Raw genomic sequence first — 119,667 nt, 5'->3', positions numbered from 1 at the left:
GAGCTGGTCACAGGGAGATCTCGGTTCTAGTCCCAGTTCTGCCATTTAATTCATTAGGTGACTCTGGAAGTCCCACTAATCTTTCTAGTCCTTGGTTCCCTTCTCTAGAGAACAAAGTCCAGATCTGATATTCTGTGTTCTGAGTTGAAATTGGCCCTCTTCTGGCTACATGTCACCTGAATACAGGTTTAAAATAGTCATTGGAGAATGGGAGCAGAATTGGAAGAGCATGCCAAGCCCTGGGGTTGGAAGAGTTGGAAGAATTTGACCAAAGAGGATAAACAATTTTCTAAGACTGGTCTGAGAGGAGGTGGGCTCCAAAACAGGGCTCTGTTCCCAGGCTCTCCATGTTTCAGGACACCATTGTGAGGGTCCTGGACACAGTATAAGGGAAGGTAATTAAGTCCTCTCCCAAGACAAAGGCCCACCCCATCTCAGAGTCCCTATGCCCCAGACATGGGAACTGAAGTTTAGAAAAAGATAAGGCAGGGTGTTGGCTGTGGGGATTAGACTTCAGCCCCAGGCTGACCCCATCCCTCCCCAAAGTCTGAGGACCTGGGATATTTAAGAGGGTTACTTTCTACTTCAGTCTTCATATAGCTTTTGCAAGCCTCAGATTCAAACTGTGCATCTCAACCCAGAAAAGTAGAGATGCTCTTCCATCTTTCAGGAAACACTCTGTGTGCCTTTCTCCATCCAGAGGTTTCTTCTGGTCTCACCCAGACACATATTCAGCCTCAGCCTGCAGCAAAAACTTTTCTTCTTGAAACTGTTCTTTCCTGAGAGTTGCCTTGAGTTATCTTTCCCACTTAGGTACAGAATGATTCCCCTCTCCTCCTGGGCACCTGTACAGTGTCACTACTTTAGAAAGCCTTCCTTAGGTCCTGCAGTCAGGGAAGCTGTATTTTCAGTGACCTCCACATTCTTCCCAAAGACTTAGTCACTCCTTGATTTCATCAGCTCTTCCCACTGAAGAAAAAGAGGACACTAATATGCTGTGTGACCTCAGACAGGTCACATCACATTTCTGGACTTCTTTTCATTTGTAAAATATAAAAAGTTGAAATGTATTATGTTTTTTTTATTAAGGTATGATTGATATATACTCTTATGAAGGTTTCACATGAAAAAACATTGTGGTTACTACATTTACCCATATTATCAAGTCTCCACCCATACCCCAATGCAGTCACTGTCCATCAGTGCAGCAAGATGCCACAGATCCACTCTGTGCCTTCTCTGTGCTACACTGTTCTCCCCGTGATCCCCCCACACCATGTGTACTAAACATAATACCCCTCAATCCCCTTCTCCCTCCCTCCCCAGAAGTGCATGATGTTTTAATGGAACACTAGCTGATTGCTTTAATGATTCTTTTAGTTTTTTAGATGTTCACCATTGTCAACATTTTAAACTTATCATGTAAAAAACACATTTCTATTTAAGTGTAGATCCTTTGCTTATTCAAAAGCTTAGAGCTTTATATTTCATAAGCTTTGCCAACTTCAGAATGATTTGGTCAAGAATTGAGTATTTCTTATAATGGCAGAGCTAAAATCAAAGTGGCCACATATCAAGTCTTCTGGTTCTCTTCAAGGGAAGTTTATTTTTACCTACTAGGACAACTCAATCAGGTCCTAAATTAGTGTATATCCTGAAGGAGGTACTCTGTTTAAGTAGAGAAAACCTAAGAATGCAGGTCTGAGAATATGTAACTTATTCTATTAAAACAGAATAATGGATGAAAAGGATTATAAAATATGCTTCACAGTGTGAAGGTAGAAGATGTCTTATTTAGCTAAGTACAGCACTAAATGCTGTAGAAGAGACAAAACACGCTCTTCCCTAGCCATTCAGGAGCTGTGTGATCTACAGGGGAACAGGGAAGCTGGGATGATTCCACCTGGAGAAGAGAAGGCTAGCATGTAGAGAAATTACAGGTTCTGCAAAGGGGAAGCCAGCAAGACAGTGTTTCCCAAAAATGAGCTGAGAAGTGTGACATGGGATTACCTAGCAGATTGTGGGATACTGGGAAGGAAGCAGGTATTACGCAGGAGGCTGTGGTTTAGTCCTCTCTGGAGAAACAGCACGGGCTCTGGAATCAGACAGGCTTAGCTTTAAAGTCTGAAGCCGCCTGTGATTTGAGCAAGGTTTCTTAGCCTCTCTAAGCCTCAGTCATCAAACTCAAATAAGTAGTATAAACAGCAACAGACTCTGTAGCTGAAGTGCCTGACATGGTTTTCCTTTATTTTTTCCTTGATCTGTTTCTCCAAGACCACCAAAATTTTTTCTCCAAGCCACCAAAATTAACCCAGAGTTTTTTGCTCCTCTTTGTTCATGCAGGTGATTTGGGGGCCACAGCTGGTGGAGCAGTAGGTGATGGCATCCCAGCTGCAAAGCCGTGAGTACCCTTGTAGGAGAGGAGGGCCTGGGGAGACAGCCCAGGGGTGTTCAAGAGCTCCTCCTGGGCCTTGCTTCCTCCCCTCCAGCTCCCCTGCCTGCTTCTCCTGGCCCAGGGCTGCCCATCAATCAAGACCTGCTGCTGATGCAGAAAGGCACCATGATGCGCAAGGTGAGGTCCAAAAGCTGGAAGAAGCTAAGATACTTCAGACTTCAGGATGACAGCATGACAGTCTGGCATGCCCGGCAGGCAGGAGGCAGTGCCAAGCCAAGCTGTGAGTGATGTGGTTAGCTGGGGTGGGCACATGGTGGGTAGGACCCTGAGGAATCCAGCAGCTTGAGAGCAGGGGAGGGACCAGGGTCCTGCGTTGTGCCCTTATGGTGTCCCACTTGTGTATGTGTCTGATCCTGTAAAATAGAAATTATAATAGTATTTGTCTATTAAGGCTCTTACAATGATTAAATCAATTATTGCATGTAAAGGGCTTAGAAGAGTCCTGGCACATAATAAGACTCAATATAACACAGGTTATATCTTCTTGTTTTTGTTTTTGTTATATGAGCATGATCTCAGGCATCAGACTGCCTGGATTAACGTCCTGGCTCTGCCACTTTCTAACTGAATGCCTTTGGACAAGTTATTTAACTTAAACTAAGTTTAGTTTCCTCATCTGTAAAAGGGGATTAAATAGTACCTGCCTCGTAGGTTAGAGGGACTCAGTGAGTGAATGCATAAAGCACCTAGCATGGGACCTGAAAACCAGAATGCACTGAATAAATTTTAGCTGTTATGGTGAATATTTTTAAATATCATAAATGCATCATAACAGTGTGCATCCTATTGGCCAAATACTTTATGATCCCTCTACAAATCTGATCACAGGACACATCTAAGAAAGTCTGCTTTAGAGACATACTCAAAGCTCAAAATCCATACCACCCCCAGCTGAGGAAAGCAGGTGGAAGAATTCTCTGGATTCCTCCTAGACATCTGGAAAGAGAATGCCCTCAAACCTGGAACTGGGCATATCATGCTTTGGTGTAACTACTTCTACCTTACAAGTGTGTTTCCATTTGTCAGCCGCTCCAGTCCTCCTGTGATTACCAGAAGGACTAGCTGTGGAAGGGACCATCGCTTATTTAAATAAGGACCCTGAGGGGTTAAGTCATTTTGGTCCTGTCACACTGCCAGCTAGTGGCTGGAAGCCAGGTCTTGCCACTTGGAGCACAGACCCCTTGCTATGCTGCCTATGAAAACAGCAATGACTCATGTGGAATCTCGATCCCTAGGGTCTGCATCTCGCTGTACTGTGGCTTTTAGAATTTCAGCCTGTGGATGCTGGGATTCCTCCTCCATTTTGTTCCGTAGAGAAGAAATGAATATGGGTCCATGACCCTTAGCCCCTGTGGTTTAGTGGACTCTTCCTCAGCACCCCAACTTGCTTCTTCCTGGCAGTTTCAATTTCTGACGTGGAGACAGTGCGTGAGGGCCATGAGTCTGAATTGCTGCGCAGCCTGGCAGAGGAGTTCCCCTTGGAGCAGGGTTTCACCGTTGTCTTCCATGGCCGCCGCTCCAACCTGGACCTTGTGGCCAACAGTGTTGAGGAGGCCCAGATGTGGATGCAGGGACTTCAGTTGTTGGTGGACTTTGTTACCAGCATGGACCAACAGGAGCAGCTGGACCAGTATCGGCCCGAAGGAGTCAGAGTGGGGGCCAGGGGTCACCGAAGGAGCCACATGCTGCAGGGATAGGGGCCGATGAGAGGAGGTGCAGAGCGAGGGATGCCCAAGAGTCCAGTGTGGAGGGCAGGGACAGCTTAGGCTGATGAGAGGCTAAGGACATTGAGGAAGAAATGGTGACTTGGGATGGTAAAGACACCCAGGCAGAGTTTGGGCATGAATCAGACCCTCCGTGATTGGGGGAAGGGACAGTGAGAGCCAAAGAGCCAAAGAAGGTGCTGATCCCGAGAGCTAAACAGAAGATCTCAGTGGTATTAACTACCATAGGCACAGGAAGCAGCCCCTTAGAGGGCATAGTGATGTTGACTCACTTCAAGTGTCCTAGATTGTATTCACTTTTTACAACCGTTCATTCATTCATTTATTCATTCATTCACCATCTATTGAGCACAATGTATCAGGCATTAGACCAGGTTTTAGGGGTACAAAAATTAATGAGACTCAGGTATTGTTTTAGCTGATGGAAAGAACAGAATTGTGTGAATAATCTAAGAACCATAGAAGTGTTCCGGTACTTAGATTATTTGTAGGTATTCAAAAGAGGGAGAAATATTTAATTCTAGTTGAGAGTGTTCTGAGAAAGCTTCAAGGAGGAAGTAGCATTTCAGCTGAGCCTTAAAATTGAGTAGAATTCGAACACAAAGAGTAGAGGAAGGAAGGGCACTCCTGCCTGAGGGAACAGCATGCATAAAGGCCCAGAGATATGAAATTAAAGAGGAGAGAGAGAATGGGACAGCAGAGAGCAGGGAGCTGGAGTCTGGCTAAAGTAAAGGGAATACAGAGGTGAGTTGAGAAGGCTGGGTTGGAGCCAGATCATGGGAGTGAAAGACAACTTCTATGTTAAGGAACTTGGGCTTCCTTCTGCAGGCATCAGGGAGGCCTCTGCAAGCACCTGAGCCATGCAGGGACAAGACACATTGGTTCTCTGGGGAGATTATTCTGGAACATTTAATTGGGGAAATGAATTGGTACACCTGTGTGTATGTGTGCACACATGCGCGCGCACACACACACACACACACACACACAGTGCTTTTGCCTTGACATCCTTGACCTTGATGGCTGAGTGACTGGTTCCAGCGTGGAGACAAAAACCAGGATGGTCGGATGAGTTTTCCAGAAGTCCAGCGGTTACTGCACCTGATGAATGTGGAAATGGACCAAGAACATGCCTTCCAGCTCTTCCAGGTGAGTCTTCCAGAGAAGGATTTACAGAAGCCTGCCACAGCCATGTTCTTGGCCAGAGGTACTCTGACCCCATCCAGCAATACGCATTTGTCCAATCCTTCCTGTGTGCCTATCATTACGCCAGGCTCAATGGCAAGTGGCAGTGACAAGGTTCTTACCCTTCAGTCTTGTTGGAAAGATGACTCATAATCTTATGAAAGGTAAAGAACAGTATGTTACTGTCTCAGACCTTGAGGACCTCTCTGTCCCTGGCCAGAATTTCACAGGTGTCAAGTACAGTGGAAACTCCACTGATTGTGAGTGAATAGGCAGAGATATCTGATCTTTTAGGGACCTTTGGGGCATTTAACTGTTTCTGGTTGAAATTATTCTCTAACGGCAAATTGTATGGCTGAAATTTTGCTTTTCACTTACTGAATCGGCTTCTACTATGAACATTAAAAGTCAGAAGCTCTGTGGGAGTTTTGTGGAAGCATGTTTGGATACATCTGTCCATAAGATTGTCCTTACAGGACAAGTTAAAGCCATAAAGTTTGCTATTAAAGGGTTCATCCACTCTTCTCTGAACCTTCTCCTGTAGGCAGCAGACATGTCTCAGTCTGGGGCTCTGGAGGGAGAAGAATTTGTTGAGTTCTATAAGGCACTGACTCATCGTGCTGAGGTACAGGAACTGTTTGAAAACTTCTCAGCTGACGGGCAGAAGCTGACCCTACTAGAATTTGTGGATTTCCTGCGAGAGGAGCAGAAAGAAGGAGAACATGCTTCTGACCTTGCTCTGGAACTCATCGACCATTATGAGCCTTCAGATAATGGTAAAAGGGCTACAATGGAGAAGCACCAGGCATGGGGACAGGAAGGGGGACCAAGATTAGAAAGGTCTGGAGAAAACAGTGTTCTGCCTAACTCAGGGAAGGCCAAGTCCATCCCTACCTTTACCCCCTGCCCAATCATCTTTATCTCATTCAACTTGCTCCTCTGAAGGAGGGCAGCCATTTCCTGCCCAGATAAGGTGGGAGTCTCCAACGTCATGCTAGACCTCGCAGGAGGAATAACATTCCCTAAGTCCCCTTTCCTCCATCTTGGTCATGCACAGCCTACACTTTCAGAAGTTCTTCCTTTTATCAGCCTTGGTCCTCAGTGGAAATGAGAAATCCTGGATCCTCCTGCTTTGGCCTCTTCTCCTCTAGTGCAAGATTCCTTTTCTGCCAGTTCCCTTCATGGTTTGCTGTCCCCTGAAATGCTGGCTTTCTGCCCTTTGCTGGGCTTTCTCCAAACTCTCTAAGTGGTGTTCAAGTCTCTAAGCCCCTGAGCCAGGAAGCCAGTCAGCCCTTGGCTGAGGGGAAAGAGGAAGAGGCCAATCATTTAGCTTTTAACAAGCAGAGTTAAAATATGCCCTCTCTGCCCTCAAACCTTTTTCCTGGTCCCTTTTACTGACACCTCCTGTCTTCCATTCCCTTCAGAATGTGAAGAGTTTACATTGTAAATAATAAATGACTTAGACACTTTCACACCCTTTACCTCATTTAGTCCTCACTGCAACCTTGTAAATCAAAAGCATTAATCTCTACAGGGACTTTGCTAAGTATCCCATAATGCGCTAATATCTCCACATTACTATTCTAATCCACCCAATGACCCTTTGAAGTGGTTTCTATTATTAAATCGGTTGTGCGAAAGAGGAAAACTGAGTTTTAGAAAGATTAAGTGATTTGTTTCAAAGCCAATGACTAATAAGAGGAGGGACTGGGATTCAAATCTGGATTATTTGACTCTTTCCTGGTGCTTCTCTTGAGAATAATGGTTAGAGATAAGATGAGTAAGAGCTGGACAAGCGACCCAGGTTTCCTAGGGCTCAACTTCCACCCCCTTTCATTCATTCATTCATTCATTCATTTGTTCACTCACGACCTCAACTAAAGGAACTTAAGAGTCAAACAGAAAGTATTGGAGTTACTGGTTCCATATTCAGGTGGGTGGATGAGATGAAAAGGGCTGTAAAGCAATCATTTCAGAAAACTAAATAGAAGAGGAATGTCAGGGGGTTATGAAATAGGATCTTCTATTCCCAGGGCAGGATCCAGTCCACATCAGTTACATTTTTTCTCCCTCTCACTGCTCCCCTTGTGCTCTGATCTCAGGTACTATAGTCTGCCTGCAGAGTAGTATTAGTCAGGAGGCCTGGGCTCAAATCCCCACCTGCCTTCCTAGTGAGTAACCTTGGACAAGCCAGCTAACCTATCTGAGACTCAATTTTTTCACTTGTGAAATATTTGGTCAAATGAAATGATGCACATGAAAAGTATCTGGCAACAGTGGACTTATCCTAGAGATCTGAGTTATTACTGTCAAGAAAGAAACTTCCTGCCCAACTTCCTGCCATTCTCCATCTCTAAACCTTGTCCAACCTGGAGCAAGGAAGCTGGACATGGGAGTCAGGTTGTTCTACCTCCCAAGGAGCCCCTGCAGCAATGTTACCCTCAGGGAGACTACATAGCCCAGTGGTGTAGACCTGCTGCCTGGATTCAAATCCTGGCTCCTTCATTTACTGTTATGTGACTTTTGATAAGTTATCTTACTTCTCAGGGCAGATGATATGAAATCTACCTCATCATGTCAATGAGTGCATTAAGAGAGATGCTGTGTATAACATCCTTCGCAGAAGACAAGTGCTCAATAACTCTTAGTCATTGTTGTTACCATATGAAGCCCATGCTGAGATGGCTGAGGGCTATGGAAGGAGTGACAGGGCCCTGCTCACAAAAGGAGTGCAGTCCCAGGGGATGTTGGATAACTACTCCTCAAAACACCACGTGGGAACTGACGATGGGAAGAAACCCTCAGATCCTACATGGCAGCAGCTACACAGCCCAGGGAATAAAACACAGGTCTTATTACATCATGTCAGTAACAAGTCTTTTTTTTTTTGTATCATTAATCTACAATTATATGAGCAACATTATGGTTACTAGACTCCCTCTATTATCAAGTCCCCACCACATACCCCATTACAGTCACTGTCCATCAGTGTAGTAAGATGCTATAGAATCACTACTTGTCTTCTCTGTGTTGTAGGGCCTTCCCCGTGCCCCTCCCCCCCCCACATTATGTGTGCTGATCGTAATGCCCCTTTTTCCCCCTTATCCCTCCCTTCCCACCCATCCTCCCCAGTCCCTTTCCCTTTGGTAACTGTTAATCCATTTTTGGGTTCTGTGATTCTGCTGCTGTTTTGTTCCTTCACTTTTCTCTTTGTTCTTATACTCCACAGATGAGTGAAATCATTTGGTACTTGTCTTTCTCTGCCTAGTTTATTTCAGTGAGCATAATACCCTCTAGCCCCATCCATGTTGTTGCAAATGGTAGGATTTGTTTTCTTCTTATGGCTGAATAATATTCCATTGTGTATATGTATCACATCTTCTTTATCCATTCATCTACTGATGGACCCTTAGGTTGCTTCCATTTCTTGGTTATTGTAAATAGTGCTGCAATAACATAGGGGTGCATATGTCTTTTTCAAACTGGGCTTATGCATTCTTAGGGTAAATTCCTAGGAGTGGAATTCTTGGGTCAAATGGCATTTCTATTTTGAGTTTTTTAGGAACCTCCATACTGCTTTCCACAATGGTTGAACTAAATTACATTCCCACCAGCAGTGTAGGAGGGTTCCCCTTTCTCTACATCCTCGCCAACATTTGTTGTTTGTCTTTTTGATGTTGGCCATCCTAACTGGTGTGAGGTGATATCTCATTGTGGTTTTAATTTACATTTCTCTGATGATTAGTGATGTGGAGCATCTTTTCATGTGCATGTTGGCCATCGGAATTTCTTCTTTGGGAGAGTGTTCAGCTCCTCTGCCCATTTTTATATTGGATTATTTGCTTTTTGTTTGTTGAGGTGCATGAGTCTTTATATATTTTGGGTGTCAACCCTTTATTGGATATGTCATTTATGAATATATTCCCCCATACTGTAGGATGCCTTTTTGTTCTATTGATGGTGTCCTTTGCTGTACAGAAGCTTTTCAGCTTGATATAGTCCAACTAGTTCATTTTTGCTTTTGATTCCCTTGCCCGGGGAGATATATTCATGAAGAAGTTGCTCATGTTTATGTCCAAGAGATTTTTGCCTATGTTTTTTCTAAGAGTTTTATGGTTTCATGACTTACATTCAGGTCTTTGTTCCATTTTGAGTTTACTTTTGTGTATGGGGTTAGACAGTGATCCAGTTTCATTCTCTTACATGTAGCTGTCCAGTTTTGCCAACACCAGCTGTTGAAAAGGCTGTCATTTCCCCATTGTATATCCGTGGCTCCTTTATTGTATATTAATTGACTATATACATTGGGTTAATATCTGGACTCTTTATTCTGTTCCACTGGTCTTTGGGTCTCTTCTTGTGCCGGTACCAAATTGTCTTGATTATTGTGGCTTTGTAGTAGAGCTTGAAGTTGGAAAGAAAGATCCCCCCTGCTTTACTCTTACTTCTCAGGGTTGCTTTGGCTATTCAGGGTCTTTTGTGGTTCCATATGAATTTTAGAACTATTTATTCCAGTTCATTGAAGAATGCTGTTGTTATTTTGATATGGATTGCATTGAATCTGTAGATTGCTTTAGGCAGGTTGGCCATTTTGACAATATTAATTCTTCCTACCCAAGAGCATGGGATGAATTTCCATTTGTTAATGTCCTCTTTAATTTCTCTTAAGAGTGTCTTATAGTTTTCAGGGTATAGGTCTTTCACTTCCTTGGTTAGGTTTATTCCTAGGTATTTTATTCTTTTTGATGCAATTGTGAATGGAATTGTTTTCCTGAGTAACAAGTGTTTGATTTTGATTCTCTCTGGGCCTGTTTCCCCATCTATAAAATTAGCCTTTTGTCCTGAACACTGTGGTATCCACTGTGGTTAGCCATAAGCTCCATGTGACTATTTAAACTTAAATTAATTCAAATTAAAATTTTAAATTCAGTTCCTTGTTCACAACAGCCACATTTCAAGTGCTCAGTAGCCATCTATGTCTAGAGGCTATAATATTGGACAGTGCAGAATATAACATTTCCATTACTGTAGAAAGTTCTATTGGATAGCACTGGGCTAGAATGATCTTAATGATTCCTCTTGTAGCTTTTACATTCTCTGAGCATGGGGATGAGTGAAATGACAGACACTGGTGCAGCAGGTTTGGGATCTGGAGGCTGGGAACAGACACCATCTGAAAGGCCCTGGAAGGGTGGGGTGGTGGATAGGCTTAGGTGTGCTGGGATGCTTTCTCTCAGAGCTTCTCACTCTAGTGTTCCCTGACTCCACACCCCAGGCAAGCTGCGACATGTGCTGAGCAAAGATGGCTTCCTCAGCTACCTCTGCTCAAAGGATGGAGACATCTTCAACCCGGCCTGCCTCCCCATCTACCAGGATATGACTCAACCCCTGAGCCACTACTACATCAACTCCTCTCACAATACCTACCTAGTGGGAGACCAGCTTTGCGGCCAGAGCAGCGTTGAGGGATATATAAGGTGCTGTGGGGAGCTGGGGGGAAGGAGTCCAGCTCATGAGAAGGGACTGTCTGTGGGAAATTGAGGGCAAGGTCAGTGGATAACAGAGTAAGATGTCAGGGGGTTGTGGCTGAGGAGCCTGGATGCCTGAGAGACTTGAAGAGGTAATGAAATCTGGCAGGAGGGTGGTGGTTAAATCCGGTGGGTAAATAGAGCTTTTCTCTTTTCATAGGTTATGAAACTCTCTTGGAACTCAGGTCCTGAAAGATTTATTTAGAACAAATAAACTACATGTTAAAATGGAAGGCAGTAGAACATAGGAGTTACAAACATAGGTTCTGGAGTCGGACTATTTGAGGTCAAATCCTAGCTCTCTGACTTGGTATTCTGGGGCTAAGTATTTAACTTCTCTATGCCTCAGTTTCCCCAACAGTGAAATGGGATGATAAGAGTGCCTGTTCAATATGGGTTGTTGTGAGAATCAAATGAGATAATCCATGTGTCAATAGCTAATAAATGTACCTGTTTTTATTGTGATTAATCATGGATTAGATGGAATTGTCAAGATATCTTTGTAGTGCCAGCAACTGGATAGTAGCTTCAAGGCATACAAAGATGAGTGGAACATATAGTTTCTGCCCTAGGATGTCTAGTAGAGAAAATAAAGTGTAAATTTATTAAGAGTTTGAATAACTCAGGTGTTGTGTAATGATATACAACCAGCCCACGAAGCATTGCGAAGCATGTGATGGCCTGCTAAGCAAAGGCTGAGTTGGGTTGGGTGGGGGGTGGAGATCAGTGTGAGCTGCAGCAGGGTCCAGTGCCAGTGAGCACTATTCTCTCCAGAAATGGGGAGAGGGTCCATGGGTTGAAGAGCAGACCTTGAGCCCTCCTGTCCCTGGGGGTTGTTGTTCTTGCAGGGCACTGAAGAGGGGGTGCCGCTGTGTGGAAGTGGATATATGGGATGGACCTAGTGGGGAACCTATTGTTTACCATGGACACACCCTGACCTCCCGCATCCTGTTCAAAGATGTTATGGCCACTGTAGCACAGTATGCCTTCCAGGTAGGAACCCCAAGATGGCAACACTAGTGAGGCAAGAGGATCAGAAGAAAGAGTGCCTGGCTCTGGGTCTGGGAAGGGAACGGGCACAGAGGAGGTTATATCAAATGGCATATATGTAAAAGATTTTAGCTGTGAAGCATCAGACAAATATTAAGGGGCTTTCTGAATAAGTGTTAGATGTGTTACTAATTAGTAGTCAGAGGAACTTGCACGAAACTAGTAACTATGCTTCTAACAACTTCTGTCACTCATTTGGGAGGGGGTGCAGAAAGAAAAGGAGAAAGGGCTGGGTGGGGCTGGGGGACAACAGGAACCTGAAGAGGAAAGCCTGGGAGTAGACCATGAACATGTAACCAGAGAATGGCCTGGCCTTCCCACTCTGAGCCTGAAAACTCTAAGGTCCCAGAGGGATCTGGGTCAGACTTGGCACGGGTTTGAGATTTGGGGTCCCAAAAGTAACTTTTCATTGTGGGGTGGGCTGCCGGCCCAGCAAGACCTCCTTGAGGTCTGGAATGTGGTCGGAGGAGTCTAGCAATCAGGGTACTCGGTTGAGTGACTGGGGGGCCTGGAGAAGCAAGAAGGTTACAGGCTTTAGAATCTGGCTCCAGCACCCCTCTCCTCCCCATCAGACATCAGACTACCCAGTCATCTTGTCCCTGGAGAACCACTGCAGCTGGGAGCAGCAGCAGGTCATGGCACACCATCTGACGGAGATCCTGGGTGAGAAGCTGCTGAGCGCCACTTTGGATGGGCTGCTGCCCATGCAGCTGCCCTCGCCTGAGGTAGGACCCTGCTCCCCCAGCGCAGGTTTTACTGTGGCTGTCATAGGCCCCACCTTGGCTCCTCCTTCACGCCCTTCTTGTTCCCTCCTTCTCACCCTTAGAAGGACCATCGTGCCCTTTCATATCCTTGGAGTCAGCTTTAATTTTCAAAAAAATCAAATTGAGCACAGAATTCTATTTATAGTTCTTTAAATTTTAGGTCAATTATTTACTTTGTATTTCTTTTGTTTTTGGGAAAGTTTTAATTTTTTTCCTGATAGTTCATAATTGTTGTAGACTCTACAAACAATGTATAGAAAGGGAAATCCCCCCCATCATAATCTCAGCCTCTCCCCAAACAGCTGTCATAGATGTTTTAAGTGATTACATAAACATCCGTGTGTATATATATTCACATTTTTACAAAGATGAATGGGATCATCCTCTATATCCCTTTTATATCTCACATGTAAGATACATCATAGATGTCTTTTCATGTATAATCTTTCCTTCTTAACAGCTGTGTGGTATTCCACTTTATGTTATGGACCATAATTTATTCTACCAGTCAGATGGTAAACATAAGCAGTAAATGGTGAGCATTTAGGTTATTGAGAATTTTTCACTTGTATGTATAGCTTACTCTTTCTTTGAGATGGATTCCTAGAAGCAAAATTGCTGGGTTGAAGAGTTTGCATGTTGGCATTTTGGTTATTGCCAAGTTGCCCTCTGGGAAAAATGTGCCAGATTGCGCTCCAGCCAGCATGTAGGAGAGTAACCACAACTAACTGCAGTAGCAAGTTGATTCATAATGGCGAAGATACAAAAGAAAAGTCTAGTTTTTCAAAAAGAAGGGTCTGTCTTCTTTTGAATTAATTGGTAATATTTACCCACTTTTATTAGACTTTTAATTTTTACTGATACATAATAATTTTTTTAATGTTAAGGCTACTAATGGTTTGGAAAAATTTTTTTGCAGTCTTTTTTCTTGCATTATAGTGTCTTTTGCCTTATAGAGGTTTTTTTAAGCTTTGTGTACTCAAATCTGCCAATCATTTTTGTCTTCTGAGTTTTCATCTCGTGTTTCTAAATGCTTTCCTACCTTAAGATTGTTTTTTTAATTCTTTATTTTCTTCTAATATTTATATTCTTTATATTTACATGTAAACCTTTAATCTTCGAGGACTCTTTATGTGTCACATTTGAGGTAGGGAGTCACCATTGTTTTCGATACAGATAGAGATATTATACGTTTGCTTAACAATAGGGAATCTGTACTGCGTGTGTCCAGCAGCCTTCCTGTGGGAACTCGTGACCACTCACTTCTTTTGTGTTGAGGTGGCCCTGTGAGAGCAATGGGACCCAGAAGAGTCCCAGAGCAGACAGGTCCCTTCATTTTGTGTCCCCAAGGCACTTCGGAGGAAGATCCTGGTAAAGGGGAAGAAGTTAAGGATGCTTGAGGAGCTTGAAGAAGAGGAAGAGCTAGAGTCTGAACTGGAAGCAGAGCAGGAGGTTGAGCTGGAGTTGGACGCCCAGTTTGAGTCTGAGCCCCAGGAGCTGAGCCCCTGTAATAAGGACAAAAAGGAGAAGGTAGACCAGGAGGGTGGTCTTTCTGCTCTGGCATTTGGTCAGTCTGTACCATAAGCTCAGAGTCCACATGGGAAGAGACTAGAGCCAGGAAGGGTGGAAGGCCAAGGAGCAAAATGTTCCCAGTGAAAGAGGCTTAAGAATGCATGCATGACATCACTATATACTGCCATATATAGAAATATTGCAGTGGCTTTCCAGCTTCTTTGGGCCATGAAACTTTTTGAATGAAATCTTAAATATGCAAGCTCAGTAGATAGCCATCCTAGTTGAAGCACCCATTTGGCTCTTTCCTGGATCACCCCAAGTGACTCCTGAGACATTTTTATACTTAGTCTCCTTAAAGGCCAGTCTGAAAACCACTGATGGGCGTGTGTGTGCAGCATTATTATATGGAGTAAGTAGGGCTTACTGGAGTGACTGCTGTGACCTCAACTAAAGTGGGCTTAGTTAGAGAAAGCTTCTTGGGAAAGGTGAGTCTGAGAGGGACCAGAAATAGGCACAGAGGAGCAGGAAAAGTTAGGGAAGGTGAAGGCTCTGAGAATGTTGTGTCAGTGTGGTCCATGTCCTTGAGGAGAAGGGGCACCACTGGGGAGACCAAGATCCTGATTTTAAGCCTGCATTTCTCTTCTTGTGCACTTGCTTGGCTCAGCTGACTTCTAGCTTATCCTGTTCTCTCTGGGGCTGTGGTATCTCACCTGCTGTCATGGACAGGGATGGAAATGGGATTTCAGGAGACAAATCTAAAGATACTGTTCTGAGCACCTCACATACAAGTGTGACTTCCATGACTATTTGCATACCTTGACATATCTGTCTGGGTTCATGTACATTTTGACCAAAAATTACTGTCAATTTGTTTTAAAATATGAGAAGTACGGAAGATGGCACCTATTTAAAAGTAATAATAAGTTAAAAACCTGTTACCCAGAAAGTAACATAGAGCAGACCCTTTAAGCCCAGAGGCTGGAACTGATCCCATCAGTATACATAGACTGCCTTTATTCCCATTCCCATCCCCAGGTTGTGATGTGCCTGCTGTTTTGTCCGCCTATCTGTTGTCAGGTTATGGCTCAGGCTCCTATTTCCAAGCCTGGGTTCCTTCTCTTTCCCAAGCAGGTGAGGCAGGAGGGAGAATGCAGTGGGGAGGCAGTGGGGAGAGGCATAGATTGGGTGAAGTTTAGATCTTGGCCATTGGACCTCTCAGATTGCTAAGGGTTCAATTCCATCTTCCTCTCTTTGTCCTTTTCCAGAAATCCAAGCCTATCTTGTGTCCATCTCTCTCTGCCCTGGTTGTCTACTTGAAGTCTGTCTCATTCTACAGCTTTGCTCATTCAAGGGAGCACTACCACTTCTATGAGATATCGTCTTTCTCTGAAACCAAGGCCAGGAGCCTGATCAAGGAGGCTGGTCAGGACCAAAAGAGAGGGACAAGGAGGGAACTGGGATGGGTAGGGTCAGGCCTGACAAGCCGGCAGATGCGTCCTAAGAAAGAGGGCAAGGTCGCTGAGGGTTGGATGAGAGTAAAGAAAGTCCTCAGAGCAGGGACGGGGACAGGATTTACGAATGATGGGTTCAAGGCTCTAGGGGAAGAAAGCTGGGGGAGATGACCTGGATGGAACAGAGAGGCACCATGAAGCTTTCTGGAGTCAGCGTCAGGAGGTGCAGGGGAGAAGAGCAAAGTGTGTGGGCAGGGGCCATCCTAGGAACATAAAGAAGGGGGAGGACACACCCACTTCCCCCTCTCTCTCTCTACACCCTTTCTACAGGCAATGAGTTTGTGCAGCACAACACCTGGCAGTTGAGCCGTGTGTATCCCAGTGGCCTGAGGACAGATTCATCCAACTACAACCCCCAGGAACTCTGGAATGCTGGCTGCCAGATGGGTGAGGGGGCAGCGGGGACAAGGGAGAGGGGGTGGAAGATCAACAGGTGAGAAGTTAAATCCCCAGTGCCAGGTTGAGAAGGGATGGCGTCTATGGAAGAATTCCCAGCAGGCCCTTTTACACCCAACATGTCTTCTTAATTCCCTGAAAGAGGGGCTGGACAGGCCCCAGGATGACCCCTTCCCCTTTTCCTCCTGTGCCCCAGTGGCTATGAACATGCAGACTGCAGGGCTGGAGATGGACATCTGTGATGGGTTCTTCCACCAGAATGGGGGCTGTGGCTACGTGCTGAAGCCAGACTTCCTGCGTGATGCCCAGAGTTCCTTCCACCCCGAGAAGCCCATCAGCCCTTTCAAAGCACAGACACTCCTAATCCAGGTACAATGGAAAGGAAAACCACTGGGAAGAGACTGGGATAGCTGGGATAAGAGCGGGAAGAGGTGGCTGGGCCTGACAGGTGGGTAAGGGTGAGGGATTCCTGATGAGGGCAGGCTAGCCTGATCCTTAACGGCACGGACTTTGGAGCCAGTTGCCTAGGTTCAAACCCATTTGCTAATTGTGTGACATTAAGTTCCTTAACCTCATTCTCCTTACTTGCACCATGTGTGTAATTCTTCCTACCTCACAGTGTTGTGATTACTTAATATAAAGTGCTGATAACAATGCCTGGTGAAGAGTATAAGTGCTATAAAGGGGTTACTGACATTAACATACTTTCAAAACCTTGTTAAATTTCTACTTGGATGCATTTTAAATTGCAGATAGATTACTAGAAAACAATGTACTACCCATGGAAGATTAGTTTTGCAAACTCGAAAGCTATAGAGCCAGGTCCTGGTTCCTCCTCCCCTTCCTAGGGGTGTGAAAGCTGGAAGGGGGCTGGGCTGAGCAGGAACTGGTGAGGTTCCAGAGCCCTGGTTGCAGGTGATCAGTGGTCAGCAACTCCCCAAAGAGGACAGTACCAAAGAGAGATCCATTGTGGATCCACTGGTGAGAGTGGAGATCTTCGGGATCCGCCCAGACACAACCCGGCAAGAGACCAGCTATGTGGAGAACAACGGTGAGACTGGCTATGCTGGGGGCAGGTGGAGGAACAGGACCATTGTTTTCCACCGTCCTGCCCTCCATTAGGTGTAGTCTCTGTAACCTCCAGTGGGGCGGAGTGGGACAGGACAAAGCAGGACTTGGACGTCTTGGGTCTGGCCCCTCACTTACAAGTTCCAGTGACCTGGGCAAATTCCTTACCCATTCTGAGTCTCAATTTCCTCACCTGTAAAATGCTGTGAAAATTAAGTGAGAGAATACAGGGAAAGCAACCCAACATGGGCCTAAAGAAAAGTCACCAATGTCTGTTCCTTCAATCACCCCCCACTTCAGGTTTTAATCCGTACTGGGGGCAGTCACTGTGCTTCCGGGTCCTGGTACCTGAATTGGCCCTGCTGCGGTTTGTGGTAAAGGATTACAACTGGAAGTCCCGAAATGACTTCATCGGCCAGTACACCCTGCCTTGGACCTGCATGCAACAAGGTGAGCCAGTTCTTTGACCCCTGGCCAACACCCCACTGTGGCTGCTTTCCTAATGTGGCTCTCCTACCCCTTTCCAGGTTACCGCCACATACACCTGCTCTCCAAGGACGGCACCAGCCTCCATCCAGCTTCCATCTTCGTGCACATCAGCACCCAAGAAGGGCTGGAGGTGGACGAATCCTAATTTGAGCACTTCATGGGAGGGGTGGGGGCACTGCCTTGCCATTGTAAAACCTGGAAGGATCCTCCTGAAAGCAGGCAGAGGTGAAAACCAAGCTTTGGATTGTGCATTCCCAGTCACAAAATTATCTCACCCTTCCTAACAAGCAAATCTAGAACCTGATTTTTCTTTCACCTCTTTTTTTCATTTGTACAAGTCTTTCCTATTCTTTCCCTTTGCATATTCTATATTGGACTTCCTTCTTGCTGTAGGCTTAATTCCAAACCTAGATCTAGGACTAATCTCTCCCATCAACTCTGGCTCAAAGGCAGATTGCAACTAGAAATCCAGAGGCTTGGAGCAGAGAAACCCAAAGAGGCATTAACCCCTCCACTCCCAACTTCCTCAAAACCCAGAGCCTTGATTTATGAAAGGATAAATCAAGTCTCAAGGCTCCCCAGACAGACTGAGGAAGGAGATCTGACCCCAGTACTACTATGACTCTCCAGAGAACATGGCACTGGACTGCTCCTCCCTAACCCCACCAGTAAAATAGAGCTTCTCTCCCCAAGTTGGCTTCAGTATGGTCTGTCATTGTTGTGTAAGAAGGGAAGTATAAGGGTTGGGGGACATTTGGGTAGACAGGTCCAGTAGGGAAAGGGAAAACAGGTTTTCAGGGAATGCCCTGCATGTGCTACATAGGAAGGGTACAGAAGTACAGCTTCTAAGGGGCCGAGAAGAAGGAAGAGACAAAGGAAGACAAAGAGACAAAGACCCTAGCTCTCTGAAGAGTCTGCATGGACTAGTCCTGGTTTATGCTGTCCTGGCATAATTATTACCAGTACCCTTTTTAATTTTCCCAGTGTGTCCCAGTTTAATTATGCAGTCACTCTGAGGCACTCATAGAATTTTGGATTAGAGGTTTACCTCCCCAGTCATCTGCGTTTCGCACTCTTTGTGCTTTACCTCTTTAACTCAGACTGCTGAGCCAGTCTAAGGATTGGTGCTGAATTAAAGCTGCTTCCAGGAGGAGGCTTGGTGGGGGGCAATCCTCTCTCTATAGGCAGACAATGGGGATTAGGAATAGGAAGCAGGGCAAGGGCCAAGACAGGCTCAGGACAGAGAGGGCAGACCCCGGCCTGTTTCAGAATCAATCATTTGGTGACTATGGAGGGTGACAAAGGAGAGGCAGAGGTCTGAGAGGGGACAAGGCAGATCGAGATGACAGCTTGGAAACATTACGACAGGGACTTGAACGAGTCCATAAGCTAGTAATCATCTATTTAACATGCTTTATAGAGCATTAGGCACAACAGCACATGCAGTTAGATACAACTGTTCCGAGGATGATGAAAGAAAACAGGACTTGATAGGAGGGAAAGAGAAGACAGAATGGGTAAAACCAAGATCTTACAGCGGGGACTCAGTGATGGTGAAGAACACTAGGAACTCACAGGTTAAAAACTGTGCCTCAACAAGAACTCCATTGTGGTCCACATTTCTCTTTTATATACTCTTAATTTCAAAGTACTATAGCCAGAGTCCCAGGGGTTTCCAGCCACCCTGATACCCCAAAGCCAGCTCTTCCCAGGCCCTGAACTCCTCAGGCTAGCTCTGGTTCCAGTCTGTGTGCCTCTTATGTGGGAGGCGTGGGGGGCTCTCAGCCCTCAGGTCCAGTCTGGGGAGCAGCAGGAGTGGGAGGGCTGAGCTCCTCCAACTGCACATCGTGCAGATGCACTGTCGGGGTGCTGGGGTCTTTGCCCACACCTTGATTTGGGTCGGCTTGGTCAGGGTGGTGCCGGCGCACATGCTTGACCACCTGGAATTTCTGCTTAGCCTTGTAGCTGCAGAGGCGGCAGAAGAAGGGGTGGCGGTCGGTGTGGGTGAGGGCGTGATGGCGCAGGCCGGCGGCCCAGCGGAAAGCACGGTGGCACACGTTGCACACATAGGGCTTGGCCTCACTGTGCTTGCGGAGGTGAGTGCGCAGCAGGAAGCGTGTCTTGAAGGCCTTGCCACACTGCTCACACATGAAGGCCCGTGCTTCCCGGTGCCGTGTCTCCTGGTGCACACGCAGGGCATCAGCCCGGTTGGTGCAGTACTCACACTCAGAACACTGGTATGGCTTCAGTCCTGTAGGACAGGGCAAGGACGGGGAACAAATCACCACTGACAGGGGTGGAACAGGTTCAGTGGACCATAAGAGTCACTGGGATCCTAAGCATAAAGAACACAAGCAGCTAGCTGACTAACGACCATGTCTTTGGAATGTTCCAGTCTTACCTGATATGCTCTCCCAACACAGCCTCTTGTATACAATGGGGTGCTCAATGGATGCTGATAACTAACTGGACCCCTTAGTAGCTACTTGACAGCAATGAACACTCAAATATGACAGGGTTTCCAAATGGGCAATTCTAACCCCCTTTTGGTCATGGGATACTCATGGTACTTGGGAATCCTACTAAATACAACTCCTCATTCAACTTAAGAAATAAAAGAAAATGCTTGAGAGAGAAGGGGTAGAGGTGAAAGGAGCAGCATTCATAGACACAGAGAGCCTTGAAATGCACTTGATTAATTCCTTTACGTGGGGGGATCATATGTGATAATTACAGGCATAATATCATTGACCCTTTTCTGAGAACCCACAGTTCGTGGACTCCAACCCCAGGGGAATGAAAAGGTAAGTTAAAACAGGTGAAACCTCCACTTTCTCCTCTTTACTCATTGTTGGTGCCATCCTGTCTGCAGGAACCAGGCTGATGGGCCCTCAGGCACTCATGCTTGAGTCCCTACGTTTTCTCGGTGGGAGGTGGGTGACCTTGTGCCACAATCACCTGGGAAGCTTTGGCAAAGTGCATATGCCCAGACTCTCAGGTTCACCTCTTGTGATTCTGACAGGTCTTCAGTAGGTTGGGAAGCTGTTCTGGCCATTTGGCCAAACTCCTAACCCCAGTGAGACAACTGATGTGCACCCTGAATCTGAGTAAGGACATACACCATAGTTCAAGGAGGCTGGGTGTCCCAGAGAATGGGGTAACCCCTTGGGCCTGTCATAACCACAGAGCTCACCTGTGTGCTTGGTCATGTGGTACTTGAGCTGGTTAACCCACTTGCACTTGTAGCCACAGTCAGGGCACAGATACTTCCGTTCTTCCTTGTGGATCCGCATATGGTACTAGAGGAGGGAAGAGCAAAGAGTATGCCTAGAAAATGTGTACCCTTTGGTACCAGTGATGTGGAAATAGAGGAAGCAGGCAGAGGAACTGTTGGCAGACAACCGTTCCTTGCTCCCATCTCATCCATACTCCATTACCGGTAGGTCTCCCAGTCTGGCCGCTTTGACGCCAACCTAACCCACTGGGTCTACCCCTAGGTCTGTCCTGACTAGCTCAGCTCTGCCATTATTACTTAAACCCCTAATTCTGCTTATTAACCTGTAAAATGGGAAATAGTGACTATGTCTCATATTTTTGAAAGGATTAAAGTTTTAGTGCTCAGCATATAGTAAGTGCTCAAAAAACCTAAGATGTTATTATCTAGCTTATCCCTGACCTATCACATGCCTTTATCATGTCAAGCATGTATTATGGAATTTTATCTTGCAACAAGCCTGTGAACGATTTATTCCCCTTTTACAGATGAGAAATCTGGGGCTTCGAGAAGTTAAGGAACTTGATAAAGATCAGAGTCGGGATTAGAGAACCCAGGTAATTTCCTCCACAACCTGTACTCCTTTCATTCCTGGCCCCTGTGGTCTCTGACCTTACCTTGAGGCGAGAGGGGTCAGCACAAGCATAAGGACAGAGGTGACAACGGTAGGGCTTTTCCCCGGTGTGGATGCGGCTGTGCCAGGTGATCTTCTGCCGGTTCTTGGTACTGTAAGCACAATCAGTACACTTGTAGAGCCGGGTGCCCCCATGCCCCTTCACGTGGTGATCCAGTACCAGCTGATGGTGGCATGCAAAGTCACAAAAAGGGCAGTGCAGAGGGGGCTGGCCAGCACCCCCATCCCTGTGTGAGGTTGCTGCCGCTGCTGAAGCCTCCTCATGCTGCTCCAAGTAGTGCTTCACCAGGCCCACCCGCTCCCGGGCAGCAAAGTCACAGAGCTGGCAGCGGTGGCTGAAATGCTGCTGCCTCCGGTGCTCATCCAGGGCTGGCCGGCTAGGGAAGGCCTCCTGGCAGGCCCCACACTCGAGGCGTGGGTGCTGTTTACGGGTGTGTCCTCGCAGGCTGGCACGGCTGGCACACAGCAGCCCACAGTGGGAGCAGTGCAAGGGGCTCTCAGTGGCCTCCACAGGAGAGCCAGGGGCTGGGGGTGTAGGCGCAGGGTGCCGACGCAGAGCATGCTGCTTGAGTGCTGTCTCTGAGCTGAACTGGGCCTCACACTGGGGACAGGCAAAGGCTGGTGTGCCCTGGTGGCAGCTGTTGACGTGGCGAGTGATGTCGTGACGAAGGTAACCACTATAGTCACAGAGTGGACAGAAGTGGGTGGGTGTTTTGTCATGTACCCTGAGCTGGTGCAAGCGCAGTTTGGAGTTGGTACCAAATGTCTGGGAACAGGAGCTACAGGGAATGCGGCCAACACCTGTATGTCGGGACTGATGAGCCTCCAACCGATACCGTCTGGTGGTGGAAAAGTCACAGAAAGGGCACTGATGTGGCTTCACTCCCTCGTGCTTGAGCCGCCGGTGCTGCTGTAGGCACCGGTTCTGTTTACAGGTGAAGCCACAATCCCCACACTGAAGGGGAGGCCGGGGGCCTCGGGCTGGGGCTATGGTGGAGTGCCTCCGCTTCTGGTGGAGCCTCAGGGTAGCAGCCACAGAGGCGGTGAATGGGCAGAGGCCACAGTGCAGCTCTCCAGACTCTTCAAGGGGGCAGCCACGGGTCTGATGAGTCCTGAGGGCACGTTCCTGCTGGCAGCTAAAGGGACATGTCGGGCAGGAGAAGCGAGGCCCCTTCTGCTTTGGAACCAGAGCTGTGACCCCATCACCAGGGCTGCACTCTGTATTCACGTTGTTTAGTGGGGCAGAGTCCACACTACTCTGCAGGGATGGAACAGGCTGGGTCTGAGAAGGCCCTCGCTTTACCCCCACACTACGTGCCCCCCGGCAGCCTTCAGCCACATGAGAGGTAATGGAGGAGAGCCGGGAACAAAGGAACATGCACGAGTTGCAGTGAAACTTGCCCTGCTCAAAGTGGAACTTTTCAGGGGTCTCTGTGGGTAAGGAGTTTCCTGAAGGAGGGACTGAGGAGCCAGAGAGTGTGGCAAGAGGCTCCTCTATTTCTTCTGGCTCCCTAGGAAGCTCAGAAGGAGCATCATTTGGGAGCACTAGCTCTACTTCTAATGGGGTAGGTGGGGGCTTCCCCCTTTCGGCATCTTCTGCGGCCTGGCTGCCTGGGGGCAGAGGATACAGATGGACAGAGGAATCTGACCTGGACAAGCCCTTGTTCTTTCTGAGCAGAACAGGGCACTTCTTCAGCAGGTGGGTGCTAAGGCCACGCTGTTGCTTGAAGCCAGCCCCACATTCGGGGCACAGCAGGGGCCCTTGGCGGCCCTGGCACCCAGTCCTGGAGTGCAGGCTCAGGGCCTTCTCCCGCCGGGTAATGAAAGGACAGTGTGGGCAGCTGAAGGCCCGCCTCTCTCCCTGTATCACTACCATCTGAACCCGCCCTTCCAGTACTAGCGCCTCAGCCTGTTCTTTGTCCTGCCTCCTTAGGGCCTTGAGTAAAGACTCTGACTCAGGGAATTGGAGCAGGGGTGCTGTCTCAGTGGATGGAGTTGCCTTGACAGTTCCCTCCCACTTGTTAGGGGGGTCCTCTGAGGAAGGGGGATTTCTGAGGGTCTCAGGAACAGGCTTTTCCAGAATGGGCTCTTCAGTACTCAGGCCAGAAGTCCCAGCACCTTCAAAGGTAGACAGTTCTGCCAAAGGTCCATCTGGCCCTTGCAGTCTCAGGGGACCTGAGGCATCCAGGGGCCTGAACTCCACAGGGGCTGTTTCAGCAATCTCAAGAGGTCGCTCAGCCACTGGTTCCAGCTCTACTCCCAGGGCCTCAAGGTGTAGAGTGCAGCCGCCCTCATCTACTTCTGCTGGCCTGGGGCTGCCAACCAGGCCAACCCCCTGGGGAACCTCACTGCCATTGTCTCTTCCAGCGCTGTCCTCACTGGTCTCTGGCAGGCCCTGGTCCAAACTGGGATCCACTATAGTCCCAGGGTCGTGGTCTGACCCTTCAGGCTGGGCAGACAGATGGCTTGAGGGTTCTGAGTCTGGTGGGGGTGTCGGGCACTGCCTGGCCCCCTCTGGCACCTGGCTGCCATGGCGGAGTTGCCAGACCTGGTCCCCAGGCACATAGCCATGGGCCTTGCGCTTGTGGAAGAAGAGAGTGGTATTGCTGAAGGTGCGGTAATCGCAGAGAGCACAGCAGAACTCCCGGAGACGGGTGTGTTTGCAGTTCTCGTGGCTCAGCAGAGCCTGCTTATGGCGGCTCTGGTAGCTACAGTAGCGACAGGGGTAGAGTGGGGCCGGTGAGCCAGGGTGGTGCTGGGAAGCCATGTGCTTCTGCAGCTCGTACTTCCGCTTGCAAGCGAAGGCACACACCTCACACATCAGGGACTTGCCCTGATGCCGCAGCTTGTGGCTACTCAGCTGATCAGCCCGGTGGCAGCGATAGGAGCACTGGTTGCACTGGTATCTGGCAAAGAGGAAAGGGGCGCAGTGGGGAGGGGAGGGCGCAATCACAGTTATAAATCAATCATAACAATCGACAGTCAGGAAATACATACTTACTATGGACCAGGCTCTATACTCAGTATTGTACATATATCACCTAATTTAATCTTTTTTTACACAATCCTATAAAAGAGGTATCCATTTTACAGTAAGGAGACTTTAAAGCACAGAAGTTAGTAAGGTGCCTAGTGTTACAAAGGAAGTGAAGGCCAGAGGCAATCTAGCTTCAGGGCCTGTGTTCTAAGCCCTACTCCATATTGCTTCCTAAAGGGAAGACATCATGAATCAGCAACTCAGTGTGGACATTTAGGGAGTTTACCTGGCTACAGCCCTAAGGGGCAGGTTTCTGTGCCTAGTTCCTCTTCTCCCATGGAGGCATGAAAGCTAAGGAGAAACCCCGTAACCAGCTGTGCCCATAGATCAGAGGGGGACTTGCCTGGATTTGGAAGTAGCCAGGATTAGGGCCACAAGTATAGTCTAATCTACTTTTCCAGAACTGGACTCTGAGAACTCAAGTGACACCTTAGTCTCTAGGCATGTACTCCAGGTAGATAGTCCCTTCCCTGAGCCTAGAGGGCTCTCACCAGGCAGACTGGACCACAGGCAAAGATTCCAGCTCCAGGCAATGGGGCTGAGAGGCATTAGAAGGAATCTCTCTGGGGCCAGAAGAGCAATGGGGCCACAAGTTGAATTCAAGAGGAGGCTAGCTGAGTATAAGGTTCTGGGGACAGGGATGGAGGCATGTGTGTGCTCATACCTGAGGTCCCCTGCATGTTTTCGCATGTGCACACTGAGGTAGTGCTTCCACTTGGTGACATAGCCACACTCGGTGCACATGTAATCCTTGGTGCTGGAGTGGGTCAGCATGTGCTTGGATAGGTAGCTCACGTCTCGGCACGTGAAGTCACACAGCTCACACTTGTGAGGTTTCTCACCTTGTTGGATGTTGGTGTGGGCAAGAGAGGGAAGAGAACACAGGTCAACACAGACTGAGTGAGCAGACAGACCATTTTCCCCAGCAAGCTTGCCCTGAGGCCAAGAAGGAGCAAAAGCCCCATGTGCTACCTGGGGTAGATCACAACAGATCTTCACAGATCCCCTCAGACAGCTACTCTGCCACTCCCACACCAATGGAAGGGAGGAAAAGGAAGACTGAGCTTCCCCAAACTAGTGCAGAAGTCCACGCTTGCTTGTTACCACTTGTAGGCACTAATGGCCAACAATCTGGTTTTTGTCCCAGGTTCCAGACAATGAGCTCCTAAAACCCTTGGGATTTCCTAAGTGATAGGAATGTCTTGTCATTCTTAACTAGCCCCTCTGGCCCACATCGGTATTTATGCTAATGAGTGACACAGGGTGGGAGCTGGTCACTAGAGCCATCTAAAGGGTGGGAACTTACAGCTCTCCTCTACATCTTAGGGAGGGGAGGGGAGGGGAACTGGACATTTGCAGAGTTTCTGGGTTGGTGAACAGAGATGTGCTGGGAGTGTGGCTGAGCGTTCTACCTCTTCCTCCTATCCATTGCCCATGCATCTCTTCTGTTTGGCTGCTCCTGAGCTGCAACTTGTATAATAAACTTGTAATAGTAAAGAAAAATTAAAAAAAAAACATGTGACTAAAGACAGCCCCCAACTAAAGCATGTGACTAAAGACAACCGCTCTGCTTGGCCCAATTCCTTCCAGTTTTGTGGAAGAGAAAGAGAAAATATTAGACAATACAACATAGTGGTTAAGAACTCTAACTCTGGTGTTCATGCAGTAATAAAGATATTAAGAGCCAACTTCTATATGGTGCTATGTGCCGGGCACCTTTTCAAACACTTTCTAAAAATGCCCTCTTACCTAATCCTCCCAACAGTCCTATGAGGAAGGTGCTATGATAACCCCATTTTACAGGGAAGAAACTGAGGCAAAGAGAAATTACAAAGCTGTTAAGTGGTGTTTCAAATCCCAGCTTACTACTATGCGGCCTTGGGCAGGTCACTTAACCCCTCCAAGTCTCAGTCTCCTTGTCTCTAAAGAGAGACCTCACGTGGTTGATATGAAGATTAAATGAGATGTCCCAGACCACTCAGTGGTTTCAGCAAGAACTCAAGGACCATGTAACTGGTCAAGACCTGGCTCTAAGAAGCTGGGGTCATGTTCCCTCAGGACCCTTCCCTGTTATCCCTGCCAGCCCACTCACCCCTTTCTCTATGGTTAAAGGCAAGCAACGCTGTGTGCTGGCTCTAGTTCTGACATTAGCTGTGTGATCCTGAATCAGGCCATTCAAATTTTCAGCTACTCATCTAAACCTGTCTTCCTTACAGGATTGTTATTATGGATTAAATGAGATACTATGTAGTGAAAAAGCTCTGTAAACTATAAAGTACTCTATAGACTTAAGGCCTTTAGGAAAGGCCTCAGGAAAATGAGATTCTGTGACTAAAGCATGTACAGAAATGAATTGTTCAATGGGAACAACAATGGCTTTGCCCTAAGCTGCCTAAAAACTGTCCTACCCAACTACAGAGTTTTTTATGAGATTTTTTAAGTGTTTTGTCAATCCACAGATGATTATACAGAGATCACAAATGGGATAATGATGCAGCAGGAAGCCTGCTTTGGTTGTCACTCAAAGCATCGGTAATGTGCTGAACCAATGAAGAATCTAAGTGGAAATATTTACAGCTTCCAGTTCATCAGACATCAGACACGATCATGTTTCGGTGTCATGGCTGCCAAGGCTATAACACATATGAACGGCTCAATCCCCCTTCCCCTCTCCCATTCCAGTCTCTCACAGCATGTCCCAAAACTTGAATTGCCAAGGAAGGTATCTGTCCTGGCCTGGGTTTCTTCGTTTTGACAGGCTGGATGTTGACCGCTCAAGCCTGACGAGGGGTGGGCATTACTGGACGGGACTTAAGGGTGGGGCACAATACCACAGCGGTCAGAGCACGGGTCCTGGATCAGACTACCTGGATTCAAAACTTAGCTTGACCATTTTACTAGCCGAGGGACACTCAACTTAAGGCTCATTTGTAAACGAAAATACTACATTGATCTCTACCAATACTAGGTCAAGTGAGACCGTGTATGCAGAGCCCTTCGTATGTCTGATGGTGTCTGCCATCCTCACCATCACCACTACCATGCAGTCATGATGGAGGACCTCACCGGTGTGTAGCAGCATGTGGCGGATGAGCACCCTCTTGTGGGCGGTGGCAAAGCTGCACTCAGGGCACTGGTGGATCTTCTCATGAGCATGCATCTTGCCCACATGGTCCTGGTAGGCCACAGGGTTGAAGGTGATGAAGGGGCAGAAGGTGCAGCGCAGCTCTTCACTGCCGGGGTGGCCCTGCTTCTTGTGCTTGCGAAACAGGTGCTTGTTGGAGCAGGCAAAGTCACAGTGGGGGCAGTGGAAGGCATAGTGGCTCTTGTGGTGAGCCTCCATGGCTTCTGCTGTGGCGAAGAGCATGGGACACGAGTGATGGCGGCACTCCACAGCCCGCACCCCATGGGTCTCCTTCAGATGCTTTACAAAGGCCTTGCGGTCAGGTGTGGCATAGCTGCAGCCTTCCTGGAAACAGCGCAGGGACAATGGCTCTGCTGCAGCCGCAGCCGTGTGGCTCTTGAGGTGTTCCTTAAGGGCCTGGCTGAGGCGGAATTCCTCATGGCACACAGGACAGGCATAGGTGTCTGAGTAGAAGTTGGAGATGTCTTCGTGCATGCTGGCCATGTGGCGGTTGAGTGCATTCCTCTCCACTGCACTGTAGTGGCACAGCGGGCAGCGGTGGGCCTTCTGGCCCAGCTCTCGCAGCAGATGGGTCTTGAGCTTGCTCTTACTGGTGAAGAACTTCTGGCAGTTGGGGCACTGGAGGCTGGGGTCTGGAAAGTGGAGATGTAGGTGCTCTACCAGATGGGTCCGCTTCTTAAAGCAGCGCTTGCATTCTGGACACATGTGGGTCTTGAAGAGGGACTCCGTGCCAGAAGCCACATCCCCTGGGAGAGAGAGAGAGAGAGAGAGAGGCAAAGAGGGTGGAGAGCAAGATTTTTAGATAGATCAGGGGCTGGCCAAATAATGGGAGAATCACAGTTTGCCTAAACACAAACAAACATTGTATGGCCTTTCCCCTTTCTCTCCAGGAAATCGACCAATAGTATCTCAAACACTGTAGTCGCAAAGAAAGGAGAAATTCCAGTGTTTAGAGAAACAAAATCATGAGGACTTCTCAGCATCACTGTGGCCTGTGTGAAGTGCTTTACACAGTCACCCACTCACTATTCCTGAGTCTTTGTCTAGAGCTGCTCAAACAGCTGTCTGGATGGAGTATTCTTGTTCTTCTTGCCCTTGTTCCTGGGGATAGGCAGGAGGCTCAGCAGAGTTGGTTGGATGGAAAAGAACCCCACAGGGAGTGAGCATAGGGAAGAGAAGAAGGTACTCCTGCTTCCAAACACTAGCTCACTGAAGTCTAGATCATAGAGAGCTGGTAACAAATACAATCAGATCTTTTCTATTCCCTTGAACTCCCTGTGGGCTGGGTTTCAAATGTTATTCTACTGAACTGGAAAATTGGGAAGCAAGGATTCAGAAAAAAAATCTTAAGGGGCTCACTGCCAGACAAGACAGGATCATCAATAACCTCTGGTATCTTTATACTATGAAAATACCCTCCCCTTCCCTGCAAAAGAGCTTTCTGCCTGAGGAAAACCAGTCCAGGAGAGCAGACTCTATTTACCTCTCCTCTGTGTTACTAGTCTTAACCCATTTATCATTTTTCCACTAGACATGTCAAAGTGGGACACTAAGAACAAAACAATCTGAACCAAAGTTCAGAAAACAAAACCCTACAGCCTCGATGCCATGCTCGCCACAATCCACTCTTCCCCTCCAGCAATAAGTTCAAGCCTCATCATGTCATTACCTTCCAACTGCTGAGACCTGCCCTGGCCTTTCTCCAAGACTCTCTGGGGGTCCTTCAGGGTGCCACCCTCTTCTTCCTCTACATCCTCCTCTTCAGCTGGTTCCTGCCCAGGCAAGGATGTACCTGCTTCCTCTGAAGACTCTTCCTCCCCTGGCAGTTTGGGAGCTGGAGGCACATAAAACTTGATGATGTCCACAAGAGCCAACGACAGCACTGAACACTTGTACTTCTCTTCTTGCTGGCAGAATAACCCCATCCCCATTCAGCATAAGGGACTCTTGGGTTCTAAGTATATAAATCTATTTCCACTCAAGACAGGGACAGAAGGATCAACAGCAATCAGTAATGCTCCAGCCTAAAGGAAATCAAACCTCAGATAACACCATCTTCAGACCCCTTGAAAGTATGAACTTAGATGTCACTGGAGGGGGGTAGGGAGCTGAGAGGTAGATAATGGATATACTACACTGCCCTGGCTCAAGTCCCCAGGGCTAATGACTCAGTGCAGAAGAATGTATCCTGATCTCTAAACTGTTATACTAAGAAGCCCAACTCAGCAATTACGGATCACACCCTCAAATCCATCCCTTCTATCCTTCAATAGCGCCAATTAACTCAGTAAGGCAAAGACATATGACAATTTTCAGGAAAGAGGATTCTTCTCTTTGGGAACAGAGCACCAGTGAGTCTTAGCAAACCAAACTCTCTCACCAGCATTCTGGCCTCTGCTGGTCCGGTTTCTCTTTCCTCCTGCTCCTCTACTTACCCCTGCCCTCTTTTTTGAGACCAAGAGGAGTAAGACTCAGTTAAGCACCTCCCCACTTGGCGGTTTCTTTTTAAAATAACCTTAGCTTCTCCTGCCCAATCTCAAATGCTCCAGAAGGGAGCCCCTAGGCATTCCTCCAGTGGCTATGGCACTGATGGGCATTTTGGCTTCTGCCCTCAGGAAATTCTGAAACCAATCAGAAAAGAATATTGGTTAACTAACTTCAAGTCCACAGAGTAGCTGAAGCCAAGTCATGGACAAAGAACTTCCTTTTTGTCCCATGTATTCTGATTGGTCTAAGGTTGTTAGATGCCTTCCTATGTCAGCCAGTAATTCTGTCCTCTTGAACCACTACTCTGCCTTCCCTTGCATTCATGCACACATTCATGGCACTGGGAAGAACTGCGTCTCCTACAGCATTGACTGTGGCTGCATTCCAGGCAGGGGACTGCTGGGCCCTTGGTCTCCTACCTGGCAGCAGCTCCTGGGCTGGAAGACACCGCACGGCAGACAGTTCTCCCTGGGTCCTGGGCCCGTGGCTCCGTTGATGCTGCCGGAAGAGTTTGATGTTGGAGCCCATGAAGCTGCAGTGGTTGCAGTGGAAAGGGTAATGGGTCTGCCGGTGCAGCTCCATGCCCTGCTGACTCCCAAAGAGCAGGGGGCAGCCCCGGAAAGAACAGGGCACAGGAACGGCTCTGTGGGTCTGCCTCAGGTGGTGCTGCAGACCCTTGCGATCTTCAGCGGAGAACACACAGCCAGACTCTGGGCAGGAGAAGGTGTCAGGAGTGCCCCGGTGATTCTTGAAGTGGCTCTTCAGGGCCTGGGGTTGAGCAAATTCTTGTCTACACACAGGGCATGGCAGGGTGCTATCTGGTGGGCTCTGGCCCTGTAAAGGGCCAGAGACTGTGAGGTTGCTGGGGGGCAGCTCTACAGAACTTGGGGAGCTAGAAAGGCCCTGCACAGGCTGTATAAGGGTCTCAGTGCACTGGTGCAGGGCCAGCAGAGTGGGCTCTGCAAAGCTTTGCTCACAGCGCTCACAGAAGTATACCTCCACCACCTTTACCAGGACACCTGCAGGCAGAGGACCGACAGAAAGGCACAGGATCAGATGGAATGAGACTCACAGGAGTTAGTTACTAGTAGAAACTGTAGGCCAATCTTTTAACATTTGTGAGTGCAGATGGACTTTAAGTCAGGTTCTACACCTGGACTGTAATACCTTGTAAGGCAGTGACTATCTTGCACATGTGTTTGGATTCCCAGTATCTAGCACAGTATTTGGCACAAAACAGGTACATAATAAATATTTGCTGGATAAATATAACAAGCATTAATCAACTCTAGAAAGCATTAAGAAAAGGCAATATATTTTGCCCAAATAAAAAATGAGAAACTTTCAAAAGAAGACAATGACAATCTAGGGATAATACATGCAATATAAATGACAAATTGATACTTTCACATTCTGTGAAGAGAGTTTCAAAGGCACAGTAATTCATAAAATGGAGAACACTATTTTTGAAAAGAGCCAAAACATGTTCATAATCACTGCCATTTCTTAAGCAATGGGCAGGACTTTGATTTAAAAAAGGCTTAGGAACACTCACTTGGGTCCCCACTCCTAAGAGAAGAGGGACCTACAATTCTGTGAGGTTAAGGCCACCATGCTTATTTATGGTGGAGCCATGACTCAAGCCCAGGTTTGTCTGTGGCCTTTTTTCTCTTTATTATTTTTTGTTTGAATAAAAATTTAGTGCAACAAATTAAATGAAAGGTAAGTATATACAGAAAGGATAACCACCTACCACCCTCACACCTGCAGTTTGCTCCATATCCTTTCAGGCAGTTTTGGGTCATTTTTCTAAAATTTGCTTTTTTTTTTTCCACTTGCTACATATTGCAGATTTTTCTTTTTTTTTTAAAATCTGTGTGGTGCACCTTTAGATCTATCTTGTATTTTTTTGGTCTAGTTTATTGTACTTCAGAGCATAGATAAATCAAAATGAAATTTTGCCCTGACTGATGGACATTTGGGTTGTTACCAACAATTACAATAAAGCTGCCCTGCACACCTTATCCCTGTTATCTTTGTGCATGTGGATGAGTCTTCCTAAAGGCAGATCCCTGAAGTGGAATTATTGGGTCAGAGTATGCCTATTTTAAAATTTATTATGTAGATAAATTGACCTTCAAAAGATTATGCTAATTTATAATCTTCATAAGCTATAATATAGTTTCCCCAGCACCTCACCAACACTAGGTTGGATAAAAATGTTTAACTTTTGCCAGAGTTGAGAAACAAAAATGGCATTTCATAACTATTTTTAACTGGAATTTGTGTGTTAGTGAAATTATGCATCCTTACGGTTAATAACTTTTTATTTCTTTAGTGAGTTGCATATAGATTCTTTTTCTCTTAAATAAATACTGTTTCTTTTTTACTATGGAACTCCTTCAATTTTTAAAATATCAACTCTTCCTTATATGCACTTCAAATGTTTTCCCCAGGTTCTTTCTCTTTTTAAATTATTTCTTTTAGCAATATAAGTTTAGAAATGTTTTATGATCAAATTAGCTAAGTTTTCCCAGTCTTCTTTGTCATTGTACTACACTGTCAAGGGAAGTTGTGGCAACTGTTCCTGGAAGATGGCAGTTAAAAAACAAAACAAGGAAGTTACCTAAAAATAAGAGGCTGTAGATATAGGAAGAATAAAGGGGAAAACTTTCTTCTAGCATAAACATTGGTGTTTAACTCCCACTCTAACAACATACCGTGGATGAGCTACAAGTGTGTTATACGTGAGAAACTAGGGCAGGAGAATACCAGATGACTTCTGGGAAGCCCTGCCAAACCCAGGGTGGTAGAGAGGCTGGGCCTTTTTACCTAATTCCTCACTGCAGTTTCTGGGTAGGAGGGTCAATATGGTGGAAAGGATCCCCAAGGACTACAGGAGTAAGGATTGGGCAGGGGTGTCAGAAAGGGCTTTTCTTCTGGATTACCGCCTAGCCGACAATGAGGCCCTCATAGGGACAGAGTCTCCCACAAGCTTGGTACAAGGTTGTGCACCACCTCGCCAGTCTTCAATCAACATTGACCAACTGCAAATCAAATTACAACATCTCTAAGTACAAAAATAGGGTGCTACCTTGTGTTCTCATCACATTTATAAAAATGGATCAAAAAATAGCACAGATAAAACCTCAGGGCTACTTATCCCACTGGCCTGCTAGCAACTGTGTTTGTACCTGAGGTCTCTCCAGGAGCACTTGGGGACAGGTTTCCAGCTACTGCCTCCACAATGATCTCCATGTTCCCTGTGTCCTCTTCAGTTGCTGTGGCCTCTACCAGCAGGCAGCCTGGGTCAGCAGGCAAAGGTGTGGAGTTTCCAGAAGGACAGGGGCTCTGGATGGGCTCCAGGATTCCAGGGTTAGAGAGGGGTGGGGGGACCAGCAGTAGCTCAGGGCATAGTCCATTCATCTCCCCAGTTGTGTTGGCTGACTGGGAGTCCAACACAGGGTCTGTCATCACACTGACTTGTATGCTGTGGACTCTTAAGTGCTGATAGGCAACCAGAAGAGAGACCAAACAAAATATGGTTAGATCTCTCACTTTCTCCCCAGCTGGTGTGGGTGCACAGCCCAGTTCCTTCCCATTTAGGCATTTCCATGCATGGTAGCATGCCACACCTAGTTAACCTACAAGTTTTCTTTTTCATGACAATGTTTAGAACAAAAAATATAAAGATGCTAATAGGGATCAATATTAGAAGAGAGCCAACAAGTTTTGGCCAATAATTAAAGACTGCAGTTTTCATTTCTTGGAGCTAAGTGACTTTGGTCAAATCATTAAGCAATCTGGGTCTCAGTTTCCTTATCTGCAACAAAACTGGGTGGGGCTGACAGATCCCAGAGGTCCCATTATTATGATCTCACTGTTCCTTAGCATGGGTATAAGGCCCTTCCTTCATGATCTGGCTCTTGCTGACCTCTCCAGACTCATCTTCCACCTCTCCCTCAAGAGTTCTCTGAACCAGTCATACCAATGATTCGCCATTCCCCCGACCCACCACATTCTCTTTTGCTTCCCTACCCTCACGCATGCTCCTCTTTCTTCCTCTCTCTCAGCCTGACGGACCTTTTCTGTTTCTCCATCTCTCATCTGGATAACCAACTCCTAACTATCCATTAAGAGTCTGCACAAGTGTCACATGTACTTTAAGGGCTTCCCAACACTGTTCATCTCTCTGGAGTCCTGACGGCATCTTGTATGTAGTTCTATCAAAAACTGCACTGTTGTTTACCTAGCAGTCTCCTTCCCTAGACTTGGAGATTTTTGAATGGAATTTATTGACACTATCACTTCACTACACAAATCACCATCAATATGTGCAAGTTAGACCAGTAAGCAGATTCTAGTGAAGAACTGTAGACCCAGAGATGCAACGGAGTAAAGCTAGGTTTCTACCAAGATACCAAACCAGCAGTACCTTAATAAAGTAACACACCAGGCGAAATCTCAAACTCATTGACTATGTCCTCATATTGAACCCTGGAATACAACTGAGAAATGAATGCCAACTAAATTACATATTCTATTATGCGTGGCTGAAATTAGTTTAAGATGAATAATTAGTAATTAACAAGAATGACAGTAATCACTTCACGAAACTGAGTCATGATGGTTGAGTAAGGGCCTAGAGCTAGGAAATTAGGTTGCAGGTGAGAATCCTGCACCTTGAAACTTTGCATAAGGGGGATTCAGAAAATGTCAGGCAAGTGCACCTCGGTGGTCGGCAGATCTTTGGAAACCGCAGCCTCCACTTACTGTATTGTCAATGTTCTGGGTAATCTTCTAGCTCAGCATATACGGCCTCAGGGCGGGAGCCAAAGAGGATACGGTGCTGTCTAGATTAAGAACCTGAATCTTCAGTCCCTGGAGGGCGGGGTGTGGTGGGAGACAGATGGGCACAAGATAAGAAATGAGCTATCTTTGGGGCAGGGGCACTGAGGAAGAGAAATGACAAACTGAAGCAGGGAGAAGACCAGGAGAAAAAAAATGACAGCCGGCCTGGGGACCAAGGCACCCGGGTTTTCACCTGCCTGTGGGCTCTGACTCACCGCGTGGCCTTTGGACGGACGGTCACCTCGCTTCTCTGGGCCTCAGGTTTCCTATCTCTGTAAAGTGGAGGCGATGACAGCGTCTACATCGTTGGGCAGGGGCGGGAATCACAACAGCTGGCCAATGGGAAGCCGTTTTGTAACCTTCAGGGCTTGGGGTGGAGCATAGTCAAGATTATGGTTGTGAGAGGGCAGCGGGTAATCCGGCTGGGTCCAGAATAGTGACGCGGCTGAGGCACTGGGGCGACCGAAGTGATGAATCAGCGGGGCCCCAGCTCGTCGGCGTATCCCCTTCAACACCTCCTCCTGGAGGTTCCCACCGCCCAGACCCACCCTTATCCTGGGGCTCGAGCAACTTTTGCCTCCGGCCCCCTCCACCCGCACTCCCTAATAGTTATGCCGCGCAGCGTCTCACCTCCCAGCCCCGGGCCGGTGGGAGCGGCGTCTCTGTGGTTGGCCAGAGCTGGAGCGGCCTCCCGGGACTCCCTTTGTGCGACCGCCTCCGGCCCAGCCGCCTTTAGGACACAGGGCATGTGGAGACCCCTCTCTCTTCCTTTCGTTGGCTGGGGGAGTACTCTATGGTTTTCTCTCTCTTTTCTCCTCCCCTCTCCTCTTCCCCCAGCCATGAAGCCTAAGGAGTACCATAGAGAGTTGTGGGGCAGAGTGGCATGGCCTTCTTGGTGGGTGTGGCGGGAAGTAGGTGAGAGAGCTAGGGGGCGGGGCCGAACGGCTCTTCCCTCAAGTGCAGAGGGGTGACACCATCGAGAGAGAGAGGGCCAGAGAGTCATGGCGGTAAGGGGGCGGAGTGAGAGGTTACTCTCAGCCACAATGCTCGAGGCGAGCTGGGCTGTGAACGGAGTTCGGAAGGGGGTTTCTGGGCGTTCGACTAGTAGCCGGAGCAGGAAGGGCTTTGTCTGTGGCCTTCCCTACATAGGTATTTTGGAATTCTGGATCCTACTCTGAGCCTCAGCCGTGGTCACTACTGTTAGTTCACCGCCTTGCGTCCCAGGTGCTGAGCAAATTGGCCGCGGGCGGGGAGGAGTACTGGAAGCGATCTAGCCTCTTACCCCTCGAGATCTTACCGCCTAGATTTGGACCGGGTCACGTTTTATTAAGGGGGTTGGGGATCTCCATGGATGAGTAGCAGATGGGCAGGACTTCAACTGGAGAGAAAGGAGAGAATAAATTAGAATGGCCATTCTGAGTCAGGAGAACTGCTTGAGCAAGGAGGGGATTGCTTGATATATTTGTTCAGCAGAGTGTATTAGGAGCTAAGCCATGAAAGGTAAGTGGGTACCGTGTGGTAGAGGGTTTTGAGTACCAGGCGGAAGACTTTAACCTAATTCAGGGGTCTGTTGAGAACCAACCATTGGAGGTGTTGGAGTAGGGTGTGTAATAGGATTGAAGTAGATCCTTATGAAGAGCTGAATCTCTGGCAGTTTGGTGAAGCAGGAGATGAAGACCCATTAAGATGCCGTTTCAAGAATTAAACATCATCTTAGAGACAGTTTAGGTGGGAGGTAATAAAGGGAACTGAACATGCAAAGAAGATATTTAAGGGATGTTACTCATGGTAATAAAGCATGGGGTTACTGACTGGTCAGTGGAAGAGAATATCTTCATCCCGTGCTAACTCTGGCCACTGGGCCCCTTTCCATCTCAGCTGGTCCCAGGACCACCAAATTTTTGTCCATCCATTACCCTGATGTTAAGTTGGTGACATTGTTCTCTCAGTTCTTATGGATCTTCAAAGTCCTCTGGCAGGAAACTGAGGTATGAACAGGATAATGAAGGACAAAGTGGAATGAGGGGCCTGGAGTTTCGGTCCTTGCATTCCAGCACCACTCCCACCCACAAAGAGAGGACATTGAAGTTCACTGAAGTGCTGACCTGCCCTTTCTGCTCCTAGCTTCTGCAGGAGGGAGGGGACCAATGTACGGAGGAATTGTGGGGTTCAGTTTCTAAACTAATCTTGTATGTTGTCCCATCCCCTTTATTCCCCACCCCCAGGTTTTGAAAATGATTCAGGGCCTCTAAGGTTTGGTGTTTCCCTTTGAAGATGCCCCTCTCAGACTTTGTTCTGGCCCTGAAGGACAATCCCTACTTTGGGGCTGGATTTGGGTTAGTGGGTGTGGGCACAGCCCTGGCCCTGGCCCGGAAGGGTGCCCAACTGGGTCTGGTGGCATTTCGGCGCCATTACATGATCACACTGGAAGTCCCTGCTCGAGACAGGAGCTATGCCTGGTTGCTTACCTGGCTCACCCGTCACAGTACCCGTACTCAGCACCTCAGTGTTGAGACTTCGTACCTTCAGCATGAGAGTGGCCGCATCTCCACTAAGTTTGAATTTGTCCCAAGCCCTGGAAACCACTTTATCTGGTAAGGTTGGGGGTCAGGGAGGGCTCTGAGAGTAGAAGAGAATGAAGGGAGCTGGGTTTGACCCATTCATTGACCCCATTTTGATCATCCTTTTACAGGTATCAGGGGAAATGGATCCGAGTGGAAAGAAGCCGAGAGATGCAGATGATAGACCTGCAGACAGGGACTCCGTGGGAATCTGTCACTTTCACAGCTCTGGGCACTGACCGAAAGGTTTTCTTCAACATCCTGGAGGAAGGTGTGAGATGACACAGGCTTTATAGGGGAGTTGCAGGGATGGGGATATTTGACATCAGAAAGAAGTTTGGAGAGGAGAATCTGAGTTCATAGGGGCCAGCAGGGCCAAGGGAACCAGGCACAGATGCCTCGTTGTGTGGCTGAGAGAGGAATTACTGGCTTTGTCTCATCTCCCCCCTCCCAGCTCGAGAGCTAGCCTTGCAGCAAGAGGAAGGGAAAACGGTGATGTACACAGCCATGGGCTCTGAATGGCGTACCTTTGGCTATCCACGCCGCCGCCGGCCGCTGAGTTCTGTGGTTCTAGAACAGGGTCTGGCTGACCGAATTGTCAGAGACATCCGGGAATTCATTGATAACCCCAAATGGTACACCGACAGAGGTAAGCAGCAGCTGGTGTCTTCACCAGGCTGTTTTTGATGTGTTAGAGCAGGAGGAAAGGGGCTGGTCTCTGGCCAGATGGAATGTATAAAGCTGTAGCCTAATTTCCAGAAACGAAGGGGAAAGAAAAATTGGCCAAGGGGATGATCTCTTCAGTTCTAGATCATCAGTTCTCCAGGGGGCAGTGTTGGGAATGAATGTGGACATTTCGGACAGAGTACACGATTCATTTTAGGTCTTGATGATCATCCTGGCTATATTCCTAGGCATTCCCTACAGACGTGGCTACCTGCTTTATGGGCCCCCTGGTTGTGGAAAAAGCAGTTTTATGTGAGTAGGGTTGAAATTTCTCTTAATCCTCAAACTGGGGAAAAAGTGGGCCAATGGGGCTAGAAAGGGAAATAAATGTGGGGAATAGGGACCAGGATAAACATGGGACATGAGAAACGTTAGGGTGGAGTGGCAGAAGGGTTGGGCCTCTGAGAACACCTCATACAGAGGAACAAGTAGCTGGGTCCCAGGACCAATTCCCAGGTTGTAAGCCTCCTGTCATCCCATCCTCCGTAGCACAGCCCTGGCCGGGGAACTGGAGCACAGCATCTGCTTGCTGAGTCTCACGGACTCCAGCCTCTCCGATGACCGGCTCAACCACCTGCTGAGCATGGCCCCGCAGCAGAGCCTGGTGCTCCTGGAGGACGTGGATGCTGCCTTTCTCAGTCGAGACCTGGCTGCAGAGAGTAAGTGAGGGGAGTTGAGGTAAGGGAAGTCTTTCTGAATGAGGGTAAATGAGGTGTATAGGAGTGAGGAACAGTGGAACAAAGTATAAATCCCGAGGCCCAGAGGATGCCTAGCTTAGCACCAAGAGCTCACAAGAGGCACTGAGAAGTAGGGGAATGTGGCACATAGGAGAGGGGCTGTTAATCTTAAGCAGGGCTATGGCCACCCATGCTTCTTTGTCTCTGCCTTCCTCTAGACCCAGTGAAGTACCAAGGTCTAGGCCGTCTCACCTTCAGTGGATTGCTCAATGCTTTGGATGGTGTAGCTTCCACTGAGGCACGCATTGTGTTCATGACCACCAACCATGTTGACAGGTAAGGAGTGAGGTTATGTTGAGACTGAGGCAAGAGTCCACCCCCCAGGGCCTTGGGAGGATCAGGAGGTTCAGAGGGACCATCATTTTTGGGGGTGTTAGTGGTACTGTGGCCTGGGACTCTTCTTGTGCTGCCTTCTCTTAGGCTGGATCCTGCTCTGATACGTCCCGGGCGAGTAGACCTGAAAGAGTACGTGGGCTACTGCTCACACTGGCAGCTGACCCAGATGTTCCAGAGGTTCTATCCTGGGCAAGCATCTTCCTTGGCTGAGGCCTTTGCAGAACGTGTCCTTCAAGCTAGAACTCAGATCAGTCCTGCCCAGGTGCAGGGCTACTTCATGCTGTACAAAAATGACCCTGCAGGGGCAATTCACAATGCTGAGTCTCTGAGGTGACAACCAAGCTGTACTCAGCTGTCCTCTAGGAGATCAATAAAACACCTGCCACACTATTCTGGTCTCTGACCTCCCTTCCTACCTCCCTGTATTGGTACTTGATTAAGAAACTGGGTTGCAATTACAAATGCCTACAGTGGCGTCAGGTATCCACATGTAGTGCTGGGGGTATAGCCTAAGACAAGGAGGCAAAAAGAGACACTAGTAAATGGGAAATGTATAGTCCTCTACCTAAACACTTTCAAAACAAAAAAAGTATAAAAAATATGGGTATATACATGGTTATATGGCATACTCTGCTTAAATGTTGGCATTCACTAGTTTTCCCTGAAACACACCACACTAGCTGAGATGTCACACTCCTCTTTACTGTGACCCTGATCTCTCAGGAAAAGACTCTGGAGCAAAGTTGGGGCTACTCTCCCACACTAGTTTTGCTAGGAATTTACAAAGAGAGTCATAATTCAGAGACTAGGTGCTACTGAGCAAACAAGGCCAAATCTCTTTATTTCCCCCCTCCCGGCCCCAAATCCATCCCCCGACAGTACTGCTAGGAACCATCCTCAGATTCCAAGCTCAGGGGCTCCCTCTGAGTACCAGGCTGGTGGGCTACCCGACCCCGAGGCAGACGGGGGTAGGAAGAACCCGGTGTCCACCCCTTGGAGCGTTCCCAGCGAGCACGGTCCCGAGTCCTGCGGGATGGGGGACCCTGCCAGTTGCTAGGCCCCTTCTCTAGGGGAGGACCATCAACCCCTTGGTTACAGGGTTCTGCCTTTAGGTCCATGGGCTCCTTGAGAGGCCCCTCAGGAGGTCGTAGTTCCTGGGTGTCACTGGTACCTTCAGGGGCATTGCACTCCCTTCCCTTTAGGTGCCTCTGTTCAGGCTGTCTCCAGGGGCCTCGACTGGCCCTGGGGGGATCTAGCATAGCTTTCTGGGTCTCGCCCAACCTTTGCTGATTTGGCCCAGCCCCTGGAATCTTCTCACACGTGTATTGCGAGGTCACAGGCAGAGGAGTTGACAGGGTGGGTTGAGCAGTTGATGAGGTGCACAATTCTGTGGCAAGGGCACCAGGTGGGTGGGATCCTCTGGAAGCATCTACAGCTGACTCAGGTTCCAAAGCGGCTGGAGGCTAGAAAGAAGCGAGCAGATGCAGCGAGGGAGATGCACTTCCTAAAAGCAGGGCCTGCAGGCCCCTCACCCACTATCTGAGCTGACCATCAGTTTACAGCCTTTCTGGGTAGAGCAAAACTCACCTAGGGCCACGGCAGAGGGATGCTGGTAGGAAAGTTGGTGGCATTAGGGGAGGAGTGAGAAACCCTTCCCTCACCTGCTGGAGGCTGATGAAGTACCGGTTTCGCTCAGCCTCAAGGTCAATGATGCCCCCCTTCTCCTGCTGCCTCTGGTAAAGCCGCTTGCGCTCTTCTTGCTGGCGTAAGCTCTCTGCATTAGGCTGATACAGCTCCTGTAGGGAAGCAGAATAGCAGAGAGGAAAGAATAAACAGTATAAGGCGAGTTGAATCCCTGCTCTTCCAGAACTTCCTCAGGCCTCCATGAGGTTCTTGGGTTTGTCCCTCAGATTTGGGCTCCTGAAGCCTTAGGCCTAGTGGGAGCTGTGGCTTTGCAGAGGTCCCCAGCAGGTAGAGCCCAATTCCAGAGACCTCATTTGAGGCAGACAAGATGCCATCCCCCCTCTTTGGAGAATGCCAATATTCCTGGCTCAGATTAGAGGGAGTTCCCTTACCATGGGCTGTTGGGGTTCAGGGGCTGCTTTTAGTGAGGCCAGATCATACACGAGGGGCTCTCTGCACACCGGACACTGGACACCGACACCCTTCTAAAAAGAGAGGAGAAATCACACCTGTTTCTTGGTCCAGTGTTGTCCAGCTGCCTGACCCTATCAGGCAGCCTCATCTATGGAGGGCTTGGACAAAGGACAGGTTGCATGCCTGTTGGGCAGTGAGGGATACACAGCAGGGGATGCCTAGCTCTCAGGGGTCTGGGAACCCTGAAACTGCATGCAGTTATGTGTACATCAAGATGCCCTTTTTTTCTGGATAAGGTAAACTTTTGTTAATCTCAAAGGTATCTATGACCCTAAAAATGTTAGGAGCACAGGAGTGGACAGAAAAGTCTGTTGTGAGAGTTATTGGTGTCAGGTGAGAGCAGGAGCTGGTGGGTCGACCTGTTTGGTGGCGGCATGCTGTCGTTCCTGCTCCTGTCCTTGAGCCTGCAGCTCGTGCTCCATGTGCTGGATGTACCGAGCAAGGCAGTGGCAATGGAAGTAGTGGTAACAGGGTGTTTTGGTAAAGGCTTCCTTCTCCTGGAGGGAGGACAGATATAGCGCATCGCATCAGAGCTCCTTCATGAGCCCTCCACTCCCAAGCAGACCCCAGATCCCAGGAGAAACCCACCTGGAAACCATAGAGGCAGATGACACATTGGCCATGGGGAATGTTGTTGTCTGTAAGAATTTCTTTCCCTTTCTGAGAGGAGAGAAGACACTGTTCAAACAGGGAAGCAGTGGCAAGGGCTGTGAGCAAAGCATGTCTACTACTCCCAAACGTGACTAGCGGGACTGTCTCCCACCAAGCCAGCATGTTACCTTGTCTCCATGCCTTTCTGCTTGATGCTCCCTCTGCTTGGAATCAATCCTCCTCCATGTCCCTGCCCCTCTCCCAAAATCTGCCCTGCTGCAAAATCCAATTGAACTGTTTTTCCACCTTTAATATTTCATCTTAGGGATGAAAATAATACACCTTTAGAAAGAAATGTTCAATTAAAATATCTTCTGGGGTGCCTTTCTCGGTCAACACCTTTGAGTATCACTCCCCCAGTGAGTCTGTTCTGCAGCTTTCAGAAAAAATCGTGACATGGACAATGCAAATAGACAAAGAATTCAAAAGGCATTGAGCTGAGCTATGAAATAACACATTTGCACTGCTGTTTGAATAGCTAACACTCTGGAATTCCATAAAGTTCAAAGCTGCATTGTGGAGGCCTGACTCAGGAGTGCTACAGTGGCGTATGCCCACTCTCTCTGACTCTAGGCCACCCACCTTCATTCTTTTCTGAACATTTTTCTTAAAAACTCAGAAGTAGGGGAAAACCAAACTATTTGTGTGTTTTTAATATCAAAGAACAACAGTTATCCGGGTATATTCACTTGTAGCTCTACAGATTATTTCCCATGGGTTATTTTCTTTGCTAGGGTAGAAAACTAAGTAAAAGAACCATTACTTTTCTACTCAACTCCAATGGCAGACTAGCCTTCAAATGTTCATTTATGACTAAATCTTTTAGGCAGTATTCGTGTCTTGCTACTTTCAGTTGCCAGTGCCAAGGAAACAAGAAATGCGCTGTAACAGGAAAAATGCAAGTCAAAGAGGAAATGTAATTTCCTGTCAAGATGCTGGAATAGGCAACTTGGGGAAGCTATAAAACTCCTTTTGGAGGATTTTTTGAAACAAGAGTCTCATCTTTCTGGATTAATTCAGGTCTTATTTAAACAAGAACTTCATGACTCCAGATGTATTTGATTCTAGGCTCATGGCCTCCCTTGAAACAAACTGCTCCAGCTTGAAGAGGACATTTTGCCAGGCTAGCACACCTCTTACCTCAATGAGTTCATAGAGCATGGCAGTACCCAGCCCAGCATTGGCCACATGGCTCAGTGCCTGTGAAATCCTGGAGGAAGAGGGCAAAGCAAACATCAGGTCTGCCTCACCAGACCGAGCTGCATCCCAAGGTTTCCCAGCTCTGACCAGCGCAACTTACTTGTGGATCTGTTCATCCGAGAGTCCTCGGGGATTACGGATAGAGATCTCTGGCACCTCATGGGGATACTAGTGGGAGAAGGTAAGTTACTGCTCAAGCACTCCACTCCAGGGCCTCTCCCCTTCCTCTCTTTGCTACCACAAAGTAGGGGCCTCACCTGTGCGGGGACCTGAAGCACCAGAGTGAAGCAGACATACTGTGAATCCTGGTCTTCTGCAGTAGCAGGATGCAGGGTGATGTAGATCTCCCATGGTGAAGATCTGAAGGTGAATGAAGTGGAGACCTGGGATGAGACTGGGCAGGGGCTTGAGGGCTGGGGAAGATGGGGATGAGAGTAAGTAACACAGGGCGATGAAGAGAGCACTGAGCTTTTTCTTTTTAGTGGGAGTAGGTGGGTAAAGGAAGAGTTTTTGTCTATATGAGAGAAACATTGTCTCTGAATCAAAGCTCTCAGATTCTGCACAGAATACTCTCATTACTAAGGGGACTCCTGCCCACCTCTAGTTGAATACATACCTGCCATTTCCTTTAACCACCTGTAGTTCATCCAGATAGATAGACTCTAACACCTCGACTTCAGAGGAAAGGACCCTAGAGAGACAGGGAAAGATTGACTCACCATTACAGCTTTCCCTGTTAAAAAGTCTGCTAAGGCTAATGAAGGCTGGCTTTTGTAGAAAAAGGTAATCTGCCTGAGTGCACTTTCTTGCTAACCTCCATAAAAATGGGGGAAGTATGTTTCCGTAAGTTGTCAAGTGGCCAGGTGTAGGAATCACAGGAATCAGAGTTACAGAGATCATTTCTGCCAACAGATGAGGAATGGATTCCCAGGCAGGTGAAAATGACCAGCCCAAATCTCAAGGCTTAATAGGCAGAACTGGGACCAGAGCCAGGTTTCCTGACTCCCTGCTTAAGTTTCATCACACGGTAGGTTGTTCCTCAGTGACCAGCTCTCTGACTCAGAAATATGACAGCCATTGATGAGCACTGAGGTCACCAGTTCCACTACTGGCCTTCCCTACACCACTGTTCACATGGAACCCAGGGTCTATATGTTGCCAATACCAGTCAAACCTAAGCCTTCCCAAAGGAGATATCAACGTGAACAAAACAGAGCCTGATGGTATAAAGGCTGTGCTGTAGTGGAAGAGCCTTAGCCTTGGAGTAATAGGTATCAATCACTTGCCAGCTACATGATCTGAGTAGAGTTGACCCTTGAACATGGGTTTGAACTGCACATGTCCACTTATATGTGTTTTTTTTTCAATATATGAAAAATGTTTTGAAGATCTGCAACAATTTAAGAAAACATTCTTTTCTCTAGCTTACTTTGTTCTAAGAATACAGTTATCATACATATAACATACAAAATGTGTTAATCTATTTATGTTACCAGTTAAGGCTTCCAGTCAGCAATAGGCTATCAGTAGCTAAGTTTTTGGGGAACCAAAAGTTATACTTAGATTTTCAACTGCATGGGGGGGGGGGTCGGTGCCCCTAATCCCTACATTGTGTTCAAGGGTCAACTATTTATCTCTGTAAGCCTGAGTTATCCTGTCCTACCATATGTAGATATCACATACTCTGTAGGGTTATTGTGAAGATGAAAAATGATTTGTTTACATAAAGTACCTAATAGCATCTTGGCCATAGTGGCTAATCTATGTTCTCTTTTTTTTCCTATTTGTATCTAACGGTTCTTCCTTAAAAGGAAAGAAAAGGATTCAATTTATTTATGACCCTTGCTGTCTGGTTGATCTAGATCAACCTGCCCAGTTAGTATTAATTTATTTATGACCTTTGCTGTCTGGTTGATTTAGATCAATCTGCCTAGGTCAGGATCCAGTGGTCCTGATATAAGTCAGAGGATACACACTTAATCACAAAAACATCATTTGTAACGACACTGAAGATGAGTGGCTTGAGTCCACAGCTCTACCCAGATAATACATGAAAAGATGCATGCTTGGTTTGCTTTCTTGTAGTTATATTTGCCCTCTTCACCAGAGCAGGGCTGCCCTAGTTTAACACATATTTTGGTGGTTCTCAAAACTTAAGTCTTAGTCAGACACCTCAAAATATAAAATAGATAACAGTGAAGTAGTTCTAGTTGACAAGAGCATGGGAGTTTCAGGGCACCACAGGCTAGGTGGGCAATCACTGCTGCTCTCTCTGTGGCTCAAAGTGTCTCCTTAGAGTCTTACAAAGTTCCCTTGAACAGTTTGAAAACCCTGAGTCTAGATGGTCTTAAAAAGGCCAGCACTGGCTGGGCTCTCTGAACCAATGAAATATTGAGAAGCAGCCTCCATTAGGAAGCCTTTCAAAACTCCACAGACTCTGTGATTTGGATGTGAAGGATGGGATGCGACTGGATGGGCTGGGCTGTGGTGAGGTGATAAAAAAAGAATTGCAGGATGTCTTGGTACTAAGAACCAAGGAATTGCAGAATGTCTTGGTACTAAGAACATAAAATCTGGAGTCAACCTGGATTCCTAGTCATAGCTATTATGTATTTTTTGGCAATTCATTTTGTCTCGTCAGGTCTCATCTAGTCTCTTAAGGTGCCTAAACTTTAGAGTTAGTAATGAAAAGGAAGCTTATATAAGTTACAAATCCACTCTGATCCTCTCAACTAAGTGGGAGGTAGATGCCACACCCACATTTTTACGTCTGAGGAGGTCACTGACTCACAGGAGCTAGGTGGCCTGGCTAGCATCACACAGCTAATAAAATGTGGAGTGATCCCACATTCATACTATTTCCAAAACCCAGAGTCCTTCAGGTTCTGGTGTCTTGTTAAGAATGCTCAAGAGAAGGGCTCGGAGAGACTTTTGTGAGGTGTAAAGCTTTATTGAGACAATAGCCCTCAGTGCTGTTGGGAGGGGGTTAAGTTGAGGTAAGCCTCAGCGGAAATAGGCTGATCCAAGGGAAAAGAGGGACGGGAGCTGGTGGACATCGGTTCCAAGAGGTAAAAGGGAGGTGGGCAAATCTGTTGAACAGGCATCCTCCAGGACCCTGAGCAAGTCCACCTCAGGGGGAGAGAATGGGATCGGTGAGGCCAAGAGAAGCCATCGAACCAGATAAGGCGCTGCCCAAAATGGCCTGGCTGGCGCAGATCCGGGCTCCTCTCCTCAGATTAACACCCCTCCACCCACCCGCTCCCCTGTCCAGAAGCTATCTTAGTGAGAGATGTCAGCGTCTCTGCCATCCCTCATCCCTCGCTCCGTCCCACATGCCCGCCGTACGGACCGTCTGCGGCCGCCGCTAGTCTCCCGGACACGATCCAGGCGGTCAGCCTAAACCCATGACCCCCCAAAGTTACCAGTCCTCCTCCCCGGGAGCTGCAGACGAAGGAACCGCCATGTCCTCTCCGGCAGACAGCCGGAACCGGAAATGCTCTCGGAGAGAGTCGGAGGAGGAAAGTTAAGGGGCGGAGAGAAGGTGGTTAGAGGCCGTTTCTAGGCAACCGCGGGCACTGCTGGTCAAGTGACGGCTCGGAAGTGCCCTAGGAAGTGCCTGTGAGCGGTCCTCCGTCTCTCCCACACTTCTGAATGCCTCTGTCCTCTGAACTTCTCATCAGCGCTAGCGAGGAAAACTGGTAACAGTGGTAGTCTAAAGAGACCGGCAAGGCAGTAGGATGCGGGGAAGAATTATAAGTCAGGCAAAGTACGCAGGCGGCCAGGAGGGGCGGGGCCGGAGGTCAGGACCGGCGTCTCTCGGCCGGAGGAGCTTGAGCTCCTAGGCTGGCGGTGAGAGAGGGGCTGGGGACTGCGGAGCCCGGGGGCAGGAGGTGTGGGCGGGGGTTCAGGGGAAGATGGAGGTGACGGGAACTTGGGGGAGGTTGGGAGGGTTGGGGTCGGTGGGTGAGGCTGTGGGGAGAGGCAACGGGTCGTGTTCGGGAGCGAGGTTGAATTGGGGGACAGGAGGAGACTGAAAGAGGAGTAACTACGAGAGGCGCTCAGTTTGCTTCCGTATCCCATCTTTACATCTACTCCACCCTAACATGTTTTTGTGGCCTAGATTATTATGAAAAAGGAAATAGCAAGGCAACTAACATTAACCTTTCTTCCATGCCCGAACCAGACCTCCCAGATGTGTAGAACTGTCGCTGGAGCTGTAGCCCTTCACCACCACCTCTACCTTCTTAGTTCTGAGGGTTCCTGAAACCTCTGTCATGGAAAAGTACCACGTGTTGGAGATGATTGGAGAAGGCTCCTTTGGGAGGGTATACAAGGGTCGAAGAAAATACAGTGCTCAGGTGGTGAACAAAGAGATTATCTCTTGGGTGGGATTCTGCACCCCCAACTCCGTTGGAAAACAGGGCCAGAATACCAACCTGTAATCCTAAAACAATGACTCCTTCATACATACTTCTTATAGAGTATGAGCTCTGTTCTTGGATTACTTGGGTTCAAACCTAGCTCTACTGTCTAACCTTAGAATTATGGACAAATTACTTAACCTCTCTCTATCTCAGTTTCCTCATCTGTATAATAAAGATATCTGATTGATAGGGTTTGAGGATTGAATGTGATACCACACTGAATCACATAGTGCCTGGCACCTAGTAAACAATAAATAAGTCATTATTATTGTTAAATTAATTTCTATCATACCATGCAGGAAGAGATAAACCACTTGAACTGTATTTTTCTGTCTTCATTTTTTTTTTCCTTCCCTTCTCCCCAATTCCCTTAAATCTTGAGTTCTTTACCCAGGTCAAAATATCTGTCCCAGAATCCACCAAAGATATCTATCTAGTAGAGGCTGTTTCCTCCTAGGATGAGGGGAGGGGAAGCCGGGGTAAGGTCAGTGTATACCATGGGGAAGTGGTGTGGGAAACTAGCAGGTATACTGAGAATTGCTCAAACAATCTAAAGCCTGAGCTGTGGAGCTCTGAGGGCTAATGTTTCAATAGTGTGGTTAGGCCTTGACTCTTCACCTTACCACTGACAGGTGGTGGCCCTGAAGTTCATTCCAAAACTGGGACGCTCAGAGAAGGAGCTGAGGAATCTGCAACGAGAGATTGAAATTATGAGGGGTCTGCGGCATCCCAACATTGTGCATATGCTTGACAGCTTTGAAACTGACAAAGAGGTGCACTTTGGTTTTGGGTCAACTCTCCCTGAGAAGGAGGGCCCCAGGAATTTCTGAACGTTAGAATGCATATATCTGGAGCTATTATTACCATTGCCTTCTCCCTGCAGGTGGTTGTGGTGACAGACTATGCTGAGGGAGAGCTCTTTCAGATTCTGGAAGATGATGGAAAGCTTCCTGAAGACCAGGTAGGTTTCCTGGCTCAAACTTCTCCCTGCCCCTGACCTCTCTTCAGGTTAAGGACTGGTAAGGAAAGCTAAAGGCACTGAGAGTTTCTGTTTTGAAGACTACTGAGAAAAATACAAGCAGCTGGGTATATATAGAGGCAATGTGGTGGGACTGTAAAGTATGTGAACACTGGAGCCAGAATCTCTCAGTATGTGCAAAGGTTGGCTCTGCCACTTTCTAGCTGGATCCTCATGGACAGGGATCCTCTCTGTGCTCAGTTTACTCATTTTAAGATAGAAATAATAGTTCTGTCTACCTCATAAGGCTATTGTGGAAAATAACAAGTTAATTCATATAAAGTGTTGAAAAGAGTGCTGACACATGGAATTCAATATAGCTATTAGTAATGTGGTTGTTGTCGCTATTAGGTACCTCTGGGGAAGAAGGACCAGTATGGTGGTACTGGAGAGGGCAGGAAGGGAGAAGGTTTTTGGTTAAGGCAGGGCTCATCTCCAAGGCATAGTGGTTAACAGTGGGATTTGCTTAAACACATTCTTTATCCACACCCATTGTAGGGATTTCTTTGAACTCTGTCTAGCAAGTAGGCCCCTCTCAGGACTTCCTATTGCAGCATTTCTATTTCCTTCTGAACATTTATCATTATTTGTAAGTCATCATCTTATTTATTTTGTCTGGCTTGTTTGTTCAATAACTTCTCTTGAGGGTTGTTTTTTTGTCTTCTTTAATAATGAGTAATATATTGAAGGCTTGCTAACTGTGAGGCACCATTCTGAGAATTCCATAACTTTACATGGATTAATCCCCACAATAATCCTATGAGGTGGTTGGCATCATCATTATTACCTTAATATGATGAATCTGAGAGGCACAAGATAATTTGCCCACAGTCATGCAGCTGGTAAGTGAGACTCAACACATCTTCCTTGAATGGGTAGACGAACACAAAGAACGAATGAATAGGAGAGCAAGAACTAAGTAAGGTGTCATGTAACACTCTGGGAGAAAGGGAAGAAGGACAAGATCATGTCAGCAGTGGTATTATGGAGGAGTCTTTGGGCTCATCAGCAGGCTCCTTCCTCTGACCTTCCCTTTCTTCCTCCCACCTAACTGTTGGACACCTAGGTTCAGGCCATTGCTGCTCAGTTGGTGTCTGCTCTGTACTATCTGCATTCCCACCGCATCCTCCACCGCGACATGAAGCCACAGAACATCCTCCTTGCCAAGGGTGGTGGCATCAAGCTCTGTGACTTTGGGTGAGGAACCTGACCTTTCATCTCTGCTTCCATTTCTGCAGAAAGAATTAGACCATAAGTCTTGACTTACTTGGTCTCATTTTAGAACATGAGCTGGAGACTGGGCTTTCTGCTTGGTCTTTTGGAAGGTGCTCTCTCTGCTCAGGTTTGGATCTCTCACACATGATGGGTAGTAGTAACCAGGTTTAGTTTTTATTGATATCTTCCCTCTTCCCATTTCCATTCCATCATCTCTTGCAGATTTGCCCGGGCCATGAGCACCAACACAATGGTGCTGACATCTATCAAAGGCACACCACTCTATATGTCTCCAGAGCTGGTGGAAGAGCGACCATATGACCACACTGCAGACCTCTGGTCTGTCGGCTGCATACTGTATGAACTGGCTGTAGGCACGCCTCCCTTCTACACCACCAGCATCTTTCAGCTGGTCAGCCTTATTCTCAAGGACCCTGTGCGCTGGCCTGCCACCATTAGTCCTTGCTTCAAGGTAATGAAGGAAAGGGAGATTACTTTTGCATCAGAAACCTGTCTCTGCCACTGTTCCCATTTCCAAAATCCTTTTCCAGATCTGTAGGAGGACTTTGCAGCAGTTACTGAATTAATGCAGGACCTGGGTCAAACTGCCTTGCTTCTCTACTATAGGGCCTTATTCTGGGAGGCTGTTCTAAGGTCTGCCCAATTTGGATATAGCAGCTTCCCCTTAAGCTATCATATATCACACTGGAAAGGTAATTTCAAGACATCAGCGACAGATACTGGTTCTTTGACATACTTTCTGTTCTACCTATATCCTATCAGGTGAATTGATTGCCTGATACCTTCATTTACCCACACAGCTTTCAGTTCTTTTCCTGAAAAAAGGAATCTTCACATGTCCAGATAGCCAGAGCTGGTGGGCTAGCTCAGTGATTAGGGACAGGATAGAGGCGGTGCCTGCTCCTTGCAGTTAAGTCTTAGCAGGGTGGAAAAGAGAGGAAGGAAAAAGAGTTCACCCTTTTCTTCCCTTAATCTAGGGCACGATTTGGGCCTTCAATGGAATTTAAATGCTACGTTCTCCCAGAGGGAACCCTCATTATAACTTTCCTTTGCTTTATCTAAGGTGGAAAGGGAAAAGTTTCTCCCTAATCTGTTTAGTTTGGGGAGGCCCAAATAATTATCAAAAAGAATCTAAACATAGGAAACTTAACTGGGTGATGTACATTCCCCCATAGGGTAGGATACTCCTTTTCCAATAGGGGAAATATACAGGTATCTTCAGTAAAAGCCATGTATGCCAGTCACCTTTTATGAATAGTGGTCATAATCTGCTAGTACCTTCTCTTCTTGTTCCAGGCCCAGTTGAGGATTTTCCCAAAGATACCTCATAACAGATGTTCCCTTTTCAGACAGTCTCCCTACCCCTCCACCATATGAAGATTGGCAGGAAGATCTCTGTTTTTGAGTGGTCCCAAACACATCTTTACACAGAGACTTCTGTGTGTGACTGTGCTTTTAACCACAAATGCATCTGTTCCCATCCAGCTGCAAACAAAGTGCAGTCAGGCAGAGGGCAGAGTGAACAGCTTGGGACTCTTTTGAATATTTGCTTTCTGAAGATGATTGTGAAGGTGACCTCTTTCTCCTAGTTTCTTCTCACTTCTTCACAGAGCTGGTAACACTGAGATTTCTGTTTTTACTTCTGGGGTTCCAAAATGTCCATGGACAGGAATTGGGGCTCCCTAGGAGGTGAGGAGTGAAAAGTGTCCCTGAAGCCAGGGACAGGCCTAAAGATAGGGTGAGAGAGGGTGTGCTGTAAGAATGGACTCAGGTTTGCCGGTTCGGCTGAGGAGTTAGGGAGAGCCAGTAGAAAGTAAGGTTATTTTTTCTGTCCACAGAACTTCTTGCAGGGGCTGCTCACCAAGGACCCCCGGCAGCGTCTGTCCTGGCCAGACCTCTTACATCACCCCTTCATTGCTGGTCATGTTACCAGTGAGTTGTGAGGGCTTTTGCACTTCCCTAGTGCTCTCCCCCATCTACTCCCTGCCCCACTATCCAGACCCAGCATACCTTCTTTACCCCCCAGTTTGAACTTTCTTTCTGGCCCTTTGCCTAACCTTTGCCATTTCCCCTGCAACCGCCTGCCCCACTTTGTCATTTTGTCAAAATGGTCTCCTGCAGAACCCTGGAGATACTGCAGTTGTCTCTGGCCAGGTGGAAGTGGTGATTCAGCTCCACTATGAGCATGTCTTCCCCCCTCCTGTCCCTGCAGTAATTTCTGAACCAGAAGGCCCAGATTTGGGCACCCCATTCACCAGTCGCCTACCTCCAGAACTTCAGGTCCTAAAAGACCAGCAGGTGCATCAGCTGGCCCCCAAGGGCAGTCGATCTCGCATCTTGCATGAAGCCTGTAAGCGCATGGCTGAGGAGGCCAAGAAGGTGTGTGGGGCCAAGGGGAATATGTGATAGACCAGGCTAGTGGCTGGGGGAATTGGAGGATGAGGGTGACTTCCTAGTGTTGGGAAAGAGCCACAAATAGGATTTGTACTGCCACTGGCAACCAGATAGTTTTGATGCAGTGTCTTCTGCTCACTTCCCACAGAAACACCAGAACACAGGACCTGCCCTTGAGCAAGAGGAGAGCACCAGCAAGGTGGCTTCTGGCATAGCCCCTCTGCCCAAAGTGAGGGCCAATCCTCAGGAACCAGGCCTCTCAGCTGGGATCTTGGTAGCAGAAATGAAGAGCAGCTGGGCTGAGTGGGGAGCTGGAGAGGCCCTCCCTGCACCTCGGTGAGGAGGATATAGCTGGGGATTTATAGGTTTAGGTATCTTGCAGATCTTTGGCTCTCGCCAAAGTGAATACAACACAGTCCTTCTCACTAGCCTCTGCCTGCATATGGACAGAGCCCTGGGAGTCTGAGTCCTAGGTTCTTGAATTCTAATTCCAGATACTTTCCTGATTCATCAGGAATTGTGGGAACTTTCTTTTTTCTATGCATGCCTCAGTCATAAATTAACTGAAAGGAAAGAATCGTCTCCACAAAAAAGGGAGGATTATTTGAGTTGAGACCAACAGGTGAAAATTCCCAAGGTAGTCTTGAGAATAGGCACCAAGTGAGAGAGTAGTAATGGATATGTGGGTAGCAGTCTACATATCCTGTCCTGGCCATATTCAAGGAGGTCTCCTCTATCCAATCCTGTATGTTCTTGTTCTTCATTCCTGTCCTGGGCCTTGAGGGAGGGGCAAGGTAATGAATCCCAAGCCTCACAGGTCTAGAACTCCTACTCCCCACTTCCTCTGGCAGGGAAAACCAGATCATCCGGGATTGTGAACAAGCCTTCCCAGAGCCGAGGCCGGAGGTGGTGGGCCAGCAGAGCACTGATGCAGTGGACCTAGAAAATGAGGTGAGCCATAGGGGCTTCTCCTGGCCTTGCCTGTGCCATGGGATCTTGGATCTGTGTAGATGTTTTCCTAGAACAGCGTCTCCCAACCATCTAAGTATGGGCTCTCCTTGTGTTAAAAATTGCCTTCTTATCAATTTATAGCTTTTAATTGAATAGTATCTGAACATGTAATTGTAAAAAACTGGAACATATAGGTAAAAATGAAAGTCCCCCTTAAGCTTACCTCAGTCCCAAAGGAGTCTACTGTTATATGAGTTTAGTCTGTCTCCTTCCAAACTTTCTGTACATTTACATGCATGTATATGCATATATAGAAATGCATAGTTTGGCTGTTTTTACATAACTGAGGTCATACCATATGTATTGTTTTGTACCATGCCTCTTACCATGTGACCTGTTGTAGAGATCTTTCTACATCTGAACATGTAGTTCTCTTCTGTTTTATCAGAGTTTTAACTTACTGTTTTGAAATAATTTCAAACTTAAAGAAAATAATAAGAATACCACCAAGAATTCCCAATACCCTTTCATCCAGATCCACCAACTACTAAAATTCTGCCACATTTGCTTTAGGATTCTATTAATTTACTTTAGGATTCCATTTATAGGATTATATAATTATATATATGTGCAATTCTCTGAATCATTTTGGGGTAAGATGCAGACATGCCCCTTTATCCCTAGGTATTTGCTTTAGTGCATATTTACTCAGAACAAGGTTGTTCACTGGCACGACTGTAGTACAATTACAGAAGTCAGAAATTTAACATTGACATAATTGATGTAGTTCTGTTATTTAAGCTACAATCCCTGTTTGCCAGTTGCTCTGGTAATGTTCTTTACGGCAAAAAAAGCCCTTTTTTTTCCTTGTCCACAATCTGATCCAGTGTTGTTGTACATTGCATTTAGTTGTTATACTTCCTTAGTTTCTTTTGGAGACTGGAACCATTCCTAATCTTTTTTTTTGTCTTTATGATTGGCAGTTTTGAAGTGCATGGGACAGTTATTTTGTAGAATGTTCCTCAGATTGATATTTCCTCATGATTAGATTCAAGTTGTGCATTTTGGTAGAAATGCTACATAAATGATGCATCTTCAGTACTAATGTCTTTTTAATAACTTAATGGTATTTCTTAATAAGGATATGCCATGATTTGTTATTCCATTACTGATTTGCTTTATGATTTTTTTATTATAAACTATGCTGTAATGGACATCCTCCTAAGTATCTCCTTATACACATATGCTAGTGTTCTCCAAGAGATTTTCCAAGACCCCTTGTGTACCACCAGCTGTACCTTTTTAAACTGGAGGCTGAAAAACATACACCTGTGCCAAAGGAGTTACTGGTTTCTTGCAATGATTCCATGATTCCTCGGGTTAGAAGCTACTACCCTTGAACCTTACCCATTCCTCCTGATCTCTTCCACTTCCTTCTGCCTCAGGAGCCAGACAGTGACAATGAATGGCAACACCTGCTAGAGATCACCGAACCTGTGCCCATCCAACTGAAGGCCCCTCTCACGCTGCTGTGCAACCCTGACTTCTGCCAACGCATCCAGAGTCAGCTGCATGAGGCTGGAGGGCAGGTAATGGGCAGAAGGATACTGTGGGTGGGATTTGAGATTATTTTCACAGGAGGCTTAAAAATAATGCTGACTGACATGAGGAGAAAGAGAAAGTGTGTCCCTTTCCAATTCCTTTCAGTCCATCTACTCAATTCAATGGGATTTGTTAACCTTTAGTAACACAGAAAGAACAGGCTTTGGGTTTTTCTTCCTGAAGGGAAAAGTACCCATATGATGGTAAATATTTTAGACATCGAGGGCTGTGATAAAAAATGGAGGATATTATAGAAGTACTTCCATAATGAGAGAAAACATATTTCCAACAAAATTTTTAGTGATGAAATTTAAAAAGTAGATGTAACAAATGTACAATAGTTTCTAATACACATATGCTAATGAGAGAATGAGATTGTTTTTTAGGGGATAACATTTTGCTTAGTTGGCATTCATAGTTAAGAGTTCTCTCCTATAAAGCCTTTCCATGCTTCTCGGAAATTTCCCTCCTGGGAACTCACTGAAATATGTTGCCTGCATCTCTTTCTCTCTCTTTTCTTTGAAGTTTTTAAGAGTAATTTGTAATAAATTAACCAAGGTGTGAAACCATCACTATAATCCAGTTTTAGAACATTTTTATCACCTGTAAGATTCCTCATACCTGTTTACAGTTACCATTCCCATCCCTGCTCGCCAGCAACCTCGATTTTCTCTCATAGATTTGCCTTTTCTGGACCTTTCATACAAATGGAATCATACAGTGTACAATGTTATGTCTGGCTCCTTCACTTTACATAATGTGTCTGAGGTTCATGCATGTTGTGGCATGTATCGATACTTCATTCACTTTTATTGGTGATTAGTATTCCATTGTATGGATGTATCACATTTTGTTTAACCATTCATCAGTTGATGGACATGTGGGTTATTTTTACTTTTGGGCTATTATGAATAATGCTGCACTGAACATTGATTTGGAAGTCTTTGTGTGGACATATGTTTTCTTTTCTCTTGGGTGGATACCTAGGAGTGGAATTGCTGGGTTGTATGATAAATTTATGTTTAACATTTTAAGAAACTGATGAGTAATTTTTCAGTGGCTGCACCATTTTACATTCCCACCAGAAATGGTCCCCATTTCTCCACATTCTTGCCAACATGTATTTCTGTCTCTTTTTGATTATAACTAATCTAGTAAGTGTGAAATAATTTCTCATTGTCATTTTAATTTGCATTTTGCTAGTGACTAATGTCCAGCCAAGCATCTTTTCTTGTGCTTATTAGTCATTTGTGTATCTTCTTTGGTGAAATGTCTATTCAGTTCTTTTGCTCATTTTTAAATTAGGTTGTCTCTCTTATTATTGAGTTGTAGAGTTCTTTGTGTATTCTGGATACAAGATCTTTATCAGATATATAATTTGTAAATATTTTTTCCCAGTGTATGATTTGTCTTTTTATTCTCACAAGAGTGTCTTTTGAAGCACAGAGGTTTCAAATTTTGATGAGGTCCAGTCACCAATTTTTCCCTTTGCAGATTATGCTTTTGGTTTTGTATCTAAGAAATCTTCTCCAAACTCTTGAAGATTTTTCTCTTGGTTTTTCTAAAAGTTTTCTAGTTTTAGCTCTGACATTTAGATCTTTGACCCATTTGAGTTAATTTTTGTGTATAACATGAGGTAAGGATCTAAGTTTGTCTTCTTGTATGTGCCTATACAGTTGTCTCAGCACCATTTGTTAAAAAGACTCTCCTTTCCCCACTGAATCGCTTTGGCACCTTGCACCTTTTTTTTTGCTTTACACATTGTCCACCTAGTGCTGGATAACTTTTCAGTAGGGAAGCAGGTTAAAAGCTCTGCCTTCGGTGTAAGACTTCCTGAGATGGAATTCCAGCTGAACTACTCTTCAGCTATGTAATTACTGACTACTTACTTAGCCTATATAGACACTTCAGTCTCATCTTCCACAAAATGAGTATTACTTCACAGGGTTATTATAAAGATTAAATGAGCATTTAAGTGAGAAGATTTAGAACAGTGAATGGCATATTGTAAACCACTTGATGTAATTGTTATGAATAACCTTTTAAAGAACAACCACTTAGAAATATAATATTGTCCTTAACTTGCAGATTGTATAGAAGAAAGTGGTAGGCTGTATTGGGCCTGAAGGTCATAGTTTGCCAACCCCTGATCTAGAGTAGAATAATATTGTTTTGTCTGTCTGGAGCTGAATAACGTTGTGTGTCCATTGTTTTTAATTTTCAGAAGTGTGTGTGTGTGTTTTGTTTATAAGGTGAAGGGCTGGAGAAGGTGGGGAGCAGACAGCAATGGCACTGGGTCTGACAGATCCTGAGGGGAGGTCACCTCCCCCTTGGTCACAGCTCTTATAAGTCAGTTGACCTGACCACCTATATTCCTCTTCTCTGGTAACTCTATTTCTGTTCTTCTGTTCACCTCTTCTGGGCTTTAGACTTGCAAAGAAAGGAAGGAGAACATTTGGTCCTCTTTGCCAAATCCGATTCTGCTTTTACCTGTGATAATGTTGCCATCTCTTTCCCTCTTGAAACCCAGATCCTGAAAGGTGTGCTGGAGGGTGCTTCCCGCATCCTTCCTGCCCTCCGGATCCTGAGAAGTCTTCTATCCAGCTGCAGTGACCCTGTTGCCTTGTATTCCTTCTGCCATGAAGCAGGGCTCCCTGGGCTGCTGCTCAGCCTACTCAGACACAGCCAGGAGAGCAACAGTATCCAGCAGGTAAGCACTATGCCAGCAGCCTCTAAAGACGTAAGGGGATTTCTTTTTAGAGTGCTCTTCTTCAGATTGCCATCTCTGTTTGGTTCAACTGCTTTGTATTTTCTTTCTTCCTCTCTACTTAGTAGACTATACATTACAAAGTCTACAATGCCTTCTGAGGCCAGGCAGTGAAGTTTTCTAAGTGTGACTATATAGGTAGTGGCATAAACTGGAGATCTCATGCCCAGTTCAAGTGGACACTGTCTCCTCAGCTCTCTTTCACTGTTGCCATGTAGGAATATGGGCTCAGTGTTGCCCATCTTGCAGTTTTCTAAGAGAAGCTGGAAATCTAGACTTTCTGTGCAATTTCTCAATAGTTAGAGCACTGTGTTTTGAAATGTTAAATCCTAGGTAGGGTTTGTTGACCTAATTTTATAGAACAGGGTACTGAAATTCAGAGGTTAGCTAGCTCACATGGAGGCACTGACTTTTAATTGGTCATAGATACTCTAAGTGGAAAAGCTAGGATTCAGGCTCAGTATGTTTGGGTCCAAACCACTACTTCCCCATGCCATGTCCTGCCACAGCTGAGCTGAGAGGACAGAATACAGAAGTGTTTACCCAGGCCTCAGTGCAGGCAGCTGGAAATTGCACTCTGCTGATGAGAATTAATCTTAAGTGTTTTCAAGGAATTTAGAAAAGAATTTGAGCTATTTTGAGAAACAGAACCTCCTAAATTTCAAAATGCTGTTCAGGCCAAATAAGACACATTTCAGGCTATTTAAAGCCCATTGGCTGCCACTTTGTACTTCTAGCTCTCCTCTCTCTGTCCAAATGTTCTTTTTCCCCTGCCCTTTTCTGTTTGGTAAGCTGATATCTGATGCCTTTTCTTACTGCTTTTTCTATTCTTTGTCCCATCCCCTGCATTGCCCTTACTCACTGTCCTCTTTCTTAGCAGCAATGTTGGTATGGAACTTTCTTACGGGACCTGATGGCTGTGATTCAGGCCTACTTTGCTTGCACCTTCAATCTGGAGAGGAGCCAGACAGGTGACAGGTGGGATGAGGGACGGTTTTGTTCCGTTGGCCAGTTTGGCTTCTATTTCTACCTTCATTCCTCCTCAGCCCATTAAGAGGAGGTTAAGTAAGGAGAAGTGGAGATTTGTGACAGGTTTAGGGATCAGCTGACTGACTCCTTAGAGTCCAGCTAGTTCTCTTAAGGACTGTGAGACATCTCAAAGTTTTCCCCAAGACTTCCAGATTTCAGGGTCAGCAATCACCGTACACTAAATGAAAGGGTCAAGATGTGAATAACCTAGAAAAAATGGCAAGGAAGGGGCTTGGAGGGTGTGTATAGAAGACAGCGTGTTTAGTGGGGAAGATGGAATGGAATGTTCTGGTGTTCCTTTGCAGATTTTCCTCCCTACCCAGAACTGACCCATTCACCACATCTGGTCTTGTAGTAGAGAGATGACAAGAGATCATGGCTCATGTTTTCCCAGCCTACAGGTGTTTCAGGAGGCTGCCAACCTCTTTCTGGACCTGTTGGGGAAACTGTTGGCCCAACCAGATGACTCTGAGCAGGCTTTGCGGAGGGACAGCCTTATGGTAATCAGGCTCCGCACTTCCAGAGTTCTGTCTCTGCTGTCTTTCCCTGTGTTCCTCCTTTCCCCTTTCTTATAACTATAGGATTAGAGCAAAGTAGTACAACAAACATTTGTTGAATGCTGACTATGTGACGTATCCCACATGAGTAAGAGAAAGTCCCAGTCCTGAAGGGCCTAGAGAATAGTCTAATAGGAGAAACAAAAAGTGCTCAAGGGCAACTGGGTGAAAAGTATATTAGAACTTGTATAAAATATAGGAGCACCACTGAAGCAGATATGATTAATGCTACTTGGAGGATCATAAAGGAAATCATCTCTGCTAGCATTTGAAGAATGCATAGACGTTTGCCAGGTCAATAAGATAGGAAATTAGGGAAGACATTCCAGGCAGAAAAAACAATGTATGTAAAGGCCCAGAGGCATTAAGCAATGTGGCCTATTTCAGGGAACCACCAGTAGAAGTATTTCTTTTTGAAGAGACTTGCAGATCAGCTAGTATTTCCCAACCTTGTTTGTCCTACAAACTAGTAAATTATGTGGGTTTTCTCCTCTGGACTCTGGAGGAGTGAGGGACAAGAGAATGGAAGATTGAATAAGAACACAGTTGAATTATGACTGATCTCAGAGGAGACAATTAGAGAGGAACTTGTGCAAGGAAGTAAACAATTGCCTGGTCACTGTTCAAACTGACAGTTGGGAACACAGGTCTGGGCTACATTCTTGCCTCCAGCTAGTAGTCCATTCAAACTTTTCTGGTCTGAGAGCCTATTTTAACATCCCTTATACCTTTAAGTCAGAAAGCTTTTAATGTCTAACTTATATTTTGGCCAGCACTTCTCATATGTCACTGTGCAGCGAGTAGCATGGGGAGCTTGGAGTAAATACCCCATCTCCTGAAATTCCAAATCAGTGGATTGGATTGGGAGGGACCCAGGAATCCCCAGGAATTTTTATATTCATGGTCAGCAGATAACACTTTGAAAAACATCATTTGGAGAGTAGCTGATCAGAGAATAGAAGGATTGACACCTAAAATTCCCATCCTTGAATGAACCAATATAATGTATTTCCTGTTCAAGGAACATTTAGAATTTACATGTCTGGCCCCCCTGGGTTTTTCTCTTTTCTCAGGTTCTCTGGGGATTGTTGCTGCTTACCCAAAGTGCAGTCAGTGTTCCAGTGCCCTACTGTTAACCTTGCCCTTGTCTCCCTTAGTGCTTTACTGTTCTGTGTGAAACCATGGATGGGAACAGCTGGTCCATCTCCAAAGCCTTTTACTCCAGTCTGCTAACAACACAGCAGGCTGTGTTGGACGGGCTCCTTCACGGCTTGACAATTCCGCAGCTCCCTTTCCACACACCCCCAGGTAAGCAAAGGGGAGGGGAGATTCTCTTGACTTGTTGAGTAGGTCCAGCACTGGCCATTCTACTGCCATCGCCTAGAGTACTGCCTGGCATTTAGTGAGTGCTCATAAAGAACAGAAAAAAATGAATGGGGATCTGAGGGAACAACTGGATCCCACCCTGCATTCTTTGCCTTTCTCCATAGGAGCCCCGCAAGTGAGCCAGCCACCTAGGGAGCAGGGTGAGGATCTGCTGGGAGCTGTTTCCTCTGCGCTGGCAGCCATATGCACTGTTCCTGTGGGACTGCCTGCCTGCTGGGAAGCCAAGGAGCAGGTCTGAGCTGCAGTTTCTTGGTTCCCTCAGCCCTACTGCTAGAGCTTCTCAGAAATGCAGAAAAATAAGCTTTTCTGCCTCCCCTTTCTCAGTACTTGGAGAAACAGATGCTTCCACCCTGGGTCTGGGCTGCTTGTAGAACATGTAGCCAAACTCCCAGAGCCTTTGGCCAGCTGGTTACAGAGCTAAGTGACAAACTGCCTATGTGGTAGGATAGCTGATCTGCAGCCACCAGTGATGCTTCCTCAAGGGCTCAGAATTTAGATTTCCTGCTCCCTTTTGGCCAGCAACACTTCGCTACACTGGGTTAAACTAGGCCATGATTCTTGGTTCTGCATTGGCAGTGAAGACTGGGAATGCAGTGGGGTCTGAGGTTCCTGGTGAACCCGGGGAAGAGTGGCTAGCGAGGGGTTGAGAGTCCTGATTAACTGGAGATATGAGAGGAATAGGATTGGAATAATTGGGAAGGGGATTGAGCCTTCAGGTGTGTCCCTCTAGATCTCTCGGCATTTGGCAAATCTGCTCTCTGAAGATAGCAGCCCTCTGAGGCCATCCCTCATCTCTGGCTTACAGCATCCCAACCTGTGCCTACACCTTCTTAAGGTACTGCCTGCCTGTAACTCTTGGCACTTCAGCTTTCTTTTTAACCCCCAGGACAGAGAGAGAGAGAGAGAGAGAGAGAGACACTGAGAGAGTTGAGAGACCCTTTTGGATGACCTCTGTTTGCTTTTAAATCTCTCCAGTTGAGACAGCCTCACTGTTAGCCACTCCTCCCTGGAACTGTCAAGGGTCTCTATCTCATTATCTTTACAGCATTAAGTGCAAGTGGCCTGAACTCTCAACACCCCCAAGTGTGGGTACCAGATCTGTTGAGAGGCTAGCCTGCTTTTCAGCTGAGGCTTCCAGTCTGGGAGCCCCAGGGCTGCTCTGCCTCCCTCACAGACTCCTTCCCCCTCCCTTAGGTTCTCTACTCCTGCTGCCGAGTCAGTGAGTGCCTGTGCCATCTGCTAGGGCAGGAGTCCCTGGCCTTCGAGTCGCTGTTGATGTTGGTCCAGGGCAAGGTAGGCCAGCAACACAGGCAAGTATCTCATGGTGGCCCCACCATCTCAGTCAGAGGTTGCTTTGATATCTCGGACTTCCTTTGTAGGTGGAGGTAGTGGATAGGGAAGAGTCTACTGAAGTGGCACTCTACCTCCTTTTCCTTCTTGTCCTCCAGCTCCAAGATCTGCCTTCTGGGTGAGTCATGTAAGAACTCTGCCGCCCATATAGCTCACCCTGACATAAAACCTGGCAAGTGGCACCCTACAGCCTGTTCTTAGGAGGGATTGGGATAGAGAGGTTGAAGTTTGCTTTACAAAGAACCTAGATTCTCACCAACTTCGTGGCCTGGAGGTAGACTTGCAGCCTGTGTAGAGAGGGAAAGCCACTCACCATCTTCCTTTCACACTTCTGCATCCCTTGGTGGATCTCGTCTTTTCAGAATGGAGAAGCGAGGCAGTGAGATTGCCACTCTCTTCACCCATTCACACATCGTTTCTCTTGTGGTGAGTTTTCATCTTTCAACTTACTCCCCATTTCAACCTGTCAGTCAACTTTTGTGGGAGCAGGGGAGTCACTCTCCTATTTGCAACTTTTATGAGGCATCCTCCTGGACTAGGACGGAGACTAAATCCTCTCCGCCTGCCCTGAATGTCATTCAGATTCAGACATTCTTTCTCCTCTAACTCTCCACAGAGTGCAGCAGCCTATCTGTTGGGACAGCTTGGTCAGCAAGGGGTGACCTTTGACCTCCAGCCTGTGGAGTGGATCACGGCTGCCACACACGTACTGTCTGCCCCTGCGGAGGTGAGGTCCCACAGGGAAGGCACAAAGTCAAACACAGGGACAGCATTCAAGGGGAAAATCCCCTTGAAATGCCAGCAAGCCCAGAGTAAACTTAAGGAGCGGTTCATAAATCAAGGAGTCTATCCTGCCCTCAGATAATGTACCCCTCCTAGCACTGACTGGTCAAGGCTTTAGATTTATTAACAGTTGGTACTACTTTTTTTTTTAATTAAAGTATCATTGACATACAATCCTATAAAGGTTTCACATGAACAACATTGTGGTTTCAACATTCACCCATATTATAAAGTCCCCCATTGCAGTCACTGTTATTAGCATAGTAAGGTACTACAGAGTCATCATTTGTTTTTTTCTGTGCTGTACTGCCTTCCCTGTGACCTACCTGTATTATGATTGTGAATTATAGTGCCCCTTTATCCCCTTCTTCCTCCCCCACTGCTCCCCTTTGGTAACCACTAGTTCCTTCTTGGAGTCTGTGAGTCTGCTGCTGTTTTGTTCTTTCAGTTTTACTTTGTTTTTATACTCTACAAATGATTGAAGTCATTTGGTATTTGTCTTTCTCCTCCTGGCTTATTTCACTGAGCATAATACCCTCCAGCTCCATCCATGTTATTGCAAATGGTAGGATTTCTTTCCTTTTTATGGCTGAGTAATATTCAGTTGTATATACGTATCACATGTTCTTTATCCACTCATCTACTGATGGACACTTAGGTTGCTTCCATTTCTTGGCTATTGTAAATAGTGCTGCAATAAACATAGGGGTGCATATGTCTTTTCAAATCATGGATCTTGTTTCTTTGGGTAAATTTCTAGGAGTGGAATTCCTGGGTCAAATGGTATTTCTATTTTTAGTATTTTGAGGAATCTCCTTATTGCTTTGCACAATGGATGAACTAATTTACATTCCCACCAACAGTGTAGGAGGCTTCCTGTTTCTCCTCACCAGCATTTGTTGTTTCTTGTCTTTTCGATGTTGGCCATCCTAACTGGTGTGAAGTGATATCTCATTGTGGTTTTAATTTGCATTTCCCTGATGATTAGTGATGTGGAGCATCTTTTCCTGTGCCTGTTGGCCATCTGAATTTCTTCTTTGGAGAAGTGTCTGTTCAGATCCTTCGCCCATTTTTTTTAACAGGTTATTTGCTTTTTGGGTGTTGAGGCATATGAGTTCTTTGTATATTTTGGATGTTGACCCCTTATTGGGTAAGTCATTTACAAATATATTCTCCCATACTGTAGGGTGTTTTTTTGTTCTGCCAATGGTGTCCTTTGTTGTACAGAAGCTTTTTAGTTTGATGTAGTCCCACTTGTTCATTTTTGCTTTTGTTTCCCTTGCCCAAGGATATGTGTTCAGGAAAAAGTTGCTCATGTTTATATTCAAGAGATTTTTGCCTGTTTTCTTCTATGAGTTTTGTGGTTTCATGACTTACATTCAGGTATTTGATCCATTTTGAGTTTGCTTTTGTGTATGGAGTTAGACAATAATCCAGTTTTATGCTCTTATATGTAGCTGTCCAGTTTTGCCAACACCAGTTGTTGAAGAGGCTGTTATTTCCCCATTGTATATTGATGGCACACTTAGGACTTCTAAAGGAGGAAGGAGACCTAAGTTATCTGAGGAGTGAGATTTAGTCTTCTCTTCCTGAAGCTTCTGCTCATCTCGGTAGCATCCTGATGCTTAATCTCTTCCCCTCCTACTGCAGTTACACTCACTTTTCCCTCTGCTTCTCCTTAACTTAGATGGAAAAGGTGGCTCACATCCTGTGAACTCTTCATGAATTCAGCCCATTATGAAGCTTTTCTGCTTTCTTCTTTTCCAGGCCTTTTCCTCCTCTCCTTTTTAGACACTTCGGAATATATTTCCCTCGTTTTGTAAAAAGAAGGATAGACCTCATATTGAAATTATTGTCCCGCCTTACTATGTATCATTCTTTATAATTTCACGTGCTATCCTTACAACACACTTGAAAGACACATGAAATATAGTAATACTCATCTGCTTTTTCTAGATAAAGTTGAACTTCACAGAGGTGGTGTATTAGTGATGGCACTAACATTCATTGACTAGCCTAAGTCAGAAACCTGGGAGTTGTCACAGACCTCTCCCTCTTCTCCATATTTCCTCACCCAAATGGTTTCCCCAGGTCTTACGTATTTTGCCTTCCTATTGTCAGATCTTCTCCTGCCATGGCCCTGTTACTGACCTACCTTAGTTTTTATGCACATCATCTCTACCTTGGAATATGGCCCTGCCTGGATCTCTCGCCTAGGTTCTCTCCAGTCTTTTCTCTTCACTGCTACCAGAGTAAGCTTTCTCAAAAACCTAGTTATTTGTTCAATAATTTTTTAGCATAGAAATATGCATTGAGTACAGAACACTATTCTAGGCTCTGAGGATACAGCAGTGAAGAAAAGAGACAAAAAGTCTTATGTGGAGCTTGCATAAGTCCTCAGTGGCTTCCCATTGCTTCCAGGATAACATCCAAACTCTTAGTCTGCTCTTCAAAGCTCAGCTCTTACCTCTGGGCTCTATAGTCCTGCTGTACTGAAAGAATTACCACTTCCAAAATTCACATGGCCTTTTATAACCTGCCTTAATGCTATGACTTCCTCTTGGAATGTTCTCCCTTCCTACCTCCTCCTCCTCCTGTCTGCCTTTTAAACATTTCATCCATCAGTATTCTACCTCCAGGAGATAGAGGTAGGCACTCTTAACTGTGTCAGCCAACCTGACAGACAACTTCGGCCTCTTGAGCAGCAAGTGTCTTCCTAACCTGTGGTTGTATGTCTGCCTACCCTACCAGGCTGTGTGTCTTTAGGATAGAGTTAGTCATTGAATGACTAGGTAAGAATCAACACTCCCAAGTCCAGAAGAACCTCCCCACTATACCTGAGGCTGAGGAAGAGCGCTTTCTGCCTGACTGGGATTTGGGTGCCCAGGCTTGTGAGGCCACCTCATCCCTCTCAGGGATCTGAATTCTTCTTATCTCTGCCAGGTCTGGCTGCCTCCACCTGGTGGCTGTGGATTCTATGATGGCCTCCTCATCCTTCTACTGCAGCTCATCACACAGGTATAGGAGCATCCTAGGTTCCCTGGGAAGTAAGGAAAGAGAAACTAGGCGTCTTGGGGATCCACTGGACATTAGAATGAAGAAGCAACCCACATTCAGCTCTAATGTTAAGCTACAGTGCCGGTGGTAGCCTTAGAGTGCGGCCACTTGCCCTCAGTATGGACCTATTCAGCTATATCTCTTGGGATTCTTTTGGGAGAAAAGCTGTAATTCCCTGGTTTCCACCAGACATGCACATGAGTTGAGGGGCCAAGGGGTGAAGATGCGATAAAAACAAGGAACTGAGATAACAGGGAAATCCATGTAGGAGAACAGAGAAATTATTTCTGGGACTCCTTTTCCTTATAGGTCAGGGACAGAAGTAAAAAAAGGCATTGGCATTTTGGCTCCTGACTCCGCCCTCCCCACCCACTCTCCTTCAATTTTGTCTATAGCAGGAGAAAGGCAGCCTGATAAGGGACATGGCCAGCTCAGAAATGTGGACTGTGCTGTGGCACCGCTTCTCCATGGTTCTGAGGTTCCCTGAGGAGGTATCTCTGCAGGAAGAGGAGCTGTCACTACCCAGTCCCCAAAGCCTAGAGCCAGACTGGACGTTGATCTCACCCCAAGGTATCTTTCCATCAGTGTGGCTTCCTTTGTATTGGGAGGGGCTGGTGCCTCTCAAGAGTAGACGGCCTAGAACTGGGTTAGCTAGCTTGTGGAGATTTTCTGCTGCTGCCTGGGGAGAAGAGAAGATGGCAGTTAGGCTAGAGCTGCTCAAGGATGCGGAAGGGACTGAGTAGGTGGGAGCCCTGGGAGCCATGAGGAAGCAGGGGCTTCTGGGCCTCTTGCCTGCTCCACTAGTCTCCATTTTCGGTGTTTCCAGGCATGGCAGCCCTGCTGAGCCTGGCCATGGCTGCCTTCACCCAGGAGCCCCAGTTATGCCTGAGTCACCTTTCTCGGCATGGAAGTATCCTCATGTCCACCCTGAAGCATCTGCTTTCCCCCAGCTTCCTCCATCAGCTGGGCCAGGCGTGAGTTTGCGCTAGAGGTGGAAAGTCCAGGAGATTCAGAGTGTCTGTGGTGGGGTTGGGGAAGGAAGGCAGGAGAGAAATAGTTGACAGCTTGAGCTATGAGGCAAGCAGTGGGATTGATGAGATTGGAGAAAGGAAGCTGGATTTAGGATTGAGAAGAGAGCAGGGAAGAATGATAAAGGGTGAGTGAGCAAGACCAAGTAAATCCTTCCACACTCCCCTCCTTAGGCCTCACGGTTCTGAGTTTCTCCCCATCATGGTGCTGTCTGTCTGCCAGCTCCTCTGCTTCCCCTTCGCCCTGGATGTAGATGCTGACCTCCATGGAGGTGTCTTGGCTGACCTTGTGGACTCAGAAGTTGCTGCCCACCTGCTGCAGGTACTTGGGAAGCTACCAGGCATGAAGGTGGGAGAGGAAGATGGCCAGCCTTGTGTACTCTAATTTACTTCCTGACAGCTCTCCTAGGCCCTGGTAAGAGCAGATCACCTGGTTTGATCTAAGAGAAAGCATTCAGGCCTGGACAGAGGCATATGGTTGGAGCTGGGGGCTGATGCTCCTCTGTCCATCAGTCCTTTATTGGGACTCTGTTGGAGCTCAGTAGGGAGAACATCCTAGTGTAGTCACTGGAGTCTCAGCTCCTCAGGCAGGAATTACTTCTGTGACAATTTTTGGCATTAATCAGTACATCTTTGAAGATGGAGTGACTGAGTCCTTACTAAGCAAGGAATGAGCTTAGAACAGACCTGTTCTCTTTGGCTCCACATTGTGATTCACGTGGAGTGCTGTGGGTCAGGTCTTCCAGCTCTGGTGTTTCTTCCATACCTTGGCTTTTCTCTTCCCCAGAGTTGGGCTCCTTCTCGCTGCCTTGCTCCGATGTACTCTCCCTCTCCCTGAACTGCTTTTGCCTCAACCCCTCCCCCTCTCCTCCCAGGTTTGCTGCCACCATCTTCCATTGCCACAAGTCGAGCTGCCCATCAGTCTCCTCACACACCTGGCTCTCACAAACTCCACCTCTCTCAACCAGTTTGTGAACACAGTGGCTGCCTCCCCTAGAACCATCATCTCATTCCTCTCAGTTGCTCTCCTGGGTGACCAGCCACTGCTGACCTCTGACCTTCTCTCCCTGCTGGCCCACACAGCCCGTGTACTGTCTCCCAGCAACGTGTCCTTTATCCAAGAACTCCTGGCTGGCTCCGATGAATCCTACCGGCCCCTGCGCAGCCTCCTGGGCCACCCAGATAATTCTGTGTGGGCCCATACTTATGGGCTCCTGGGACACTTGCTCCAACACAGTGTGACCCTTCGTGGGGCGCTGCAGAGCCAGGCTGGGTTGCTCAATCTTCTGCTGCTGGGGCTTGGAGATAAGGACCCTGCTGTGCGGCGCAATGCCAGCTTCGCTGTGGGTAATGCAGCTTACCAGGCTGGTCCCCTGGGACCTGCTCTGGCAGCTGCGGTACCCAGTTTGACCCAGCTGCTCGGGGACCCTCAGGCTGGCATCCGGCGCAATGCTGCATCAGCTCTGGGCAACTTGGGGCCTGAGGGGTTGGGGAAGGAGCTGTTAAAGTGCCAAGTACCCCAGCGGCTCCTGGAGATGGCATGTGGAGACCCCCAGGCAGATGTGAAAGAAGCCGCTCTCATTGCCCTCCGGAGCATCCAACAGGAGCCCTGCATCCATCAGGTACAGCCCAGGGGATTATGTGAAATATTGGGTTATATTTCACAACATTGGGATAGTCTGAGGGAATTGGGACATCCAGAAACCCAAGCTATATACCTCTCTGGGAGCCAGAAATCCAGGGTCAGTGTCTTGGAGATGAACTACCATTTCCCACTCTGGAGAAGGGAAGGGACCTGGAAGAGAGCTCACTTAGGCTGCGAGATGCCTGGTGTCTCAAGGATCACTGTTTCTCTCTTCTAGAGTCTGTGAGAGGCACGTGAGGGAAAACTAGGATTTGTTGAGGTTTAGAATGGTTTCATTCTGGAGGCCATGAAGATGCTATCTTTTTTAGCGTTTAGTGTGTGAAAAGCACCATGTTAATTTAAGCATTTTACCTTTATTATTTGGTTTAAGCTATCATGTTCCTCATTTTGCAGGTGAGGAAACTGAGGCACAAAGAACTTAATAACTTGTTCAAGTTAGAAAGCTAGTATGTAGGCTTGACTTTTGAACCCAGGAGTCTGAATCCAGAGCCCATACTGAACCACTGCTTTATTCTGCCTTCCTAGTCAGTTTTCAGTATATAAACAGCCAAATGGAAATCACACATCCACCTGTGATAAGGCTAAACTTCCAAATTATCATAACTCACTGTGCTAACCTTGAGTGGTTGATGCTAAACAGAAATTTTGATAGGATGATGAGGATACAGATTATAGGATTCTCTGGCAATCCATGTGGAGAATAATGAAAGGGATTCTTGGTGGTAATGAGGTTATGACCTGCTGGTCTGGATCCATTGCTGGGAACCACACCTTTTAGCTCACTACCACTGCTGCATTCCTTGCCTCTTCTTTGAAACAAGTGCTTGGTGTTTTGGTGCCTTGGATTCATTGTAACCACAGAATGGAAGTAAACCTCTAGTCCTGATGATTCCTGTTCCCAAGGTTTCTCTGTTCTCACACAATCTTAGTTTGAGTCCCGCAGAGCCTGTTTTCTCTTTGTCCCTTTTCTGGAGTGGGAATTGCTGGGCCAAATAAGAGTCCTCTGCATGTTATGTTCTGTCTCTGCTCTCTATCCCACAGGTGCTGGTGTCCCTGGGTGCCAGTGAGAGATTGGCCTTGCTTACTCTGGGGAATCAGTTACTACCACACAGCAGTTCCAGGCCTGCCTCTGCCAAACACTGCAGGAAACTCATTGACCTCCTGAAGCCAACCCACAGCACATGATCCCAGATTCCTGGGATCCAGCCTTGAACCTTCATTGCCCTACTATTGCCAACCCTTCCTTTTTTCTACTGTACAAGCTACCAACTCAACTAAGAGCTAAAGAGACTAGAAAAGAAAGATAAGCTGCCAACTCAACATATTTTCAAATGAGGAACTAGAAGAAATTTATATATGAAGGTCCTTCCTACCCCCAGATTCAGGATGATTTTAGCCACAATCTTCATTATTGTTGGTGCCACAGAAGACTGCTTCCTTCTTTACATCTTGGGGTCTTTCTCCAAAAATGTGCCTTTAACTCCAGGAACAAACATGCTTCCTGGACTTTAAGGAGACACCATTTACCAGAGACCATTCCTTTCTGGGGCTCCTGCAATCTTCCTAGCAGTTTCTTGCTTCAGATGCCCTGGCCCCAGGCCAGTAATGGAGACAGAGCCTGTCTCAGCTCTAAGCTATGGGCACAAATGTTATCAGTCCTCACTGTGGAGGGGTCCCCAGCCGATAGCCCACATTCCCATCCATGAGTGTAGGTGGAGAGTGTATCTTTTTTCTCTCTCTCCCTCTCTCCCCCTCTCCCTCCTTGCTTCCCTCTTTTACTTTTTTTTTTTGTAGCTCTGTTTGTAAACTCTTGTAATAAAAGGTGTGCCTCACTTGGTGTTGCCAGGGTAAGGGGTTGGGAAGCTTAGCTCCTCTTTTAGCTGCTCTGTGGTGCTGGAAGTACCCATGTCCTCTTCACACAAGATCCTGGTTTGGGAGTTTTTATCTTTTCCTGACTTCAAGCTTCCTCCATCCCAGATGAGCTACATATGGTTGCTTACTTCCAAGCCAAGGCCAGTAGAGCTGAAATTGGAAAGGATAGGATTAAACAGAGAGGTAAATTGGATTGCTTTGTGATCTCCAGTTTAGTGGACTAATTTTAATATTTGGTGGCCTTTTAGTGTACCCTAGCTGCTTTAGAAGGGAAGCTGTTTATAGTGTTTGTGCAGTTTACCGGAAAGGGATGTTTGGCAGACCCACTTATTAGAATTGTAATCCAGATGGAAACTTACTGAAAGCTTAAACCTTGCCTCATTGGATGGCTTGCAATAAGCTTCCCAGGGCTCTGATTTTTCCATCCATAAAATAGGGAGACTTTTTTTAATACAATTTTTTAATTAAGGTACTATTGATATACACTCTTATGAAGGTTTCACATGAAAAACAATGTGGTTACTATATTTACCCATGTTATCGAGTCCCCGCCCATACCCCATTGCAGTCACTGTCCATCAGTGTAGTAAGATGCTACAGAGTCACTACTTTATCTTCTCTGTGCTACACTGTCTTCCCCATGATCCCCCCCAACACCATGTGTAGTAATCATAATACCCTTCAATCCCCTCTCCCTCCCTCCCTCCCTGCCCTTCCCCACCCCTCCCCTTTGGTAACTGCTAGTCCTTTCTTGGAGTTTGTGAGTCTGCTGCTGTTTTGTTCCTTCAGTTTTGCTTCATTGTTATACTCCATAAATGAGGGAAATCATTTGGTGCTTGTCTTTCTCTGCCTGGCTTATTTCACTGAGCATAATACCGTCTAGTTTAGGGAGACTACTTTTTATCCCTCTTTAAATTCCAGTTGTATCAGAGATGAAAGATGAGTAAGGTACCCTTATTTTTTTTTTTTTTTTAATAATTATTTTTTATTGAAGGGTAGTTGACACACAGTATTACATTACATGAGTTTCAAGTGTACAACACAGTGGTAGAACATTTATATACATAATTCTAGGTTCCAGCTATCACCCTACCAGGCTGTTACAATATCTTGACTATATTCCTTCTGCTATACATTACATCCCGGTTACTAATTTATTTTACCATTGGAAGTCTGTCCTTCTTTTTTTTTTTTTTTTTTTTTTTGTGAGGGCATCTCTCATATTTATTGATCAAATGGTTGTTAACGACAATAAAATTCTGTATAGGGGAGTCAATGCTCAATGCACAATCATTATTCCACCCCAAGCCTAATTTTTGTCAGTCTCCAATCTTCTGAGGCATAACAAACAAGTTTTTACATGTAGAACAAATTCTTACATAATGAATAAGTTACATAGTGAACAGTACAAGGGCAGTCATCACAGAAACTTTCGGTTTTGCTCATGCATTATGAACTCTAAACAGTTCAAATATGAATACTCATTTGGTTTTTATACTTGATTTATATGTGGATACCACATTTCTCTCTTTATTATTATTATTTTTAATAAAATGCTGAAGTGGTAGGTAGATTCAAGATAAAGGTAGAAAACATAGTTTAGTGTTGTAAGAGAGCACATGTAGATGATCAGGTGTGTGCCTGTAGACTATGTGTTAATCCAAGCTAGACCAGGGCAATAAAACATCCACGTATGTAGAAGATTTCTCTCAGAACGGGGGGGTGAGGTTCTAAGCCTCACCTCTGTTGATCCCCAATTTCTCACCTGATGGCCCCCCTGCGACTGTGCCTGTCTTAGGTTGTTCCTCCCTTGAGGAATCTTACCCGTCTCTGGCTAACCAGTCATCTTCCGGGGCCATACAGGGAAATGTGAAGTTGGTAAGTGAGAGAGAAGCCTTATTGTTTGAAAAAGTTAGCTTTTTACTTCTTTGCATATTTATGCCCTGTGGCTTCTATGCCCAGCATTTGTCTTGAGGTATCTTTACCACTTGGAAGAATTATGATACTCGGTAAATTTGATATGAGGCACGAATTCTATTTAAGGGTTGTAATTAGGAAGGAAGAAGAAAAGCTATAGAAGTAGCAGGCGGAAGAAAACATGGGAAGATTGATTATTTCTTTGATATATCTTCTTGTAGAGTAACTTCAGCATGTATAGGTTTTAAGCTACTACTTAAATTGCACACACACATTAACATAATAGGAGTATAGTTACATAACCAAAGCATATCTGTAATTACCAGCCATCTCCAGTGAAACCAAGAAAACCAGTTAGGCACCTCAGGCATTTGCGAAAACTTATCCATGACATGGCGGACACTGTCCAACCGAACTTGAACAGTCTGAGAGAAATCAGACAAATCAAAACAACCCATTCCTGGGGACCGTTCACATGCCATATGTTCTTTTTTTTTTTTTTTTTTTTTTTTTAATAATTATTTTTTATTGAAGGGTAGTTGACACAGAGTATTACATTACATGAGTTTCAAGTGTACAACACAGTGGTAGAACATTTATATACATAATTCTAGGTTCCAGCTATCACCCTACCAGGCTGTTACAATATCTTGACTATATTCCTTATGCTATACCTTACATCCCGGTTACTAATTTATTTTACCATTGGAAGTCTGTCCTTTTTTTTTTTTTTTTTTTTTGAGGGCATCTCTCATATTTATTGATCAAATGGTTGTTAACGACAATAAAATTCTGTATAGGGGAGTCAATGCTCAATGCACAATCATTATTCCACCCCAAGCCTAATTTTTGTCAGTCTCCAATCTTCTGAGGCATAACAAACAAGTTTTTACATGTAGAACAAATTCTTACATAATGAATAAGTTACATAGTGAACAGTACAAGGGCAGTCATCACAGAAACTTTCGGTTTTGCTCATGCATTATGAACTATAAACAGTCAGTTCAAATATGAATACTCATTTGGTTTTTATACTTGATTTATATGTGGATACCACATTTCTCTATTATTATTATTTTTAATAAAATGCTGAAGTGGTAGGTAGATACAAGATAAAGGTAGAAAACATAGTTTAGTGTTGTAAGAGAGCACATGTAGATGATCAGGTGTGTGCCTGTAGACTATGTGTTAATCCAAGCTAGACCAGGGCAATAAAACATCCACGTATGCAGAAGATTTCTCTCAGAACGGGGGGGTGAGGTTCTAAGCCTCACCTCTGTTGATCCCCAATTTCTCACCTGATGGCCCCCCTGCGACTGTGCCTGTCTTAGGTTGTTCCTCCCTTGAGGAATCTTACCCGTCTCTGGCTAACCAGTCATCTTCCGGGGCCATACAGGGAAATGTGAAGTTGGTAAGTGAGAGAGAAGCCTTATTGTTTGAAAAAGTTAGCTTTTTACTTCTTTGCATATTTATGCCCTGTGGCTTCTATGCCCAGCATTTGTCTTGAGGTATCTTTACCACTTGGAAGAATTATGATACTCGGTAAATTTGATATGAGGCACGAATTCTATTTAAGGGTTGTAATTAGGAAGGAAGAAGAAAAGCTATAGAAGTAGCAGGCGGAAGAAAACATGGGAAGATTGATTATTTCTTTGATATATCTTCTTGTAGAGTAACTTCAGCATGTATAGGTTTTAAGCTACTACTTAAATTGCACACACACATTAACATAATAGGAGTATAGTTACATAACCAAAGCATATCTGTAATTACCAGCCATCTGCAGTGAAACCAAGAAAACCAGTTAGGCACCTTAGGCATTTGTGAAAACTTATCTATGATATGGTGGATATTGTCCAAATGAACTTGAACAGTCTGAGAGAAATCAGACAAATTAAAACAACCCATTCCTGGGGACTGTTCACATGCCATATGTTCTTTTAACAATAAATAGTTTGTAGTTGTAAGACTTTGGAGCGCTACAATTTGCACTTCTCCAAATTCTTGGTTGAGTTCCAACAGTATAGATCTAGTCCAATTTTGTTGTTTTACTGTATGCACAGGCCACCTTAGATATCTCCTTCCTCATTCCCATGGCAAGTCCAGGAACTGGTGGGATGAGTGCATCTACACCTGTAGCAGTGCGTGGATCTTTGTTGGGGTTTTTGATGATCATCTTCTGGCATGAGTCTTCCAGAGAGTGCTGATGTTGGAAGTTCTTTTTCATATCGTATCTTAGTTCATTTTCGGGGTAGCCCAATTAGGCTTTGATCCTCTGTATAAACACAAACAGACCCTTTGCCTACACTTTTATATGCCCTTTATACCCTTGTGTAGAACTCGTTGGAGGTTACCACACAGGAACTGCCCTTTTTTTTTTTTTTTTTTTTGCTTTGTTTTTGGTATCACTAATCTACACTTACATGACGAATATTATGTTTACTAGGCTCTCCCCTATACCAGGTCTCCCCTATAAACCCCTTTACAGTCACTGTCCATCAGCATAGCAAAATGTTGTAGAATCACTACTTGCCTTCTCTGTGTTGTACAGCCCTCCCTTTTCTCCTACCCCCCCCATGCATGTTAATCTTAATTCCCCCTTACTTCTCCCCCCCTTATCCCTCCCTACCCACCCATCCTCCCCAGTCCCTTTCCCTTTGGTACCTGTTAGTCCATTCTTGAGTTCTGTGATTCTGCTGCTGTTTTGTTCCTTCAGTTTTTCCTTTGTTCTTATATTCCACAGATAAGTGAAATCATTTGGTATTTCTCTTTCTCCGCTTGGCTTGTTTCACTGAGCATAATACCCTCCAGCTCCATCCATGTTGCTGCAAATGATTGGATTTGCCCTTTTCTTATAGCTGAGTAGTATTCCATTGTGTATATGTACCACATCTTCTTTATCCATTCATCTATTGATGGACATTTAGGTTGCTTCCAATTCTTGGCTATTGTAAATAGTGCTGCAATAAACATAGGGGTGCATCTGTCTTTCTCAAACTTGATTGCTGCGTTCTTAGGGTAAATTCCTAGGAGTGGAATTCCTGGGTCAAATGGTAAGTCTGTTTTGAGCATTTTGATGTACCTCCATACTGCTTTCCACAATGGTTGAACTAACTTACATTCCCACCAGCAGTGTAGGAGGGTTCCCCTTTCTCCACAGCCTCGCCAACATTTGTTGTTGTTTGTCTTTTGGATGGCAGCCATCCTTACTGGTGTGAGGTGATACCTCATTGTAGTTTTAATTTGCATTTCTCTGATAATTAGCGATGTGGAGCATCTTTTCATATGTCTGTTGGCCATCTGTATTTCTTTTTTGGAGAACTGTCTGTTCAGTTCCTCTGCCCATTTTTTAATTGGGTTATTTGTTTTTTGTTTGTTGAGGTGTGAGAGCTCCTTATATATTCTGGACGTCAAGCCTTTATCGGATGTGTCATTTTCAAATATATTCTCCCATACTGTAGGGATCCTTCTTGTTCTATTGATGGTGTCTTTTGCTGTACAGAAGCTTTTCAGCTTAATATAGTCCCACTTACTCATTTTTGCTGTTGTTTTCCTTGCCCGGGGAGATATGTTCAAGAAGAGGTCACTCATGTTTATGTCTAAGAGGTTTGTGCCTATGTTTTCTTCCAAGAGTTTAATGGTTTCATGGCTTACATTCAGGTCTTTGATCCATTTTGAGTTTACTTTTGTATATGGGGTTAGACAATGGTCCAGTTTCATTCTCCTACATGTGGCTGTCCAGTTTTGCCAGCACCACCTGTTGAAGAGACTGTCATTTCGCCATTGTATGTCCATGGCTCCTTTATCAAATATTAATTGACCATATATGTCTGGGTTAATGTCTGGATTCTCTAGTCTGTTCCATTGGTCTGTGGCTCTGCTCTTGTGCCAGTACCAAATTGTCTTGATTACTATGGCTTTATAGTAGAGCTTGAAGTTGGGGAGTGAGATCCCCCCTACTTTATTCTTCTTTCTCAGGATTGCTTTGGCTATTCGGGGTCTTTGGTGTTTCCATATGAATTTTTGAATTATTTGTTCCAGTTCATTGAAGAATGTTGCTGGTAGTTTCATAGGGATTGCATCAAATCTGTATATTGCTTTGGGCAGGATGGCCATTTTGACGATATTAATTCTTCCTAGCCACGAGCATGGGATGAGTTTCCATCTGTTAGTGTCCCCTTTAATTTCTCTTAAGAGTGACTTGTAGTTTTCAGAGTATAAGTCTTTCACTTCTTTGGTTAGGTTTATTCCTAGGTATTTTATTTTTTTTGATGCAATTGTGAATGGAGTTGTTTTCCTGATTTCTCTTTCTGTTGGTTCATTGTTAGTATATAGGAAAGCCACAGATTTCTGTGTGTTGATTTTGTATCCTGCAACTTTGCTGTATTCCGATATCAGTTCTAGTAGTTTTGGGGTGGAGTCTTTAGGGTTTTTTATGTACAGTATCATGTTATCTGCAAATAGTGACAGTTTAACTTCTTCTTTACCAATCTGGATTCCTTGTATTTCTTTATTTTGTCTGATTGCCGTGGCTAGGACCTCCAGTACTATGTTAAATAACAGTGGAGAGAGTGGGCATCCCTGTCTAGTTCCCGATCTCAGAGGAAATGCTTTCAGCTTCTCGCTGTTCAATATAATGTTGGCTGTGGGTTTATCATAGATGGCCTTTATTATGTTGAGGTACTTGCCCTCTATTCCCATTTTGCTGAGAGTTTTTATCATGAATGGATGTTGAACTTTGTCAAATGCTTTTTCAGCATCTATGGAGATGATCATGTGGTTTTTGTCTTTCTTTTTGTTGATGTGGTGGATGATGTTGATGGACTTTCGAATGTTGTACCATCCTTGCATCCCTGGAATGAATCCCACTTGGTCATAGTGTATGATCCTTTTGATGTATTTTTGAATTCGGTTTGCTAATATTTTGTTGAGTATTTTTGCATCTACGTTCATCAGGGATATTGGTCTGTAGTTTTCTTTTTTGGTGGGGTCTTTGCCTGGTTTTGGTATTAGGGTGATGTTAGCTTCATAGAATGAGTTTGGGAGTATCCCCTCCTCCTCTATTTTTTGGAAAACTTTAAAGAGAATGGGTATTATGTCTTCCCTGTATGTCTGATAAAATTCCGAGGTAAATCCATCTGGCCCGGGGGTTTTGTTCTTTGGTAGTTTTTTGATTACCTCTTCAATTTCGTTGCTGGTAATTGGTCTGTTTAGGTTTTCTGTTTCTTCCTGGGTCAATCTTGGAAGGTTATATTTTTCTAGGAAGTTGTCCATTTCTCCTAGGTTTCCCAGCTTGTTAGCATATAGGTTTTCATAGTATTCTCCAATAATTCTTTGCATTTCCGTGGGGTCCGTCGTGATTTTTCCTTTCTCGTTTCTGATACTGTTGATTTGTGTTGACTCTCTTTTCTTCTTAATAAGTCTGGCTAGAGGCTTATCTATTTTGTTTATTTTCTCGAAGAACCAGCTCTTGGTTTCATTGATTTTTGCTATTGTTTTATTCTTCTCAATTTTATTTATTTCTTCTCTGATCTTTATTATGTCCCTCCTTCTGCTGACCTTAGGCCTCCTCTGTTCTTCTTTTTCCAATTTCGATAATTGTGACATTAGACCATTCATTTGGGATTGCTCTTCCTTTTTTAAATATGCTTGGATTGCTATATACTTTCCTCTTAAGACTGCTTTTGCTGTGTCCCACAGAAGTTGGGGCTTAGTGTTGTTGTTGTCATTTGTTTCCATATATTGCTGGATCTCCATTTTGATTTGGTCATTGATCCATTGATTATTTAGGAGCGTGTTGTTAAGCCTCCATGTGTTTGTGAGCCTCTTTGCTTTCTTTGTACAGTTTATTTCTAGTTTTATGCCTTTGTGGTCTGAAAAGTTGGTTGGTAGGATTTCAATCTTTTGGAATTTTCTGAGGCTCTTTTTGTGGCCTAGTATGTGGTCTATTCTGGAGAATGTTCCATGTGCACTTGAGAAGAATGTATATCCCGCTGCTTTTGGATGTAGAGTTCTATAGATGTCTATTAGGTCCATCTGCTCTACTGTGTTGTTCAGTGCTTCCGTGTCCTTACTTATTTTCTGCCCAGTGGATCTATCCTTTGGGGTGAGTGGTGTGTTGAAGTCTCCTAGAATGAATGCATTGCAGTCTATATCCCCCTTTAGTTCTGTTAGTATTTGTTTCACATATGCTGGTGCTCCTGTGTTGGGTGCATATATATTTAGAATGGTTATATCCTCTTGTTTGACTGAGCCCTTTATCATTATGTAGTGTCCTTCTCTCTTGTTACTTTCTTTGTTTTGAAGTCTATTTTGTCTGATATTAGTACTGCAACCCCTGCTTTCTTCTCACTGTTGTTTGCTTGAAATATGTTTTTCCATCCCTTGACTTTTAGTCTGTACATGTCTTTGGGTTTGAGGTGAGTTTCTTGTAAGCAACATATAGATGGGTCTTGCTTTTTTATCCATTCTGTTACTCTGTGTCTTTTGATTGGTGCATTCAACCCATTAACATTTAGGGTGACTATTGAAAGATATGTACTTATTGCCATTGCAGGCTTTAAATTCGTGGTTACCAAAGGTTCAAGGTTAGCCTCTTTAGTATCTTACTGCCTAACTTAGCTCGCTTATTGAGCTGTTATATACACTGTCTGGAGATTCTTTTCTTCTCTCCCTTCTTGTTCCTCCTCCTCGATTCTTCATATGTTGGGTGTTTTGTGATGTGCTCCTTCTAGGAGTGCTCCCATCTAGAGCAGTCCCTGTAAGATGTTCTGTAGAGGTGGTTTGTGGGAAGCAAATTCCCTCAGCTTTTGTTTGTCTGGGAATTGTTTAATACCACCGTCATATTTGAATGATAGTCGTGCTGGATACAGTATCCTTGGTTCAAGGCCCTTCTGTTTCATTGTATTAAATATATCATGCCATTCTCTTCTGGCCTGTAGGGTTTCTGTTGAGAAATCTGACGTTAGCCTGATGGGTTTCCCTTTATAGGTGACCTTTTTCTCTCTAGCTGCCTTTAACACTCTTTCCTTGTCCTTGATCTTTGCCATTTTAATTATTATGTGTCTTGGTGTTGCCCTTCTTGGATCCTTTCTGTTGGGGGTTCTGTGTATTTCCGTGGTCTGTTTGATTACTTCCTCCCCCAGTGTAGGGAAGTTTTCAGCAATTATTTCTTCTAAGGTACTTTCCATCTCTTTGCCTCTCTCTTCTTCTTCTGGGACCCCTATAATACGGATATTGTTCCTTTTAGATTGGTCACACAGTTCTCTTAATATTGTTTCATTCCTGGAGATCCTTTTGTCTCTCTCTATGTCAGCTTCTATGCGTTCCTGTTCTCTGATTTCAATTCCATCAATGGCCTCTTGCATTCTATCCATTCTGCTTATAAACCCTTCCAGAGTTTGTTTCATTTCTGCGATCTCCTTTCTGGCATCTGTGATCTCTTTCCGGACTTCATCCCATTTTTCTTGCGTATTTCTCTGCATCTCTGTCAGCATGTTTATGATTCTTATTTTGAATTCTTTGTCAGGAAGACTGGTTAGGTCTGTCTCCTTCTCTGGTGTTGTCTCTGTGATCTTTGTCTGCCTGTAGCTTTGCCTTTTCATGGTGATAGGAATAGTCTGCAGAACTGGGACGAGTGACGGCTGGAAGGACTTCCTTTCTTGTTGGTTTGTGGCCCTCCTCTCCTGGGAGAACAGCGGCCTCTAGTGGCTTGTGCTGCGCAGCTGCGCGCAGACAGGGTTTCTGCTTCCTGCCCGGCTGCTATGGAGTTAATCTCCGCTGTTGCTGTGGGCGTGGCCTGGCTCGGGCAGCTGCTCCAAAATGGTGGAGTTGCGTTGGAGCAGGAGCTGCTGGGAGGCTATTTATCTCCGTAAGGGGCCTCCCTGCTCCCTGCAGCCCAGGGGTTAGGGTGCCCAGAGATCCCGTATTCCCTACCTCTGGATTAAGTGACCCGCCCTGCCCCTTTAAGACTTCCAAAAAGCACCCGCCAAAACGAAACAATGACCACAAAAAAAAACAAGAAAAAAAATTTTTTTAATTAAAAAAAAAAATTTTTTTTAATTAAAAAAAAAAGGTGGTCGTTCGTTTTTCTTTATTCTCCGGTGCCAGCCTCAGGCCTCTGCTCACCGGTCTTTCTGCCCTGTTTCCCTAGTATTGGGGTCCCTGTCCCTTTACGACTTCCAAAAAGCGCTCGCCAAAACAAAGCAGCAAAAAAGCAAAAAAAAAAAAAAAATGGTCACGCGCTTTTCTTATGTCCTCTGTCGCCCAGCCTCCAGTGCCTGCTCACTGTTCTTGCTGCCCTGTTTTCCCAGTATCGAGGGCCCTGCACTCTGGCCCGGATGGCTGGGGCTGGGTGTTCGGCAGCCCTGGGCTCCGTCTCCCTCCCGCTCTGCCTGCTCTTCTCCCGCCGGGAGCTGGGGGGAGGGGCGCTCGGCTCCCGCCGGGCCGGGGCTTGTATCTTACCCTCTTCGCGAGGCGCTGGGTTCTCTCAGGTGTGGATGTGGTCTGGATATTGTCCTGTGTCCTCTGGTCTTTATTCTAGGAAGGGTTGTCTTTGTTATATTTTCATAGATATATGTTGTTTTGGGAGGAGATTTCCGCTGCTCTACTCACGCCGCCATCTTCCGCCCCTCTCCCAGGTACCCTTATTTTTATAAGGAATTTTATTTAGTCCTCATTTTCATCACCCACTGTTTATATATTTTAGCAAAAATAACATCTTTCCTAGAAGCCACCATAATTTCTTCCCATCTAGATTATTTCCATGTGCCAGTTACTGTTTTAGGCACTGGAGATTACAGCAGTGCTTGTGTCACAAAGTTTCCATTCTGATCAGGGAGACAGTGAACTTACTGAAATAAGTTAATTATGTGTAGTATGTTGGAGGTGACAAACGCTTTGGGGGAAAATCAAGCAGGAAAAGGGGGACAAGGTGTGTTGAGTTGGATGGTCCAGTAGGCCCTCACTAGAAAGTGACATTTGAGCAAAGACTTCAAAGAGGTGAGGGAATGAACGTGCAGCTATCTGAGGGAAAAGCTTACGCAGAGAGAATGATGACTTTGAAAGGTGGAAGTGTGCCTGGCATGCTTGAAGAGCTATGAGGGGGCTAGTTTGTTTGGAAGAAGTGAAGTAGAGGAAGAATAGTAGGAAATGAGAACAAGAAGGTAATGGGACCAGATGTTCAGGCCTTTTAGACCTTGTACTTTGAGTAAAGTAGGGGGCTGCTGGAGAGTTTTGAACAGAGGAGTGTTGTGATCTGCCTTATATTCTAAAAGATGACTCTTCATTCTAGTGTGAATGGACTGGAAGGAGTGGGGGAGGATGGGAAGCAGGGTGGGTAGTTAGGAGGCTATTGTAATCATGTGAGAAATAATGGTATTCTGGACCAATGAAGTGGTAAAAAGTAGATTTTGGATATATTATAAACATGGAGCAAATAATATTTCTTGACTGATTGCATGTGGAGGTGTGAATAAAAGAAACCAGACAAGAGTGACAGAAAGGTTTTTGGCCTAAGTAACTGGAAGGATGGTATTATCATTAAAATGGGGAAGGCTAGTGTTGGCAAAACTGGACAGCTACATGTAAGAGAATGAAACTGGATCATTGTCTAACCCCATACACAAAAGTAAACTCAAAATGGATCAAAGACCTGAATGTAAGTCATAAACCATAAAACTCTTAGGAAAAAATATAGGCAAAAATTTCTTGGACATAAACATGAGCAACTTCTTCATGAACATGTTTCCCCGGGCAAGGAAAACAAAAGCAAAAATGAACAAGTGGGACTACATCAAGCTGAAAAGCTTCTTTACAGCAAAGGATACCATCAGTAGAACAAAAAGACATCCTACAGTATGGGAGAATATGTTCATAAATGACAGATCCGATAAAGGGTTGACATCCAAAATACATAAAGAGCTCACATACCTCAACAAACAAAAAGCAAATAATCCAATAAAAAAATGGGCACAGGATCTGAACAGTCACTTCTCCAAAGAAGAAATTCAGATGGCCAACAGACACACGAAAGGATGTGCACATCGCTAGTCATCAGGGAAATGCAAATTAAAATCACAATGAGATATCACCTCACACCAGTTAGGATGGCCAACATCCAAAGACAAACAACAACAAATGGTGAGGATGTGGAGAAAGGGAATGTAACTAGTTCAGCCATTGTGGAAAGCAGTATGGAGGTTCCTCAAAAAACTTAAAATAGAAATATCATTTGACCCAGGAATTCCACTCTTAGGGATTTACCCTAAGAATTCCTAAGAGTTCTTAGGGTAAGCAGCCCTAGTTTGAAAAAGACATATGCTCTCCTATGTTTATTGCAGCACTATTTACAATAGCCAAGATATGGAAGCAACCTAAGTGTCCATCAGTAGATGAATGGATAAAAAAGATGTGGTACATATACACAATGGAATATTATTCAGCCATAAGAAGAAAACAAATCCTACCATTTGCAACAACATGAATGGAGCTAGAGGGTATTATGCTCAGTGAAATAAGCCAGGCAGAGAAAGACAAGTATTAAATGATTTCACTCATCTGTGTAGTATAACAAAGCAAAAACTGAAGGAACAAAACAGCAGCAGACTCACAGAACCCAAGAATGGACTAACAGTTTCCAAAGGGAAAGGGACTGGGGAACATGGGTGGGAAGGGAGGGATAAAGGGAAAAAGGGGCATTATGATTAGCACACATAATGCATTGGGGGTAGGGCATGGGGAAGGCAGTATAGCACAGAGAAGACAAGTAGTGATTCTGTAGCATCTTACTACGCTGATGGACAGTGACTGTAATGGGGTATGTGGGGAGGACTTGATAGTAAGGGGAGTCTAGTAACCATAATGTTCAAGTAATTGTACATTAACGATATCAAAAACAAATTTTTTTAATGGGAAAGGCTATTAATGGAGTGGTAGTGGGTGGGAACTCTTAGTCTAGATCATGTTAATAACTTAGTTGGAAGTTTTCAAACACACACAAAAATAGTTTAATTCAGTGAACCATATCACCTCTCCAGCAGTTACTGTATCTATTCCTTTTTTATTCAGGTATTTTTAAAAAATCCTGGACAACACATAATGTTGTCTGACCTGTAACATCAGAATTTCCATTTTTGTTCTTAGCAAAACCACAACACTTCACTAAGCTTGTCTGGGCTCAGGCAAATAGAGTATTGTATTTGAAAATCTGGATTTTTAAAAAAGATAAGGAGAATTCCCTTATGAAAGAATTATTCTTTTTCAAATAATTCATGAAATACTAGCTTGAAATACACTTGCCTGGTACATAAACACTCTGATGTGGTGAAATTAAATATACATCCAAATTTTTCAGGCTATTACATAAAGCAATAGCTAATCATTATTGAAGGAGCATAATAAGAAAACATTCCCATCCTAGGGCACATAAAACCTAAAGGATTAGAAGTATGTAAATAGTTTTACATTGAGCAATCATTGCACAAAGTGCTGAGAAGATCTGAAGTGAATAATCTGAGCAGTGCCTGAAATTCAGAGAACGTCTGGAAGGTTTGAGGTTTTTTGCCTGTTTGGTTTTGTACATGTTTGAACTAATGTGTGTGTGTGTGTGTGTGTGTGTGTGTGTGTGTGTGTGTATGTTTTAACTTTTTTGTGGGGTGAGGGAGCTTAAATTTTTCAAACAGAGAGAGAATGTCATAATAACCTCCATACCCTCATCCCACAAGTTCAGCTGCTGTTAGCATTTTACCACACTGGTTCTACCTATTTTTTATACCTATAGTTTTAAAAAGCACCCTATTTTGAAATAATTTAAATTTTAGACAAGAGTTGTAAGAATAGTACAAATAACTCCCACATACCTTTCACCCAGGTTCCCTAATTGTTAATATTTTGCTACAGTTAGTTCTACCATATTTTTTCTTAACCATTTGAGAGTAAGTTGTAAATATACTCTCTTGCCTTTAAGTACTTAAGTGGGAAGTGCCTAAGATCAAGGATATTCACTTAGATAACTAGAGTGTAATCAACAAAATGAGGAAATTCAACACTGATATAATACTCTTAACTAATCTACAGCCCATATTCAAAGATTGCCAATCATTCTAATAGTGTTCTTTATACCAAATTTTTTCCTGATCCAGGATCCAAACCAAGATCATGCTTTGTGTTTGGTTGTGATGTCTCTTTAGCTTCTTATCTAGAACCATTCCTTATCCTTTGTCTTTTAGGACAATGATTAACATTTTGAAGAGTACAAACCAATTTGGATATCTGATATTTCTTTGTGATTTGATTTAGGTTATACATTTTTGGCAGAAACACTACATAAGTCTGATGCGTCTTCTTAGTACATCATACCTGGAGGTTGATGATGCTGCTTTTTCCATTTTTGGTGAACTTAACCTCTGATCACTTGGTTAAGGTTGGCTGGGCAGATTTCTGTTGCTGTTAAATTTTAGAAAAGTTTTAGATTTACAAATAATTGAGCAGATAGTACAAAGACTTCATATAATATACCCTGCCTTTATGCACAGTTTCCCTCATTAACATCTTAACATTATTGTGATAAATTTGTTATAGTTAATGTACTGATACTGTTTTATTATTAACTAAAACTTGTATTTTATTCATATTCCCTTAATTTTTACCTAATGTCCTTTTTCTCTTCCAATATCTAATTATATTACCTCCTTGAACTCCTCTGGCTATAACAGTTTCTCAGGTTTCTTATTTTTTATGACAATTTTCAGACGTACTGGTTAGGTATTTTGTAGGACACCCCTCTATTGGACTTTGTTTGATGTTTCTTATGATTAGACTGGAGTTAGGAGTTCCGGGGAGGAAAATCACAAAAGTAAAGTTTCCATTTTCATCATATACCAAGGATATATACTATCTAATTTCTGACAAAGTTGACTTTTATCACATGGCTAGAGTAGTGTTTGTCAGGTTTTTCTATTTCTCCTTTTGTCCTACCCCATCCTTCTTCCTGTACTGTGTTGTTGATTGGAAAGAAGTCACCCTGCACAGCCCACACTTAAAGAATGAGGAGTTATGCGGTCCCTCCTCTGGAGCTGAGTGTATAATTTATTTGGAATTCTTCTGCACAGATTTTTCTCTTTCCTACATTTATGAATATATTCAACCATATTTTATACCAGGGATTCATGGATATTTGTTTTATACTTTGTGTTATAAACCATTATGATTTTTATTTTGTTGCTCAAATTGTTCCAACTTTGATCCTTGGGAGTTATTCTAGCCACTGTGACACACTCCCACCAATGTGTGTGCATTTGTGTGTGTGTTTGGAACACTTTCTGGTACTACAAGATGCTTCAGACTCATCATGTATATTTCCTGCCCCAATTCTAGAATCAGCCATTTCTTTCAAGGAGTAATGTGCTTTGTCCTTTGGAGTTGACCACCTGTTCCTTTTAATGGAGAATGGTATTAGAAACTAAGACCTGGGTGCTACTTATGCTCATTGCTACTGGGTTTTTACAGTAGTATTTTAAAGTAAAAGCAAACCTCTGTCATTATGTCATTTAATCCCTAAAAACATATCTGTGTGTCTGTAAAGAAATACAGATATTTTCTTAACCAACATGTCAGACTATCCTGTGGCTGCCACAACAAATTACCACATACTGAGTGGCTTAAAACAACAAATTTACCATCTCACAGTTCTGTACACCAGAAGTCTGAAATCAGGATGTGGGAAGAACCCCATTTCCTCAGAGAGGTCTAGAGGAGAACCCTTTCCTTGCCTTTTCCATCTTATGGTGGTTTCAGGCATTCCTTGGCTTGTATCCACAGCAGTCTGATCCAATCACATCTTGGCCACATTTCCTCCTGCTCTTTTCTGTGTCATATCTCCCTCTGTCACTAAGGACACTTGTTATTGGATTTAGGGCCTACCCAGAAATTCCTTAATCCTCTCAAAATCCTTAGTCGCATCTTTTGCCATCTAACATAATAGAGGTTCTTGGAATTAGGATATGGATATATCTTTTGGGGGGGGGCATGAAACACCATTCTGTCAACTATACTAACAAAATTAATCATGGTTTCTTAACATTATCTGTGTGTCTTATGTTCTTAATGTCCAGTCCATATTAAGATTTCTCCATTTTCTCAAAAATATCTTTTCTTCAGTTGGTTTTAATCAAGAGCCAAACAAGATCTACTCATTACATTTGATTATGTCTCTTTTAAATCTCTTGTAATCTGGAACACCTCACTCTTTTTGTACTCTGAAATTGTTGAAGAAATGAGGTCATTTGTACATTGGCCCACATTCTGGATTTGTCACATTGCTTTCTTGTGGTATTGTTTCTCTTTATTTCCTATAAACTGGAAGTTGGAGCCAAGAGCTTAATTAGATTCAGATTCAACTTTTTTTTTTTTGACAAACATACACTACTTCCTAAACATTGTGTGATTCAAACTGCATCGCATCTGGGGACATAATTTATTAGCTGTCCCACATTTCATGACCTAAGATTGATTGAAATATACAGATGATGTCAATATCCTTCCAGTGTAAAATTCCCCCATCAATCCTTAATGGTTTTACCATCCGTCAATGATTGTTGCCTAAATCTATGATTTATTAAGCATCCTTGTTGCGATTCAGATTTTCATGAGGTTAGTTTCGTCTTTTATTGTCCCCTTATTTCGGAGCCGACTGTTTAAAAAAGGTTTTCATCCGCCACTCTCTTTAGATTCCAAATGCATTAATTAGGACGGGGTATAACTGAGACTCAGGAGGTACAAATCTGTCTTGCCTGGGGAGATACTGAATTGAGTCAGTGTTTCGTAAAGTTCACACTTGAAGCCCATAAAGCAGGTGGTTGTAGTTGTACTCTGCCTGGGGTTTGGGGTTAGGGTAAGGTGGGTTGGAGGGAAGCACAGCGGATCTGGATCTGGCGATCTCTCCTTTCCTGGGGTCAAATTCCAAAGAACTAAGCAAATCTTTACCCGAAAGAACTAAGAAGATTCTTTAATAAAGCCTGAGCTCTTTGGTTTTAAAGGAGCGAGCTGAGGTACAGCCTAAGAAAGAGTCTATAGGGGTTAGGTGGAATTAGGATAGGGAGAGTCCCGGTGTCCCACAAAGAGCCTGTCAGGGATTTAATCTCGAGACTACATCTCCCAGAACTCCACCCGCATGAAGCAACTGCGCGTGCGCAATGCCCCACAACACCCGAGGTTCGGCGGGCCTGCCTCCCTCCCGCCGCGATCTCCCCCTCCAGGCCCTCGGTCCGTCCGCTGGGGGCGCGCGCAGTGCGTGGTAGGCGGTGCGAGCGCGGGTCGCCTGGCGGTGCGTGGTTGCTAGGGGCGTCTGAGGCTGCCCGCTGGCCCACCAGGCCAAGGGAGGAAGCCGTGCGGAACCGGCGCCGAGCCGCTGCAAAGTGGGGTCCGCTCGGTGAGTGTGACCGCGGAGCCGGGAGAACGACCCACCGTCCACCCAACTCTCCCGCCTTTCCTTCTGCAAGGTACTTTCGCTGGGGTCCCCAGCCCTCCGGCCGCTTCCGTCCTAGCCCCCGTTCCCTGCCTGCCACCCTTTCGTCCCCTAGGAGATGACGGGGCCGCGGCCTTCTCCCCGGCCGGGACTTGGCGCCTCCTGGGATCCCTTCGTCACGCCCCGTGAACTTAGCCCCGCCTCTGGGTGCGCGAACCCTGCAGCATCCCCTCACCCTGGGCTTCTGCTGCGCCTCTTTCCCGCCGCGCTGCAGTTTAAATTCTCGGGTGTGAGCCCAAGCTTCTCTCAGGCTTCATGGCTGAATTTAATGGCTGAATTTAACGTGGGTACCCACTTTTTTACTTCCATACCTAAGGCATCTATAGAGAAATACTTCCCCAGATTCAAACAGGATTTGAGATCCAGTGGAATTCCACCCTTCATTTATCCATTCATGCATCCATGGTTTCACGTAACCATTCATTTAACAAGTTTTTAGAAACATTGAGACATATTTAACGAGCTGGGGCACTATGAAAGGCGCTGGAGGGGTACAGTGATGAACAAGGCAGGAGTGTTTGCTCTGGCGTTCATCTGGGAGAGATTTTAATCAAGCAAATAAGCATTTGCCATACCGTGTAGTGTGTGCTCTGATAGAGGATTAGAAAGATTTTTAACCAAGACTTACTTGGAAAACTGTATTATCCCCATTCCCTGATTTTCACATTCCCATTCTGGATCTAGGAAATAGTTTTAGTCCTTCCTTCTTTATGGAGTCATCTCTGCTCACTCATGTACTCGAGACCACATCTTCCTTAACTTCAGCACCTGTTCATTAAATGGACCCTTTGGAACAGTGTTACATCCCATCCTGTTTTGCAACAAAAACTGAGACACTTTGCATAAAAACCACCCCCTCAGTGCCCTGAAAAGTTGCCAGCTCATCGACTGGACTGAATGAAGCCTTGAAAAATTGTTTTCTGGGAATAAAAATGGGAGAAGACATTCCAGATACAACTGTAGCTCTAGAAAAGATACAACCGTAGCTCTAGAAAAGATACAACAAGGCCTGAAAAGAGAACTGGAAACAGTTTGACAAACTTGAGCTGGGTTCAGAGGGAGCCATCCAGTGACAGGAAGAGAGACATTAATAGGGGTTTGATCACAAAGGGCTTTGGATGTTTTGCTGAAGAGTTAGAATGTATCCTTTAGAGCAGGGGTTTTAAAGCCGGGTAATTGAGGCCCAAGTTCAAGGGATACACCTGCACATAAAGCTTTGGAAGAATGAATTTCCGAATCCTGAGATTCCAAATTAACTCTTCTAAAACTGACCTGACAAGAAATGGGAGTGGGGGAGATGTCATATCCCTCACACTTCCCAAATTTTACTACAGTGTCGTGTCCCGTGTATAAAGACCTCAGGTTGCCAAATGGAATGTTTTGGAAATACTGACTTAAGGGAGTCCTTCTGTGGCAATTGATTAAGTTACCTCAAAAACAGAAGGCTTCCCTGTCTTCCCTGTCAACACACATTGCTCTCAGGATGAAGCTTATTCCTTGTTGGAATATTCTTAATTCAGAAGAACACAACAGTTAAATGTGAGTAGAATGTTTTTTAAAACCATGGGTTTTTAAAGCTATATTGGATAAAACTTGCATTAATTTTTTTTTAAAGATTGGTTTTTAGTTTAGGTGTGTGTTATCAGATAGTTAAAACACTTATCAAATCCTTGGAATGTTTATTCCAATTCCAGTTAATCCTTAGTTCTTTTTATAAAACATTTAGTTTTATACCTCCTTACAACAAAAGAATAAGTTTGTTTGAGCTCGTAATGAAGAAGTTTAGAATTAAACTTCTAACATGGTTGTACAACTTATTTTGGGGATATATGAGTAAAACCATTTGAAGAGAATGTTGCAGGAAAACCGTGGAAAGATAATTAGCGGGAAAATAACACCAGATGTGTGTTTGAAATGATTGTAGTGGAAGTGTGTACGTTGAATGGAAAGAATTTTAGACTGGAGATAGGGAGCCAGTGAGAAAACTAGAGACCAGGCTACAGATGATGAGGACTTTATGGTCAATGCAATGGGAATGTAGAGGGTTAAGAAAGCCTTAACTTTAGGATCTGACACTCATGATCTGTGGTTGAGTTTAGCTTCCTCACTAGAGTTCCTGTATGATTTTGGGATTATCTAATTATAGACTCCCTGGATTTTAGCGTTGGATCAGATGCTTTGATCTGTCAGTGAAATGCAGGAAAAATTTTTCTTTAATGCCCTGGACTTCTCACTCTTTCTTTTGGCAGACCTGGGAAGCCAGACCTGGCATTTTGGAACAAATACTGAGAGTGCTAATTTCTCTTCGGTCCTGACATATAGAAAGGACCTTGTCCTAAGGAACCCTCATAGATATCTTGGACAGACAATGGTGTTTTAGAGCAGAGGTGTTCAGACTTTTTGGTCTCAGGACTTGATTGTGCACTTTAAAAGCTCTTTGGGGTCTTCAATATATTTTTTAAGGTGGGATCTTCTATCTTGCTACTTATGATATTAGAAATTTAAATATTTATTAATTCATTTAGAAATAAGAACATAAGTAGCTTTTTTTTTACTGAAAAAATGCTATTCAAAAAGATTAGTGAGAAGAATGGCATTGTTTGTGCAAATCTCTTTAATGTCCAACTTAATAGGAGACAGCTGGATTTTTGTATCTCTTTCTACATTCAGTCGGTTATGATGTGTTATTTTAGTTGAATTATGAAGAAAATCCACACTGAATTATTTGGAAAAGGGATTATTTCTATAGCCTTTTCAGATAATTGTGGGTGTTCTTTGGTGCTACACCAAAGTTGGGTTTTTGTGAAGGTTAGTTGCAGTGTAGAATCTGAAATGATACCAGTGAACTTTTGATATATTGTTGCAAAGCAGTCCATTGGTTTGTCTCTCACTTTGATGAGATCTTTTACCCATGAATTATTCTGTAACATTGTGTGATACCTACTGGGTTCACTGAGTTACACAGATCTTCCAAATGTTGGCACATTTTTTTAACAGTATCAAAGAGTCATATGCATATTACCACCACCTTATCAGAAAAAACTGTTAAAAGTTTTGGGGAGCTTTCAAGATCATGGCGGCAGGTACAATTTTGCCAAAATTCTGATGTTCTTTCTTAGAAGCTCAAATTTTATAATCGGCAACAAATACTCAGTTGTTTTCTTTGAAGTGACAGGCTCACTTTGTTCTGTTTTCTAGAAAATGTCTGCCAAATACCAAAGACTGTATAACCCATCAGTTGTATATCATTCATTCTTTCAAGTAGACATAGTGTTCCACAGAAAAAATGTGGCAATTCACTCACACAAGTGCTTACTTAGAAACAACCATTATCTTCTGTTTGCTGCATAAGTGATGTATTTCTCATTTTGTCACACAGAATATTAAAAAGATACACTCAAAGAATAAGATTTAATATAATTTTTACTGCATCAAGAACATTCTTGAATAAAGCTGGCATTTATTCTTTCACTGCGGCAAAGAAGTGTGTGGTGCTGAAGGATCTAACTTGGTGCCATTGTCTCAGTTCCTCCTCAGGCACCAGAAGGTTGATCCACCATTGCTTTTGCACCATCAGAGGAAAGGCCAGCACAGTTAAAAAGGCAAATCATAGCTTAGTTTTGTTGTGAAAATAGTTTCATCTAGTGGAACCTCTGAAAGGGTTTCATGGTTTCCTCAGGGTCTGTGGACTACTTTGAGGATCAAACTAGAGCCCTTCTCTAGACCTCACCTGAGCTGGAGTAAAGAGATTTCTTTCTGAAGCTGATAGAAGTCAAGGCTTCAGGAGAGCTAGTCACCTAATTATGTTAAACCTTTAACTGTTTCCACTTTTTCATAATGTGTAATTTACCACCCTCAGCTCTAGCTGCTGTAAGCTGTGTTTTCACCTCATATTCGTTAATTCTTTTGCCCTGTGTTCTTCAAGCGCTGTGTATCTTAACTTGCGGTACTGATGCTCCCTTCTCATTAGGATTGAGGTATTGGCCTTCTTTTTTTAGCAGGGCTTTAAGAAGTTCATTGGTCCTCCAACTTTCTTTATGGAGACATAGCTTGGGATTTATCTCGTAAGAGAAAATAAGGCTGATTCCTACGTTCCTCCCCATTCTGTTTGATTCCATGTGAGTCAGTTCTATCTTCTAACATCACTACTGAGCCATTAACGTAATCTCATCAGAGGTCTTTCAAATTGTAGACTGAACCATTTCTGATGTCCTGAGTTCCCCTGGTGACCTAGGGAAACACCTAGAGGTGGAGGAAAAGGAAACTGCAGTTCCCAAGAGCCACACACTCCTGTAATAAGGCGAGTGATTTAATTAGTGGGTAATGAATAATTGCTTTCTGTAGAAATAGATATTCTTGTCCAATTTGGTCTGGGCCTGGCCCCTGGAGACTTGATGATTTGAGACAACAGCCATAGATTTTCTAGCACGGGCTGCTTGTCATTCACTCTTATTTAAGGAGAAAACTTGAGGCACAATTACCCCACAAAGAGTGGAAGGCAGAACAAGATAGGCAGTTTCTGAATGCTGTATAAAGATGACAAAGCAGGATGATGAGATTCCCGAGACTGGATGCTGTAGAAGAGGAGAGGCTGGAGCTAAGGTTGTCAGTCAGAGTTCTGCTGCACCGGTCCTCCACTTGGTGAGGGGATGTGGGGAGGCACTAAGGACTGGGCTGTGACCCAGCCATGCATATTGAAAGAAAGGGATGTTTGAGACCATTTTTTTAATTTTTAAAATGTTCTGCAGATCTTTACTCTCCTTTCTTATCCCTTTAATCAGTTTCTTTGTGGGGGGGAGAGGAGGATAGTATTTTTAATAGCTTTATGGAGGTATAACCAACATGGAGCATATTCATCACTCCCAAGTCAATTGTGTTTTAAACTTTGTTCTAGGGAGCCTTTGTGGCCCATGATGGGGTTGGTAGAGGAGACTTGGGCAGTGTTGCTGAGGAGTTGGCCAAACTGGGACAATGATCTTCCCCCTTCTACCAGATTAACTCTTTATTTGTCTGTTATAGATACACAGGGACTCTCCATAAAAACCATCATGGAGCTTATAAGACATATTCATGTAAAAAGAGAATGGTGGTAAAAAAATTAGAGGAATAAATGCACAGCGGATATTCATGGGGAGGGTGGGGCTTAAGCTGGGTCTGGAAAAGGTGAATAAAACATGAAGAATTCAGAAGGAAGAGGTTTAGTGGAGTAAAGGCCTACAGACAGGTTTGAAAGGTTGCTCCAGGAGATTGACTGATATTAAGGCTAGTACAATTCATATAGCAGAGTTCTTATTCCCAACAGAAATGGGAATAAGCCCTAAAAAAATGACTGAAGCCAGAATATGGGGGTCTTTCAACACAAGTCAAGAAATCTGAATTTTACTGATTGACTCATGTGAGAATCACCTGGAATGCTTGTTATAAATGCATATTCCTGGCCCCACCCCAGAACCACTGAATCCTTTCTGAAGGTGAGGCATGGGAATCTCACCCCAGGTTATTCTGATGCAGGTGATTGGTAGACTACTGTGATACTTAGCAAGGACTCATGGAACAATTTTGAAAAAGGAGTAACCTGATCAAGTAATGTTTGAGCTAGGTTAACCAGGAGTTTGCCTGCAGGATGCAGCTAGGAAGGGCAGACCCTGGAAACACAAACTTCAGTTTGGGTGCTGTTGCAATAGTCCAGACTTGGGGAGTTGGTGACAATAAAGGAGGAAGCATGCTGTAAAGAAAGGATCTCGTAAGTTTTGTGACTGGTTTGGCTTTGGAGAAGAAGGGGAAGGAAGAAGTCAGAGGTAACTTACATTTTCCTCTTAGGTGACTGTGAGAAAAAAGGTTCCACTGAAAGAATTGGAAAGTCAGGAGTGCAGATCTCGTTTGATAAACTAGATTGAAGTCGTTGGTCATGTGTGTGAAAAAGGTGGGACAGACATGAAACGTGATGAGAACATGAAAAGTGAGAGAGGTGAGGCCTGAAAAGTGACTATTCTGCTGATAATAGTTGAAACTGTTTGATGTGGGAAATTGGTTTGAAGTGGGAGGGAGGATAAAAGAGTAGCTGTGGGGGGCTTTGGAGGGGTCTCAGCAGGAGGAAAAGGCACTGTTGACGGAAATGGGTGTGGCTGTGGCGGCGTTCTTAACACTGAGTAGAGAAGTGGCAACGAGGAAATGGTGGAAGGAGATGAATGCCTGCTGGATCTGAAGGGGCCCAGTTTATGGCCTGCTTGACGTGCCTGTTGTAGATACATCTGTTTATTAAGCAAATATTTAATGAGCCCTGATTACTTTTCCAGAGAGAGGCATTCACTGTGTGAACAAGGTCCCAGTTCTTGAAGAACTTTCATTCTGGGAAAAAAGATAGACAAATACCAAAGGAATCCATACATAATTGAAGTTTTTATTTTGAAATAGAATTAATACAGTTTTTGACTGGGTGATTCACTTATATAGCTCAGAAATTACAGTGATAGAAAAAGGTATACACAGATAAGTCTCACACCCCATTGACAACCTTTTTCAACAAATCTGTTCCTGTTATCCTTCCACTGTTTCTTTAGGCAATTACAAAGGAATATTAGTATATAATAATTTTAAATAATGGAGAAATGAAACAGACACTGGAATAAGTAATGTGGTATAGGGAATATTAGGGGTGGTGCAATATTAGGGTATAGATAGGCTCTTCAAAGTGGTGATATACGCTGAATGCTGAGTAGGGAACTGAGCTGACCATTCAGCGATCAGAGTGTTTCAGGGGAACAACAGGACATGGGAACACACCCAGTGAGGGGGAGGAATGGCTCAGGTTAAGTCAGAGAGAAAGGAGGTCATGTAGGCCTTCGAGCCATCAGATGACTTTAAGCTACATTTTAACATTTTAAAAAGGGCAGCATGGCCACTGTCTGAAGAACAGATTATAAGCGGGGGCAAGAACAGAAGCAGGGAACCAGCAGGGGAGAGATAATAGCAGCTTGGACTAACGTAGTATTGGTGGAAATAGAGAAGAATAGATGGATTCACATATATTCAGTATATTTGAGGCTGGAAAGACTTGATGGATTGAGTGAATGGAAGTGAAGGTCTGCTATGGTCATGGTGAAAGTATTACCACAGGGCATGTTGGGAGTTTCTGTGTTGCATGAACACCTGTCCTGGGGACTTAGCCCCTTCTCCATGGATTTTTTTTCTTTTTTGAAGTCTTTTTTGTGCAATTGCAGCTTATTTCCTGCCCCTGACCTTCTTTTAAAGATTAGTTGACTCTAAAAGTGAGTTAGTTGAGTGAAGAATGTGATTGATCCATTGTCCCCTCTTCCCATACATAGCATAACTTCCTAATGTCTGACTAGTATCATCCTTTCTGATTTCAGTGAGATGAAAAGATAGCATGTTTCATCCTTGAAGAACAGTGGTCATAGAAAACTTTGAGATTCTCACATGTCTTCTCATTCCCTTGTCTCTGAACCTAAAGTGCTTATCTCTGCCTCTAGGTTCCTGTTTTCTCAGTTTGGTGCTAACAGCAACTGTTTTCTCAGTTGAAGGCAAAACAGAGGCTTGTGTTTTGTTGGGCAGTGAGGTTTTCATATAGAATCAGGTTTAAACAACATATCACCCCTAAAAATTGGAGACCTTCCCCCACATTGTGTGTGGATGGGTCCCTGAGAAAGTTCTGTTGAAGTTCATCTGCCAGGCTCCGGTGTTTGCCTTCTTCCTTGACCTTACCTTAAACCAGAGTTTGCAGAGTCATTAGCTGGTTAGAGTGGAGGGTGCTGCGTGGCTAGTTCATATTTAGGTGTCACCAGTGACTCCACTGAAAAGACTTTGTTCTGGGGAGGCCTGTCATAAGGTATGTGACCTCAGTTCTTTCATCTTAGGCATGCCAGGTGGCTCCTCCAGTCACACCTGCATCAGGTAATGGAGCAAGAAGTGAGTCTTACTCCACTGGCTTGAATCATTCACAGGTAAAATCTATTCCTGCTGGTCTAATTTCCAAGAAAAAGTGAAGTTGATTGCCTACCCGCTCCCTACTCTGAGGAAAACCAAGCTTCCCTTTATGTAGTTATTACTTAAAAATATATTTTTTAATTTTGAAATGATTTCAGATTTGCAAAAATGATGCAAAAATAGGACAAAGAATTCCTGTTTATTCTTTACCCAGATTTAGCAAGTGTTAACATTTTACCGTACTTCCTTTATTATTCATTCATTGGCAAATTGTGAATTGTTTTTTGAAATGTTTGAGAGCAAGTTGCAGACATGATGCTCTTTTACCCCTGAATATTTCCTAAAAACTTCCCAAATGTGTCTTAAAGCAAGGATATTCTCTTACACTGCTACAGTGTAGTGATCAAAATCAGGAAATTAACAAGATATAAAGCTACATACTATAATGCTGTTATCTGATCTACCTTATTCAAATACTTCATCTGCTTCAGGATCGCACATTGCATTCAATTGTCACATCTTTTTAGGCTACTTTAATCTGAAGAGTTCCTTAAACTTTGTCTTTAATGAGCTTGACACATTTGAAGAGTACAGACCAGTTATTCTGTAGAATGATGGTCAGCTGGGCCTTGTCTGGTATTTCCTCATGCTTTTTGGGCAGAAAATCACAGAATTGATTGTGTGTCCTTCAGTGCATCATAACATGTCTTAGGTTTCTTCACTGTAAAGTTATGTTTTTTTCCTTGGTAATTAATAAATATCTTGTTGAAAGATATTTGGAGACAATATAACTAGCTTATTTCACTAATATATTTCACCTACCAATTGCAGGATCCATGGATGAGTTTTGCCTGAAGCAGTTATTATGGCGTTTGTTGCCAATAGTGATTTTCTATTCTTATTAGTTACAATTTCGTAAAAGAGTTGTTCCTTTTCCCCCATTTATTCATTCATTCTTTTATTTATATCAATACGGATTTATGAATTCTTGTTTTATTTAATCTGATATTATTAATTTTGCTGCTGAAGTAGTCCCAGATTTGGTGAGGGGGAGCCTCTTTTAGCTGGCTCCTCTTTCCTTTTTTTCCCTGTCCACTTCTAAAAGTTTTATTGAGGTATAATGCCATACCATACAATTGATTTATCCAGTGTAAAAGTAGAATTTGATGGCTATTAGTAAATTTGTACATTTGTGTGGCCAAAATGATTCCTCAATTAAGTTGTGTTATTCATTGTTCCTACCATCAGCCCCAGGAAACACTGCTCTACTTTCTATTTCTATGATTTTGTCTTTTCTAGAAACTTTGTGAAAATAGAATCATACACTGTATCACCTTTTGTGTCTGGCTTCTTTTCCTCAGCATAATGTTTTTGAGGTTAATCCAGGTGGTTGCACGTATCAGTAGGTCACCGCTTTTTTTTTTTTTCGTTTCGTTTTTTGAAGTATAAAGAGTGATATATTTTTATTGAAGTATAAAGATTGGTTTATTAAAGATTGGTATACAATCTTATGGTAATTTCAAATACATAACACAGTGGTTCAGCTTTCACCCATTTATCAAGCCCTTACCTCCTCCACTGCAGTCACTGTCTATCAGTATAGTAAGATGTTAAAGAGTTATTAATTGTGTTCTCCGTGCTGTACTACCGTCCTGTACTACCTATATTGTGATTGTGAATTATAGTGCCCCTTAATCCCCTTCTTCCTCTCCACCCACCCTCTAGCCCTCCCCTTTGGTAACCACTAGTCCCTTCTGGGTGTCTATGAGTCTGCTGCTATTCTGTTCCTTCTGTTTTGCTTTGTTTTTATACTCCACAAATGAGTAAAATCATTTGGTATTTGTCCCTCTCTGCCTGGCTTATTTCACTGAGCGTAATACCCATAGTGCTGCAAATGGCAGGATTTATTTTCTTTTTATGACTGAATAATATTCCATTGTGTATATGTACCACATCTTCTTTGTCCATTTATCTGTTGATGGACACAAGTTGCTTCCATATCTTGGCCATTGTAAGTAGAGTTCACTGCTTTTTATTACTAAGTAGCATTACACTTTGTGGACATGTATTTTATTTTATTTATTCCTTTACTAGTTAGACATTTGGATTGTTTCTAGTTTTTGCCTATTATGAAAAATACTGCTATGAATATTCACATATAAGTCTTTGTGGGGACATAGGCTTTTATTTCTCTTGGATAGATACTTAGAAGTGGAATTGCTGGGTCATTATATATTAAGCATTTTAAGAAGCTGTCAAACTATTTTTCAAAGTGGCAGTACCATTTTACATTCCCACCAGAAAGCTCCAGTTTCTCCATATTCAGGCCAACAGCTAGTATCATCAGTCTATTTGATTATAGCCTTTCTGATGGGTTTGTTAGTAGCATCTCACTGTGGTTTTAAATTTCACTTCCCTCATGACTAATGATATTGATCATCTTTTCATGTGTTTATCAGTCATTTGTATGTCATTAGTGAAATATTTATAAATATGTTTTGCCTATTTTAAAAATTGCCTATTTAAGAAATTTTTTTAATGGGTTGGTTTTCATCTTAATTGAGCTGTGAGAGGAGGTCTTTGTATATACTGGATACAAGTCCTTTTTAACTATAAGTATTTTCTCCCAGTTTGTGGATTTTTCTTTTCATCATTTCAAGAACGTTTTTCTAAGTTCTTAATTGTGATATAGTCCAGCTAATAACTGGGCTGCTATCAGTTTTTTTTCTTATCAGTTATACTTTTGGTATCAGTAGCTAATAAATCTTTGCCTAGTCCAGGGTCAGATAAATATTAAATATTTTCCTATAGTTTCTGCCAGACGTTTCATAGTTTTAGTTCTTACGTTGAGCTTTCTGATCCATTCTGAATTAGTTTATGGTGTAAGGTAAGAGTCTAAGTTCATTTTTGTGTACATGAATTTCCAGTCATTCCAACATTATTTATTAAAGACTATCCTTTTCCTTATTAAATTGCCTGGGCAACTTTGTCAAAAATTAATTGACCATAAATGTAAGGGTTTATTTCTAGTCTCTTTTGGGTTCCATTGACCTATATGCTTATTCTTAGCCAATACCACATTATCTTGATTACTGTAGCTTTAAACTAAGCTTTGAAATCAGGTAATTAATTCTCCAACTTTGGTCATTTTTTTCCAAATTGTTTGGCCATTGTAGATTTTTGCCATATAAGTTTTAGGATCAGCTTGTCAATTTCTCCAGAAAAGCCTGCTGAGATTTTGATAGGAATCACATTTATTCTACAGATCAGTTTGGGAAGAATTGCCATCTTAACAATATTGAGTCTTCCAATTCATGAACATGTTACCTCTCTCCAAATATTTAGGTCTTTAATTTCTCTCAGCAGTGTTCCCATAATTTTCAGTGTACTTCTTTTGTTAAATTTATTCCTAAGTATTTTATTCTTTTTGATGCTATTGTGAATGGAATTATTTTCTTTCATTTTTACTTCCTTGTTGTGACTTTGTAGAAATAAAATCAATTTTTTTATATTGATCTTATATCCTACAGTCTTATGAAACCTGCTTACTCTAGTAGGTTTTTTTTGTAGATTTCTTAGGATTTTCTATGTTCAAGATCATGTCTCCTGCAAATAAATATAATTTTACTTTTCCCTTTGCAATCTACATACCTTTAATTTCTTTTTCTTATCTTGTTGCACTGGTTAGAATTACCAGTACAGTGTTGAATAGAGGAAAGTAGATATCCTTAAGGCAAGGTCCTAATCTTAGAGGGGAAGTGTGTAGTATTTCACTACTAAGTGTGATGTTAGCTGCTCATGTCATCTTATGACATGTCCTTATCAAGTTTTGATCATTTCCTTATTTTTTACAGCAAAAAATATTCCAGGCTCGATTGATGCTTTTCCTGTGCCAATTGTTTTTCAAGGAGCTCTAGTTTTTTGGTTTCTTTGATTGACAAATGGTATGTAGAAATCTGGGCCTGGGTACTAGGTGATTAACAATCACTTTTAAACTCTTCACCCAGTGTTTTTAAAAATCCCAGTGATCTAGTAAAAACTATAAAGAAGACCTAGAAGCAAGGGTTTTCTCCTGGTATGTCTCAAAGCACTCTTCAGTTGCTTTTTAGTGTCACCACACACCTGCAACTGAAGAACCTAGTTATTGGTAATAAATTTCACAGAAGCCTCTTTTTATAAAAGAGCTGAAATTTTGTGGTAGAATAATTGTTGCCTGCTCCATGTGTTACCCATCCCCCAACACTTCCCCTCATTGCAGCTTGAGAAAAGGGCCAAAGGGAAAAGGTTAGAGCATTTGGTGTCAATAATAATGAGCATAACTATCATGCCCTGAATGTATAGTATGGGCCACATGCTGTGCTTTGTGTGAGTTTTCTAATTTGATCTCACCACTACCCAGTGGAGGTTATGGTACTTCCTCTCTCATCTTTTTTCCAAATGTTCCAGCTGTGTGGTTTCAGTATTGAATGGATTCACTGTTCTTCAGAGCTCCACTTGACACAAGCCACCAAGGGGTGGTAGCTGCTGGTGCTGCGTGGCCATGAGCAGTAGTACTGCCCTAGACTCTCTGGAAGACTTCACACAAGTGATATGTGGTTGTTGGTTTGTTTTTGAAAGATTAAACAATACAGAAGCCTATGAAGTAAACTGAAAAGTGTCCTACTTCCCTCTGCCTAATCTTTAATCCCACCTCAGTCCCCCAAGATAACTGCTATAATATAGTGTATGTTCTTCCAGACCTTTGTTTTTGTATAAACATATTCATATGTCCTGAGAGCTGTTTCAGGGGGACTTTTGTTCCCAAGAACTCTCTCCTCAGCTGCTCTGCCCATAAACCTCTCTTTTCAGCGGGCATTTCCAGTTTGAACTTTGATTGAGGAGTTTAGCCAGAAACAGGCTTGTTTGTTTTTAAACTTGAACGCAGGCTATAACTTACGTTTATATCCCATTTGCCCCTTAAGCCTTCCCCAAGGATAATGTGTAGGAGCGAGAAAGAAGTAAGATTAGTAGCTCTGTAAAATAAGATCATTCAAAACTTTATTTTCCAGATGAGGTCAGTTTATTGGCTGCTAAAGTAAGTTCTTCACAAGCTGTTCACTGGAGGGTCAGCTGATGGTGGATCCTTTGGACCTGGTCAGAGAGAGTAAGTATGAATGCCTTTGTTTAGCTTTCAGTAATGTATATATGTGGCTAAAAAAAAGTATATAACTTGAATGAAAGTAATGGAACTTGTGAATCCTTTTAATTTATATGACCAGTCTTAGATTTACTTAAGTTGGGTGTTTTTGAAGCAAGGCTTCCATTAGTGGCCTGTGTGAGGCCTTCTACATACACAAATAACTTTTCTCCTTGATATCTTTCCTTTGGTGCCTCATCCTAAAGTGTTTCTTGGAGATGGACAGCCTGTCTCTTGGATTCTCAAGGCACACAGACACAGCAAGAGGTATCATCACAGAACACTTAGAGATTTGAGGATATTGGGAGAAGGGGCTCCCAAACATTGTGTCAGGAGCCCAGAATACACTACAGGGGACAGGTTTTATGATCTCATGGAAAAACTGCATTTTGAGTATTTGCTGTCTGTGGGGTCTGGATGCCAGCAATTATTTGTCCCATTGGACTTTGACTTTATGGCAGAAACACTATTCTCAGTTGCTAGATTTAAAACTATTTCCTCACTTCCTCTACTTCCTATAGTTTGGACCTTCTAAAGCTTTTTAAAGTATTACTCCACATTCTTCCTGTGGGTGATGGGGTCATTCCCTGGCATTTGAGCAGCAGTGCAATTGAGGGCACTATACAGGAAAAGGTGACCTGTGGCAGCAGTCAGGGGGCCTAGGACCCAGGCTGCCTGAATGTTCTACCTAGGCCTCTGCTTCCCCATTGCATGGAGTTTTGATTTCTTTAGGAATCTCTGTAAAAAGAAAGAAGAAAGTTGCTTTTGGCAGCTATCATTTCTTTGTCTAAACCAGATACTACTTCTGAACCAAGAACAGTGAAACTAGACTGAAACATTTGTATGGGATACTTTTATGAGTTATGCTGTTTACTTCATGTTCTTGAAGCTACTCTCTGTAGAATGATATAACAGGTTTGTCTTTGCTTGGCAGTTTCTGACACAGCCATCTTAAACAACCCTCGATGTCTCTTACTAGCTGTGGAGCTATTTCACAGAAAGAGTTACAGAAACGTCCTCTCACCTTCTTGGCCCCTGCATCCAGATGTGTTTCTCTAGGAAGCCAGGTGGCCCATTTCCAAGTTGCTATCCTACACATCATGGGGGCTATGAGAGGAAACAAGGGGTGGGAAATGGCCATTGCATAAACAAATGAGATCTGAAATCCTATTAGAGAAGAGAATCCACTTCACTCTGGTGCTTGCCCAGCTGGCTCAATTCACACTTTTCCAGGGAGCAGGCCACCCGATTGGAAGTCAAGCCAGCTAGATGCCAGACTACTTGGTGTTCAGTATTTCTGGCACTGAGGACTCATAATGGTATAATGCAGAGAGGCAGACATTGAACAGTGTGTGCAGAAGGAATGGTTCTCTTCACCCAGTCCTGAGATTTATAGTGGGTGTATAGTGGGTACCAGTGGCTGCAAGGGAAAGTGGGATTGGCCATAGTGCTGATGAGAAAACAGTGGTGTGCTCTTGGATGCTTCATCCACCAAGGGGGTTCAGGATAAACAGTGAAAAAGTGTCTCCAGTCTGGCTCTTGTCTTGTACCTGCAGCTTACGGATAATTGAGAAGACATGGACTAAATGTATGTTTCATTCCCATTTAAGAGGGAGTATGGAGTCAAACTCTAATTGTTGAAGAGTTACTTAGCTTTTCTAAGTCTTGGATTCATCATCCATAAATTGAATTTAAGGTTTCTGTGAGGACTAACTAGGATAAAATAGGCAAAATGCCAAGCACAGTGCCTGGCATTTGTTGGGTGCCTAAAGTAGCATTTATCAGTGCTAGTGTGTTTCTCCTTCAGTTACTGAACTTGTTCAGTTTATTTATTCAACAGAATATGGAGCACTTACTGTGTTCCAGACACTGTACTGGGGACACCAGTAGAAAAAAAGGATGCTTCTCCTGATCAGACCAGTAGTTCATTATTATAACTCAGTATAATAGAAATGGTGATGGTGGCACAGAGATGAGGCATCCTTTTCAAACGAGTCTGAGAGGGCTGCTTGGAGGAGGTGATTTTTTTTTTTTTTAATGAAATCTTTGTGATGCTTAGTAAAAGTTCAGGTTTGAATTCCAAATTAGCCATGGTAGAGCTAAAATGCCTAGTTCTAAATGACATAGCAGTTATACTTCCTCTTGTTTTATTTTATTTATTTACCCTATTTATTTTCATTAATTTTTTTATTTTTTGGTATAATTAATCTACTGATTGGCTTCATATGAGGAACATTATGTTTACTAGACTCCCTCCATCACTAAGTCCCCCCAACAAACCCCATTACAGTCACTGTCTATCAGCGTAGTAAGATGCTGTAGAATCACTACTTGTCTTCTCTGTGTTGCACAGCCCTCCCCGTGCCCTCCCCACATTATACATGCTAATCATAATGCCCCCTTTTTCCCCGCCCTTATCCCTCCCTTCCCTCCCATCCTCCCTAGTCCCTTTCCCTTTGGTAACTATTAGTCCATTCTTGGGTTCTGTGTTTCTGCTGCTGTTTTGTTCCTTCAGTTTTCTCTTTGTTCTTATACTCCACATATGAATGAAATCATTTGGTACTTGTCTTTCTCCACCTGGCTTATTTCACTGAGCATAATACCCTCTAGCTCCATCCATGTTGTTGCAAATGGTAGGATTTATTTTAGAAGGTGATATTTGAGCTAATTCTTTTTAAGTCTGGTGAGAGAGAAGGAAAGGGCTGCAGGTATTATCACATGTGAAGGCATGAAGGCCTTGAGAGCAAGATGTGCACAAGGAGCCACAAGGGGAGTAATTTTCAGGGAGTACCAGCCTGAAATTTTATCTCCTTAGCCCTTCTCTTCCATCGTGTTGTATGTCTGTTGTGTTGCATCAGTGATGCAAGATGTAAATTCCTGAAAGAGGACTATGTGAGTTGGAACTGTGACTGTTGAGTGTATACCACACATACACACACAGTTCAGACACATACACACTTAAATGGTCTTGTAAAGTCCTTGGCAGGATTTGACTCTTCTCTTGTGTGTGCTTCTCTACCATAAATGCACAGTGTAATTGTCCCCTGCACAGTATTCCCATAGTTTGGACTTGGGGGAGGTTCATTTTCTGTCACCTTAATTTGAGGTTACTGGTATCAAAATCTGACTTGAGCCCTTACACTGTTCTTAGCCCCTTATCATTCTGGATATTCACAGTGATAAGTTGTGGTTTTTTGTACTCTCATTGGAAAAAGTAAGTCAGCCTTTGCAGGAAAAGAGGGCAAAACCAGCTTCAGTCGCATGAGGGCAGCAGGAAGACCACTGAAAACCCCCTAGGAATCTAGTATTCTTCTCCCAGGACCCCAAGTAACAACCAAGACTGGTTGCCCAAGAAACCTGAAGTGAGACTCTCTTGCTTACCTGAGGGCCATTGTCACGTTATGTCTGTCCTCTTGGGACTGTAATTTCCCCATGTATTTCTCTCCCCTTCAGGCTGACAGACTTCAAGGATGCAGCTGCTACTACTGGAGGTGCATGGCACCTTATCTAAGCTGGGCCATCAGGCCATGTGGCTGTGATGTGGGCCCCTCATGGCCTCTGCAGGAACAGAGCACTATCATATTGGCCTCCGCCAGGGAAACAACTTCAAGCAGAGTGGTTCCTCAGGTACAGTGACCCCCCAACCACCTGAGAAACGCTTTGAGGGCAGAGTCTGGGCTCAGGCCCATCAGCAGGTGAAGCCAATCTGGAAGCTGGAGAAGAAGCACGTGGGGACACTGTCAGCAGGGTTGGGCCCAGGCCTCTTGGGTGTCTCATCCCAGTCAGCATATTTCTTTTGCCCCAGCACTTTATGTAGCTCTAGGACTACAACCATCTTTGCAGGCCACAGCAACTCCTGTTACCTGCACTCTCTCCCGGACTCATTCAGCAGTACCCTGCTTTACCGCTGTTCTAACTACAGGCATAAACCTTACCAGCAGCTGGAGTCTTTCTGCTTGCATTCAAGCCTGTCAGAAAAAAGACCTTTTTCTCTCCCTCAAAAGAGCCTCCCCGACAGACTCACTGCCAATAAGGCCACTTCTCCCATCATCTCCCCTATGGCGCAGCCCATGGCATCTTCATCCACAGATCCACACCTCTCACTGGGAGCAGCTGGGGAAAACCCTTCAGGGAAGGGCCTGGCCTCTGCTATCTCAGGGAAGATCCCATCTCCACTCTCCTCTGCTCCCTCTTTCTACAAGCCCATGCTAAATAACAACTCCTTCATGTGGCCAAGTAGCACTAAAGTGCCTTTTTTGCAGGCCACAGAGGGCCTGAAGCCAATATCTTCACCCAAGGTCCAACTCGTCTCCTGGCATCATTCAGGGAACACTGGAGACTGTGCCCTCCAGCCTATTGGACACAAGGTACCCAAGAACAATGACACTATCCTAGATGATGCCCCTGCTCATGGCACCCAGCCCACCCCTAGCTCCTCAGACACTCCCACCACCAGTGTTGGCGCTCCCCAGTACCACCGGAGTAACTTATCTATGAAGGCAGAGCCACGTCCCTGTGGCCTAGATGACAATTCGGTTTCCAAGGCTCTGACTAAGGAGATCCAGTTCACTGAGGCCGTGAGGAGGCTGACTACAAGAGGCTTTGAGAAGAAGCCGAGGACAGGTCACCAGTTTGAACAATGTTGTTTCATGAACCCCACCTTGCCATGGGATCTCATTAATAGGAACAGACTGTGGAAGCCTCCTGTGATAGGCCAGCAGCTCCCTCAGGAGGATGGTGGAACAGACAGTAAGATCCTTTCTGGAGCTTCAGACCCCATGGAGTTGGATAGTACAGCCTTCTGTACCAAACGCATCAGCATTCACCTCTTTGCATCACACGCTAGTGGGCTCAGCCACAGCCCCACCTGTGGATCTGCGATCAGCTCACCACCACTTGGAGGAGAAAAAATTCCAGTTCTGCCTCCTGCCCCTCAGCTCCTTGGCATAGCTGATGTGGCCACCCAGCTCTCTTCCATCCATCTGGGCCAGCTTGAGAAGGAAGAGCCTAAGGAAGTCAGGGAGCTAGACTCACCTGCTAGAGATATTGGGTAAGTTGGAGGGAGTTTTTGGTTCCTTTAGAGAAGTAGAATGTGTACACTGTAATGTGCTGGCACTGAACCTGCGTTTTGGAAAGCTGGTTTTACTTTTTAGCTGCCCTGGAGTTTTATTTTTCATGTTAGGGCAGAGGTCAGCAAACTACAGCTTGTTGGGCCAAATCCCACCCACTGCCTGCTTTTGTAAAGTTTTATTGATATGCAGCCTCACCCATTCATTTACTACCATCTGTGGCTGCTTTCTTGTTACGTTGGTAGGTTAAGTAGTTGCAACAGACTGAGTATCCCACAAAACTGAAAAATTTACTATTTGATCCTTTAGAGGAAGAGTTTGCTGACCCCTGTTTTAGATTATAACCAGGGAGAAATAAGAATTCCAAATACCATGTCTTGGGGCCTGTGACTTTTCTACCTAACTCCAAACCAAATCAGGTTCTTAGTCATTCCTGGTATGACCGCTGTTTCAGAATTAGGGCATACACATACTTGGCTCCTTCTCTTGTACCTTCTTACTTCTCTGGAACCTTGGTTCCCTAAGGCCTTGTTCTGAGTCCTCAGAGAGAAGTCTGGGGGCCTTTGAAGTCAATTACTAGATGTTTATTGGTGGTGTTTTGTGTTCTTATATATTATGAGGGACTTCAAAGAAGATGGAAAACATATTGCCTCTCTGCAGAATAAGGGGTGTAGGGTTGAGGGGCTATGGCTAGACCTAAGCTCTGAGGGCCAGAGAAATGCATTGTGAGATCCAGGCAAGAGAAAGCAGATCAGTGACTGGGGAAGAGACAAACACTGAGAGATGATGAAGGAATGAGAACATAACTGGGCCTGTCTTATGGAGTTGGTTGGACCAGGGGCATGGTTCTTTCTTATAGTTCAGCTACTGACCTCCAGCTGGACCAGGTTGAGGCTGAAGATCTGGAAGAAGAGCTAGTTGATGGTTTGGAAGACTGCTGCAGCCATGATGAGAATGAAGAGGAGGAGGGTGAGTAGGGGATCCTCTCACCTCCAGCTGAGAAGTGGTCACAACTGTCTAGGCAAGGGGGCTACCAAATTGTACACTAGCTCTTTGGCTCACTTTATCACCTACATTAATCATTTGCCTCCTCCCCCAACTCCACAGGAGACTCCGAGTGCTCCTCATTCAGTGCTGTCTCCCCCAGCGAGTCGGTAGCAGTGATCTCTCGGTGAGTGTTAGCTGTGTAGTTCATTGATAGATGCTCATTTTTTGTCTCTTCCAGTTTTCAGCTTAGTATAGAGAGTAGTAACTGTTCTCTCCATTTTCAATGCTATTTAAAGGATTGGTTTGGGTCTGTCAGCTGATACCTGATAGACAGTTGAGGTGTTCACTGTTTTGAGACTCCTTGAGATAGCCTTGGCTGAGCCATTGCTGGAACAACAGCCTGGGACCCTGTGGTCCACTGCCCCAGACTTCCAGCCCTGCATTATCATACTGTTACATAAAAATCTGGTGTCACAAATTTCCAAAATGTAGAAGAGTATTTAATCATCTGTGTGTCTTCAGAGAAACCTAAATGTAAAATGAGTTAGAAGTATCACCATTTCTTTTTTCTATTGCTTTTTCTCTTTAAAAATATCTGTACCTTTTCTTAGGTCTTTTCTGCTTTTCCTCATTTTTAATTATCCATGTCATTTGTTTTCTCTTTTCATGTATTTTTCTTTGTCTTAGTGTAGCATATTCCTCTGCTATTATCCACCCAAACTCATTACCTGCTCTCAGAACCACTCTTATCAGGGGCTTCATGCCTGTGGCTTATCACAGAAATTTTGGAGCTCTATCATAGAATAAAGTATTAGAAAATCTTGCCTTTGGGTGACATTCAGTGGTGTGGCTGTTGTATAGGTTAGCCCTGCAGTTAGAAAGTAATATTTGCAAAATAATTATCAAGTACTTATTTTTGTAGACTCATAAAAGACAGCACCCTGAAAGAAATGATATGAATAATAACAGCACATAAGGGCTGTGTCTGTTTTTCATTTTAGAAGCTGCATGGAAATTTTGACCAAACCCCTTTCCAGTGAGAAAGTTGTCCGACCAGCTCTCATCTACAGTCTCTTTCCCAACGTGCCCCCCACCATCTATTTTGGTACTCGGGATGAGAGAGGTAAATCTGGCCAAGTGTCCGAGCCCAGAAGAACCCCCAGGAGAAGGATGCTAGTGCATTTGGGAGGGGATGGCAGTAGGCCTTCCAGAATGGCCATTACAGTGCCCAGTTCCCTCCCTGGTTCACCAGTCCGATATGGGAACCTTTTTCTTATTTGTCCTTTCGCTGACCATTCTCAGCCCCATACTCTCATGCTTTGTTCTTGCCCTCTAGCCTTGTTTATTTACCCTCTCAACCTCCCCTCTTGTCTGTGTTCCTCATTCCTGTGTATCCCTCTTTTTTCCCCAAAGTGTGCTCCTTTGAAACTCTGATCTGGAGCAATACTTAGTGACTTGCCTACCCAGGAAAGGTTGAGCAACAGTGCCATCATTTTCCTCTTTTCACCATGACTCTCCTGCTCTTCTTCACCCTCCTCCGGCCCCACACTGGCCACCTTTCCCCAGTGGAGAAACTTCCCTGCGAGCAGAGAAAACTGCTCCGGTGGAAGATGAGCACCGTGACACCCAACATTGTCAAGCAGACCATTGGACGATCCCACTTCAAAATCAGCAAGAGTGAGTCACGTGCTTTCCTGGGAGCCTGCCCTCTGCCCTAGCAGATGGGCTTTGAATCAGAGGAGAGCCCTAGATACCTCCTGCTATGTGGGGACCCTGCCCTCAAGTTTCCAACCTCATAGGAGGACATAGCTCTGAAATCCCTCTGGGCTGGCGCCTGTTCCTCACAGTTAGAAGACAGAGGGCCATTGTTCTTTCCATGACCCCAGGGCCTCATGTAGGACAGCTCCATGACAACTCTCAGAAAACCAGGCCTGGGAGCTGTGCCCAGGCCCAGTGGTATTTCTGGGGCCTCTGAGCCTCTCTGACTCAGGGACTGAGCTGCCAGCAGGACTGACTCTCTGATGTGCCTTCTGTAGGAAATGATGACTGGCTGGGCTGCTGGGGTCACCACATGAAGTCTCCTAGTTTCCGGTCCATTCGGGAGCATCAGAAGGTAGAGGCCTTTTCTAAGGAGCTCTTCCCCTGGACTTTGGTCTGGGCTGGAGGAGTCTGGTGCCGGAAGTAGGAGTAAAGAAGGATGACCGTGAGGAAGTCAGGAATGTGTATAGAAGGGTAGAGAAAGTACAGGAGGAGGGTGCAATGAGACCCTGGCAGAGCGTGCACAGCTGGCAGTTTGGGTGAAGTGTCTTGGGGCACTTGCAGCCTCTCAATGGCACTTTTCCTCTAATGTGTCTTCAGATGCAGCATCTGTTTTAAGTTTGTTATGTTTCTCCTATTAACTACTGCACATTGCCTCCATTCCTCCATGTGTGTAAAGAGAACTCTAGCCTCTTGCTAGACTGAATGAGTCCCTTTCCCCCAGCCTTACCAAAGGCCAGGTACTTTCCTGTCTTTTTCCTATAAAATCCTATAAAATCTTTTCCTTTGCACTTAAAGTGAACAGCATGCCTGTCTTAATCACTATTTATATCATGAACTATCAACTCCTAGAGGGCACTAGATTTTGCTGTGTTTTGTGTTTCAAACATCTTTTGGTGAGTGCTCAGCAGCTGAATGCTTCAGGACCATCAGACTGTGCTAATAAAATAGAACAGGAGCTTAGATGTTGCTAAGGAGGTTGGAAAAGGTGTAGTGAGTCTTGCTGTCCTGCAGTCTCACGTGGGCCTTGGCCCTGCTCTCACCTTTCACCCCTTCTGTAGCTGAACCATTTCCCAGGTTCATTCCAGATTGGGCGAAAGGACCGACTGTGGCGGAACCTGTCCCGCATGCAGAGCCGCTTTGGCAGGAAGGAGTTCAGCTTCTTCCCCCAGTCTTTTATCCTGCCCCAGGATGCCAAGCTCCTGCGCAAAGCCTGGGAGACTAGCAGCCGCCAAAAGTGGATCGTTAAACCAGTGAGTGGGTCACCGTGTGTAGTTGGCTGCGGTCTGAGAATGGGAACAATGGAGTTTTAGGCCAAGATCAAATCCCATCTCCTTTCCGCTTGACTTCTAGCCAGCATCGGCTCGAGGCATTGGCATCCAGGTCATTCACAAGTGGAGTCAGCTCCCCAAGCGAAGGCCCCTTCTGGTTCAGAGGTGAGCCTGTTTCCATTTCAGATCCCACTCCCCATTTTCCCGTCTTTTCAGCCTGGGGGTTCCTTTTTTATAGTGTTCTGCCCTTTGTCCTCCCAACTAAAGACCTTCTTCAGCCAACTGTTTTAAGGTCATTATCTGAGGGTCTATTAGCTGGCTTTTGCCATGGCTCAGTTACGCACCGAGCCCAATTTCATCTGTCATGTCCCTGAATCTGGCCTTTCCCTCTGTAGGTATCTGCACAAACCCTACCTCATCAGCGGCAGCAAGTTCGATCTGCGAATCTATGTTTACGTCACCTCCTATGATCCTCTACGGATTTACCTCTTTTCAGATGGACTCGTCCGCTTTGCAAGTTGCAAGTATGTGGTAGTGGTGAGGCCTCACCCTGATAGTTGTGGGGGTTTGTTTCCCTGAGAGGGAGGGAAACTGGAGGAAACCAAACAAATGACAAATGTTTTGGCAGTTTTGTTAGCAAAGGTGAAGATGGGTATATTTGGGAAAACCTAGTTTTCTTTCCTCCTGTGACCCCTTTACTTTTACAGAGAACACTTCACTTCTGCTACTTCTGACCACCAAATGCCTGGGTTTTTCCCTACATGAGGCAATTCTCCATGATACCAGCAGGGTGTCCTCAATTTAACTCAATTCTGATAGTGTCTCCCCAGAGACAGCATCAGATCCCACAGGTTAGGGGCTCAAGCTTGTAAGGCTGCCCCCTCCCCACCAGATGCCAGTCACAAGTCCAGGTTACCACTGTGCCTCTGACAAATTGGCTATAAAATCAGGGGTTCCTGGGATTCCCTCCTCAGGTCCAATTAACTTGCTAGAGCTGCTCACAGAACTCAGGAAAACGGTGTACTTATGTTTACTGGTTTATTATAAGCGAATGTGGCATTAGATGAACAGCCAGGTGAAAGAAATATGTAGGACAAGGTGTGTGGGAAAGGCTGCAGGGCTTCCATGACCTCTCTGGGTATGCCACTCTCCCAGCACTGCCAAGTGTTTTCACCCCCTCAGAGGCTCTCCAAACCCCCTAGTTTTGGGGGTTCTATGGAGGCTTTATCAGGTAGGCATGTTTGGTCATTAACATGATTTTCAGCCCTTCTTCCTTCTTAAGAGAATGGGGGGTGAGGCTAAAATTTCTAAGCTTCTAATGATGGGTTGGTTTTTCCACTGACCAGACCCCATCCAAGAACCCACCTGAAGTCACCTTGTTAGAACAAAATGATTCCCTATCACCCAGGAAATTACAAGGGCTTTAGAAGCACAGTGTCAGGAATTGGGATCAAAGACCAAATATTAGAACAAAAGATACTCCTTGGGCTCTTACCACTTAGGAATTATAAGGGCTTTAAGAGCTCTCTGTTAGGAACTGGGAGCAGAGGGCAATAATATGTCTATATTTCTTATAATAAATCAAAATATCACATGAGGAATGGGAAGTAAGTAGTTTCTGTACTTCATTGAATCTGGGGAGGGTTTTCTGGCAGGACTAAGGTGGGATAAAGGAGATGAATTTAGCTGTGGTGTTTTAGAAACCTTAACCAACAGATAGACTTCTCAGGCCCTTGTGCATCTGAGAAGATTTATCTGCTTGTCCTTTACCTCCTCAGGATTTGGGGAAATGTTTGGACCATTGTTCATCTGCTATTTCACCATCTCACCTCTACCTTTCTTCTCTTCATTTCCAGGTATTCCTCTTCCATGAAGAGCCTTGGTAACAAGTTCATGCACCTGACCAACTACAGTGTCAATAAAAAGAATGCTGAGTACCAGGTCAATGAAGATGAAACAGCCTGCCTGGGCCACAAATGGTACTCAGGCAGTGTCCCTGTCAAGTGGAGTCCTAGAGGAGCACAGGGTTCTGGGGTTTGGGGAGGTTCATGAGGATGGTGAGTGGAGGATTAATATAAGACCCAAAGACTGTATAATACTTGGCAATTCAGAATTGGTCCGTTTGCATCCAAACTCATCTCTTTCTTAATGCAAAACATCAAAAGAAGAGCTATGAAGAAAATACCTTTGGACTTCTTATATCTTTTTCTTTCTCTTTCCCTCATGATCATTCATAGGCTATAACCCCAAATATTCCCTCCTCCTTCCCTGCCTTGCAGGGCACTGAAGGCTTTATGGAACTACTTGAGCCAGAAGGGAGTAAATAGTGATGCCATCTGGGAGAAGATAAAGGATGTTGTCGTCAAAACCATCATCTCGTGAGTCACACTGCTTCCCTGGGTATGGGGCCTGACACGGAAACCTCTCTTTTCTCATAGGTCTCAGCACTGCTGTGCTGTAGACTTTGACCATGCTGTGTTTCAGTTTCTGAGAATAGAGAATAGCAAGCAGTGGCCAGAGTTAAATTCTACTCTTTTACCAAACTTCATCCCTGGAAGCTGGCTGTAGCACAGAGGCATCTCTTGAGAACTGCTTGTCCTGGGTTGCTTCTCTTTTCCCATCTCTGGGCCACTCCATTGGTGGGGCGACTCTAGGTAAGGCCTTCTGGGAGGACCTGGGCTTAATACTCTGTTCTCCCTGTGACCAGGTCAGAACCCTATGTGACCAATCTTTTGAAGATGTATGTGCGGCGGCCCTACAGCTGCCACGAGCTCTTTGGCTTTGACATCATGCTGGATGAGAACCTCAAGCCGTGGGTCCTGGAAGTCAACATTTCCCCGAGGTAGGTGGTATTCTCAGGGCACTCACAGTAGAACCCTTCCTGTATCCTCATGATCCTATTTCTGCTGTAGTCTTGCTGACTTTGGAAAGGTATTTCCTTCACTAGAATTTGTGCTTTCCCATCATGGTCTATTTATTTGCTCATTCACTCATTCTTTACATTATCTCAAGGTTATTTGAGGATGGAGAGAGATTGTTAAAAGTTGTTCATTTAGGACGGTGACTGTGAACGGGGATGTGGGGGGGACTTGGTGAAGGGGGGAGCCTAGTAAACATAATGTCCTTCATGTAATTGTAGATTAATGATACCAAAATAAAATTTTTTAAAAAAAGTTGTTCATTTAAACGTGATCCCTACTGCATGCTCCTTCCCTAGCAAACCAAGGTCATGGGCTGGAACCACCACGAATGAGATTATTCACTGTCTATGGGGCAGGAAGACCCCCACAGTGGTACTGATGAATTTGAATGTTTGAACCCTTTCATCCCAGGGAAACCAGGGGGTAAGTGGGGCTTAGCACTGACTTGGACATATGACCAGAAACAGTTTTGGAGTGTGCTTTTACCACTCTGCATATTTTCCCTGAAGCCTCCACTCCAGCTCTCCACTGGACATCAGCATCAAAGGCCAGATGATCCGTGACCTTCTGAACCTGGCAGGCTTTGTTCTGCCTAATGCAGAGGATATTGTTTCTGGCTCCAGCAGCTCCAGCAGCTCTACCACCAGGTCAGCCTGGCTTGTCTGCACCCCACTGGCAGCACGAACCACCCTGTGGTGACTTGGGGGTATAGTGTCTGGGTGCTCCCTCCTGCGTGGTCTCCTTGCTGCTCCATCTGCTCCCACAGTCTACTGACACACCTCTGCCACATCACTGCCCCTAAAAGCATGTTTGCTCATCCTGCTTCCCTGCTCAAGAATCTCCGCAGGGTCTGAGGAATCAGCTTTTAACTACTCACATGCACATTCGAGGTTCCAGCCTCCTCTCAGGGGCTCCTCCCTTTACTCTTCTGCCTGGCCTTTGTGTGCTGACAAATCAGATCACTTACATCAGATCTAAAAAACCTGAAGGTTGGAAGGATCCTTAAGGATTAGTTAATCCAATCTTCTTTCTGACACACCTGTTGCTGCTAACTGTTCTCCATAGTGTCCCCTCCTCTGCTCATGGGTTTCTTCCTCCTGAAATCCCCCTTAGTCAGACCTCCCTGTTGTGACCTCATGCATCAATCAAAGCCTAGCTCGGTACATCTTGTGAAGCCAGCTCAGTGTGGCTATCCAAGCCACTTGGAACCCCTCTTAAGGGAAGGGAGCTAATATTTAGTCAGGAACTGCTATTGTAAGGAAAAACCTATAGCTTATCCCCACAGCAACCCCATGAGGTTGGTGTTAGCAGTTTACAGATGAGGAAACTGAAAATCACTGGCATTAAGTAACCCATCAAAGGTCATTCACTTAAGAATCGGTATAGCTGGAACTCAAACCCTGATTTGCAGGTAACAAAACTTGATTTCCCCACCATGTCTTGTAGACTCATGTTTGGCTCTGTGCTGTAGTTACTTGTCATTTGGCACCATCATCCTGTGAGCTTGGAGGGCCATCTGTGTGTCTGTCTCAGTGGTGATCACAGTAATGTGAGTGATGGTACTGAGGTGCAGAGAGGTCAGGTAGTTTGCCTAGGATTACACAGCCAGTAGGGTCAAGCTGGGTCTTTAGTAACTGTTCAGTAAATTAAACTAAATGGAAGTATAGAGCAACTATTCCAGCATGCTCCTTTTTACTATTGAAATGCGACCTAAGGAGGGTGCTCTGAGTTCTTCCATGGTACTTGATCTTTAACTCTCAGACAGGTTACTTGAGTACAGTGCATTGCAATCTGGTCTATTCAAATAATAAATACCTTTCCACACTTCTTTGTCTTCTCCTGAGAGGGGTGCGACCCCATCCAACAAACCACTTAACTTGTGTGACCCAGTGGTTCTGCTGACCTCAATCAAGAGTGTCTTCCTCCCCCAGCTAATCTCAAGGTTCTAGGCTGGACCCTCTTCCACATGTCTTCAGGATGTGAAGCTGCTGACCTTACTTTTTGCTCTCTTTCTGCCCCTCGCCCTCTTAGCCTGCCCAGCTTCCCCAAGGACAAATGTCGAGTGACCCCAGAGCACTTCACTGCACAGAAGATGAAGAAAGCCTATTATTTGACCCAGAAAATTCCTGATCAGGTAGGAGATTGGCTTCATCCCAAAGCCAGCAGGAAGCTTCCTTGGTCAAACATTTGGGACCCCAAGACAACTAGTTTTTTCCTCTATCGAGGGCAGGGTTTCCTAACCCAGGTCTGTAGTCCCCTTGGTGAGGCAGAGATTTGTTGGCGTGTGTGTTGTTTTGGGAGAGTTGATGGCCTTTATCATGTGCTTAAGAACCATTGCTCTTAGAAAAATCCTATACTACCCTTGTTAGCTGTAGACCCTCTGGGTTTCTTTCCCTGAAGTGTAATGAGCCTCTGGGAATCTTGACTTTCTCAGAGCAGATTGAGGGATCCAGAGTAAGAGTGGCAGACACAGGCTGGTGCCAAATCTGAGTTGCTGGACTCTGATTTTGACCCCATCCAACAGGCCGCTTAACCTCTATGCCCTGCAGCTACCCTCACCCTGACCAAGAGTATTTTCCTCCCCCAGCTAAGCTCAGTAGATTTGGGAACAGACATGATCCAGAGCTGGCCCATGAGGCTGCCTTGGTGGTCCTGAGAGTCCTGGAGCCCTAGAACCCTAGAGCCATGCACCCTGACCCCCAGGTTCTTGATTCTCCGCCTCTGGCTTATACTCTCTGTCATACCCTCTTCCTCCCTATTCCTTGGGCCTTAGGACTTCTATGCATCTGTGCTGGATGTCCTGACACCAGACGATGTTCGAATTCTGGTTGAGATGGAGGATGAGTTTTCTCGCCGTGGTCAATTTGAAAGAATTTTTCCTTCTCGAATCTCTTCTCGCTATCTCCGCTTTTTTGAGCACCCACGATATTTCAACATTCTCACCACCCAATGGGAGCAGAAGTATCATGGCAACAAACTCAAAGGTGATATGTCTTCCCTACCTGCAGGATCCATGTTTAGTGAGTGATTAAATCTCAGTGACCAAAAGTGGGCCTTTTTGGCAGGAAGAATTGGCCAGTTGATTCCACCCTCTTAAGTCCTTCCCCTTCTAATCTTATCCTAGGAGTAGATCTGCTTCGGAGTTGGTGCTACAAAGGGTTCCACACAGGAGCCATCTCTGATTCTGCTCCAATGGTGAGTGATGCCATTGGGAAGAAGGAGGACTGCACCATCTCAGGCCCTCCCTTCTTCACCTTCAGAGTGCACCTGGGTTGGGTGTAGGTCCAGACCCTTCTCCCCAAGGCCCTATTTCTGTATCTCGTGACACTTTTCAAGGGAATAATTGCCTCTAGGCTTCCCTGAGTACCTTTCTTTCAAGGATCAAAGAGTGCTGTGTAGCCTCAATTTGTTGCCTGAATGGGGAGAGAACCATGACATTCTCCCATATGGGCCCATGCCTGAAGGGTAGGAAAGGGGAGAAGCCCCATCATCATACAGAGGTAGAGCTAGGAAAAAATCCCAAGACCCCAAACACTCCTGCCTGACCTCTGCCTGGCCCTATTGGCCTCCTGTCTTCCTTTACTTTTAGTGGTCTCTCCCGACATCACTTCTGACTGCCCCAAAGGGTGACATGATGCTCAATGCTTTCTCCACACTGGAGTCTGGCAAGCTGGGGTGAGTGCTTCCTGGGCCAGGGAAGGGTGTTGGGTGTGAGTTCAGGGAGTTTTCGTCCTTCCTCTTGTCCCAGATTATGATGAGATAAGCACTGTGCCATTGGGGTTGGGGGGTTATCAGAATGTGCAGCACAGCTTCTTCCCAGTGCTCCTGGTACACCCAGTGAAGCCGAGCTGGAGCACAGGACTGTCTGCAAAAACAGCCACTGTCAACCACACCTGCGAGCTGCAGGAAATCTTGAGCCCTCCTGCTTTCACACATCCACACTTGCACTTAAACTTGCAAGCCTTCAGATAAAATACATTTTATGATTATTTATATTTCCATGTAGTTATGGTTTATAATGCCATAGTGTTGTGAATGCCTGGTCCAGACTCTGAAGGTAGATCACAGGTTAAAGTCTCATCTACACAGCATCTCAGCCATTTCTTTTCCTACCTGTTTCCGTTCAGAAAACACAGCTCCTCCAAGGGAAGCATGCCGCTGTCTGAAGATGCGATCATGCCCAAGCCCTGGAAGACCCAGCCTGGCCTTTCTTTCCTGGGGAAACCCAGTTCCTCAAAGGACAGTGAAGATAGCAGTAAAGAGCCCAGCCTTTCCACCCAGGTGGTACCTATGATCAAGTACTCTGGGCGGAGTTCGAGACTCTGTGCTTCCTCTGTCTCTCAGTCGACTGGTGACTCCCTCCTGGCTGCTGTGAGCCCATGACAGTCCTCTCTCCACAGCTCCTGCTCAGGAGCACCAGTGTTAGCTACCTCATGGGAACCGGCCTGCTGGCCAGCCCCAGCCCCCCCTTCCTCCACCTGGCCCCTTCTCAGAGTATTTTTTGAAGTGCAGAAGATGTGTATCTGGAGAGCTGGAGGGGTGGTGGGGATGGGGAGAAGGTGAGGAAAGTTCACTGGCTGGTACCTCATATTTCAGCGGAGAAGCCAATGATGGCCACTCAGCCTTATAAAGCAGGGTTTGGTTTGTACCTTTAGAGAGCTATGTGTGGTTTGTTTTAGGCCTTGGTGCAGTAATTGAGTTATAGCTTAAGGGGAGAAAACATACTGAACATATCTGGGCCTGAAGTCCTTTGTCTGTAATTGAGGAGCTTCCTCTGAAGGTGCTCCTTTCTTCAGGTTGCACACCTCCCCCTCCACCCCCACCCCAGTTCTGTGGAGCCACTTAGACAAACCTTCCTATTTCCTCAGTAGACAGGCAGGGAGAGGCCATGCCATGAACCAGTTTCCTATCAGCCTAGTCTTGGGGCTTCACCACCTCCAGATCACTTATCCTTTCATGGACACACCTAAGAAGTAGTCCTAGGGCTTCCTGTTTTGACCTTGTTAACCTTCTAGATTTCACTCTCATGGATGTTGGCTCTCAGCTCTCTGTGAGATGAGAGGTTTTGTGAACTGCTGAATTTCCCATGGCCCCAGTGAAGGACCCTCAATGATTCCAGTTGCTACAGGATTATGTCTATATCCATATGCCAAGAGACACAGTCCAGGGGGTGGGTGGAAGGAGCTGTGATTTCCCCATAACAGGAAGTCTCCGGTTCTGCTTATTCCCTCTGCTGTCTCTGATTAGTGGGCCCTGGCTCAGAGGTTGCTCGGGCGAGCAGGCTGGGGACATGGTGGGTGGGTTTCAGAAGCAGTCACCATCGTAGGATGGGTTTCCAGTTAGACCACTGATTAAATTCTGTACTGTTAACTGAATCTACCTCCCTCCCCAAGACTCAGGAAATGGTGAGAGTTTGAGTAAAGTTGACTGACTGAACCGAACCAAGGGAGACCTCAAAGGACGCAAGCGCCTGGACCAGAAGTGCTGCTCTCTTCCAGGAGAAGCCCAAGGGCAGCCCAAGATGGGAGAGTTTGGCTCAGAGGTTGTTTTCACTTGAGCTGTGTGCCTCCTGAACCCAGTACTTCCTGGTTGCTGCTCGCCCCCTCTCCAGTTCTCTGGAAACCGACCTCGGTTCTTTGGCTGCCTTCTGAGAACCCCCCAGACAGTACAGCTGACCTGTTTCCATCCCTGTAACTGGACCGAGGACCAGCATTGCCGCACAGTGGGAATGGAGGGGAGGAGGGAGGCGGGGAAAGACTTATGGAATTAAATGAGTGATGAAATAGAGTGTTTTTAGTAGTTCAAAACATATTTATACATACATTATTTTTCATTTTCACCACATTTAAGTATCTGAAGGAATGGGTGCTTTTCTAGGTGGGAAACAGGAATAGGGTTTATGTATCATATTTCCCTTTCACCCTTGAGAGAAACCTAAATATTGCTTATTAAGCATTTAGCATACATATTTAGCAATGAATACCCACAGCATAAGGTATTCAGCTAAATAAGGAATTTGGGGGAAGTAATGAGAATTGTTTTAAAGCTTAAAGTTTCAGTTAGTAGAGTAAATATTTGTTGAACATGTCAGTTGTTTTCCTAAGTTGATAACTTGCCCAGTCCCTGTTTGGAGAAAGGGGCGTGAGAGCAGCTGAGTCAGGGAATGAAGTGGAAGGTAATTCTGGAGCCCTGGAGCAAGGACTTGGGGAAGGGGGCAAAGAGGGTAGTCATTATTCTGTTTACTTCAGATCCACTCGGGATTAATCAGAAACTAACTTAGAGTGAATGCCAGTGAAGACACGGCATTGTGGTAGGAAAAGACCATGGACCTTAGAGCCTGACCTCAGGTTTGAATCTCAGTTCTGTGTAACCTTGGGTATGTCATCTAACTGTTTAAAGTCTCAGTTTTTTTTATGATATGAATATAATACCTACATTGCAGGGTTGGGAAAATTCAGCAAGATGTAGTGAAAGCTCTTAGGACATGGAAGGGACTCAGTGCATGGTTACTCCTTTTTCTG

The 119,667-nt window shown here is 44.9% G+C and overlaps 6 protein-coding genes across 24 annotated transcripts; 4 read left to right on the top strand and 2 right to left on the bottom strand.

Annotated features, from left to right (window-relative positions):
- Positions 1-1,425: 1,425 nt before the first annotated feature.
- PLCD4 (phospholipase C delta 4) lies at positions 1,426-18,377 on the top strand. Of its 2 annotated transcripts, none has more exons than XM_057503553.1 (15): positions 1,426-2,401; positions 2,517-2,675; positions 3,857-4,085; positions 5,199-5,328; positions 5,909-6,140; positions 10,640-10,841; positions 11,741-11,885; positions 12,515-12,667; positions 14,057-14,236; positions 15,487-15,643; positions 16,003-16,119; positions 16,325-16,497; positions 17,044-17,179; positions 17,497-17,646; positions 17,724-18,377. In XM_057503553.1, the coding sequence occupies exons 1-15, from the start codon at positions 2,380-2,382 to the stop codon at positions 17,828-17,830; spliced, it is 2,292 nt and encodes a 763-aa protein (XP_057359536.1). In that variant the 5' UTR covers positions 1,426-2,379; the 3' UTR covers positions 17,831-18,377. The 2 variants fall into 2 exon arrangements, with proteins under 2 accessions (XP_057359536.1, XP_057359537.1); XM_057503554.1 differs by having other exon boundaries at positions 1,427-2,401; positions 5,208-5,328.
- A 701-nt stretch (positions 18,378-19,078) lies between these two features.
- ZNF142 (zinc finger protein 142) lies at positions 19,079-35,963 on the bottom strand. Of its 7 annotated transcripts, XM_057503552.1 has the most exons (11): positions 35,744-35,958; positions 35,329-35,566; positions 35,036-35,143; positions 33,457-33,769; positions 30,682-31,281; positions 29,445-29,609; positions 27,697-28,521; positions 25,295-25,472; positions 21,577-24,499; positions 20,879-20,984; positions 19,079-19,936 (listed from the first exon to the last, which is right to left on the bottom strand). In XM_057503552.1, the coding sequence occupies exons 4-11, from the start codon at positions 33,734-33,736 to the stop codon at positions 19,467-19,469; spliced, it is 5,547 nt and encodes a 1,848-aa protein (XP_057359535.1). In that variant the 5' UTR covers positions 33,737-33,769; positions 35,036-35,143; positions 35,329-35,566; positions 35,744-35,958; the 3' UTR covers positions 19,079-19,466. The 7 variants fall into 7 exon arrangements, with proteins under 7 accessions (XP_057359535.1, XP_036771311.2, XP_036771321.2 ...); XM_036915416.2 differs by lacking the exon at positions 35,036-35,143; XM_036915426.2 differs by lacking the exon at positions 35,036-35,143 and having other exon boundaries at positions 35,329-35,480.
- LOC118927390 (mitochondrial chaperone BCS1) lies at positions 35,500-39,863 on the top strand. 4 transcript variants are annotated; one of them, XM_036915531.2, is made up of 8 exons: positions 35,500-35,640; positions 37,339-37,707; positions 37,806-37,945; positions 38,129-38,323; positions 38,589-38,652; positions 38,890-39,059; positions 39,296-39,413; positions 39,558-39,863. In XM_036915531.2, exons 2-8 carry the CDS (start codon positions 37,388-37,390, stop codon positions 39,805-39,807), a joined length of 1,257 nt encoding a protein of 418 aa, XP_036771426.2. In that variant the 5' UTR covers positions 35,500-35,640; positions 37,339-37,387; the 3' UTR covers positions 39,808-39,863. The 4 variants fall into 4 exon arrangements, with proteins under 4 accessions (XP_036771426.2, XP_036771447.2, XP_036771437.2 ...); XM_036915552.2 differs by having other exon boundaries at positions 35,594-35,612; XM_036915542.2 differs by lacking the exon at positions 35,500-35,640 and adding an exon at positions 36,041-36,120.
- A 412-nt stretch (positions 39,864-40,275) lies between these two features.
- Positions 40,276-47,022, bottom strand: RNF25 (ring finger protein 25). The gene is made up of 10 exons (XM_036915407.2): positions 46,904-47,022; positions 44,098-44,172; positions 43,739-43,841; positions 43,582-43,649; positions 43,422-43,491; positions 42,219-42,290; positions 41,990-42,127; positions 41,549-41,641; positions 41,135-41,269; positions 40,276-40,936 (listed from the first exon to the last, which is right to left on the bottom strand). Exons 1-10 carry the CDS (start codon positions 46,942-46,944, stop codon positions 40,358-40,360), a joined length of 1,374 nt encoding a protein of 457 aa, XP_036771302.2. The 5' UTR covers positions 46,945-47,022; the 3' UTR covers positions 40,276-40,357.
- A 52-nt stretch (positions 47,023-47,074) lies between these two features.
- Positions 47,075-71,866, top strand: STK36 (serine/threonine kinase 36). Of its 5 annotated transcripts, none has more exons than XM_057503548.1 (27): positions 47,075-47,179; positions 47,665-47,839; positions 48,538-48,678; positions 48,789-48,866; positions 49,990-50,120; positions 50,361-50,610; positions 51,998-52,091; positions 52,372-52,538; positions 52,702-52,889; positions 53,405-53,504; positions 54,950-55,093; positions 57,637-57,816; positions 58,754-58,851; positions 59,297-59,402; positions 60,617-60,767; positions 60,950-61,077; positions 61,576-61,680; positions 62,040-62,138; positions 62,225-62,313; positions 62,558-62,621; positions 62,812-62,922; positions 65,922-65,996; positions 66,431-66,605; positions 66,862-67,009; positions 67,238-67,385; positions 67,939-68,685; positions 69,750-71,866. In XM_057503548.1, exons 2-27 carry the CDS (start codon positions 47,756-47,758, stop codon positions 69,891-69,893), a joined length of 3,945 nt encoding a protein of 1,314 aa, XP_057359531.1. In that variant the 5' UTR covers positions 47,075-47,179; positions 47,665-47,755; the 3' UTR covers positions 69,894-71,866. The 5 variants fall into 5 exon arrangements, with proteins under 5 accessions (XP_057359531.1, XP_057359530.1, XP_057359532.1 ...); XM_057503547.1 differs by lacking the exon at positions 47,075-47,179 and adding an exon at positions 47,237-47,330; XM_057503549.1 differs by lacking the exons at positions 47,075-47,179; positions 61,576-61,680 and adding an exon at positions 47,237-47,330.
- Positions 71,867-87,684: 15,818 nt separating this feature from the next.
- On the top strand, positions 87,685-118,933 carry TTLL4 (tubulin tyrosine ligase like 4). 5 transcript variants are annotated; one of them, XM_057503545.1, is made up of 20 exons: positions 87,685-87,789; positions 101,013-101,107; positions 104,594-106,190; positions 107,069-107,178; positions 107,317-107,380; positions 108,198-108,319; positions 108,763-108,873; positions 109,233-109,309; positions 110,016-110,207; positions 110,308-110,390; positions 110,621-110,749; positions 112,082-112,204; positions 112,505-112,603; positions 112,933-113,067; positions 113,656-113,793; positions 115,178-115,280; positions 115,920-116,130; positions 116,271-116,341; positions 116,736-116,821; positions 117,274-118,933. In XM_057503545.1, exons 3-20 carry the CDS (start codon positions 104,692-104,694, stop codon positions 117,527-117,529), a joined length of 3,609 nt encoding a protein of 1,202 aa, XP_057359528.1. In that variant the 5' UTR covers positions 87,685-87,789; positions 101,013-101,107; positions 104,594-104,691; the 3' UTR covers positions 117,530-118,933. The 5 variants fall into 5 exon arrangements, with proteins under 5 accessions (XP_057359528.1, XP_057359526.1, XP_057359529.1 ...); XM_057503543.1 differs by having other exon boundaries at positions 87,685-87,924; XM_057503546.1 differs by having other exon boundaries at positions 87,685-87,994; positions 118,540-118,933.
- Positions 118,934-119,667: the final 734 nt, after the last annotated feature.

This window comes from Manis pentadactyla, chromosome 6, assembly GCF_030020395.1.
Source record: "Manis pentadactyla isolate mManPen7 chromosome 6, mManPen7.hap1, whole genome shotgun sequence".
Lineage (NCBI taxonomy): Eukaryota > Metazoa > Chordata > Mammalia > Pholidota > Manidae > Manis > Manis pentadactyla.
Note: the sequence above shows the minus strand (reverse complement) of the source record. Positions and strands in the feature narration are given on the sequence as shown.

What these genes read in the sequence shown, in the direction of transcription:
- TTLL4 (XM_057503545.1), top strand. Translation starts at nt 104,692, where the DNA reads ATGGCCTCTGCAGGAACAGAGCACTATCATATTGGCCTCCGCCAGGGA. An exon ending in GCCTGCCTGGGCCACAAATG is followed by an intron (nt 112,205 to 112,504) that starts GTACTCAGGCAG and finishes CCTGCCTTGCAG; the next exon opens with GGCACTGAAGGCTTTATGGA. An exon ending in TCCAGCAGCTCTACCACCAG is followed by an intron (nt 113,794 to 115,177) that starts GTCAGCCTGGCT and finishes TCGCCCTCTTAG; the next exon opens with CCTGCCCAGCTTCCCCAAGG.
- PLCD4 (XM_057503553.1), top strand. Translation starts at nt 2,380, where the DNA reads ATGGCATCCCAGCTGCAAAGCC. An exon ending in CAACAGGAGCAGCTGGACCA is followed by an intron (nt 4,086 to 5,198) that starts GTATCGGCCCGA and finishes TCCTTGACCTTG; the next exon opens with ATGGCTGAGTGACTGGTTCC. An exon ending in ATGCCTTCCAGCTCTTCCAG is followed by an intron (nt 5,329 to 5,908) that starts GTGAGTCTTCCA and finishes CTTCTCCTGTAG; the next exon opens with GCAGCAGACATGTCTCAGTC.
- ZNF142 (XM_057503552.1), bottom strand. Translation starts at nt 33,736, where the DNA reads ATGACAGACCCTGTGTTGGACTCCCAGTCAGCCAACACAACTGGGGAG. An exon ending in CAGGTCTCAGCAGTTGGAAG is followed by an intron (nt 28,522 to 29,444) that starts GTAATGACATGA and finishes TCTCTCTCCCAG; the next exon opens with GGGATGTGGCTTCTGGCACG. An exon ending in CCACATGACCAAGCACACAG is followed by an intron (nt 19,937 to 20,878) that starts GTGAGCTCTGTG and finishes CCTGTCCTACAG; the next exon opens with GACTGAAGCCATACCAGTGT.
- STK36 (XM_057503548.1), top strand. Translation starts at nt 47,756, where the DNA reads ATGGAAAAGTACCACGTGTTGGAGATGATTGGAGAAGGCTCCTTTGGG. An exon ending in TGATGTTGGTCCAGGGCAAG is followed by an intron (nt 62,139 to 62,224) that starts GTAGGCCAGCAA and finishes CTTCCTTTGTAG; the next exon opens with GTGGAGGTAGTGGATAGGGA. An exon ending in CTCCAAGATCTGCCTTCTGG is followed by an intron (nt 62,314 to 62,557) that starts GTGAGTCATGTA and finishes TCGTCTTTTCAG; the next exon opens with AATGGAGAAGCGAGGCAGTG.
- RNF25 (XM_036915407.2), bottom strand. Translation starts at nt 46,944, where the DNA reads ATGGCGGTTCCTTCGTCTGCAGCTCCCGGGGAGGAGGACTG. An exon ending in TCTGCCTCTATGGTTTCCAG is followed by an intron (nt 42,128 to 42,218) that starts GTGGGTTTCTCC and finishes TCCTCCCTCCAG; the next exon opens with GAGAAGGAAGCCTTTACCAA. An exon ending in CTGAACCCCAACAGCCCATG is followed by an intron (nt 41,270 to 41,548) that starts GTAAGGGAACTC and finishes GCTTCCCTACAG; the next exon opens with GAGCTGTATCAGCCTAATGC.
- LOC118927390 (XM_036915531.2), top strand. Translation starts at nt 37,388, where the DNA reads ATGCCCCTCTCAGACTTTGTTCTGGCCCTGAAGGACAATCCCTACTTT. An exon ending in CTTCAACATCCTGGAGGAAG is followed by an intron (nt 37,946 to 38,128) that starts GTGTGAGATGAC and finishes CCCCCCTCCCAG; the next exon opens with CTCGAGAGCTAGCCTTGCAG. An exon ending in ACCACCAACCATGTTGACAG is followed by an intron (nt 39,414 to 39,557) that starts GTAAGGAGTGAG and finishes GCCTTCTCTTAG; the next exon opens with GCTGGATCCTGCTCTGATAC.